This window comes from Pristiophorus japonicus, chromosome 11 (assembly GCF_044704955.1).
Source record: "Pristiophorus japonicus isolate sPriJap1 chromosome 11, sPriJap1.hap1, whole genome shotgun sequence".
Taxonomy (NCBI): domain Eukaryota; kingdom Metazoa; phylum Chordata; class Chondrichthyes; family Pristiophoridae; genus Pristiophorus; species Pristiophorus japonicus.
In genome coordinates, this window is record NC_091987.1 from 117,823,395 (window position 1) to 117,967,573 (window position 144,179).

A 144,179-nucleotide genomic window follows, 5' to 3' on the forward strand; every position below is an offset into this window, starting at 1 on the left:
GTAAAAGTTTGAAAAGTTAACATCAGGCGCAAACAATTGCTAACCTGCTAAATTGTCCTTTAATGCCCCAGGAAGGAAGGGGGCCGGTAAATGAGGCATTAATGACCTCAGTGGGGCACTGCAAGGGTGCTAATTGCAGAGCGCTACCCAATTTCAGGTGACTTGTATTCAGCAATCATCCTTCAATCCTTCACACTGGCTAATTCCAGCTCTTAAAGGGGAGGTTACATCAAGCTGCACCTGCTCATTTTCAACATTGCTGCACTGAAGGGAGACCTGTGAGCTGCCGAAAGAACTTTCTGGGATGGCTGCCAGAAATCCTGCTGCAAGGGAGAGGGCCAGGAGCTTCAATAATGTAGCATTGGAGGCATTGGTGGGGGCAGTTGAGAGAAGGAGTGATGCACTATTCTCCACATCTGGAAGGAGACCATAGCCACAGGTCTTCAGGGCCTTGTGGAGAGAAGGTGTGGGCTAGCACTATACTCGATTGAACCCTCACACGGTGCCAGACGAGGTTCAACGACCTCAGACTGATGGTCAAGGTGAGGACATGCTTTCACATCTCCTACATACCAGCCTCTGAACCTCTGTCTGTGCACACTGTGCAAACTACCACTCACCCACCACTCAACCAACAAACATGTGCAGCTACTCACACTCACATCCTCATCTCACACCTTGCTTACATTCACAGCTATTCAACTACAGCAGGCATATCTTCCACATACAAAGCTGGACTCTTACTCACACAGTTCCTTTCATTTGCAGGCCAAGATGCCCATAATAGGAGGGAGCAGCAGAGGACTGGCGGAGGTGAACCTCAACTGCAGGAGCTCTTGGACCTTGAGGAGTGAGTGCTGAGGCTCATTGGGCCACAGGTAGTGGGCGTCGGGCCGTCAGCAATGGCGACCCCGCTGGGGGCAACAAGGATATATTTTTCCACTCTCCTTTTCTCATCCCACTTCCCCGTCACACCAGAATACTTTATCGCTTTCCAGCTCCTGATAGTTTCTGCCTTCCTTGCTCCATTCCTGCCCCCTGCCCTCACCTTAATGTGAGTCTTATGCCATTCATGCTTTCAGATAATCAGCAAGCAGATATGCAGCCTGTATCTGAGCAGCGCCCCCCCCCCTCCTCCCCCCAACACACTGAGGAGGGGAAAGAGGAGGACCCAAGCACTGCATCATTGCATCTCTCCCCTGCAGGCACCAGCTCATAGACTGGCACTACGTGGTCCTTACAGGTTAGCTTAGCAGAAGTGTCTGCACTGGGTGTTACACTAAGGATGAGCAGTCTGCAGCAAGGTCAAGGAGAAAGGGAACCTCGGGAGCCAGCTTCCTGGAGGGAGAGTTTGCACACAGGTTCTGCTGCACATGAATCAGATGAGGACCTCGATGGGGAGGCTTTCACAAGACACTCCGACATGACAAGTGAAATGGCAAGGGTGCCCGAGAGCCTCTCAGCAATGGTAAGGAGCGTGGAGGAGTCCGCCTCCAGCATTGCACAGAGCTCTGCGTACACCATGGAGCCCATCATTTCCAGTCTGCAGACGATGGTGGACTCCCGGAGAGACCGTGCCGATCCAGACCTCATGACGCGTGTCATGGGTGATGTGGCAGCTTCCATTGCAGCACAGGCAGAAGCAACTCAACTTCTTGGTGCTGTAACACAATGTGCACTTCATCAGATGGCTGGGGATGCTGAGGCGCTGCCCCTGGGAAGTGGCAGTGGGTCAGTGGAGCAGGAACCTGCTGTCATCTCAGTGTGACAGCATTCTTGAGCCCACCACTGCCACTCTGCCACTGCACTTGTCGCTGCCTGTCACCCAGCCAGCCCAGACTGCTGCTGGCCAACCTGAGGTGGTGCGGTCTACAGCCGGGCCTTCCAGGCCCAGAGTTGGTCAAGGGCATCCTGCAAGGCCATCTGTAGTCTCTGGCCCTGACACACAGCAGCCTTCCACCAGCCATGCTGCAGCCATAGGGGACACACTGAAGAGAAGCTATAGAATAGTTAAACCGAGTGTTAAGAGGGGATATAAGGAAATGCACAAGGGTGATTGTTAAATATATTTGTTCGTTATGATACTCTTAAATGGTTTGACATAAATTTTAATTGAAATGTTTCATCTTTGCTGGTGTCTCTCATTTCAGTTTTGGGGCCGTGGTATAGAAGGGCAAATTAATGGACTTCCAGAGGAACCGGGAAGTGGGATGGAATTCAGTGGAATTGAAGTCGAATGAGATGGTCACGGATCGCCCTTGCAGAATCATGATTGAGTGGCTGCCTCCTCTCTCTCTAGTGTTGCTGTTCCTGCTCCTCCTCATCCTCCTCCTCATCTTCCTCTTGCTTGTCCTCCTCTGCCTGTTGAGGTGGTGGTGCTATGCCTGGTGGCAATGGCTGCGCCCTCAGGATGGCCACATTGTGCAATATGTAGCAGACGACGAATAGAGACACCCGCTCAGCAAAGTACTGGAGGACTCCTCCCGAGCAGTCAAGGCAGCGGAACCATTCCTTGAGCATTCCGATGGTCTGCTCAATGATGTTCCTGGTGGTAGCATGGCTCTCATTATATGAATGCTGGGCAAGAGTGTAGGGCTTGCAGAGGGTAATCATGAGCCAGGTGGAGAGCAGATAGCCCTTGTTTCCAAACATCCAGCTGCAAGCTTGATGTGGTGGCTGGAAGAGAGCTGGCACAAGATGAATGTATCATGGCTGCTGTCAGGATAGCAGGCATTGAGGGTGAAGATTTGGCGTGTGTGGTCGCACACCAACTGCACATTCAGTGAGTGGTAGCCTTTGCGGTTACGGAAGACCTCAGGATTGTGATGCGGTGCCTGCAAAGTGACGTGGGTGCAGTCAATGTTGTCCTGCACCATGGGGAAGCCTGCTATCCTGGCAAAGCCACATGCACCCTCATGCTGTTTCTCTCTGGTCCTGGGGAAGGAAATGTATTCCCTTCTCCTTCTGTACAGAGCATCTGTGACCTCGTGGATGGCAAACTGGGAGATATTGGAGATGTCTCCTGTTGCACACTGGAAGAATCCATTGGCATAGAAATTGAGTGCGATGGTCACCTTCACTGCCAGTGAGAGAACTGTCCTCACCCTGGTCTGAGGCTCAAGGTCTGGTTGCAGCAGATGACAGAGATCTGTGACCACATCCTTGTTGAAGTGTAGCCTTCGAACATACTGTTCCTCAGTGAAATTGATTTAGCAGAACTGCTGGGAATGTAAGATCGCCTGTTACCAGCCTCCTTCTGGCCACATTTTGCTGTTGTTCTCCTTGCCTTTCTCTCTGCCTTTCTCTCTGCCTAACTTGCCTTTAATGGTGATGTCGGAGCAGGAAGTTGAGTGCCAAATCAACCCCCATGAAATGATATAATTGTTGTCCTTTCAAATTTGCCCTCAATGAAAGACAGGAATGTTTAAGAGCCAGAATACTCCTTCAACTGAAAATTGCTCAAATCTGTCAAACAGCCTATCCGCCTATGTGTTAGTAAGCTGCAAACAGTAATAGCCGACATCATTTTTTTCTAAAGATGGCACCATTAAATAGCATTCCTGCAGCCTACTCCCAACTGAAACTCGACAACTGTTGATGTCAGCGGCCGGCGGTAAGACAGGGGACGCTACTGAATTTAGTTACCGGGGCGGTAATGGGGCGCTGCATACGGCGATTACATCATCATCATCCCTGGGCACAGCGGAGTAGGGCGCTACCTGTTAGCACCGCACAAACCCCTTGCCCAATTTAGTGGGAGGCGCTGTTTTGGACATGACCAGACAAAAACTAATTTGCGCCCCATTAGCACCCAACCCACGCGGAGTTGCAAAGGACCCAAATTTCGCCCCGATAGCATTCTGTAGAAAGAGAAAGAAATTGGAGATAGATTTTCAAAAGGTTGCTACCCAGAATACAAGTGTGATGTTAAGATGAACTTCAGTGGTGTCAGCTGTGACTCAGTGGGTAACACGCTTGCCATTGAGTTCAAATCCCAACCCAGGGACATCATCAAAAAATCTAGGCTGACACTTCAGTACAGTACTGAGGGATTGCTGCCCTGTCAGAGCTGCTGTCTTTCAGATGAGATATTAAACCGAGGCCCTGTCTCTTCTCTCAGGCCGAATTAAAATATTATATGACACTATTTCAAAGAAGAGCAGGGGAGTTCTCCCTGGTGTTCGGGCCTCAAACTAACACTTCAAATCAGATTATCTGGTCATTATCATGTTGCTGTTTGAAGGACCTTGCTGTGTACAAATTGGCTGCTGTGTGTCATGTATCTTATATTATTATATATAACTGTATCCTAACATGCCTGTAATAAGATATGACCTGTAACCACCAGCATACCTTACCACCAGGGGTGCACTTGCAAGAGACAGGTATATAAGGGCAGGTCTCAGGCAAGTGCAGCATTCCAGAGCTGTGAAATAAAGGTGCAGGTCCAGAGTGACCTTGACTTCACTACATGCCTCGTGTGAATCTGTACTGAGGGGACAGGACTTTACAGTGGTGACTGGTTACGGGATTACAGAATCCACAGAATGGCGAACAACGGATCAGATGAAAAGTACAATGTGGGAGAAAATTGGGAGGACTTTATAGAAAGGCTCCAGCAAAGCTTTGTAACCAAAGACTGGTTAGGCGACGATAAGGCAGACAAGAGAAGAGCCCATCTCTTGACCAGCTGCGGCTCGAAAACATATGCTTTAATGAAGGATCTGTTGGCACCCGAGAAACCAACAAGCAAGTCGTTTGAAGAATTGAGCACACTGGTAAGAGACCACCTGAAGCCAGCGAGCAGCCTACACATGGCCAGACACAGGTTCTACAACTACAGACACTGTGTGGGCCAGAGCATACCCGACTTCGTGGCGGAACTTCAGAAGTTGGCTAGTTTATGTGAGTTCTCCGATGAACTGAGGAGAGAGATGCTGAGAGACTTTTTCATTGAAGGAATAGGCCCTGCAGGCATATTCCAAAAGCTCATAGAGACCAAGAACCTGACCTGAGAGGCAGCAGCACTGGTTGCACAGACATTCTTGGTAGGGGAAGAAGAAACGAGGTTGATTTACAATGCAGGTACGACAACTGACGAAATATTGGAACAAGAAGTTCACAGCACTAAACAAGCTGCTACTCCCACACACAGACAAAATTGGGAGAACAGGTTCTCGACAGCAGGCAGAAGCCATCAAGGGCAACAGGAACGGCCGTTCACACCTCATCAACCCACAATGCGAGCAATCAACTACACACTGAGAGAAGCTCGAGGGATCAACCAGACGCAGATCATTCTTTGGAAACTCTTTAAACAATGGAACAGGTCTGTGCTGGAGGTGTGGGGGTGGGCACTCAGCAAGGGGATGTCGATTTCAGCAGGCTGTTTGCAGAAATTGTGAATATACAGGGCATTTGGCCCGCATGTGCAAAAAAATGGCAGCTCGGCTGGTATACGAATCGGATGGGTCGGAAAGCGGACCAGAAGATGGTGAGGACAGTATCCGGGACACCGATGTACAACGGGTCAACATGATCAATGGCTGCTGCTCCTACAACAGGACGCCTCCTATAATGATGAGGGCCCTACTCAACAGGATATCTGTCAACATGGAGCTGGATACGGGAGCGAGTCAATCTCTCAGGGGCGCTCAACAATTTGACAACTATGGCCGCATAAAAGAGACAGACCAAAACTCACAAGGGTCGACACCACACTAAGGACCTATACCAAAGAAATCGTACCAGTCCTCGGCAGCGCCATGCTCTCTGCCACACACAAAGGGACAGTGAACCGACTTCCCGTGTGGATTGTCCCCGGAGACCCCCCAGCACTGCTGGGGAGAAGCTGGCTGGCAAAACTAAACTGGAAATGGGATGATGTCCATGCCATGTCATTAGAGGAACGGACCTCCTGCTCAACAGTTATAAAGCGATTTGAACATCTCTTTCAGCCAGGTGTGGGCACTTTCAAAGGGACCAAAGTCAAAATCTACATCACACAGGATGCTAGACCGGTCCATCACAAGGCCAGAGCTGTAGCCTATGTGATGAGGGAAAAGATTGAACACGAACTAGACAGGCTTCTGCGGGAAGGCATTATATCACCTGTGGAATTTAGCGACTGGGCAAGTCCCATCGTCCCAGTCATGAAGCCTGATGGATCCGTACGAATCTGTGGGGACTACAAATCTACCATAAACCGAGTCTCCCTACAGAACCAGTACCCGCTGCCCAGAGCGGAGGACTTATTTGCCACATTGGCTGCAGGTAAACTTTTCTCAAAATTAGATCTCACATCTGCGTATATGACGCAAGAATTGACCAAGGAATCCAAGCTACTCACCACCATCAACACATATCGAGGCCTTTTCATGTACAATCGATGCCCATTCGGCATCAGGTCGGCAGCTGCCATATTCCAGCGCACCATGGAGAGTCTGCTCAAGTCCATCCCGGGGGCGGTTGTATTTCCAGACGACATACTTATCATGGGCAGGGACACTGACTCCCATCTCCGTAATTTGGAGGAAGTACTAAAATGGTTGGATCGGGTAGGCCTACGAGTCAAGAAATCCAAGTGCCTGTTTCTCGCACCTGAGGTTGAATTTTTGGGCAGAAGGATTGCCGCTGATGGAATCCGCCCAACAGAGTCCAAAACACAAGCAATTCGCCTGGCACCCAGGCCCCGGAATGTCTCAGAACTGCGCGTCTTTCTCGGGCTACTCAATTACTTTGGGAACTTTATGCAGAACTTAAGCACGCTGCTGGAGCCTCTCCACGTGCTACTCAGGAAGGGGTGCGATTGGTTTTGGGGGGACGCCCAGGAACGCGCCTTCAATAAGGCAAGCAATCTTCTGTGTTCCAACAGTGTTTTGATTTTCTTTGACCCAGGTAAAAAGCTAGTTCTCACATATGATGCGTCAGCGTATGGGGTCAGGTGGGTTTTGCAACATGTCAATAGTGCGGGCAAATTACAACCCATAGCTTATGCCTCCAGGTCACTTTCGCGGGTGGAGCGCGGGTACAGAATGGTAGAGAAGGAGACGCTCGCGTGCGTGTACGGTGTCAAAAAGATGCACCGATATCTTTTCGGGGCCAAGTTCACATTAGAAACCGACCACAAGCCCCTCACATCCCTCCTATCCGAGAGCAAGGCAATAAACGCCAACACCTTGGCGCGAATTCAACGGTGGGCACTCATGCTGGCGTCCTACGACTATACTATAAGGCACAGACCAGGCACAGACAACTGTGCTAACGCGCTCAGCAGGCTACCCCTGGCGACCACGGAAGAGTCTGATGAACAGGACTGTGAGATAGTCATGGCAATCAATGCCTTTGAGTCCACAGGTTCGCCCATGACGGCTCGCCAAATCAGAGCCTGGACAGCCAGCGACCCCACGTTATCCTTAGTAAAAAGATGTGTCCTAACCGGTGACTGGGCAGAGGCTCGCGATGCCTGCCCCGAGGAATTAAAACCCTTTCACAGGCGCATGCATGAGCTATCACTACAAGCAGACTGCCTGATGTGGGGCAGCAGAGTAGTCATGCCTCTGCAAGGCAGGGAGGCATTTGTCCGGGAGCTCCACCGCGAGCACCCGGGGATCATTCTCATGAAGGCCATTGCCAGATTCCACGTCTGGTGGCCTGGTATTGACGCGGACCTGGAGCTCTGCGTGCGAAGGGGCACCATTTGTGCCCAACTCAGCAATGCCCCCATGGAGGCTCCACTTAGCCCCTGGACCTGGCCTACCAAACCGTGGTCGCAGGTGCACGTAGACTATGCGGGCCCATTCATGGGCAAAATGTTCCTCGTATTTGTAGATGCATCTTCAAAGTGGATCGAATGCACCATTTTAAACTCGATCACAACCTCCACCACTGTGGAGAGCCTCGCAACCATGTTTGCAATGCACGGAATGCCTGATATATTGGCCAGTGACAATGATCCGTGCTTCACCAGCGCAGAATTCCAAGACTTTATAATTGACCACAGTATAAATCACGTCAAGACGGCACCGTTCAAGCCGGCCTCCAACGGCCAGGTGGAGAGAGCAGTACAAATCATTAAACAAGGCATGCTTAAAATCCAAGATCCCACGCTACAGGGTCGCCTGTTGTGACTGCTGCTGTCATACAGATCTCGTCCGCACTCATTGACTGGGATCCCTCCCCCCCCGCGCAACTGTTGATGAAAAGGACTTTAAAAACAAGGCTCTCATTAATCCTCCCAGACATGCATGAAATCGTTGAGGCAAAGCGCCGTAAGCTGACTGAGTACCATGATAGAAATTCGAGGGGGAGATGGAATGAGATAGGGGACAAAGTGTTTGTACTAAACTATGGCAGGGGTCCCAAATGGCTTGCAGAGACAGTAACAGGTAAGGAAGGAAACAGGCTACTGTTAGTACAAATGGACTATGGCAAAACCTGCCGGAGGCATGTATATGAAGTCAAAAGCAGATTTACCAACAACACTGCGGAACCAGAGGCAGACCACAATGTGGAACTCGCACCACACCTGGTGGACAGACAGAGGAAACAACCTGAGGAATGGGCAATCCCAACAGACAGCCCAGGCGAGTCAACAACAATCACACCAATCGAAACAGACAGCCCAGGCGAGATACCAGCAACCACACCCAAAGAAAAACAGACACCAAGGCAAACAACTGAACCACAACTCAGATGCTCCATGTGAGAGCGTAGACCACCTGAGAGACTGAACCTATAAAGACAATAAGACCTTGGGAGAGGGTGATGTCATGTATCTTACATTATTATAAAAAACTGTATCCTAACATGCTATACATGACTGTAATAAGATATGACCTGTAACCACCAGCATACCTTGCCGGCAGGGGTGCACTTGCAAGAGACAGGTATATAAGGGCAGGTCTCAGGCAAGTGCAGCATTCCAGAGCTGTGAAATAAAGGTGCAGGTCCAGAGTGACCTTGACTTCACTACATGCCTCATGTGAATCTGTACTGAGGGGACAGGACATTACACTTAAAAAAAAATTTAAGTATCTGTATTTCATTGGCTGCAAAGTACTTTGGCATGTTGTGAAAGACGCTATATAAATTGCAGGTCTTTCTTTTCTGTAGGAAGAATAACTTATATAAATGATTGGCTCACTACTTAAGAATCAATCAGAATGGGATATAGGGTGATGGAGGAAAAAGCCTTGGAATCATTTAAGAGAGTTGAATGCTGTAATCAGGAATTGTATGTTTCTTTAGATGGATGAGCTGATATCGGCAAAGTAGTCTTCCTCATATAGAAACATAGAAACATAGAAAATAGGTGCAGGAGTAGGCCATTCGGCCCTTCTAGCCTGCACCGCCATTCAATGAGTTCATGGCTGAACATTCAACTTCAGTACCCCATTCCTGCTTTCTCGCCATACCCCTTGATCCCCCTAGTAGTAAGGACCTCATCTAACTCCTTTTTGAATATATTTAGTGAATTGGCCTCAACAACTTTCTGTGGTAGAGAATTCCACAGGTTCACCACTCTCTGGGTGAAGAAGTTCCTCCGCATCTCGGTCCTAAATGGCTTACCCCTTATCCTTAGACTGTGACCTCTGGTTCTGGACTTCTCCAACATTGGGAACATTCTTCCTGCATCTAACCTGTCTAACCCCGTCAGAATTTTAAATGTTTCTATGAGGTCCCCTCTCATTCTTCTGAACTCCAGTGAATACAAGCCCAGTTGATCCAGTCTTTCTTGATAGGTCAGTCCCGCCATCCCAGGAATCAGTCTGGTGAACCTTCGCTGCACTCCCTCAATAGCAAGAATGTCCTTCCTCAGGTTAGGAGACCAAAACTGTACACAATACTCCAGGTGTGGCCTCACCAATGCCCTGTACAACTGTAGCAACACCTCCCTGCCCCTGTACTCAAATCCCCTTGCTATGAAGGCCAACATGCCATTTGCTTTCTTAACCGCCTGCTGCACCTGCATGCCAACCTTCAATGACTGATGTACCACGACACCCAGGTCTCTTTGCACCTCCCCTTTTTCTAATCTGTCACCATTCAGATAATAGTCTGTCTCTCTGTTTTTACCACCAAAGTGGATAACCTCACATTTATCCACATTATACTTCATCTGTCATGCATTTGCCCACTCACCTAACCTATCCAAGTCGCTCTGCAGCCTCACAGCATCCTCCTTGCAGCTCACACTGCCACCCAACTTAGTGTCATCCGCAAATTTGGAGATACTACATTGAATCCCCTCATCTAAATCATTAATGTACAGTGTAAACAGCTGGGGCCCCAGCACAGAACCTTGCGGTACCCCACTAGTCACTGCCTGCCATTCTGAAAAGTACCCATTTACTCCTACTCTTTGCTTCCTGTCTGACAACCAGTTCTCAATCCATGTCAGCACACTACCCCCAATCCCATGTGCTCTAACTTTGCACATCAATCTCTTGTGTGGGACCTTGTCGAACGCCTTCTGAAAGTCCAAATATACCACATCAACTGGTTCTCCCTTGTCCACTCTACTGGAAACATCCTCAAAAAATTCCAGAAGATTTGTCAAGCATGATTTCCCTTTCACAAATCCATGCTGACTTCCTCGTGCATATTTATCTAGTAATGTTGCGTTTGGTCTTTTCATTTTGTAACAGTTGAAGAAATCTAGAAAAATAATTACCTTTGATAGCTATGTATTTATATATATTTTTGATTGGTTCTGGTTTTTGTTACTCTAGTTGTTCCGCTTTTGCAAAGTTGCACCACTTTAAAAGGGTTTGTCTTCCTCTTAAGCATCAGGAAGGGAGAAGAAAGCATCTCTAATCAAAGAAAGAGATTGGGAGGGAGCATTAGATGCCTTGTGAGACAAGAGAAAATTGGAGGCAGGTTGAGATTCAAAGAAAGATTGTGAAAAATGGAAGCAAAAGATCCCTAGAGACCAGCGCTGGTTCCTGATTTTCTGACTAAAGTTCTGCCAAAAATATAATGACTGAAGCTGTGAAGAGAGTATTATTCATAAACCCATTATAAAATTAATTCATTTCGTAATGTAATAGAAAACAAAATATATAATTTAAACTAATAAAAGAGCAGATCCTCATCGTATCAGAGTAGAATAATTTCCTCATCATCCATTTATTCTTCACTTACTGCAGGCTCAAGGGTACTTAGGGTGGGATGAAGTGTATTATAAGGGAGTTTGGTGTGCAGTATAAAAATGGTACAGTAGCCTATATATAGTGTACCTATAAACCTATCTCAGCTATTGATCGAGAAAGCCATAAAATTAAGAAAAAAGGAGACCTGCATTTATACAGCACATTTCATGACCTCACGACATCCCAAACAGCTTACAGCCAATGAAGTCCTTTTGAAGTGTAGTTACTGTTGTAATGTAGACAATAGAAAAACGCTAAGGGCAAGGATTTCTTCCTCATAGTTTCTCAAATAATCAACACAGTCAAAAACTAGTCCACATCTAGAGCCCAAGTTACTGCCCCTGTAAAAACAGCGCACCTCCATGAGGTGTGCCGACTTTCTAGAATAAAAAGGCCGCTGGAAAGTTACCTTCTAATTCTCCCTGCTCCTCAGGATGTCTTCGGCCTTGGCGTAGCGCAGCACAAGAGGTGGGGGGGGTGGGTGGAGCAAGGTCCCGGCACTGAAAACAGTGCCAGGACCTCTGCACATGCGCGCTAGAGTGTGCTTAAATAGTTATCGGGACTTGGGCTTCTGAGAAACACCCACACCAATTAGCCTAGAAAGCAATGTCTGCCTGAGATGTCTGGGAGGGAAATCGCTGGTTTCATTGACAGACCGACAGATAAATCACCTGATGAGAAGTAAGTTGGAGGGAGAGCCTCACTTGCTGTGGTCGGGAGTTACATAAGCCCATGTTCGGAGTCAGTCTGTGCTCTGTTCAGAAGATGGGCGCTCCGGCCACGGATGCTTTAACAGTGACCAAAGATCAGTAACAGGGCAGAAAACTCGCACACAACTCCTGTTGACAGACGCAGCTTGCCCCATTATGTTCTGGCTGTGAGAAAACACTCCAGGTAAGTGGCTGATACGGACTCGTGACTGAAAAGCTCAGATGTGGGACCTGCCTGATATTGATGACTCTGAGCTGGACTCGAGATCCACGTCTTTGAACATTCTCTGACAACCACAGATTTCGGCAAAGTAAGGAGTTGACACTTCAAGACCGCATCCGCGGGGAGTGTGCCTAGACTGGGGGAGAAATGCCCTGCTTTTATTCCGGACTGGTTGGAATTCTAAAAGTGGAATCTTGCAATCTGGAAGCACCAAATTAATAATCACCTAAATTAATAAGCATCTAAGTACAAAATACGCCAATTCCGGTGCATGCTCCAGTCGGCAAGGTAGGATTTCTAATTTTTATTACTTGATTTAATGTTCATTTATTGTTATTTAAAAATTATGATGGTTTCTATGCATCTTTATGGTTAAAAGTGAAGTGTTTAATGCTTTGTAAAATCCCCTAACTTCCTTCTAACTTCCCATCTCTCGCTACCTGCGCCTAATTTATAAAGTGTAGGCAAGTTTTTTTCTGAGCGTACAAAAATCGACAATTACTCCGTTCTAAGTTAGTTTTGAGTAACTTTTCACTGCCTAAACTTGCAAAACAGGCGTAAGTGGCTGGTAACGACCCTTTTGAAAAAGGAAAACTGTACTGAAACGAAACTATTCTAACTAACTAGAACTCGAGCAAACTAAATGCCGAGAATTGCGATTTCTAAGATACTCCATACTAAACTAGTTGCTCCAAAAAAAATAGGAGCAACTCGAGCCAAAACTTGGGCCCATAATATCCAGCAAATACCTAGGTTTAGAATAAAAATAGCAAGCATCTGGGATCCAAATGATTACAATATAATTAGTACTGAAATGTTTCCATCAAATGCAAGAAGAATTTCACAGACATATTAGGCTTTAAAACAACAGACTTTCAGGGAATGTGAAGCCAGTTTTATAAAAGGTTAATTGGAGTAATTTAGGAGATATGCAACAGAAAACTGGGAGTTAGTTAGGAATTGTGGCTGAGACAACAATTAAAATTAATTAAAGGGAAAGAAAAGCTAATGTGGTTAAATAGGGATAAAGAGTGATGCTGGGTATAAGCAGAAGGCTTTCAAATAATACAAGGCAACTGAAAGCCAGGAGGACTGGGTAAATTATCAGGCCAAGGAGAGCCAAGCAAAGAGAATAAATGAAAGGAACCAGAGGAAGTGGTGAGCATAAGATTACTGAAAATATCTCACATGGCAATAAGGAGCTTTTCAAATACTGTGCAGTAAACAAAGGGTGAAATAATATATTGGTGTACTACAAAAGTGAGGCTGAAATCCAGAGACTGAAACAGCAGAATTGTTCAATAATTACCTCCCATTCATTTTTATTCAGATAGAGGAGGAAGTGCTGTGTAACTTGGGTGTCTGGGAAAGGCAGAGAAAGAGTTGGTTATAAGAGGTTAGATACTTTAAATATAGAAAAAGCACCTGATTCAGGCAACTTTCATTCTTGATTCGAAAAGAAGTAGGATCTGAAATTCGTGAAGCTTAGCTGATATTTTTGTATCTCCCCATTGGAGACTTTACTCACAAGGAGAAATACAGCTGATATTATATATTTGCATTTCAAAAATCTTTTGGCCAGGATCAGTGCTTAAAGGATAAGGTAAGTGTAACAAAAAATGAATCACTTTTGTCTGCTAGATTATCTATCAGATTATTTCTTGTGGGTCATTAGACGCGCAGGGTGAAGATAAATTATTGTCAGCTGTTTCTGAATGGACACCATTCAAAGTATTTGCCATAGAATCATTGAATCAAGCTACTTTATTCAATTTAAACACCAAATTCAATTTAAACTTGTATATCTAACGTAATTGGGAGAAGTACAGTTTTTAATGGACTTTGTTTCCATATATGTTTAAAATTTTGAATGATATATATGTGGCGGAGTTTCAGCAGTAAGTCCAATGCCACCAGAGGTACAGAGTTTCAAAAGCTCCATAGCAGCAATTCACTACATCATCATCATCATCATTATAGGTAGTCCCTCAAAGTCGAGGAAGACTTGCTTCCACTCCAAAAATGAGTTCTCAAGGTGACTGAACAGTCCAATACGGGAATTACAGTCTCTGTCACAGGTGGGACAGACAATCATTGAAGGAAAGGATGGGTGAGAAGTCTGGTTTGCCACACGCTCCTTCTGCTGCCTGCGCTTGTCTTCTGCATACTCTCAGTGACACGACTTGAGGTGCTCAGCGCCCTCCCGGATGCTCTTCCTCCACTTAGGGCAGTCTTTGGCCAGGGACTCCCAGGTGTCACTGGGGATGTTGCACTTTATCAAGGAGGCTTTGAGGGTGTCCTTGAAACGTTTCCTCTGTCCACCTGGGGCTCGTTTGCCGTGTAGGAGTTCCAAGTAGAGCACTTGCATTTGGAGTCTCTTGTCGGGCATGCAAACAATGTGGCCTGCCCAATGGAGCTGGTCGAGTGTGGTCAGTGCTTCGATGCTGGGGATGTTGGCCTGATCTAGAACACTGATGTTGGTGCATCACTACATAAGAAATGAATAACTGTACATCAAGGATCAACTGTAGGTTGGGGGTTAGTGCAAAATAAGTGGTGTTTTGAGGCCTTGAGAAGAATTATAAAGTTTGTAATTACTGTAAATATACTGTATATATTGAATCATATTTATTTACTTGTTCAATAAGTTTGTATGTTAATTTGATAGCCTGTGTCGCAATGAAACCCAATGTATATTCGGCCATTTTATGAAGTCGAGGAGATCACATTGCAGAACATGATATATTCCAGTAAGGCTACAGTGGAAGGGTTCTCTGTTTGACCCCTGGGTCTCATTGTCCCATCATTTAAGGTCAGCGGCGAAGTAAAGGCATTCGCTGCTGGCCTCGAAGTAAGCTTCCCACAAAGATTTTATGAGCTCTGTAGCGAGAAGTTTGGCTTTTCCGACATTCCATTGAGATCAGTGTAAATTAATGGGGATCCCCTAGTCCAAGCTGCTATGACATCATCAAGCTCTCTAAGCAACCAATCACGAAGTAAAATTCTCACAGACCGGGAACCAGGAAGTGAATAAACTCCTTTTATTCTAACATTTTAAAAATGCTATAGAGAGCAAAACAAAAATTGGGGCTTTCATATGGGGAAAAGGTAAACCTGAAATAAAGATGAACAAAAGCAAAATACTGCGGATGCTGGAACCTGAAATAAAAGCAGAAAATGCTGGAAATTTCAGTGGGTTAGGCAGCATCTGTGGAGAGAGACGAGTTAACGTTTCGGGTTGATGACCCTTCATTAGAACTGGCAAATGTTCGAAATGAATAGATTCTTAAGGATGAACAAACCTTTTTTAAAAATATGTATTTTTTAAGTTTCTTAAAAATTTTAATTTTTATCAAAATGGATACATTTTTCACTCCACAAAATTAAAATTAGTTTTTCAGGGTCATAACGTTTGTTTACCAGTCAATATGCTGTTAAATCTCCAGTTACACCTAATCCAAAAGAGTCTAACTTTAAATGGAGTATTTAATAGCAATATTACCATGGAAAAGCAGTTTCACTGATTTCCCTGATTTCACTGATTGCCGGCTAGTGTTGGAGCAGTGAATAACTGACCCCAGCCTCAGGATTTCTGCATTAGGATGCACATGTGCTAAATCCTGAAGTTGTGGTCAGATTCAAAGGGGTAATAACAGTAATAACAGCTGTTCATTTGCTGTTAATACCCACCATGTGTTCCGGGCCAATATGTTTATCTAGATATGGGGCAGATGAAGGTACATTTTATTGCTTTGAGAATGTGAGATTCACTTACAAGAGTGACCAGTGATGTTGGACCCAAGGAGAATATCTAGTGTAAAAATGTAACTGTAGGAGTTAGTAAATGGGATGCAAAGCATGGTACTGGATAGTAAATTGGCTTACAAGCAGCAAGTGTAGGGCAGCAATAAATTGGGACCTTGCAGCTCTTTAAAATAATTTACAAGTAGGGTATTTCAGGAGTCAGTCTTGGTACCCTTCATAGTTAATAAATATTAATGAGTTGGATGAGTTTATCATAGCAAAATTTCCAACTCCAGATTATTCAGCCAATGAAAACAATGAGGAACAATTTAGAATTATTTCAATCTTTTATGGCAATAAATGGCAAATACAATCCAATGAGTTTAAGTGTAATGTAATTAGTATGGAAGCAAGGAACTAAAGCAAGAAGCAGGTCTTAAATGGAGCAGTCCTTTATCATGGTTAGGAAAGATGTCAAGAATTGCTGTGGATAAATCTGTGAAAGCATCAGCAGAGTGTAAGAAGAAGGTAATTAATGAGTGATCTGCATTAGTAAAAGTATACAAATCAATAGGAGTTATATTGTAGCTGTATAAGGTGCTGGTCAGGCCTGATCCAGAGTCCTGCCTGCAGATCTGGGCTGCATGACAACAATGTTTCTTCGTGTCAGGAACTTATGTTACAAAGAAATCTGGAAGAAGTTAGGTTTGTTTTCTTTGGATAAGAGGAAATGTTGAAGTGGTCCAACTGAAGTTACTCTATTATAAATGGAACTGACAAAGTTAACCGTAATGAAGGGCTCAAATATCAGAAGCCACATGGTAAATATCAGAAAGATAAAGTCAAAAGTCAGGAAAGACCATTTTCATCAAAGGATATCGGAGTTACCCAATAAGTTACAAGGAACCCATTCTGGCAAACAATATAAATGTATTGAAGAGGGAATTAAATGAATTTCTAGAGTTAGAATGTGGGTGGGTGCAGTTGGATCTATCTATAGGCGATGGGCTTGCTGGGTCTAATAAGCTTTTTCTGCTGCTTACAAAAATGTAGTTCTTATAAAAGAGTATGGTACCTTGTATGCAATGCTACTTATGGTAAAAGTATAGTGTGATGTACTATTTAGCACACATTTGTTTGTGTCCAGGTTTGATTTTAATTAGCGACTTCAGCTTTAATATACAAAATTTGGCCACAATGAGAATCTACTGTGCTTTTGCAACATTTTTTTTTTACTTTCCCCAACATACTTATAGAAATAATAGCTAGGTGAAATGGAAAAGAGATGGACTAAGTTTATGTGAAATGTAATTATTAAATCTCAGATCATCGCTAACTTTTATCTAACATATATGTTGAAGAACACACTGTCCTGTCCACTCTGAAAGGTAGAAAATATCACACTGCTTTCACATAGATTTCAGGCTAAATTAGTAGTTACATTTATTTACAAGAATTACAATTTCAGAAGCAAAAGAATAATCACAAAACCATGCTTGACTTACACAATAGTTTCAGAGATGCTTAGAATATTAAGTGCAAAATGCTAGCGTCCTTTTTGTAATCTTACATTACAACATTCCTACATTAGACCAGTGACTTCACGTCAAAAGTACTTCATCGGTTGTAATGCGCGTCGGGACATCCTGAGATGGTGAATGGTACAATATAAATGCAAGTTCTTTCTTTGTGACATTTCCAATTATAGAGGATAAGATGCAGGTTAGCTGGGATTTGAAGGATTTGTAGAATACTGTGTTCTTCTGGAGCTTTGCTTGATTGCCTTTGGAAGTTGCAGAGGAACTTCCCAGAGTTTTTCCCAAATTAACTTTTATTTCTGCCTCTGCCAAAGGAATTCTGATTAGGAGGTGGGTAAATGGTATATATGGCTGAAGACTGTTTGGTTAAGATAGGCTTGGTGGATAAGATGGTCTTTTCCCATCTTTTTTAGATGTTCATAATTTTATAACTGATTCACTGATGAATATAATGTGGATGCTTTTAGTTCCATGCAAGGCTTCCCACCTCTGCAATGTGGAACTGTCAAGTGTAGAGGGAACTAAACGCACGGAGAGACATCAAGCTGATTATACTTTATTCTGGGTTTCCAAAACAGATTACAATAAACAGAACTTCTTTTCCTCTAGGTATGCAATTGTGACCTTAATCAAATTAAGCCTTCAGATAGGTAGAGTGTGAAAAGCACAGGTTTGGCCTTTTATTGACATGAAGGCAGACTTCTGTGAAGAATCACCAGAAACCGGAGAACCAGTTGAAGGATCCTTCAGCTATTGAGCCCAGGGATTGGGATCTCACAGGATCTGCCTACTAATCCACTTTGGTAGCTGAAAATCAACACTTTATGGAAACATTTAAGAGTGTGGCAAGCAGCCTAACTGATTTGGTGGGTATCTATAGAGGAGTCCATAATATGTGTCTGTGCAGTGCTAAATGACCATCATGGAGAATATGGTCCTCTGTGGCATTAGCCATGTTTTTAAGCTCATGCCTGGCTTCAATCATGAATTCCCTGACTTGGAATCTAGAGACCTTGGGCTCTAATCTACAGCAATGGGTTTGGAACCGTCTTTCGGATGAGATGTTAAACTGAGGCCCCGTCTGCTCTCTCAGGAGGATGTAAAAGATCCCACGACACTATTTTGAAGAAGAGCAGTGGAGTTATCCCCAGTGTCCAATATTTATATCTCAATTAACATAACAGATTATCTGGACATTATCACATTGCTGTTTGTGGGAGCTTGCTTGTGCACAAATTGGCTAACGCGTTTCCCACATTACAACAGTGACTATACTCCAAAAGTACTTCATTGGCTGTAAAGCACTTTTGAGACATCCGGTGATCGTGAAAGGCGCTATGTAAATCCAAGAGCTAGAATTTCAAAAAAATCTGCCAGTGCCGGATTGCTGCCCAAAATAGTGCTAAGATTTTAAAATGACTGTCGGTGAAAAATTCCACAAAAAAAGGAAAATATTCCGTCCAGCGGAAAAAAAAATGGACCTTACACCTCGATTCTCGGCGGAAAATGGAATCGTGGGCCGTTTGGGTGGTTCTTAAACAAAATGGGTGGTAATTACTAAAATTTACATCGAGGCTGCGGGTTGGGCCGAGGAGGAGGAAAACACAAAAAATATTTTTTCCAAAAAACATTGGCCTCCACCCGGCCTCAGCCATCAGCCCTGCCTGCCTCCAGCCGCCTTCTGGTTAATGAGTTATCCAGCCTGGCACTTCGGTTGCGCCAGCGAGACCAAGTCTCGGCTTTGGTTAATGATTTGAGCCGAACCGACCTGCCCCCCGCCCCCGCGGGCTGAACTCGGGCAGGTCTGCCGATTTCCCGACTCCTTTCGGGGCCTAATCGGGTCGCTATAAAATATAAAATCAGAAAACATTCTCAGGACTCTTTTCACCTTAATCACTGTAAAATAATTGTCAAAAATAAAAGCCCATTAACTTACCTATTTATGCAGGGCTACTTACTTAGTGCCCAGCTCCCGCTGCTTCTCATGGGCGTTTTTTTTCCACTTACCTACGGGTCACCGCGGAGTCAAAACCCGGGCGATAGCGGTCTATGGACAGTGCACGCTGGCGGTCCGCTCCCCAGCGCTATTTCAGAAACCACCGGCGGAACACTTTGTGGAAATTTTCGCCGACCCGATTCTCACCCACAGTGACCAATACTGCCAAGAAACCGGGCAGAGATGCCGTGCAAATTCTAGCCCCAAGTCTTTCTTTCCTTCTTTGTTGGGAAAGCAAATAACACAGGGTTTCAGTAAATATTGCCGCCCAGCAATCTATTCTCACACAGAAATCTGGCCCAGCAGAGGGAACGCCTAGTAGCAAGAGACTAGGTGAAGCTGGCACAAGTGAGAGAGATGTCTCTCAGGACGGCACTGCATCAGCTCCTCACACTTAAATGATTACAAATGTATCCCTGAGCATACAGACACAGACCCTGCGCAAGGAGATACTGGCTCGGTACCATCTCTGGAGGCATACACTGATACCGAGCCAACATCCATCTCACTTCCTCCAACCACTGGAGGATCACTTAGCACCCTGTTAGGAAGAAAAAGACACACACCACACTCTTTCACTAAGGGGAGGCACTAGGGGAGGAAACGCTGAACACATCTGCATGCACAACATAAGGATTAATGTGACGAGCTGGTGTCCGGCACACAGATGCTATGGGTTCTGAACCCACATAGGCACATAATTTTGTTCAACTTTATTTTTTATTCCTGCAACACACATATATATATATATATATATATCATCCCTCTCTCTCTCTCTCTCTCAGTCTGTAAGAGAAAGGAAAATAATGCATTAGTTCTATGTCCAAAAACACGGTGGGTGATGTGGTCTTTCCTGGCAGTGTAGAGATTATTATAAGGTCAGTTTTGTCGAACAACACGGTACCAGGATGTACCAATGCTCCCAAACAATCTCCTAAGTCATACATGTTGCATTAGAACTGGTTCTTCAGATTTGATTTATGAAAGACCCAAAAGTTGGAACTTGAATAGCAAATTCAAAGCCAAAACTCAAGAAAAATCAAATTATCATCACTGCAATTGATAACTACCCTCCTTTTTCGATGAACCTACAAATTTATTGAGTTTGATGAGAGATGTGGGATCCTCTAGGAGCTCTTCCAAAGGAATCATGAATGTATAAATCAAATATCGGCCTTATGAACATGTCCGTGCCCGTAGAGCACCCACCATGATGGTGAGGGAACAAAAATAGGCATCTAGGGCCCATGCCTAGGACAGATATTCACGCTTTGCATATGCAAATAAGGGGCCTAACACCCTTTTGAGGCCTGCATGACAAGATTGGTTTGCCCTGAAGCAGCTGGCAGTCAGTATAATCAGACCTTGGGATCAACTATTACCTACAAAGATATGTTTTTCAAATTTACTTATCTGAGTGTGGAACTGCCAGGAGCACGGGTGATCTTCTGGACCCCCCACTTAAAGAACGTGGGCCGCCTCTCCCCCTCCGATCTGGCCTCCGATATTCATCCCCAGCCTCCTGGCTCCTAAACCCCGACCTTCTAACCCCTGACCACGGGCCTCCTAGCTCCCAAAGCTGACCTCCGATCCGCCCCCGGGTCTCCTAACTCTCGATCCCTGGTTTCACTTACCCGAGGGCCGCTGTGACACTCGCAACACTAGCTGTTCGCTCCATTAAAATGAGGCCAAAGTCCCAATATCGGAGCACCTCAGGCCTTCCCATTCAGGCACAGGGAATTTTTACCCCTATATGCTAGTAGAAGCCACAGCTGTAATGGGAAGATCGAAGATTTTGGACCCTGGAAGGCTAAGCATTCTTCATCCAAACCCAGTCTGCCATCACCCAGGATGGGAAGAAAAGTCTGTCAGATAAAAGGGAGAACTGTTTTGACGATACCACCTTCCATACTAGTGCTTCCAATATGTTTACCTTTTTCCTCAACTGACGATTTTCCTCTACCGCGTTGAAGGATCCTCGACCATGTTTGTTCCATTTCCTACACTTCTGCTCTCACCCTTTCCCCGCCCTCCCAGAATTATGATAGGGTTTCCCTTGTCCTCACCTTTCACCCCACCAGCCTCCACATTCAATGGATCATCCTTCGCCATTTCCACCACCTCCAGTGTGATCCCAGCACCAACCACATCTTTCCCTCCCCTTTCAGCCTTCCGAAGGGACGGTTCCCTCTGTGACACCCTGGTCCCATCCTCAATCGCGCCCAATACCCCTCACCTTCCCGTGCAAGCATAGGAAATGCAACACCTGCCCTTTTACCTCCTCCTTTCCCACTGTCTAGGGCGCCAAAAACTCCTTCCAGGTGAAACAGCGATTGACTTGTACTTCTTGCAACTTAGTATATTGTAATCGCTGCTCACGATGCGGTCTCCTCTAGATTGGGGAGCCCAAACACCGATTAGGTGAACATTTTGCAGAACACCTCTGTTCAGTCTGTCAGAGACTCCAAAACCCAGAGGATGCCTGCCAAAAGCATCTAAGCAGTCGTAACAGGGACATGAGCAGGCTGGTCTTATTCCAGCAATGTGCAAATGTCTGCGGTGACCTGGCGTGAAAGCCTGAGCCTCCTTTGGCACTGCTGCTCAGTTATGTTGAGGAAGCTCATCCTTTGCCTGTATACCCTGTATTGGGGGTATTGCCTCCAGCACAGTGCAGCCCTGCACTGATGCCCTCTGTCCTGTGCAGCATCAGGTGGTTGAGAAGGTTTGTGGTGGTGTTATTGGTGCTGCTGGTGTTGGGGCTCATTGTGGTCCGATTCTGAGGACCGAGGTGAGACAGTATAAACAGCACGCATTCTGATAGACTAGATGGCAGGTTAAGTAGAGATGACAGAGGCACTTTGTCAATGATGTGATAGGTTCTAACAACAAGGTGACACTGGATGGAGACTTTGCTGGAAACACTTGCAGTCTGTAGAAAGCTAAATCTGTGCTGGCAAAGCTGTCAGCAACAGCTTCTGCCTGAGGAAAGTGATCAGCTGTAATGGGGGGGGGGGGGGGCGGGGGTTTATTGTACTTTCCATCCTGTGGAGTAATGAGCTGGATCAATGGCCACTCAACTTCCGCCTCAGGTTCACAGATGTGGTTCCCGAGCTGCATGATACCTGTGCTCATCCAGTGAAATTTGAAGGTAGGGTTAAAAAGCCTGTTAAGGGTCTGACAAGTAGCTAATAGTGATTTAAATTAGCTCGCCCGACTCTGCCATGCCAGCAAACATGCTCGAGGGAAAGGTGTGTGGGGGTGGGATGACAGCGGGTTCCCGTTTTTCTGCAAGATTTTTCAAAATTTCCCACCCGGCCCGCCTCCGATCATGCCCGCACAGGACCCCAGAAACTTCTGCCCATTACCGATGTTTCTCTCTCCACATATGTTGCTTGACATGCTGAGAATTTCCAGCATTTTCTGCTTTTATTATAAAAGAACTTGCTATCTTAGAAATTCAGGCCTCTCTCTGGGACACACGCTCCTCCTATATGTCAACAACAACATCAATGTGGTTTTATAGCATCTCTGATACCATAAAACATCCCAAAGGGTTTCATAGAACATTTATCAAATAACATTTATCATCCCGCAGCATAAAGAATTATTCGGACAGGTGGCCAAAAGCTTGGTCAAAGATGTAGGTTTTAAGGAGTGTCTTAAAAAGAGGTAGAGAGGTTTCGGGAGGGAATTACAGAGCGTAGAACCCAGGCAGCTGAAGGCATGACTGGCAATGATGGAGCAAAGGAAATTGTGGATGCGCAAGTGGTCAGAATTAGAGGATCGAAGAGTTCTCAGAGTGTTGTAGGGCTGGAGGCGGTTATAGAAATGGGGGGGGGGGGGGAAGGCCATGGAGGGATTTGAACTGTCACATGCATGTGGTGCATCTCGACCAGACATATTCTTCCTCCCCCGCCCCCCACCCCCATCCAAATATAATAAATTACTCCGGCACATCAATAATTTAATTATCAGACGGTTTCCAGTGCCAAAACAGCCTTCCATCACTATGAACCTTCCATAAACCAGTGGCTCAGTGGGTAGCATTCTTGCCTCTGAATCAGAAGGTTGTGGATTCAAGTCCCACTCCAGAGACCTGAGCACAAAGTTCTAGGCTAACACTCCAGTGCAGTACTGAGGGAGAGCTACACTGTCGAAAGTGCCGTCTTTCAGATGTGATGTTAAACCAAAGCTCCTGTCTGCTTTCTCAGCTGGACAGGAAAGATCTCATGGCACTATTTCAAAGAGCAGGGGTGTTATCCCAGGTGTCCTGACCAACATTTATCCCTCAAGCAACATCACTAAAACAGTTTATCTGGTCATTGTCACATTGACATTGTCACATTGCTGTTGTGGGAGCTTGCTGTGCGCAAATTGACTGCCGTATTTCCTACATTACTACAGTGACTACACTTCAAAAAGTACCCCATTGGCTATAAAGCGCTTTGGGACATCTGGCGGTCGTGAAAGGCGCTATATAAATGTAAGTCTTTCTTTCTAACACCTTGGGATAAAACTGGAGTTTGAAAAAGAAAGACTTGGCTCGAAGGGGTGGGTGGCGCAAATCTGCAATGAAGGAAGAGCGACTCCAAAAATTGTCATCGAGTATATCGTTTCTGTGAAAAACTTACTAGACACTGGCTACACCATAACAGCTTGCTGTGTGCGTGAGAGAGAGGGTGGTGGTGGAGAAGCGGAGTGCTGGCTCCTTCTCAAGCCGATGATTTATTTCTCCAGCAGGTGGCTGGTCGGTCCGTGTACCAGGATAGGCTGCTTCAGGGGGAGAGGAGGAGAGCAGCTTCTACAATACTGCTGCCAGAGAGTTGGAGAGAGGGCAAAAGGGGAAAAAAAACAGATCCAGGATAGGCTGTGGGGCTCTTCAGTGACAAGTCGGTGTGTGCACCGATTGAACGGCGAGAAGTGACGCCAGTGCGGGAAAGCTGCGCACACGTCTGCTCGCCCAGAGCTGGCACTTTAAATATTGCCGCGACCAGCTCCAGTCACACAGGCAGAGAGGGAGTAGGCAATGGGCGGAGCTGCTCTTAGCCGCAACAAAAGTCCTCACCCAGCGGCCTGACACCGGGAAGCTCGTGTTCACACACACACACACACCCCCCGATGGACTTGTGGGGAAAAGCGCTGCCCATCCTCCGGCTGATGACCACAATGGCACAATGACTGCAGACAACTTCTCGCACTTGGACTGGGGGCTGCTGGAGTTGAACCAGTCCCTCAATGCCAGCGGCCAGGCTCCCGAGCCCGGTGCCGAGGACTTCCCTTTCCTCTACGCCATCCCCGCCGTGTACGGGCTCATCATTCTGGCCGGGCTGGTCGGCAACGTGACCCTCATCAAGATCTTCTGCACCGTGAAGTCCATGAGGAACGTGCCCAACATTTTCATCACCAGCCTGGCCTTGGGGGACCTGCTGCTGCTGCTCACCTGCGCCCCGGTGGATGCCAGCAAGTACATCGCCACCGAGTGGCTCTTCGGCCGGGTGGGCTGCAAGCTGATCCCCTTCATCCAGCTCACCTCGGTGGGGGTGTCGGTGTTCACCCTGACAGCACTCAGTGCAGACAGGTAGGTCAGCGGCCAGCTATCCTCCCCTTCGGCTGTGTGTTGTGCATTCCTCTAACTTTCATATTCCTCAAGTTTGGAACACTGAGTGCCGTATTCAAACCCAGAGTCTAAATTAATGGGCCGATTCATTCAGAAATTGTGCAAATCCAGAGGAGTTTGATCTGCAGGTGCACGCTCTGTGCTTGTCAAGTATAAATCGGCCAAAGTAGCGGGGCTCGGTGTCCGGCTCAGTAAATATTTTAACTTTTCCAGTTTTTCTGTTTCATTCGTTCCAACTGCTGCAGTATTTGATTTTAAAATATATATAGTTTGCTAAGCTATTCTACAATTGAACTAAGAGGGAGTGTAAGGATGCGCTGGGAAACTTGCCGGGGGAGGCTACAGAAGAAGTTGATTCCGAGGTACCTTGTGTTTGGGGATTGAGTTCTGCTCTGCAGTGTGGCCGCCTGACAGGGCTCAGTGACAGGGGGAGACAGGCTGGGCACCCGCGGAATGGGGACAAACACTCAAATCATAGATTCATCTCCCATTTATTACTCCCAACTCTTTCAAACAGGGCCAGTCTCACAGTCCATTGTGTTGAGATTTCAAAACGGATCAAGTTGGCCGCTGAGAATTTAACTAAAATTCCACAATTTGACATAAGCGATTTCCCACCGTGCTGGTACAGTCAGTCGGTAGTGCCCGGGGTTTACTTTAAACTGCTTCAATCCAGAATCTGCGTTCAACAATCTTTTTTTTGTCCACTTCCATTATAAATGTCTTATTAACGACCCATTGACTCCCGTTGCAGCCCATAATAGGCAGCGTGTGAAGTGCGACAGATGAAGCACACGTGTTGTATTGTGCAGATGTTGGATTGATGTGGATATACCATCAGTTCCGGCTCCCTTCTCTTTATTTAACACTTACTTGTTCTCACAACCCGCTGTGATTGCCGCTTTCCCCCAGAATCCAAACCCATGTGGGAACATCGGCTAACAAACAGAAACAATTGTCACTGATGGTCTGCGCCAACACCGGCTCAGTCCACACCGCACCAGTCCATGGGACAAATTGTCTCAATCTGGATTTAACCATTTAAAATGCTATACATTAAGTAAATCTGGAATATGGATTTGGGGAGTAAGATTGATGAAAATGCCTGTCTAATTGCCCGGTGACCACACCAAACAGGCACCTGCAGCTCAAACTTGTGATTTCATTTTATTTCATTTTGTTTTGATTCTTTCACTGAGCCCATGCAGTGGATGAATTACCAGGGAGTTCCATCTGTAAATGGTAGTGGGGAAAGTGGAGTTAGTCAGTATGGCAAGGTGAGGTCGGTGGTATGTTCTGCTGTTATTTACGATTTATATATGTACACAATCTGCACTGAAGAATCAAGACACTAAAGTCAGAATTTGCTGATTATGAAATATTTCAGTTGTAACCTAACTCAGATCTTGTACGAGTTCAATGTTACCTCTACAGTTAGAGTGTTGTGCACAATTTGAGCATATACGAATATAAAATTAATAGAAATGGTGCAGTGTAGATTCATTAGGATCGTGCCAGGTTACAGATATGAAGAGAGACTTAAGAAGTTAAGACTCTTTTTCCCACTGAAACTGATGAGGGGGAACCTGATAAAGGTGGTCAAGATTATGATGGTTATGATAAGATAGATAATGGCACATTGGCCAGTGAGATAGTAAAAGAGGACACAAATTTAGAACACCACAAGAATAATTTTAAAAGCAGGCTAGGTAAAGAGAATCTTTACAGAGAGGGTATTTTCATAAAGAATTCTCTGTCACAAAATATACAGTCGATGAGTACTTTTAAAAAAGGGAATTAAATAGTTGCTTGTAAAAAGGAAATAATGAAGAGTATGAGAAGTGAGCATGGAACATGGAATTAGTCTTCAAAATCCTGGCATTCCCAAGCTAACGTGATCAGGGGAGTTCCATCAGCACAAGTTTGTACCGGTTCAAGGGAAAGAACCATCAGTACCTTAATGAGGTAGCTGGGGATGGGCAGTAAACACAGCCTTGCCAGCATCGCCCATATCCTGAGAACAAATTAAAAAAATAAAGGCTAGCGGGTAAATCTTGACTTTGGGCACTAGTGTAAAACAGGTGATAGCGAATCGGCAGCCTGTTTTACGTCTCTCCCCACTGACTTCAATAGATACAAGAATCAGGAGAGGTGTAAAACGGGCTCCGACTCACTGTCATCCGTTTTACACTCTCGCACAAAGTCAGGATCTACCCCTAGGTGTCTCATGTGGAAAAAATAAGTACAAACTGAAGGTCCTGTTTCTGTGCTATAACACTATTTAATTCTCTGCTTGCTCATTTTATCTGCATTCACTGATATTTTCATGCCATCCACGTTTGGTTGCAATAACTTGTAAAGGACAAGCAAGGTATCTAACAAAACATTCCGTGCTTTACCCAGGCACTTGCAATTTAGCAACATGGGCAGATTTTAACAGATTAGTTTATGTTTCTCTTATACTGCCTCCTAAATCGATAGTTGCTAAATTTGCAATTTGAAATTAAATTGTGCAACAATATAGCCTTTGCTTAATTCAAACTACTTGAGAATTCATCTTTTTTCAAGAAAAAACGTAGACTGTAATATCAAAACATCACCTCAGCTGATTCTCTGTAATGATTGTAAAACATGCATTTATAATGGTGTTACACATAACAAGTATCGTTACATAAAGAAATTCTTCCTCCATGGTATAGATACATGCTCCTGGTTTAAGCAGAGAATGGCTACAGTTATACACCAGTGTGAAACGGTTTCAGGTGTATCTGTATATCTATGTGAAAGTGATAGTGTAACTCAGGTTGGTAATCTGACGTTCCAGCACATTAAATATAAGAGCCATTGCATCATCTCCAGCAGGTGGTCCCAACTCAATTTAGGTTCATACTGTGCACAGTTTAACTAACATGAATATTATAAATTTACTTTTCAAAGCTTTTAAGTGTTAGAAGAGGATCATTGCCATCTTCTAATATTCATAGTGACAGGAGCTCTGCATATGTTTCTAAGCTTGCATTCAACAAGCTCCTTATCACCAAGTTCAGCCTGAGACACAGTGAGCTGCACAATTTGAGTCTGGTACCTGAATATGGTACTCAGAGACCACACCTGCAGTGTCAGTTTCTGAGATAAAAACAGAAAATGCTGGAATCATTCAGCGGGTCAGGCAGCATCTGTGGAGGCAGATAGCCCGAGCAGCTTAGTGTTTCCAGCATTTTCTGTTTATATTTCAGATTTCCAGCATTCGCAATATTTTGCTTTTGTTTTAGTCTGACTTTGTGATTTCACTTCCCTGATGGTAACATGTAAATTTCATTGAAAGACACGATCGTGCAGCAATAGGATGATTACTTTGAACATGTTTATTGACCAGGGATGCAGGATAAAAAAAGCACGCACACATCAGCATTACGCACAAGACAGTATGATTTTGGAGTTAGGAAGGTAGCCCTACTGCTGAGCATATGTAAGTAACAGATGTGAAACTACCTGTAGTAGGTAGTCTCTCACTGCCTGGGGTATGCACTGACTGCAATATAGCTCCAGTCCAGTGGACACTTTGCAAGCTAATTTTTCAATATTTTTACCCAATCTTTACTAAAGTTAAGTTGATGTCCTATCTGCTCTCTTAGGTGGATGTAAAATATCCCATGGCACTATTTCGAAGAAGAGCAGGATTATTTTCACCCCATGTCCTGGCTAATATTTATTCCTCAACCAACATCTAAAACAGATAATATGATCATTTATTATATCACTGTTTGTAGGACCTTGCTGTGGCAAATTAGCTGCTGAATTTCCTACATTACAACTGTGACTACACTTCATAAGTATTTCATTATCCGTAAAGCACTTTGAGATGTCCTGAGGTTGTGAAAGGCGCTAGATAAATGCATTGTGGCTAGTGGCCTTTGCTGAAGAACTACCTTGTGTGCAGGAAGTGTCGTCAGCTGGAGGAGCTCCGGCTCCAGGTATTGGAGCTTGAGCAGCAGCTAGTGCCGCTGCGGTGCATCCGTGAGTCTGAGAGCTACATGGATAGCACGTTTCAGGAGGTGGTCACCCTGGAGTGTAAGGGTGTGCAGGCAGAGAGGAAATGGGTGACCACCAGACAGGCAAGGAGGACCAGGCAGGTAGTGCAGCACTGAATACTGGTGAGGGCGTTGTTTCCTCTAGGGAGTACAGCCAGAGCCAAGATTATGCCGCCACGGGTGGCTCAGCTGTATGGGGGCTGGGGGGAGGAGGATGATCGGGAAAGCAATAGTGGTAGGGGATTCACTAGTTAGGGGAACAGATAGGCATTTCTGCGGCCACAAACGTGATTCCAGGATGATATTATGTCTCCTTGGTGCCAGGGTCAAGTGATTCACTGAGCAGCTGAAAAACATTCTGAGAGAGGAGGGTGTGGACCCTATCAGTATCAACGACATAGGTAGAAAGAGGGATGAGGTCCTGCAGGCAGATTTTAAAGAGCTTGGAAAAAGATTAAAAAGCAGGACCTGAAAGGTAGTAATTTCTCGATTACCCCTGGTGCCTGGACTATATACAGCAGACATCTCAAATTGCTGGAGAAGTACCACCAGCACTGTCTCCGCAAGATCTTGCAAATCTACTGGGAGGATAGACGCACCAACATTGGTGTTCTTGCTCAGGCCAACATCCCCAGCATCGAAGCACTGACCACACTCGACCAGCTCTGTTGGGTGGGCCACATTGTTCGCATGCCCGACACGAGACTCCCTAAGCAAATGCTCTACTCGGAACTCCTACATGGCAAGCGAGCCCCAGGTGGGTAGAGGAAATGTTTCAAGGACACCCTCAAAGCCTCCTTGATAAAGTACAACATCCCCACCGGCACCTGGGAATCCCTGGCCCAAGACCACACAAAGTAGAGGAAGAGCATCCGGGAGGGCGTTGAGCACCTCGAGTTGTCAAGAACATGCAGAAATCAAGTGCAGACAGCAGAAGGAGCGTGCAGCAAACCAGGTACTCCACCGCCCCCCACCCCCACCCGCCCCTTTCCTTCAACCACTGTCTGTCCCACCTGTGACAGAGACTGTAATTCCCGCATTGCACTACACAGCCACCTGAGAACTCATATTTTTAGAGTGGAAGCAAGTCTTCCTCAATTTTGAAGGACTGCCTATGATGATGATGATGATGATGATAGAAATAGGAGGATAGAGTAGATGAATGTGTGACTGGAGAGATGGTGCAGGAGGGAGGGCTTCAGATTCCTGGGACATTGGGGCCAGTTCTGGGAGAGGTGGGATCTGTATAGGCCAGACGGGTTGTACCTTAATAGGGCATGAACCAATATGGTCGCGGTGGATCGTTTGCTAGTGCTTTGGGAGGGAGATGTGCACCAGGATGTAGCATTAGAAAAGAGAAACCAAGTGTACGAAGGATTGGGAGAGACAGGTAGCACTAGAGTAAGAAATAGTAAGGTATTAGATGGGGTCAGACTAAGAGAGAATACAAGAAGGTCTAAGATAGGTTTACAGAGCATATGTGTAAATGCACAAAGTGTGGTAAATATGGTTGTTGAGCTGCAAATAGTCACATAGGAATATGATGTCATGGCAATAATGGAGATCTGGCTCAAAAAAGGGCAGGATTGGGTTTTAAACATTCCTGGATATAAGGTGTTCAGGAAAGATAAACAATCGAAGAAAGTGGGGTGGCAGTATTGGTTAAGGAGAATGTTACAGTGCTGGAGAGAGAGGATTTCCTGGAGGGGTCAAGGAGAGAATCTATTTGGTTAGAGTTAAGAAATAATAGAGGTGCCATTATACTACTAGGTGTATTCTATAGGCCACAACTAATGGGAAGGATACAGAGTAGCAAATTTGCAGGGAAATTATGGAGAGGTGCAAGAACTATAGAGTAATGATAATGGGGGACTTCAGTTATCCTAATATAGACTGGGATAGTAATTGTATGAAGTGCAGAGAGGGGGAAGAACTTCTGAAGTGTGTTCAGGAGAACTTTCTTGGTCAGTATTTTTCTGGTCCAATGAGGAAGGAGGCATTGCTGGATCAGGTACTGGGGAATTAAGTGGGTCAAGTGGAGCAAGTGTCAGTAAGGGAACATTTAGGGAACAGTGATCATAGTATCATAAGGTTTAGTTTAGCTATGGAAAACGATAGATAGCAATCTAGAATAAAAGTACTTAATTGGAGGAAGTAAATTTCAGTGGATTGAGACCAGATCTGGCCCGAGTAAATTGGAATCAAATATTGGCAGACAAAACTAATCGAACAATAGGCTGCCTTTAAAGAGGAGATGGTTCGGTAGAATCGAGGTGCACTCCCATGAGGGGGAAAGGTAGGGCAACTAAAGCCAGAGCTCCCTGGATGATGAAAGAGATAGAGAGTAAGATGAAACAGAAAAAGAGCACGTATGACAAATGTCAGGTTGAGAATACAAATGAAAATCAGGATGAATATAGAAAGTTCAGAGGGGAAGTGAAAAAGAAAATAAGAAGCGCAAAGAGAGACTATGAGAATAGATTGACAGCTAACATAAAAGGGGATTCAAAAGTCTTCTATAGGCATATAAATAATAAACGGGTAGTAAGAGGAGGGGTGGGGATGATTAGGGAGCAAAACAGAGACCTACGCACAGAGGCAGAGGTCATGGCTGAGGTACTAAATGAATACTTTGCTTCTGTCTTCAACAAGGAAAAAGATGCTGCCAAAGAAATAATGAAAGAGGAGGCAGCAGAGATACTGGATGAGATAAAAAATTGATAGAGGAGGTACTAGAATGGCTGTCTGTACTTAAAGTTGATCAGTCACCAGGACCGAATGGGATGCATCCTAGGATGCTGAGGGAAGTTAAGGAGGAAATTGCAGAAGGACTGGCCATGATCTTCCAATCCTCCTTGGGTACGGGATGGGGCCAAAAGACTGGAGAATTAAAAATGTTGCACCCTTGTTCAAAAATTGTCAGGATAAACCCAGCAACTACAGGCCAGTCGGTTTCACCTCTGGGGAATCAGGAACAAAATTAACAGTTACTTGGACAAGTGTGGATTCATTAAGGAAAGCAAGCACAAATTTGTTAAAGGCAAAACATGTTTAACTAACTTTATTGAGTTTTTTGATGAGGTAACAGAGAGGGTTGATGAAGGCACTGAGGTTGATGTGGTGTAAATGGATTTCCAAAAGGCCTTTGGTAAAGTGCAACATCAATGGCTTGTCAGCAAAGTTGAAGCCCATGGAATAAAAGGGACAGTGGCAGCATGGATACTGAATTGGCTAAGTGACAGGATACAGAGAGTTGTGGTGAATGGTTGTTTTTCTGACTGGAGGAAGGTATATAGTGGTGTTCCCCAGAGGTCAGTTCTAGGACCATTGCTTCTCTTAATATATATTTTAATGACTTGGAATTGGGTGTACAGGGTGCAATTTCAAAATTTGCAGATGACAAAAAACTTCAAAGTATAGTGAACAGTGAGGAGGATAGCGATAGACTTCAAGAAGACACAGACTGGCTGGTGAAATGGGCAGACATGTGGCAGATGAAATTTAATGCCGAAAAGTGCAAAATGATACATTTTGGGTAGGAAGAATGAGGAGAGGCAATATAAACTAAAGAGTACAATCCTAAAGGGGTGCATGAACATAAAGATCTAGGGGTATAGATGCACAAATCGTTGAAGGTGGCAGGGCAGGTTGAGAAAGCGGTTGAAAAAGCTTACGGGATCCTGGGCTTCATAAGTCGAGGCATAGAGTACAAAAGCAAGGAAGTTATGATAAACCTTTATAAAACACTGTTTTGGCTTCAACTGGAATATTGTGTCCAATTCAGGGTGCCACACTTTAGGAAGGATGTGACGGTCTTAGAGAGGGTGCAGAAAAGATTTACGAGAATGATTCTTGGGATGAGGGACTTCAGTTACGTGGAGAGACTGGAGAAGCTGGAGTTGTTCTCCTTAGAGCAGAGAAGGTTGAGAAGAGATTTGATAAAGGTGTTCAAAATCATGAGGGGTCTAGACAGAGTAGATAGAGAGAAACTGTTCCCATTGGAGGAAGGATCGAAAACCAGAGGACACAGATTTAAGGTGATTGGCAAAAGAACCAAAAGCGACACGAGGGAAAGTTTTTTCACACAAGTGTTTAGGATCTGGAATGCGCTACCTAAAAGGGTGGTGGCGACAGATTCAATTGTGGCTTTCAAAAGGGAATTGGGTAAGTACCTGAAGGGAAAAAAAATTGCAGGGCTACGGAGAAAGGGCGGGAGTGAGACTAGCTGAAGTGCTCTTGCGGAGTGCCGGCACGGGCTCGACAGTTCAAGTGGCCTCCTTCTGTGCTGCAGCTATCCAATATTGCATCGTACTATGTTAAATACACTTCCCATCCCATGAGCTTTTATCTTGACTAATCCTTGATCAAAGAGCAATGGTGACTATAAATCAGATAAATTGTCTCTTTCAAGTTCTTTGTCAATACCAGCTGCACATACTTCAGAGTCAGATCTCACTACCTTAATGTTATAATCCTGGCACAGTTTGCCTCTGGCATAATTGCAGGAAAACTGTGTATATTACCTGACGAAGGGAGTGAGTTGAAAGTAGTAATTTATCCATTTGTTTCAGATAACATTAGTAAATTGTTTGAATTTTTCTTTTATGCCTTATGATGTAATGTGAGCTCCTTGACTGAAATATCGTGCTGTAACTCCCTCCCAGCTGTTGAAGTCCATGCACAGATTTTTTGCCTTGCTACTGTTAATATATAAAATTACCAAGAGATAATTTAAAGCACAACGTTACACTCACTTTGAAGTTTGCACAATGGTGATTGTAGCCATCAGCTGACTGAATTTCCTCGGTGCTATGTAAAACATCCATTTGTTTTCATTACCGAATGTGTTTCTAATACAATTATATCACTGTACATCATACCGTGGTAGGAAAATCCAAATATTAGATCAATTATATTAAAACAACCATGGCCTGTGAGAAATATCATCAGAACGATTAATGCACTTCGTGTTGTCTGCGTTGGTAGTGGAAGTGTTTAAATTGTCCATTATAAGTTAATGGATGAAGCAATTTCACACAGATAAAGAAAGAAAGACTTGCATTTATATAGAGCCTATCACAACCACCAGATGTCTCAAAGCACTTTCTAGCCAATTAAGTACTTTTGGGATGTAGTTATTGGTATATGTGCTAATATTGCACAATATGATCCCAAGACCCCAATGTTTTCTGATGAATATAATCACAAAGAAACACCCATCACCAGGAGAAAAAGTAGGCAATCTCAAACAGTTACCTTGCTTAGATCTTCAGGAGAATGGATGGTAATTTTATATTCTTCTCATGAATCAAACTACGCAAATTGTTCTTGCTGTGCACAAATTGGCTGCTGCGCTTCCTACATTTCAACGGTGACTACACATCAAAAGTACTTAATCGGCTGTAAAGTGCTTTGGGATGTTCTAAAGTTGTGACATGCGCAAATTAAATACAAGTACTTTCTTTTACTCTCAAAGCTAATTGATGTTCCAAGGTGAATACAGCTAGGAAGATTATGCTTGACAAACCTGATAAAGTTGATTGAGGAGATGATTGATATGGGGGACATTCAGTAGTATATATGGACTTTCAGAAAGCCTTTGACAAGGTACCACACAAGACACTACTGGAGAAGATGAAGTGGTATGTGTAATATAGTTCCACCTAGTGGACTACTCCACCTAGTGGACTACTGTGGTAATACATCCATTGCTGTTTACAAGAATAAAGCATCAGGTGACGGGTCACCTGACAAGTTCCTGTGTTGAAGCCATCTTGTGATGTCTGAGTGTGTTGTGATGTCGTAAAGAATATATCACAGTATAGAACTAGGGAAGGGTAGCACATTAGATTAAAAACTCTCTGGAAGGGAGGAAATGGAGAGTGGAAGTTGGGAGGTTTCTCCGAATAGTTAGAAGTGAGTAGTAGTGTCCTACAGAGTTCTGTTCTGGGACATCCTCGGTTCACCGTAAACCAATTATTTTGATATAAAATAGTACGTGCAGTAAATAATTCTAAAGACCAAAGAGAGTTGCAAGGGGGTGTTGATAAGATGGTAGAATGGACAAAAAGGTAGCAGAATGAATTTATCGTCCGTAAATGTGAGGTAGTACATTTTGGTAAGAAAAATAATTAAATGAGGGAAAGCTGGATGATGTGGAAGAGCAGAGGGATTTCAGGTTTCATGTTCACAAGACATCAAAAGCAGCATCGTAAGTGGATATGGTTTTAAAAAATTAATAGAAATCACAGTTTTAAGGCAAGATGTTTAGAATATTAAAGTCGAGATGTACTGCTGGATCTATATAAAACTATAATGCCATCATAGTTGGAGTGTTGTGCATTTTTCAGCAAGTACCGGTTCACTAGGATACTGCCCGATATGAGGAAATACAAATTGAAAAACTCGGGCTATTTTCATTAGAACAGAGCAGATTAAGTGGTGTTTTGATAAAGGGATGGGACAAAGTAGATGGTAACAAAGAGTTTCTGGTGGTTGAGAGGTATAGAATAAGGGGACATAGATATAATATTAAATGTAAGAGATTTAGGACAGAGAGCAGGAGATTTTTCTTTTTACACAGGGGTTTGTGAGGCTGTGGCATACACTACAGGTGCAGCGTCGAGAATCCGGAAGGTTCCAGAATCCGGACTCCGGACCGATCGGCGGCAGGGTTGTCCAGAATCCGTAAAATGTTCTGGAATCCGAACCCAATGACCTCGGGGGCCCTGCCGCTGCCCGACCTCGGGCCTCACCTCGCTGCTGCTCTCCTCGCCCCACCGCCGCTGCCCTTACCTTGAGGCCTCCTCGCCGGCCCGCCCGAATACCTCCTTGGCGGGGCTGGACGGCCCGAACAGCTCTTCGGCGGGAATCCCCATTCTCCCCGGTACCCCCCCACCGTCCCCTCCTTTCTGACGTTCTGAAATCCGGAAATACCCGAAGCTGGGCTCGGGTGTTTCCGGATTCGTGACCTCAGAAAACAAATTGAAAGTCCAGAATTGCCCGGAATCCAGAATGGCCTCGGTCCAGAGGGTTCCAGATTTTAGGTGCTGCACCTGTACCACAATTAGCGATTGAAGTAGAGAGTCTGTCAACATTTAAGAATAAGTTAGTTAGGTGGTGATACGAAAGGGGCATAAAGGGATATGGGAACATGGTGGGCACATGTGAAGGATAAGCACCAACACAAACTAGTTGAGCCCAATGGCCTGTTTTGGTGTTGTAATTTTCATGTAATCTACCTCAAGTCACTGTACATCAAGCTTACCATTGTAACTCCATAAAATCCCCAACACTTCAATGGAATGCAATTAATGTATAGTGTATCAACATAAAGGCAATTTTTGATGAGCTGTGTAATTTTGTTGCTTATCGTCTTCAGTCTCACTCCTTCAAATAAATGAAAGTCATTAAAAAGGATAAATTGATAATACATTTAATGGATTGTGCCATATCATAACACAATGAGAAGCTAATCGTCGCAGGATAAAATTTTATGTGAATGAAATTTCAATGCTCTATTGCCACAATATATTTCCTATAGTGTGGAGTCAAAAAATGCACAGTACTCCAACTATGGTCCCATTATAGTTTTATATAGATCCACCATTACATCACAACAATTTTTAACATTTGCTTTAAAATATCAGTATATTAGAGAAATGGCCAATTTTGTTGCATAATGGATGCTAAAAGTTTCTGCATCATTCAGTTAATCATTTTAAGGTGTCAGATGTAAGCGATTTTCCATTTCGATTTCCTGTCATTTTGCGCTGCTGACTGATCTGGTACAGAAGGCAGCTAACTAAGTACAATGCCCACACTAATCTTTAGATGCAATCATTCGTCATCAGCAACACCAGTTCTAACAGATTAGGTGCATCAGCCGAATTAATCTTTATTGTACCTTTCCATTTTAAGACAAAACAATGAGTATTTTTCCATGCAAAGAGTTGATTAGTTGCAGCTTTGTTGCCAATGTAACAAAGACTATCACCACTGATTGTTTTTCAGTCGTTCCATTTATCCCATGTACAAATTGAGTGTAAATATGGAAGAATTTGTGAAGTTTGCAATAACCAAGCATTTGTTCCACTGTTTCTCCTAGAATTCCTCCCTTGCATAAGCTCGTGCAGTTGCAGGTCTCAGGGTAGGTAATAAAATATCTCAGACTTAGAATCATATAGCACAGAAGGAAACTATTTGGCCAATCGTGCCTGTACCAGCTCCTTAAAGTTCCACTCCCTTGTTCTTTCCCCATAGCCCTGCAATGTTTCCCCTTCCCCTTTGACAGTTACGATTGAATCTACTTCCACCATCCTATCAATAAGTGCATTCCTGATCACAACAACTCACTGCGTTTAAAAAAAAAAGCCTAATCTCCCCTCTGTTTTTTTTGCCAATGTCTTTAAATCTGTGTCCCTGGTTACCGACCCTCATGCCAGTGGAAACAATTTCTCCTTATTTACTCTATCAAAATCCCCATTTAATTTTGAAGACCTCTAATTCTCCCTGTAATCTTCTCTGCTCCAAGGAGAACGATTGCAGCTTCTCTAGTCTCTCTATATGTGGCTTTCCATGTCCGTGCATGTACAGTGCACAATAAAAGCTGGTGCTGGGGCATTGGAGGGTTGCACCAGGGAACAGAGTAGCCACACAGCTATTGACAATGCATCATTTCTGTGCGTGCGACGGCATGAGTGCAGCATCCAGAGCCAAACTGACATGTCTTGGAGGAGGAGGAGGGTAAGGAACAGGGGCATGTGGCCTCAGAGGTCAGAGTGCACAGAGGGCAGGACTTAGTAGTACCACAACCTTGTTGAGCTGAGTATCACATAGGATCAGTGCGTAGGGAGGCAGTGGCTCAGTAAAGAGGCTGCTACTTATAAGATTATGTCCACTACCTGTTTGGGTGGCGCAAATCGTCACGGCTTAGAACCTATATAGCAGCAGGTCATTCTTATAGTCACCAACAAGAGACATGGCTGAGGTCAGCTCTTTACCAACAACAACTTACACTTGGACCTTTTACATAGGAAACGTCCCAAGTCCCTTCAGAGGCATAATCCGACAGATGTATGCCGAAGCAAAGGTGATATTAAAGGGGTGATCAAAAACTTTTTAAGGATGAGAGGGAGGCAGAGGGGCAGAGAGGTTTACGGAGGGAGTGCCAGAGTATAGGACCTAGGCGGCTGAAGGCATGTCCGCCAATGGTGGGGTGTGGGGGTATACCAATGAATTAAAATAATGACAGGTGTCCTCCTGTCACTACACAAAGACCTATACTATTCCAATACACACCTGGCTGACCTCCCAAATTCTACCCTATGTAAACTTGAGGTGATCCAACACTCAGCTGCCCGTGTCCTAACTCGCACAACATTCTGCTCACCCATCACCCATGTGCTCGCTGGCCTACATTGGCTTCTGGTTAAGCAATGCGTCGATTTCAAAATTCTCATCCTTATTTTCAAATCCCTCCATAGCCTCGCCCCACCCTATCTCTGTAATCTCCTCCAGTCTCACAACCCCCTGAGATATCTGCACTCCTCTAATTCTGCCCTCTTGAACATCGCTGATTATAATTGCTCAACCATTGGTGGCCGTGCCTTCTGTTGCCTGGGCCCCAAGCTCTGGAATTCCCTCTTTAAACCTCTCCGCTTTACTATCTCTCTTTCCTCCTTTTAAGATGCTTTTTTGACCAAGCTACTCTAATTTCTCCTTATGTGGCTTGGTGTCAAATTTTTTTGTCTCGTAATACTCCTGTGAAGCGCCTTTAACATAGTACAATGTTAAAGGCGCTATATAAATACAAGTTGTTGTTGTTATATATGTTTTAGCATTGCACTACTACAGCAGCACATGTAATGACATTTTTTCCACAATTCTGGCACCTGCATTATACAGATCACCAGAGCCTGTATAACTATTTGTTCCCCCGTACACAATACCATTACCTACCTACAGTGGAAGCTACTTGATGATTATTCCAAAATACATAAAACTACCATCATGCACGTGAATGATGGTTTTAGGGTTGTGCTCATGACACGTTTGTTCTTGTGTATTTATGCAGGACTCCATTTTTCTAAGATGAAAGAATGACGTCTCCTTCGACAATCCTTTTACCTTTTTTAACTGTGGCTGATGATACTTCAGACTGGATTCTGGTCTTCATGGCAGAGTTTCTGTAGGGCAAAATTTCCCTTTGCCCCAACCAACCCCTTCCCCATCACCTTGACCCACTTTTATGGGACTCATCTGGCATGTAGGGTGGACTCTCAGCGGAAGAGGGAAATACTTCTGCTGATGGAGCAGGATAGCTGCTGCATCAGCAGTGGAGGCTGCCAGACATTTAAAGGGTGCAGGTAAGGCCTCAGCGATTCATCACTTGGGGCCTTTTATCATGTTAAAAGAAGGAAAATAAATAACTTGCATTTATATAGCGTCTTTCATAGTTCAGGACGTCAGAAAAGAATTTACAGCCAATGAAGTACTTTTTAAACAGTAATCATTGTTGTAATGTAGGAAATGCAGCAGCCAACTTGTACACAGCAAGATCCCACAAACAGCAATGACCAGATAACCTGTTTTGGGTATTGGTTGAGTGATAAATGTTGGCCAGGACAATGTTGACTGGGGAGAACTCCACTGTTGCCATGGGATCTTTTACATCCACCTGAGAGGGCAGATAGGGCCTCAGTTTAACGTCTCATCTGAAAGGTGGTGCCTCCATTAATGCAGCACTCCCTCCGTGCTGCACTGAAGTGCCAACCTCGATTATGTGTTCTAGTCTCTGAGTGGGACGTGAACCCATGACCGGCTGACTCATAAGCTATAATATTCCCACTGAGCCAAGGCTATCACCTTGTCCATATATGATCTGCTCTGATCCTTCACAGTGCCATTTAGTGCTTAGCATGATGCTTCATTTGAAACACGTGGCTTGATAAATTCTAATTGACCGTTTTCTTTATAAAGCTCTTTAGCCCTATATATTTGTCAACTGAAGCTAAGCTTCCTAATGGACCCATACATATCCTATTCACATTAACTTTCATTGCTTACTTACTATTATGTTCATATATATGGCCTGCCTGATAAAGCTGATCAGTGCTCTATAAACGTCTTCCTCTATGTGAGGAGTCCTATATAAATGTAAGTTGCTGTTGCTGTTCTGATACTTCACACTCCATTGTGAACTCGAGAACCAGAGGACACAGATTTAAGGTGACTGGCAAATGAACCCCAAAGGCAATGTAAGAAAAAACTTTTTCAAACAGGGAGTGGTTGGGTTCTGGAATGCATTGCCTGAAAGAGTGGTGGAGGCAGACTCAGTCCTATCTTTGAAAAGGGATAAGTATCTGAAGGAAAAAAATTGCAGGGCTACGGGGAAAGGGCAGGGGAGTGGGACTAGCTGAGAGTTAGCACGGGCTCGACAGGCCAAATAGCCGCCTTCCGTGCTGTAACCTTTATATGATTGTTTACTTATGCCCTTTTCTGGAGATCAGACAGCTTTTGTGCCCATTCAATGAGTGTGCAGCACTATTTTGAGCCCCTGTATTTCCTTCCATGCCTGCCCTGCCTGTCATCATCATCATAGGTGGTCCCTCGAACGAGGATGACTTGCTTCCACAAGTTCACAGGTGTTTCGATGAAGGACCCAATGTTCCAGTCCTGAACTCTAATTGAAGGGTGGAAGATGCCTGTGCATGAATTTTTTTAATGTGTGGTGACCATTGCGCACCAGCCACTACACGGGCTCGACAGTGCTAGGTCTTGGTCCACTGGCAAGGATTAACCAAGACGACTGGAGACCTGCTTTGCTGCACGGACCTAGCGCGCACACATATTGCAGTGTGGGCTGGCCTGTGCTGCCTCTGGGCCCTTGGCTCTTCTGGGCTCTGTAGACCGCCGGTGTCAGCCTGAAGAAGCTGTTAAACTATCCGCAAGAATTTTCAGTCTCTTCAGTAAAACAGGCTTTCCTTTGCACATAATTGCACCCTCCACCCCATCTAGATTTATCCACTGCACATGTTAATTCCAGTTAAGTGACCTGATCAGTGCGATGAGTGGATCAATGCGTTTATTGCTAAAGTGTTTTAATAGCTCAATCAGTGTTTCGGCAACATCAATCTTGCAGGGATGAAAAGATTACATTCTTGCGAATGTGTGATGAAAGCATACTGCTTTAACATAAATTCTACATGCAAATGTCACCCCCTCTGATGATGCTATTTAACTGATCCAATAGTAACATCAATGCGTCACTAACTCTGTAAAGCTCTTATCACAATAGTATCAGCAATGCATCGATGTCAAAGTATGGCAGACCCCCTTTATAAGCGCTCTCTGCGGGAGTTATAGAAAATGTGCTGCAGCAGATGCTTGATTTGCCCTCCCCGTGTGTCCGTGAGCCATGGGAGTGTACAAGTCTTTTAAATTATGCAATTAAGACAAGTGCCCCCTTGTTAAAGGGGCGCAACAAGTAGAACCTGCAAACTAACCAAAAATGTTTAAGAAAACCTAATAAATGAAATCAAAATTTGGTTGCCGAGTGTGATGATGCACTCCAGCATAGAGGTATACATCAGAGATGGCAGGCTTACCACTCCCCTTGCTACGCGTTAAAAGGGTGGAATTCGGGTTCGTGCTTCGGGTGGGAGTGCAGTTTTTTGCAGAGCAGATAAATCTGCTTGTATTGTTGGCTTCACACTATCACACCTGCTGCTCACTTTCTCAGCAGCACTTTCTCGTATTAGGATATCCAGAATTTAAAGGGGGAAATTGAAGCGATCATGACAGAATATCGGAAAAGCACAAAAATAGTTTGGAATAATTAGATTGCCGATAAGCAAAAGTGATCACCTCCACTTATCTCCACTGAACTACCCTGAATGACATGTATATTGCAATCTATTTCTGTGTAATTATTATGATCTAAATAGTACCATCGTGAGTATTACTACACACTGTTCATTTCTTCATTTTGCAGGTATAAAGCTATAGTCAGACCGATGGACATCCAGACCACCAATGCCCTGATGAAAATTTGCGTGAAAGCAGCCCTCATCTGGGTGTTTTCAATGCTGTTGGCTGTTCCTGATGCTGTCTATTCCGATCTGCACTCCTTCTATGACCCCCATATCAATAAAACATTCAAGGCATGTGCCCCGTACCCGCATGGTGATGAGCTGCACCCTAAAATCCACTCCACAGCGTCCTTCTTGATTTTCTACGTCATCCCACTCTTCATCATATCCGTGTACTATTTCAACATTGCCAAGAACCTGATCAGGAGTGCTTACAACATTCCAGCAGAGGGCAATCAGCACATTTTGAGACAGGTAAGCCAACAGATTTCAGGCTGATGAGCTTCAGAGGTGGTGGCACTGTATTATAATGTAATGAAGGGCATTTTGAATCAACACCAAGAGCATGAAACCCCATTTGAAATCAATCATTTCATCCGGACAAATCAATTTCCATTCACTGCACTATAAAATGTAATGATCACAGCAAGTACAAATCCTGCTTACAATTTACATTTTCAGACTGTACTTATGGGCCAGGATTCTTCATGTGGCCTTTGAGAGCTCTCATTCTCCTAGTAATGGTTCCAATGTTCTCAAATATTCAGTCAGTTCAGTACAGCTGAATATTGCGGTCAACATCAAGTTATTAAAGGGGAAGAAGTCTGATAGAGAGGATCCACTGCCAGCAACTGGTGGAGTGTGTTGTGTCCAAGAAGTATGGGCTGTGTCTATACTGTGGTCAGAAGGATGGCGGCAATGCCCCCTCACATTATATAGTGCTCAGCAAGTCACTCGTGAGGAGCTCCTGGCACCCGCTGTCCACCTGGTGAGGGCTCCACCTCACTTGTTTAATATCTTACCTGTGACTATCCTCCTGGGGGTGGTACGCAGGGACTTTTTGGGCTTGAAGTGGCTCTGTGCTGGCAATGGACTTGCTCATCAGATACCTAACCAGGCAGGTCCGCAGTACTGGTAATAATTGCTTCGCTGGTCTAGCTTAATAATGGAGCCTGGAAGTATAGATCTATCAGTGGGGGCTGGGATTATTTCCAATTGGCTCCCATTAACCCTCTACTGCTTCCTACTGCTTGGCCAACTATGACCACCCTACCAGTGCTCTAATTGGTAGGTTGGTCATAGTTAGCCAAGCAGTAGGAAGCTTTTCAGTGCTTTGTACTGATAAACAATTTGGCTTTAGTGGGTTAAATTCAAGTGGTATCGCTGTGCACATTTGGGGATCTCTGAGCTCACGATCTGCCAACCTGTGCTAAAGCTCTCTGGATTTGGATATGTGGGCTCTGCACTCTATTTCAGGCAAACAGAAACTCGACAGACATAGATTTCTCAGGAGCCTGGTTTGGAAACTCGAAATATGATGACAGGATTCCATGTGTGTTAAATGCACAACTGACCTAAATAAAATGGAAGCATGCTTGGCATGTTTTGGGTGGTGGGGGGGGGAGGGGTGGAGAAAAGAGTCAAACATTACTTTGTTACTGATAAATTGACTAGAAACATAACTGGATCAGCCACATAAATACTGTGGCAACAAGAGCAGGTTAGAGGCTGAGTATTCTGCAGCGAGTGTCTCCTCTCCTGACTCCCCAAAGCCTTTCCACCATCTACAAGGCACAAGTCAGGAGTGTGATGGAATACTCTCCATTTGCCTGGATGAGTACAGCTCCAACAACACTCCAGGAGCTCGACACCATCCAGGACAAAGCTATCCGCTTGATTGGCATCTCATCCACCACCTTAAACATTCACTTCCTCCATCACCGGTGCACCATGGCTGCAGTGTGTACCATCTACAAGATGCACTGCAGTAACTCGCCAAGGCTTCTTTGGCAGCACCTCGCAAACCTCCGACCTCTACCACCTAGAAGGTCAAGGGCAGCAAGCACATGGGATCACGATCACCTGCAAGTTCCCCTCCAAGTCACACACAATCCTGACTTGGTAGTATATCACCATTCTTCATAGTCGCTGGGTCAAAATCCTGGCACTCCCTCCCTAACAGCACTGTGGGAGTACATTCATCACACGGACGGCAGCGGTTCAAGAAGGCGGCCCACCACCACCTTCTCAAGGGCAATTAGGGATGGGCAATAAATGCTGGCCTTGCCAGCAATGCCCATGTCCCATGAACGAATTTAAAAAAAATGATGTCACGATGCAATTCACATCATGAAGACAGTAGGGGGTAATTTTGACTTTGTGCGATAGTGTAAAACGCGTGATATCGGATCAGCCTCCCGTTAGACATTTCTCCCCATTTTACTTTCCGTTGAAGTCACTGCAAAATGAAAATTGGAAGAGATGTACAATGGGTAGCTGATCCAATATCGCCCATTTTACACTATCGCCCAGAATCAAAATGACCCCCTGTGTCCTTTTCAAAAATTGGAAACTACGCTGTTTATTACAAAGGTGTAAAAATTAAAAACACAATCAAATTAATAATACAACAATAAGAAATTGCCAAAAAGAAAACCGGGAAATGGGAGAATTGTTTATTTTAAGTCATGCATAGTGAAGGAAGATGCATTAATAATGACTTCATTTCCTGTAACATTCAAAATACTTTCAGATCTTTATTTTTAAATGTGCTTCAGAGTGGTGCTTCAGAGTGGTGCTATCAGGAAAGCCATGAGTTAGAAGAGACCAAAGAAATAATGGGCTATGGAGAGAAAGGAGGGAGTGTGGACTGGAACATATGGATTCTAAGCTTGTTGGTAAACTCTCAACTGTAGGTTAAATACTCATCTTTCACTTTTTGAGTCTGAGTTCAAATCCAACCAGTCTATTTTGGTAAAAATATTCTCTGCTGGCCGAGAGTTTGGATAGTTTCAATCTATATCCTGGTGGGTGTGAACCCACAGTTATAAATCAACCCTTAATTTGGCACTGTAATAAAAAATTGGCAATGTTACTTACAGAATGAGAAGTGTCACATTTGTGAAGCAGTGAGGTTGGGTCCGTGATAAACTCTTTGCACAGGTTAGAAGGAATTTTGCTTTGTATTTTACTCTGTTTTACTTGGCCCAGAAGTGCTTGATTATACACTGGGTATCCAAAATATTGACTGTTCCATCTTGAGCACAAAATTCACCAACAGTTTAAAAAAATAGATTAGTTTGTTGCCATAACTAAAGGTAAATAGTGAAGTTAAAACCAAGATCCCACTGATAATTGAGGTTGAAATCATGCTGTGAAATGTGGACACATGTTTATATGAAAGTGTTCTGCTTGTTATTCCAGGTAAAGCTTTCACCCGTTTGAGTGGGCTAATGCGCTTGTTAAAATAGCCAACAAAGAAACTTCACACGACTTATTCTGTGTTCACAATATCACCTAGTGCACTGTCAACCCCTACATTTCTTCCAAAAATCCCATTTGAGATATGACATGCGATAACTTGGCCAAATTACAATTGGACATTTCATATGTATAAATCACGTGAGAAAAAAAAACAGAAAGCAATCTGAGCTTTCCCAGTACTGAGTGCTGTTCTAGCACTGAGACGTATGGCTGAAAGTGGGAATCTTCAAGAGTGTTTGACATTAAACTGTAAATGACTTCTCCTTGTGACGATGCAGCCTTTCGGGCCCAGCTAACCAGAATTGTCAACAGTTTATATAGGAATGGATGGTATAAGTTGGAGGAATAAGGCTGTAGTTGAAACAACTGGTGCTGACACATAGACATAAAAGTGAAATTTGTTTATGGAGTGCAATAAAACAGGAACCAAACATTCTTACGCCTCTCTGCCAAGCATACAATACTTGAGACGTGTATCTCTAAAACATCACAATGCAGCAATTGACCTCATTCCTGACATGCCAGAACCATGGAAAATTCTAAAGGCTATTACAAATGTCCAAGATTACCATGTCACAGGAGCAGTGCATTACTTCAGCAATACACTGCACGCTGTCTCGTAAAATACCTTCAATGAGCTTATATGTATACAAAAGCAGTGCTGTGTGAGACATCATGTGGTCCACTGAGACGCCTTGCAGCAATGTCCAGTACTGAGTTCAGCCAGCGGGATGCCAGTGAGTTTAGCAATTCGGCATTTTCTACTCCACAAGCTCCGTTTGCAGAAGCATTTTCAGCAGCAGACATTTTAAGATTACAGTGAGGAATAATTGCTACCTTAAAATTGCATTGGAGAATGCTGTCAAATCTTGGACCTGCAGTTAACAAATCTTTTTGCTTGTGGGCTGATGGCAGAAGGTGAGCGTCTTCTTGAATGACACTAATCTTTCCAAGGTGGGCGAGTACTACTTCAAGCACACGATTGAACTCAATGTCTACATGACAACTGTTTGGGGTGAAGCTCATGACGGTGCCTCCTCAGAAGTATTATCCATCTCCGAGGTGTCTATGACTGTGGACTGTGGCTGTTGAGAGGGAATTAGAGGAAAGAGAGAAGGGACAAGAGTTAGCCTGGCACTGAGAGGCTGGAGGGTAGCAGATGACCGGCATCGCAATGCAGCTTGATGTAGTCAGGCTGCGTGAATGTGCATTTGTCAGAGATTCATGAGAGGGTGCAAGTACTAGAGACTCTTTACTCCTATTCTGACAGCTTTGGAGGGCCCCTCGTTTTCTGTGCTTGCTGCTCGTGCTCAGACAGGTTCATTATGTTGGACAGTGCTACCCGGTCTCACTCCTCTCCCTCGTGTGCTGTGTAGTCCTGCAGAGAGGGGGAGAATCACTGAGTGTCTCCTACAAAGGAGGTTGCAGAAGTGTGGGGCTTCTGCTTGTTCAGCTGCTGAGAGGGAGAAGAAGCAAATGGAATCAGGATGTGAAGGTTTTGAATGGAATACACTGGTGTGGAGTGTGACATGAGGGAGCCATGCACACTGGTGATTGTGCAGAGGCTAACCAGCGAGGAGAGAATGGTGCTAGTGGCTGCTGTGAAGGGAGCAAAAAAAGATGCGAGTATATATTTGTAACGAGAATGAGAGATGTTACAGTGTGTCCTTGCGCTGGGTGATGAAAGAAAGGGAATTGTTGAGAGTGAGGGGGAAAAGGACTGTTGCCTCTTGTTGTTGTGAGCGATGGAGAAATAAAGAGCTATATTTACACTTGTTACTCTTCCAAGGTGATTGAAGTACTTCCTGCACTGCATCCATGTCCTGTGGGTAATTACCCCTGGAATTGACAATCTGTGCAATCTCTCTCCATGCCTGGTGGACTTAGGGGGAGAAATTGCGTATTGCCCCGTTTCTATTGCGATAGTGCAAAGGTATGATCGGACGCTACATGAGGGACTCCAATGAGAACTTCTGGTTTAGTATTCTAGGAGGGAAGTGGAGCACTAAATCAAGAGCTACCACTTCCCTTGGAGTGCTAAAGCTGACAGGAGGGGTGGTACTGATGCGGCGTTGCCCAATGTGGAGGGCAGCACTGCCAGGAACAGAGGCTCCTTCCCTCCCTTAAAGGGAAAGGGCCATCGTGGCAGGCTCTGCAATGAAAAGAGTTATATCGTCACCAATGGCAGCTGCAAACCACCACAATCCGCCCCATAACACACTCTAGCAGAGTGCAGGGCCAAGAAAATCTGTAAAATTGATGGTTAGGCATGACAATAAATGTTTGCCACCGCACCATCATCCCCTTTAAACAGTGCTCCCCAACACCATCATTCCCTTTAAACAGTGCTCCCAAAACACCCGGCCTCCCGAACAGCGCCCCCTGCAGGTGTCGGTGTTGTCGCCCGACGATGCTGCAGGGGGCAGAACCGAGGTTCAGGTCCAGGGCGCTACTGATGTCATGACGTCATGATCTCTGGCGCAGGAGGTCGTGGCGCTAGGGGTTACCACTGTCTCAAACCTCGATGGGAAGTTTGTGGGCATCGGTACACTCGCCGCGCCCGGTCACAAAGCAGGTAGCGTCCCGTTATCACCTCCCCCCCCCCCCCCCCGCCCCCGCCCCCATCTCCCCGCGAGGCACTAATGGGAGGTGCTAAGGAGGCAAAATCTTAGGCCATATAATGTTTAGAGATCCTCCTCCAGTGGTTGGAAAGAAAACTTCCTTGGCCTCTGCCAGCAGGATTTTCAGGGAAGCTTCAGAGAGCCTGGCGGAGAGCCATGGTGATGCTGTTTCTCCTCCCGCAGTCTAAAGTGATATCTTGCAGAAGGAAATGCTGCCTCATTGAACTTCAACTTCAACCAGGCCACTGGATGACACGTCAGAAATTGCACAGCAGTAGTGGGTGAGTTTCACAGTGGGCCAGCGAAACCTGCCTGGAAAATTCTAATCAGGACCTGGAGTTAAAATTCTCCAGGCCTGTTTTCTGAGGTAGCAGGTGGGTTTTGAAGTCACCCCACTACCCACCTTCCCACAACCTACCCGGAGTTAAAATCAGGATCGCTGGGTCTTTAAGGGAGCCATGTGACATATTTGTTTAATATAAGTGAGCTCAACTCAACAGAAACATTTTTGGCAGGGTGAGTGAAAGCTCGTGCAGTGGGCTTATGATCTGACGCAGCGGACTATGATCTTGTATTAGTGCCCTGACTCGTATTTAAGTTCATGCCTGCTTTCTGCATGAGTTTGAACAGTTGCTGACAGGGCCATTGAATGGATCATTGCACAGCAGCAGAGTACTTTGATTCAATCTGCAAGGAACCTGCCAGCATCAGTCTGGGTCGGCCCAAAGGAGCACACTTCCTGTCCGCGAATCATAGGGCAGCATTGGCAGCAGCTGTTGGACATCGAGACACCGACTCTTCCATCCGTTTGGCTTGAAGGAGGAAATGGATAACTGGAGTCAGCAGCGGGGAAGCTGACGGTGGAGAAAAATGTACACAGAAAGTATTAGGTGATTTGCACTAACATGCAGTTGAAAGAACAAATAGATCAGGTGTTGATGGGGCACAAATGCCAACTAGTTTGATGTAATATTTACGTAAAAAAGTCATAACCTGAACTTTAGAGCTTATTTATCATTGTCTAAACATGGCAAGACTTTAATTGTCGAAATAGGATTGGTGATTACAGGGATAAATATTGACTGATTTCATCGCATACTTTTATGATGTGCAATACTGCTGTGGAAAACAATTGGGAGAATGTGCAGCTGGAAGGGTAAATTCAGCATGTCAACACACGTAGGGCTAGAATTTCCAGTACTTCACTGCTTGGTTTCTCTGCAGCATTGGCCATTTTGGGCGAGAACCGGGTCGGCAAAAAATTCCTTGGCTGAGTTCCACCGGCGGTTTCGAGGTACAGCTGGGGAGCGGACCGCCAGCGTGCACCATCCTCCGATCGCCCTGGCGCGATTTTTGGCTCAGTGGTGACCCGTAGGTAGGTATTTTTTTTAAAAAAAGCCTACGAGAATCAGCGGAGCTGAGCGATTAGGTGAGTAGCCCTGCAAGAAAAAGGTAAGTAATTGTTTCTTTACGAATTATTTTAAAATTCTCTTGTAGTGATTTAAGTGAAAAGGGTCCCGAGAATGTTGTTCTGATTTTATTTTATGTTTTTTGAAAAAATAATTTTTGTGATTTTCTCCTCCTAGGCCCAACCAGCACCCTTGCTGTAAATTTTTTTGTAATTTAAGCAATTATCACCCATTTTTTTTTTTAAGAACCCCCCCAATCGGCCCAAGATTCCATTTTATTGCCGAGAATCAGGTACAGTGGCCATTTTATTCATTGGGCGGATTTTTTTGTTTTTGGGGGGAATTTTTCATTGCCGATAATTTTGGGCGGCAATCAGGTGCTGGCGAATTGCTTTGAAATTCTAGCCCTCAATGTTCAGCTGCACTTAAAGGGCTACAACACAATTTTATCACCCGATTCTCAGACCTGCGTTCCAGTTCAATGCTGGGAGCATGGGACCACTGAATTTACCCTCGATATTGCAATACACTGTGGATCAAGGAGAAACTTTGCAGAACTCATCCTGAAGTTATTAAATAAAAGGGTTAGAGCCTTGATGAGGTAACTTGTACATGAACTTTGGAAAGAGTGGGCTCATTGGGCCAAAAGGCTTTTTCTTGATCCTCTTTTTTTTTTATCTTCTTCTTTTGTGTGCATTATTTTTTGCACTGTAAGTGCTGATCAACAACAACATTTTCATAGAACCAGCAGTAGCCCTTCCCTCAATTTTCTCAGCTTCTACAGGTATATAAAAAGGAAGAGAGTAGCTAATGTAAATGGTAGTCCCTTAGAGGATGAGACTGGGGAATTAATAATGGGAAACAGGGAATGGTGGAGACTTAACAAATATTTTGTGTCAGTCTTCACGGTAGAAGACATTAAAAACATCCCAATAATAGATAATCAAGGGGCTATAGGGAGGGAGGAACTTAAAACAATCACTATCACTAAAGAAAAAGTACTCAGTAAAATAATGGGACTAAAGGTGGACAAGTCCCCGGGACCTGATGGCCTACATTCTAGGTTCTTAAAAGGAGTGGCTACAGAGATAGTGGATGCATTGATTGTAATCTACCAAAATTCCCTGGAGTCTGGAGAGGTCCCAGCAGATTGGAAAACCGCAAATGTAACGCTCATATTTAAAAAAGGAGTAAGACAGAAAGCAGGAAACTATAGACCAGTTAGCCTAACATCTATCATGGTAAAATGCTGGAATCCATTATTAAGGAAGCAGTAGCAGGACATTTGGAAAAGCATAATACTGTCAAGCAGAGTCAGCATGGTTTTATGAAAGGAAATCATGTTTGACAAATTTGCTGCCGTTCTTTGAGGATGTGACGAGCAGGGTGGAAAATGGGGAACCAGTGGATGTGGTGTATTTGGATTTCCAAAAGGCCTTCGATAACATGCCACATAAAAGGTTACTGCACAAGGTAAGAGCTCACGGGGTTGGGGGTAATATATTGTTAGCATGGATAGAGAATCGGCTAACTAACAGAAAACAGAGAGTCGGGATAAATGGGTCATTTTTCGGTTGGCAAACAGTAACTAGTGTGGTGCCAGAGGGATCGGTGCTGGGGCCTCAACTAGTTACAATCTATATTAATGACTTAGATGAAGGGACCAAGTGTAATGTAGCCAGGTTTGCTGATGATACAAAGATGGATGGGAAAACAAGTTGTGAGGAGGACACAAAGAAATCTGCAAAGGGATATAGACAGGTTATGTGAGTGGGCAAACATTTGGCAGATGTAGTATAATGTGGGAAAGTGTGAGGTTATCCATTTTGGCAGGAAAAGTAAAAAAGCAAGTTATTATTTAAATGGAGAGAAACTACAAAATGCTGCAGTTCAGAGGGACCCGTGGGTCCTTGTGCATGAAACACAAAAAGTTAGTATGTAGGTACAGCAGGTAATCAAGAAGGCAAATGGAATGTTGGCCTTTATTGCAAGGGGGATGGAATATAAAAGCAGGGAAGTCCTGCTACAGCTGTGCAGGGTAATGGTGAGGCCACACCTAGAGTACTGTGCACAGTTTTGGTCTCCCTTATTTAAGGAAGGATATACTTGCATTGGAGGCAGTTCAGAGAAGGTTCACTAGGTTTATTCCGGAGATGAGGGTGTTAAATTATGAAGAACGGATGAGTAGGTTGGGCCTATACTCATTGGCGTTTAGAAGAATAAACGGTGATCTTATTGAAACATATAAGATACTGAGGGGGCCCGAGATGCAGAGAATGTTTCCACTCGTGGGGGAATCCAGCACTAGGGGGCATAGTTTAAGAATAAAGGCTTGCCCATTTAGAACTGAGATGAGGAATTTCTTCTCTTAAAGAGTCAGAAATTTGTGGAATTCTCTGCTACAGAGAGCTATTCACATTGGAGTTCAGAAGAATGAGAGGTGATCTTATTGAAACTTATAAGATAATGAGGGGACTTGACAAAGTGGATGCAGAGAGGATATTTCCACTCATAGGGGAAACTAAAACTAGGGGACTTTAGGGCTCAGGTTTCGACTCGAGTTGCTCCTATTTTTTTGGAGCAATTAGTTTAGTATGGAGTATCTTAGAAATCGCAATTCTCGGCATTTAGTTTGCTCGCGTTCTAGTGAGTTGGAATAGTTTCGTTTTAGTACAGTTTTTTTTCAAAAGGGGGCATTACCAGCCATTTACGCCTGTTTTGCAAGTTTAGGCAGCACAAAGTTACTCCAAACTAACTTAGAACGGAGTAAGTGTCGATTTTTGTGCGCTCAGAAAAACCTTGCGTACACTTTATAAATTAGGCGCAGGTAGCAAGAGATGGGGTGGGGGGGGGGTTAAAGGAAGTTAGAGGGAAGCTAGGGGATTTTACAAAGCATTAAACACTGCACTTTTACCAATAAAGAGCCATGATCTATAAATCAACCAATCAATAAATAAAAAATTAAAAGTTTCTACTCGCCGACTGCAGCACCGGGGGGCCCTCCAACAGCCTGCTGCAAAGCTGATCGGGCGGGCCCCGCCACCAAAGAAGTAAGGGCAGGCAAGCCACTCGGCCCAGGATAAGGTTGTCACCCGGAGACAGGACGCGCTGGGAGGGCCAGGAGCTACTGCGCACGCGTGCAGCCTCCACTGCGCACGTGCACAGCTGCTGGCACTCTTTCTGGCGCAGGGCTGTAGCTCCGCCCCAGCAGCTCCTGCTGCGCCGCGCTGTGCTGCAAACAGGCCTACAGATATCGGAGAATCACGAGGTAAGTATTTGGCGCTTTTCAGTTCAGAAATTAAGCGGGCCTCTCCGAAGTGCGCCGTTCTTCCGGGGATCCGAAACTTGGGCCCAGAGTCTTAGAATAAGGAGCCACCCATTTAAAACTGAGATGAGGAGAAACTTCATCTCTCAGATGGTTGTAAGTCTATGGAATTCTCTCCCTCAAAGAGCTGTGAAGGCTGGGTCATTGAATATATGCGGAGAGGGACAGATTTTTGAGCAATAAGGGAGTAAAGAGTTATGGGGAGCAGGCAGGGAAGTGGAGCTGAGCCCAAGATTGGGTCAGCCATGATCTTATTAAATTGGCAGAGCAGGCTCGAGGGGCTTAGTGGCCTACTCCTGCTCCAAATTCTTATGTTCTTATGTTGTTGTAGTGACGCACGCTGGGGCACAGTCCATGGGTGCCATATTCTCGCAGCTAAGTGGCTTCATTTGTGAGCCTAGACATCGAAACATAGAAACATAGAAATTAGGTGCAGGAGAAGGCCATTCAGCCCTTCGCACCTGCACCACCATTCAATAAGATCATGGATGATCATTCAACCTTTCCTGCTTTCTCTCCTTACCCCTTGATCCCTTTGGCCGTAAGGGCCATATTTAACTCCCTTTTGAATGTATCTAACGAACTGGCCTCAACAACTCTCTGCGGTAAGGAATTCCACAGGTTAACCACTCTGAGTGAAGAAGTTTCTCCTCATCTCGGTCCTAAATGGCTTACCCCTTATTCTTAGACTATGACCCCTGGTTCTAGAACTCCCCAGCAACGGGAACATTCTTTCTGCCTCTAACCTGTCCAATCCCGTCAGAATTTTATATGTCTCTATGAGATCCCCTCTCATTCTTCTAAACTCCAATGGATACAAGCCCAGTTAATCCAGTCTCTCCTCATATGTTAGTCCTGCCATCCCGGGAATCGGTCTGGTGAACCTTCGCTCAATAACAAGAACGTCCTTCCTCAGATTAGGAAACCAAAACTGAACACAATATTCCAGGTGAGGCCTCACCAAGGCCCTGTACAACTGCAGTAAGATGCCCCCTGCTCCTATACTCAAATCCCCTAGCTATGAAGGCCAACATGCCATTTGCCTTCTTCACCGCCTGCTGTACCTGCATGCCAACCTTCAATGACTGATGTACCATGACACCCAGGTCTCATTGCACCTCCCCTTTTCCTAATCTGTCACCATTCAGATAATATTCTGTCTTCCTGTTTTTGCCACCAAAGTGGACAACCTCACATTTATCCACATTATACTGCATCTGCCATGCATTTGCCCACTCACCTAACCTATCTAAGTCACCCTGCAACCTCTTAGCATACTTCTCACAGCTCACACCGCCACCCAGCTTAGTGTCATCTGAAAACTTGGAGATATTACATTCAATTCCTTCATCTAAATCATTGATGTATATTGTAAATAGCTGGGGTCCCAGCACTGAACCCTGTGGCACCCCTCTAGTCACTGCCTGCCATTCTGAAAAGGACCCATTTATCCCTACTCTCTGCTTCTTGTCTGCCAACCAGTTCTCTATTCACGTCAATACTTTACCCACCATTCTAAGTGCTTTAATTTTGCACACTAATCTCTTGTGTGGACCATGTCAAAAGCCTTTTGAAAGTCCAGATACACTGTTTCTCCCTTGTCCATTCTACTAGTTACATCCTCAAAAAATTCTAGAAGATTTGTCAAGCATGATTTCCCTTTCATAAATCCATGCTGACTTGGACCGATCCTGTCACTGCTTTCCAAATGCGCTGCTATTTCATCTTTAATAATTGATTCCAACATTTACCCCACCATCAATGTCAGGCTAACTGGTCTATAATCCCTGTTTTCCTCTCCCTCCCTTTTTAAAAAGTGGTGTTACATTAGCTACCCTCCAATCCATAGGAATTGATCCAGAGTCAATAGAATGTTAGTAAATGATCACCAATGCATCCACTATTTCTAGGGCCACTTCCTTAAGTACTCTGGGATGCAGCCTATCAGGCCCTGGGGATTTATCATCCCTCAATCCCATCAATTTCCCTAACACAATTTCCTGACTAATAAGGATTTCCTTCAGTTCCTCCTTTTCGCTAGACCCTCGAACCCCTAGTATTTCCGGAAGGTTATTTGTTCCTTTCTTAGTGAAGACAGATCCAAAGTATTTGTTCAATTGGTCTGCCATTTCTTTGTTCCCCATTATAAATTCACCTGATTCTGACTGCAAGGGACCTACATTAGTCTTCACTAATCTTTTTCTCTTCACATATCTATAGAACCTTTTGCAGTCAGTTTTTATGTTCCCTGCAAGCTTACTCACATACTCTATTTTCCCCGTCCTAATTAGACCCTTTGTCCTCCTCTGCTGAATTCTAAATTTCTCGCAGTCCTCAGGTTTGCTGCTTTTTCTGGCCAATTTATATGCCTCTTCCTTGGATTTAACACTATCCCTAATTTCCCTTGTTAGACCGTGAACGTTGGCAGAACATTTGATAATAGAGAGGTGCACAGCTCCAACTGCTCCTGTCCTCCCATGACATCAGGGGTGGGGATGGCGGGGATGATCGTCAACTGATTGTTAGAGGGCTGATTGCCATTTCAATTGTCTGTTAGCGCTTATTAAGGAGGCTGCACAGCATTTTGGTGACTAGTGCTTGACCGAGTGCCCTCTCCCAACAACGACCAGCTGATTGGGAGTAAACTAGTCGTTGCTGAGGATTTGAGCGCTACTTAAATGTATATCACCTTTTATTGTTCACTTGCTGGTGGAGGTTTAAAAAGGAATTTTGAAACACATCGGAAGACTTTCTATTTCACTTTGTCAAGACTTTACCAACACTCTATCAACATTTATTTTGGAAATTTTCTGAGGACTTCAACTAAAAAGAGTAAGTGCTGTGCTCCTGCACCTTATAGGAGTTATGAGGAGAAAGGGAGTGCTTGGTCACGGGCATCTTGCTAGGGGTCCCCTTGGTCTGCAGGAGGAATGGAAGGAGGACATGAGGCCAGGCAGAGCAGCACCAGCTGCTGCAAGAGAGAGGGCCACGATGGGGATGTGGTCTCCTTCCACCCATGCAAGAACAGGACATCCCACCTCCTCTGCCACTCCTCCACCAGGACCTCCAGTGCCGCATCCGAGGATCTGTGTGCACACTCACTCGGAACCTGCCGTTGTGTGTCAGCCAGCCAGTGGACGTCAGTGAGTGGAGCCCACGTATACTACTCCACGGAAATTGCGTCTAATCAGCGCTTGAGTGCTAAACTGGCAGGAGTCTGTTTTAGCATCGGCAGGCAAGTTCAAATTATGGTAATCGGCAATTAGAATCAAAATTACGTGCTAAAAGCAGACTTTCAGACAGGTGCAGCACCCCTTACACCCAATCAAAATAATCCCTAACACTCCCTTGACATCGTCTGATTTCTAGAACAGGCATCCGATCTGCAACGCAAGTTCTACGCCTGAACGACATTTGAAAACATATCCCAATGTATCTATAGAGCTGGGTAACATTAAAACAGAACCCCCTTCCCACCCTTTGCCCCGAGATTCTGAGGCCATTTGCAAGACCCCACGTTGACACTCTGGCTGAAATCAACTGGCAAGGGCTATCTTGCTTTGTATAGCTTATATCACAGTGAATGCTGATTTATCCACTGTAAAATTAGAGTTTCAATAGTGTTCATTTCCCTTCCCTGAATACCTTTCTTTAGTTATTTTAGAAATAAAGAACTTGCATTTATATTGCCTCTCATGATCTCAGGACATTCCAAAACACTTAACAGCCAATTAAAATTTTTTGGGGAATGGTAGTCACTGTTGTAATGTAGGAAATGCAGCTGCCAATTTGTAGACAGGGAGCTTCCACAAACAGCAATGTGATAAATGATCAGATAATCTGTTTTTTTAGCAATGTTGATCGAGGGATAGATACTGGCCAGGACACCGGGGAGAATTCCCCTGCACTTCTTTGAAAAATGCCATGGGATTCTTTACGTCCACCCGAGAGTGTAGCGGGGCCTCGATTTAACGTTTCATCCAAAAGACAGATTGACCTGCCTTGTATTTATATAATGGAATACTACAGTTGCTCCCTATTATGCATAGGTCCTGATGTTGTGTGCACAGTTGCAGTGGCATAACTATCCTTTTTCAGTTCTGTTTGGCACACTATCAATGTTTATTATTTTGCGTTATAATGTGCCCACATTTATGATCAACTGTGGAGTGTGGATTAATCACATCAGATATGCAAATTTTATTGAATTACAGGTTAACAAAATTGCAAATTATGATTCTATAATGTGATTTGGAAATGTGATAACAGCAAGGGAAGAAAGACTTGGGCAGAAAATTATACGTAAAATCCTTTAAAAAACTATGTGTGCACAACCACCTCCTGTGCAAGGTAGTTGTGCCTTTCAGAAATAGGCAGGAACAGCTTTTGAGGGTGTATTCACTCTTCAGGTGTAGCACCGCATGAAGCAGTTTTGCTTTGCGTTGATACATTACTCATAGTGTATATGCTGCCCGAACCTGGGGTCAGGGCCTGGCCTGATACTGGGGTGAAGAGGAGTGACATCCCTTGTTGGTGACAGTCTCACTCGGTTTCTCTTTGGTGTCAGTTCGAGTCTAGATGCCCATTTTACACTCCACACATTTAGCATTGGAGCAAAGCCAAAACTGCTTTGCATTGGTGTTATACTTCAAGTCACACACAAATCCTGACTTGAACATATCAAAGTGTTCCTTTACCGTGGCTGGGTCAAAATCCTGGAGCTCCCGACCTAACAGCACTTTGGGAGTATGTTCACCACATGGACTGCAGCGGTTCAAGAAGAAGAACCACTACCACCTTCTCAAAGGCAACCAGGGACGGGCAATATTGACAGCCTTGCCAGCTACTCCATACATGCCAAAATATTATTTAAAAAATAATGTGAATGCAGATTAAAATAATGCCCATCTCCCACATCAAAGGGGCTTGTTCTAACTGGAAGAAGCCAAATGATCAATTAGCCGTACTTGAAGATAAATAGGAGTCAGCTGAGGGAGGAGAGCTGATTCAGCAAAACCTACCATTTAGTTCAAGAAGCTATTGTGTAAATTACCAATTCAGGAGTAAATCAATTTATTTGGAAATGGTTCACAACATGATGGAAGGGAACAGCGGGAAATCACTACCTCCACTCAGGGTGCAAAGAGAGATCCAAAATTATGGGGTAGATTTTCAACTTGATTCCCAGTCATAAAACAATGTAATCAATGGAATTGAACATTGGCCGATTTTTGGAATGGGCATCTGATTCGCAATGCATGTTTTACACCAAGCGACATGTTCAAAAACGATCCCAATGTATCTATGGATTCTAACTGTGGCCCAGCCCGCCAATTGATATATTGGAGCTGATACACACTGCTTGGGAAATTGTGGGCCCACAGCGACTGTCCATTGAAATTAGTGGATGGAAAGCAGGGGCTGCCAGTGTACAATTCCCAACATGTGTGCCCTGCAACTCTGCTCCTCAGTGGGAGCATCTAATTGGGGAACGAGCCCCATTGTGACATCATAAATGCTTTGACAATATTCATTACATATGATGACCACTGACAGTCTGACAGTTCTCCTTTGCAAAAGCCACATGGAGTGACAGTAAGGGGTGCTAACAATTGGCCGCAGAGCCCCTGTGATCGGGAAGGGACACATCAGCCGGACTCCCCAATTCTGATTGTTGTCTAACGGCTCTTTGCTATAAAGTGCACATGTGAGTGGGCGTTGGTTGAGCACAGCCTGGCAGCAAAGATCCCCTTGATAGAATAGCCCGTGGGCACTCCCTGTCTAAGCTCACGCATCAAGAATTGCCCCATGGGGGAGGAATCCCAGAGGATGGGCACCACCTGCGGGACTGTAGCCTTGATAGGAGTCGGTGCCTGAGGGAAACCAGTGGTTAAAACTGGAAAGGGAAAGATAAAAATAGGAGAAAGGATAGGTGGTCACTTTCCAGTTCTCTGCCAGTTCTGATTTTAATGTGGCCACTCAGAGGTGCATGAATACCTGTGGCTTCCTCTTTGACTTATCCCTCTAATCTCCATTCGTCTTTTGAACTACATGGCTCATTTGAGTTCAGGACTCACTGTTTGGAGCCAATTTTCTCCTTCTACTGCACGTCGATGTGATGCATATCTGTACATTGAAAATAAATCTTTGACAAGCCAAAAAATTGCACTTTCTTTCCTTGAACACGAGGATTTGATACAGTAAGCCGGGCTCGGGGCTTCAGCCCAGATTCTTTGCCACCTGAGAAAAAAAAAGGCATTGGCCCAGATTCTGTGGTGGTAATAATGTGAAGCTGTCAGCATTCGTCGTCATTACTCCTCTGAAAGTGACAGCAACTTCTGGAGTCATCGCAGGCGCAGATAAATACGGCAATCCTGAACTTGCTGTCAGTCATTCCCTGCTCCACCACAGGGTGTGCTGTGGAACACCCCAGAGCTGGCAATCAGGTCAAATCACAGGTCCCGACAAAAACTTCCACTGTTGACCTGGAATATCGCTGTTAACCCCTCCCTCCCGCCTGAAAACATTAAGCCTTGTTGAAAGAGGTGTACTGAGTTTTTAACAGCGTATTGACTGCTAAACAACTGTTCTGGCCCTGAAAAACTAATTTTATATTTGTGGAATGTAATTTTTCTATTAATATAAGAATTACTTGGCTTTTAATATTTTTTTAAAATTATGTTCATATTTCAGCTTCTACCTTAATCCTAAGTTTACAATCTTTGTAAATTTTGGTCCATGTAAAATTTATAAAAATTAAAGTATAATTGGTGCATTTTACTTCATGGTTTTCTGTCTGTCAGAACCTTTCAATCTGATTGGCTGCTTGATGACATCACTGTTGCTGGATGCTGGAGATTCGTTTGATTTGGTGCCAGATTCAAACTAAGGTTAGGAGAGCTAAAATTCACGGCAACTTTCTTCGAGGTCAGCAATGAGTGCTTTTGCTTTGCCGCTGACCACAAATTCCAGGCCATTATAACTAAGCACAAGGAAAAAACAAGGAAGCAGGACAGCATATTATTAACTAAAGTGCCAGCCAAAAGCCAAAGCTCCACTATCCAATAATCTGCGCAAGCATGACTGAAACAATAGAAATAAGTTGTGTCAAGAGCCGGAGAGACTGGCAAACACTCTTCCCTTTTTTGGTTTTTTTTTTGTGTTTTTCTTTTTTTTTTGTTTTTTTTTGGGCACTAAAATCACAATTTTTCCGGTGCCCCCTATAAAAGGGAAGGGGACACTAAAAACACCGGCAATTAAAACAAATTAAACTTTAAAACGTAAAATCAAATTAAAATTTGGTTGCCGGGCGTGATTGGCAAACACTCTTTGATGATATTGCAGATATCACCTGGACATTTAATTGAATGGCACCATCTCTTAAGGAAGTAATTGATCGATTGAAAGGGACATATGGATTCAGTCAGAACTTCCCAGAAGGTAAAGGGAGATTTCAGTGCCATTGTTTGCAGGTTGAAAGTAATGAAATTAAAGCTGAAAAATATACTGTGACATTTCTGACTGCTAAAGTAGGTGGTGTCACCTACAGGCAAAGAACAAAATTCAACTATGTTCAAATGAGCAAACAATTATAGCTGTAAAATGTTTAAAAAGTTTTGTTTTTGTTGGTATATATCTCAACTGTGTTTGGCTGCATGTTCTAGGAGGGAATTATTTTTCATAGAATGGGCAGACACATGGCAGATGCAATTTAATGCGGATAAATGTGAAGTGATGCACTTTTGGCGGAACAGCACTATTATCTAAATAGTACTGTTTTGAGGGGGGGTGCAAGAGCTGAGGGACCTGGGGGTGTCAATTCAAAAATATTTGAAGGTGACCGGGCAAGTAGGGAAGGTGCTTAAGAAAACTTTTGGGATACTTGGCTTTGTAAATAGGGGCATTAAATACAAAAACAAGGAAGCCACACAAAACCTTTACAAATCACTGGTTAGGTGACAGCTGGAGTACTGTGTGGCATTGAAATATGGCAGCGGGACACTGTTGGCGCGAATACATGACCTCATCTCTTTCATCTGGCAGAAAGAGAGCATGCCGGGAGAGCTCAGAGATGCAGTGATCGTGACTATCTTTTAAAAAAGGGACATGTCCGACTGCGGCAACTACAGAGGAATCTCCCTGCTATCAGTCACTGGGAAAGTCATCACTAGAGTCCTCCTCAACCGTCTTCTCCCTGTGTCCGAGGAGCTCCTCCCGGAGTCACAGTGCAGATTTCATCTCCTACGGGGCACAACGGACATGATTTTTTCAGCGCGACAGCTTCAGGAAAAATGTAGGGAACAGCGCCAGCCCTTATACATGGCCTTCTTCGACCTTACAAAGGCCTTTGACACTGTCGACCGCGAGGGTCTATGGAGCGTCCTCCTCCATTTTGGATGCCCTCAAAAGTTCGTCACCATCCTCCGCCTGCTCCACGACGACATGCAGGCCATGTTCCTTACTAACGGATCCATCACTGACACAATCCACGTTTGGACCGGGGTCAAGCAGGGCTGCGTCATTGCCCCAACCTCCTCCTTAATCTTCCTCGCTGCCATGCTTCACCTCACAATCGACAAGCTCCCCGCTGGAGTGGAAGTAAACTACAGAACCAGTGGGAACCTGTTCAACCTGCGCCGTCTCCAGGCCAGGTCCAAGACCACCCAACCTCTGTCGTCGAGCTACAGTACACGGAAGACACCTGCTTCTGCGCACATACTGAGGCTGAACTCCAGGACATAGTTGACGTACTTACTGAGGTGTACGAAAGCATGGGCCTTACGCTGAACATTAGTAAGACAAAGGTCCTCCACCAGCCTTTCCTCACCGCACAGCACTGCCCCCCAGTCATCAAGATCCACGGTGCGGCCCTGGACAACGTGGACCACTTCCCTTATCTCGGGAGCCTTCTATCAACAAGAGCAGGCATCGACTACGAGATCCAACACCGCCTCCAGTGTGCCAGTGCAGCCTTCGGCTGCCTGAGCAAAAGAGTGTTTGAAGACCAGACCCTCAAAACTGTCACCAAACTCATGGTCTACAGGGCTGTAGTAATACCCGACCTCCTGCATGGCTCAGAAACATGGACCATGTACAGTAGACACCTCAAGTTGCTGGAGAAATACCACCAACGATGTCTCCGCAAAATCCTACAAATCCCCTGGGAGGAGAGACGCACCAATGTTAGCTTCCTCATCCAGGCCAACATCCCCAGCGTTGAAGCACTGACCACACTTTATCAGCTCCATTGGGCAGGCCACATAGTTCGCATGCCAGACACGAGTCTCTACTCGGAACTCCTTCACGACAAACGAGCCAAAGGAGGGCAGCAGAAACGTTACAAGGACACCCTCAAAGCCTCCCTGATAAAGTGCAACATCCCCACTGACACCTGGGAGTCGCTGGCCAAAGACCGCCCTAAGTGGAGGAAGTGCATCCGGGAGGGCGCTGAGCATCTCAAGTCTCATCGTCGAGAGCGTGTAGAAATCAAGTGCAGGCAGTGAAAAGAGTGTACAGCAAACCAGTCCCACCCACCCCTTCCCTCAACGACTGTTTGTCCCACCTGTGACAGAGACTGTGGTTCTTGTATTGGACTGTACAGCCACCTAAAAACTCGTGCTAAGAGTGGAAGCAAGTCTTCCTCGATTCCGAGGGACTGCCTATGATGATTGTGTACAATTCTGAGCACAATACTTTAGGAAGGATGTCACGGCCTTGGAGAGGGTACAGAGGAGGTTTACCAAGATAATACCAGAGTTGAGGGAGTTCAATTATGTGGAGAGATTGGAGAAGCGGGATCATTATCAAGCCACTCCTGCACAACCCTGAGTGGCTATTTTCAAAAGTGAAAATAGCTGAGGCCTCAGAGCAGGCACCCAGGGATGCCTGAAAAGGATTGAGAGAGGAATGAAACTAGAAACTAGAAGCAGCATCATTTAAAAAAAAAGATTATCTGATCATTGTTGTTTGTGGGATGTTGCTGTGTGCAAATTGGCTGCTGCATTTCCTACATTACACCATGCCTACACTGCAAAAAGTATTTCATTGAATGTAAAGTGCCTAGGGTCGCCTTGAGGTCATGAATGGTGCTATAAAAATGCAAGTTTTTTCCTTTTCTTTATATAATAAAAAGATACAGTTGCATATAATGGACTAGTTTGTGCATGAGTATCTTATCTGTTGGTGTCATTGCCTGTTATGTACAGCTTTCTTATTTAGCCCTTACAGTGACATACTGATGTAAATTTTCTGATTCACTATTTCTGGCACAGAGCTGTGAATTCAGAGAACTTGTCCTACTGTGAATATTTAAGCTTGGCCAGCAGTGCCAGATGGGCCATCAGCCGTAGCTGTAGGGTGCTCCACAACCAGACTGTGTGGTACGTTGCATCTCATCCCAGCGCTTACATTCACTTTGTTATCCCTGTGCCGACAAGTTTCAATTTAAGCCAGCACATTATTACAGCTGACCCTGCCCATCAAGATCAAGTCTCTGCCAAGACAATCAATACAGCTCTCTTATAACTGGAACTCCCAGTGTGCTAAAGCTGATTTAATCTTCTGAGTAGAAGGATCTTGATGAAATCTCGAATCCCAGTCCAAATCAAGCAGCAACAAGGGACACAGGTTGTCTAATTAAAGCAACAGTGCTGTCCTTTCTAAACTGTACTATTGCGATTCGTTGTTTTATCCTTTTGTAAATTAATTAGCAATCTGACGGTAAAGGACTATCTTCCAAATAATAACCATAATCTGATTCAGAGAGAGAAGGGAGAGCCACAAGCCAAAGTTTTAAATTTAATTGAGCCAAACTTCAAAGGGATGAGAAATGATTTGCCTGCAGTAAACTGGGCTGAACTGTTAACGGGTAATCCTGCAGACAAACAGCAGGAAGTATTCAAAGAATTATTTGGTCTGATACAAAACCAGTAAGACACCTTAAAGACTCAGGGGGAGATATTCTCCTGTTTAGCGGCAGAAGTTAAGGCTGGTTTCGGCAAATAAAATGGCGGCGGCCTCGCTTCCGCCCACTTCCGGCGCAGAGTATGGCGGATGCCATTTTGGTAAGGACCAAACAATTGGTATCATTTACCCCTCCCTGAAGCAGGCATTAAGCCATTAACATTTTCAAATAAGAGTCCAAATGCCTGCTTCTGCTCCCTCTTGCAAATTTGGTTTGTGTCTGAGGCAGCCAGCGTAAACCGATGTTTACCCCTGGGAAAGCCAATGCCAAACATCACTGAATTAAAAGTTAACTACTTACCATTATCACCTACCTGTCTGGAGATCTCTGACCTCGCTCCTGACTCCAACCTCCAGGCCACCTCCCCCACCATCAGTCTCCGATTCTGGCCCCGACCACTTAGTCCCCCCTCCCCCCTCACCCTTGACAGCAATGCCAACCCCCCTAATAATACTGCAGGCCCCCGATCTTCTTACCCAACCCATGACAGCCCTCCAATCCCCCACTACAGCAATGTTGAGCCCACTCAGCATCAATGTTGACCCCCAATGATATTGCAGGCCACCCCCGAACCTCCTCCGACCCCCAACAGCCCTCCGATCATGGACTCCAAGGCTCACCCGTTCCTCCTCTAGACCCACATTATGCAACCCGATCACTTACCTGGAAATTGGAGCTTCAGCCTGTGCAGGATCCTATTGCAGCGCTATCTACATGATGATAAAGGCCAGCGGGAGTCGGGCAGTTCGAGCAGTCAGTCGAGGAGGCGGGAGCTCGGAGCAGCGCAAGTCCGGGGTCGGTGAGAGGCCTATAAAGGCCAGCGGGAGTCAAGCAGTACAAGCAGTCAGTCGAGGAGGCGGGAGCTCGGAGCAGCGCGAGTCCGGGGTTGGCGAGAGGCTTGTGCAGCTACAGGGAGAAGGCAAAAAAGAAGTAGAAAGAAACAGAAAGGTGACGTCACAGCCAAGGGGGTAAGTGATTGGCTGGTGATTGGTGAGTAGTTTTCTTTTTTCTCTTCTATAACAGTCAGTGACTTTCAACATTGTTTTTGCCAATTTAAGTGTATCTAAGGGTTAAGGCATGGCAGGGGAGCTCGGTCATGTGATATGCTCCTCCTGTACCATGTGGGAATTTAGGGACGCTTCCGGTGTCCCTGACGACTACATCTGCGGGAAGTGTATCCGCCTCCAGCTCCTGACGGACCGCGTTGCGGAATTGGAGCTGAAGGTGGATTCACTCTGGAGCATCCACGATGCTGAGAATGACGTGAGTAGCACGTGTAGCAAGTTGGTCTTACCGCAGGAGAAGGGTCCACAGCCAGCTAAGGAATGGAAGACCAGCAGGAAGAGTAGTGCAAGGAAGGTAGTGCAGGAGTCCCCTGTGGTCATCCCCCTGCAAAACAGATACACTGCTTTGAGTGCTGTTGAGGGGGATGACTCATCAGGGGAGGGCAGCAGCAGCCAAGTTCATGGCACTATGGCTGGCTCTGTTGCACAGGAGGGCAGGAAAAAGAGTGGGAGAGCGATAGTGATAGGGGATTCAATTGTGAGGGGAATAGATAGGCGTTTCTGCGGCCGCAACCGAGATTCCAGGATGGTATGTTGCCTCCCTGGTGCAAGGGTCAAGGATGTCTTGGAGCAGGTGCAGGACATTCTAAAAAGGGAGGGAGAACAACCAGTTGTCGTGGTGCACATTGGTACCAACGACATAGGTAAAAAAGGGATGAGGTCCTACGAAACGAATGTAAGGAGCTAGGAGCTAAATTAAAAAGTAGGACCTCAAAAGTAGTAATCTTGGGATTGCTACCAGTGCCACGTGCTAGTCAGAGTAGGAATCGCAGGATAGCGCAGATGAATATGTGGCTTGAGCAGTGGTGTAGCAGGGAGGGATTCAAATTCCTGGGGCATTGGAACCAGTTCTGGGGGAGGTGGGACCAGTACAAACTGGACGGTCTGCACCTGGGAAGGACTGGAACCAATGTCCCAGGGGGAGTGTTTTCTAGTGCTGTTGGGGAGGAGTTAAACTAATATGGCAGGGGGATGGGAACCAATGCAGGGAGACGGAGGGAAACAAAAAGGAGACAAAAGCAAAAGACAGAAAGGAGATGAGGAAAAGTGGAGGGCAGAGAAACCCAAGAAAAAGAAGAAAAAGGGCCACTGTACAGCAAAATTCTAAAAGGACAAAGGGTGTTAAAAAAAACAAGCCTGAAGGCTTTGTGTCTTAATGCAAGGAGTATCCATAATAAGGTGGATGAATTAACTGTGCAAATAGATGTTAACAAATATGATGTGATTGGGATTACGGACACGTGGCTCCAGGATGATCAGGGCTGGGAATGCAACATCCAGGGGTATTCAACATTCAGGAAGGATAGAATAAAAGGAAAAGGAGATGGGGTAGCATTGCTCGTTAAAGAGGAAATTAATGTAATAGTTAGGAAGGACATTAGCTTGGATGATGTGGAATCTATATGGGTAGAGCTGCAGAACACCAAAGGGCAAAAAATGTTAGTGGGAGTTGTGTACAGACCTCCAAACAGTAGTAGTGATGTTGGAGAGGGCATCAAACAGGAAATTAGGAGTGCATGCAATAAAGGTGCAGCAGTTATAATGGGTGACTTTAATATGCACATAGATTGGTCTAGCCAAACTGGAATCAATACGGTGGAGGAGGATTTCCTAGAGTGCATAAGGGATGGTTTTCTAGACCAATATGTCGAGGAACCAACTAAGGGGGAGGCCATCTTAGACTGGGTGTTGTGTAATGAGAGAATATTAATTAGCAATCTCGTTGTGCGAGGCCCGTTGGGGAAGAGTGACCATAATATGGTGGAATTCTGCATTAGGATGGAGAATGAAACAGTTAATTCAGAGACCATGGTCCAGAACTTAAAGAAGGGTAACTTTGAAGGCATGAGGCATGAATTGGCTAGGATAGATTGGCGAATGATACTTAAGGGGTTGACTGTGGATGGGCAATGGCAAACATTTAGAGACCGCATGGATGAACTACAACAATTATACATTCCTGTCTGGCGTAAAAATAAAAAAGGGAAGGTGGCTCAACCGTGGCTATCAAGGGAAATCAGGGATAGTATTAAAGCCAAGGAAGTGGCATACAAATTGGCCAGAAATAGCAGCGAACCTGGGGACTGGGAGAAATTTAGAACTCAGCAGAGGAGGACAAAGGGTTTGATTAGGGCAGGGAAAATGGAGTACGAGAAGAAGCTTGCAGGGAACATTAAGACGGATTGCAAAAGTTTCTATAGATATGTAAAGAGAAAAAGGTTAGTAAAGACAAACGTAGGTCCCCTGCAGTCAGAATCAGGGGAAGTCATAATGGGGGACAAAGAAATGGCAGACCAATTGAACAAGTAATTTAGTTCGGTATTCACTAAGGAGGACACAAACAACCTTCCGGATATAAAAGGGGTCAGAGGGTCTTGTAAGGAGGAGGAACTGAGGGAAATCCTCATTAGTCGGGAAATTGAGTTGGGGAAATTGATGGGATTGAAGGCCGATAAATCCCCAGGGCCTGATGGACTGCATCCCAGAGTACTTAAGGAGGTGGCCTTGGAAATAGCGGATGCATTGACAGTCATTTTCCAACATTCCATTGACTCTGGATCAGTTCCTATCGAGTGGAGGGTAGCCAATGTAACCCCACTTTTTAAAAAAGGAGGGAGAGAGAAAGCAGAGAATTATAGACCGGTCAGCCTGACCTCAGTAGTGGGTAAAATGATGGAATCAATTATTAAGGATGTCATAGCAGCGCATTTGGAAAGAGGTGACATGATAGGTCGAAGTCAGCATGGATTTGTGAAAGGGAAATCATGCTTGACAAATCTTCTGGAATTTTTTGAGGATGTTTCCAGTAGAGTGGACAAGGGAGAACCAGTTGATGTGATATATTTGGACTTTCAGAAGGCTTTCGACAAGGTCCCACACAAGAGATTAATGTGCAAAGTTAAAGCACATGGGATTGGAGGTAGTGTGCTGACGTGGATTGAGAACTGGTTGTCAGACAGGAAGCAAAGAGTAGGAGTAAATGGGTACTTTTCAAAATGGCAGGCAGTGACTAGTGGGGTACCGCAAGGTTCTGTGCTGGGGCTCCAGCTGTTTACACTGTACATTAATGATTTAGACGAGAGGATTAAATGTAGTATCTCCAAATTTGCGGATGATACTAAGTTGGGTGGCATTGTGAGCTGCGAGGAGATGCTATGAGGCTGCAGAGTGACTTGGATAGGTTAGGTAAGTGGGCAAATGCATGGCAGATGAAGTATAATGTGGATAAATGTGAGGTTATCCACGTTGGTGGTAAAAACAGAGAGACAGACTATTATCTGAATGGTGACAGATTAGGAAAAGGGGAGGTGCAACGAGACCTGGGTGTCATGGTACATCAGTCATTGAAGGTTGGCATGCAGGTATAGCAGGCGGTTAAGAAAGCAAATGGCATGTTGGCCTTCAAAGCGAGGGGATTTGAGTACAGGGGCAGGGAGGTGTTGCTACAGTTGTACAGGGCCTTGGTGAGGCCACACCTGGAGTACAGTTTTTGTCTCCTAACTTGAGGAAGGACATTCTTGCTATTGAGGGAGTGCAGCGAAGGTTCACCAGACTGATTCCCAGGATGATGGGACTGACCTATCAAGAAAGACTGGATCAACTGGGCTTGTATTCACTGGACTTCAGAAGAATGAGAGGGGACCTCGTAGAAACGTTTAAAATTCTGACAGGTTTAGACAGGTTAGATGCAGGAAGAATGTTCCCAATGTTGGGGAAGTCCAGAACCAGGGGTCACAGTCTAAGGATAAGAGGTAAACCATTTAGGACTGAGATGAGGAGAAACTTCTTCACCCAGAGTGGTGAACCTGTGGAATTCTCTACCACAGAAAGTTGTTGAGGCCAATTCACTAAATATATTCAAAAGGGAGTTAGATGAGGTCCTTACTACTAGGGGGATCAAGGGGTATGGTGAGAAAGCAGGAAGGGGGTACTGAAGTTGCATGTTCAGCCATGAACTCATTGAATGGCGGTGCAGGCTAGAAGGGCCAAATGGCCTACTCCTGCACCTATTTTCTATAATGAGCTCCAAGGGCAAAAATCCCGGGCTCCTCGACCTTCCCATTTGAGCGTGGGCTATTAGGACTCGAGGTAAGGTGCCCAAAAATGGTTGCTACTGAATTTCTAGACCAAAGTCTCCACTTGTGTAGTTAAGCAACAAATGAGGTAGGTGACAGTATCAAGCTGGAAGGAAAAATAGCTTAACACAACTGCAAGGAAAAATGGCAATCCAGTGGACTGGCAGAACAATATAGAGCAACAGAGGGATACAAAGAAAATAAGAAGTGAAAAAAGGAATATTAAAAAAATGCAAGATATATATAATCTGACAGCAAAAGTTTTTATAAATATATTAAGAGAAAAAGAGTGGTAAAGGAGACTGTGTGTCCATTAGTTACTGATGCAGGTGAGACTATATTGGATAATAAGAAAAGACAGCAAATTAGTTAAAGGAGTACTTTACATCCATTTTCACAGTCGAAGTAGAGGAGTGAAGTCAATGGAAATAAAAATCAGGAGAGATGTAAAACGGGCTGTCAATTTTCTATCACCTATTTTACAATTTTGCACAAAGTTAAGATCTACCCCAGCAATACAAAGTAAGTCAAGGGGAGGAACTTAGTGGCTTTAATATAAGCAAAATTATGGCAATAGAAAAAGTACTGAGTCTTAAGAAAGACAAATCTCCAGGAGCTGATGGTTTCTACCCCAGGGTATTTAAAGAAATAGATGAGGAAATTGCAGATGCCTTAGTGATAAGCTCTCTTGATTTTGGAATTGTCTTTTTGGATTGGAAAATTGCAAATATTACTCCATAATTTTAGAAGGGAGGGAGGAAGAAACCAGATAATCATAGCCCTGTCAGTTCAACATCAATTGTGGGGATGTTACTGGAATCTATCATTAGAGACAGATTGACTGAGCAACTGGTCAAAAAGAGTCAGCATGGGTTTGTGAAGGTCAGGTCATGTCTGACTAATCTAGTTGATTTTTTAAGGGAGGTCACTAACATGGTGGAAGTTGCCTTTATCGACTTCCTGAAGTCATTTGGTAAGGTTAGGCACAAAGAAAAATGAAAGCCCACAGAATTGGAAGTAACCTTGTGACATGGCTAGAAATTGCTTGGGAGAGAGGAGACTGAGAAGGAATAAAGGGAACATTCTTTGATTGGCAGAATGTGACAAGTGGCATTCCTCAGGCATCTGTACTGGAGCCTCAGTTTTTCACCATATATATTAATGAGTTGTATATCCAAATTTGCAAATGAAAATAAGTTAGATGGCACAGTAAGTTGTGTAGCTGGGAGGAGGAAGTTACAAGGAGACATAGACAGACTAATGGAGTGGGCAGATGGAGTTCAATGTAGGAAAGTGTGAGGTCATCCACTTTGGATCCGAGAAAGACAAATCAGAATATTTACTTAATGGTGACAGACTAGGAGCTGTGGAGGAACATAGGGATTTGGGTGTCCATGTGCACAAATCACTAAAAGCTCGTGCACAGGTATAAAAAGTAATCAAAAAGACTAATGGAATATTGGCCTTTATCTCAAAGTGGTTGGAATTCAATGTTGTACAGAGCCTTAGTCAGACCCCATCTGCACTACTGTGCTCGTTTACAGGCACAGAACCTCAGGAAAGATTGATTGGCCATGGAGGTGATACAGTGCAGATTCACTAGAATAATAACAGAGCTAAAAGGTTAAATAATGAGGACCGGTTGTTTAAACTTGGCTTTAAAGGATGAGGGGTGATGTAATCAAGATGTTTAAAATGATAAAGGGCTTTAATAGAGTAGAAGCAGATAAACTATTTCCTCTGGTGGGAAATGCAGAACAAGGAGGGCAGGAGGCGTGGGGGTGTGGGGGGTCGGGGGGGAATGGGTGCATAATAAAATTAAATCTAGGCCATTTAGGCATGAAATGAGGAAGCATTTTTTCACACAAATGGTAGTGGAAATCTGGAACTCTCTCCCCTAAAAGGCTGTGGATGCTGGTGATCAATTGTCACTTCAAGATTAAGATTGATAAATTTTTGTTAGATAGGGGTAGCAAGGGATTTGGATCATAGCTGGGCAAATGGAGTTGAGGCACAGATCATCCATGATCTAATGGAATGGCAGAACATGCTCGGAGTAGAATGGTCTACTTCTTTTCCTATGCTCCTTCCCTTAGCTTGCAGACAAGATTGCAGCCCTTTAAATTCCTGCAGCTGACCACTAAGGCAGCCAAGTGAGAGCTTGCACAAAATAAGTAATTGACACTAATATGGATGTTGGATCAATTGAAATTTTCACGGTTGAGATCGGCAGACTTTTGTTAGACAAGGGTATCAAGGGCTATGGAGCAAAGGCAGGTAAATGGAGTTTCCTGACTTGTATTCACTGGAAGTTAAACTTTTTGTAGGTGTTATGTATAGAAGAACTCCACGAGGCTGAGTACTGTGAGCTAAACTTAGTGTGACCTTAGTCTTCTTTATTACAACTCCAGAGTGCCTAAACAACATGGCAACCAACCTTTTTATACTGGCCCTGCACGTGTGTGCAGGTGACCATTAGGACTCCAACAGTCGCACCCTCTGGTGGCAAGTAGTTACATACATAACATCACCGCCCGCTCCCGCTGCCCCCCCCCCCCCCCCCCCACCCTCCACACACACCCCCGGCAAGTCTTTGGTACAAGTATTTACAAGTTGAGGCAATCCGGAGCCCTTCGCTCCCTGGTTGATCATCTAAGTTCAAACCCTGGCATCTGTGAGTTGGTCAGACCGTTGTTGCACTGCACTGCGGCTGGTCTGACCGGACTGTCAGGAACGGTGGGTTTATCCTCTTCATTGACAGCGAGGTCGATTGCTGGTTGGGTGTGTGTTGATGGATTGTCGATGGTGATGTCCTCTTCAAGTTGTTCCTGGTTGTCAGTAAATCGCAATTTGGTCTGGTCTAAATGCTTTCTGCATATTTGGCCATTTAACAGTTTGATTATAAACACTCTATTCCCTTCCTTGGCCAAGACCATGACCGTAATTCAGCACAAACACAGGGTTGTTAACATCAATGTCACGTCAAACAGCTGCACGATCGTGGTACATGTTTTGCCGCTGTCGGCAGGTTTCCACATGATCATTGAGATCCGGGTGGACTCGGGACAGCCTAGTTTTGAGGGCTCTCTTCATTAACAATTCTGCCGGGGGAACCCTGGTGAGCGAGTGGGGTCGCATCCAGTAACTGAGCAGAATGTGAGACAAGCGGATCTTCAGGGAGCCGTCCGTCACCCGTTTCATGCTCTGCTTGATTGTTTGGACTGCCCGCTCCGCTTGACCGTTAGACGCGGGCTTAAACGGAGCATGCCTGACATGCTTGATGTCATTGCGGGTCATAAACTCATTGAATTCCGAGCTGGTGAAACACAGTCCATTGTCGCTGACCAGGACATCGGGTAAGCCATGGGTAGCGATCATGGCCTGGAGGCTTTCAGTGGTGGCTGTGGACGTGCTGGATGACATGATTATGCACTCAATCCATTTGGAGTAAGCGTCCACTACTACTAAAAACATCTTTCCTAGAAAGGGGCTGGCAAAATCTACGTGGATCCTGGACCATGATTTGGAGGGCCATGACCAGACTCAGTGGAGCCTCCCTTGGTGCATTGCTCAGTTGCGAGCACGTGTTGCACTGATGCACGCATGACTCCAAGTCCGAGTCAATGCCGGGCCACCAAACATGCGACCTGGCAATTGCCTTCATCATGACAATGCCTGGGTGGGTACTGTGTAAGTCGCGTATAAATGTTTCCCTGCCTTTTTTTGGCAAAACCACGCGATTGCCCCATAAGAGACAATCTGACTGGATGGACATTTCATCTTTGCGTCAGTGAAACGGCTTGATTTCATCTTGCATTTCCCTGGGAATGGCCGACCAGTTCCCATTTAGGACGCACCTCTTTATTAATGATAGCACAGGATCCTAACTGGTCCATGTCCTGATCTGGCGAGCTATGACGGGTGACCCCTTGCTCTTAAAAGCATCCAAGATCAGTAGCAAGTCTGTGGGCTGCGCCATTTCAACCCAGTGGTGGGTAATGGTAGCCGGCTGAGAGCATCAGTACAGTTTTCAGTGCCTGGTCTGTGGCAGATTACATAGTCATAAGTGGATAATGTTAGTGCCCATCTTTGGGTGCGGGACGAAGCATTGGTGTTTATACCTTTGCTTTCTGAAAACAGCGAAATGAGCGGCTTGTGGTTAGTTTCAAGCTCAAACCGAAGTCCAAATAGGTATTGGTGCATTTTCTTAACCCCATATAAACATGTTACGCCTCTTTCTCGACCATACTATAGGCTCTCTCAGCCTTAGACAGACTTCTAGATGCGTATGCAACCGGTTGGAGGTTGCCAGATACATTGGTTTGCTGTAACACACAGCCGACCCCGTACGATGAGGCATCACAAGCTAGCACTAAACGTTTACTAGGTTCATAGTGTACAAGTATCTTATTTGAATATAGCAGGTTCCTGGCCTTCTCAAAGGCTGTACCTTGAGATTTGCCCAGTCGTCACCCTTGTGTAGCAACATGTGCAAAGGCTCTAACAGCGTGCTCAACCCGGGTAGAAAGTTATCGAAATAGTTGAGGAATCCCAGGAACGAACGCAGCTCCGTCACATTCTGTGGTCTGGGTGCATTGTTGATGGCCTCTGTCTTTGAGTCTATGGGCCTGATGCCATCTGCTGCAATCTTTCTCCCCAAAATTTCAACTTTTGGCACCAGGAAAACACATTTGGAGTATTTCAGCCTGAGTCCCACTCTGTCTAGGCAAATTATAACCTCTTCCAGGTTGTGTAGGTGTTCGATGGTGTCACGACCAGTGATCAGGATGTCGGCTTGAATCACACTGGTGCGTGGAACAGATTTCAGCAAACTCTCCATGTTTTTCTGGAAAATGGCTGCAGCTGAGCGAATCCCGAAAGGGCACTGTGGTATATAAACAGTCCTTTGTGTGTGCTGATGCATGTCAGTCTTTTTGAAGATTCAGCCAGCTCCTGTGTCATATAGGCGGGGGTTAGTTCCAACGTGGTGAACGACTTCCGCCCCGCTAACGCTGCGAACAGGTCATCTGCCTTGAACAACAGGTCCTGTAGTGAGACTTGGTTAATCGTTACCTTGTAGTCTCCGCAGATTCTGACCATGCCATCGCTTTTCAACACCAGAACAATTGGACTGGCCCACTCGTTGAACTCGACTGGCGTTATGATTACTTCGCGTTGAAGTCTGTCCTGTTCGATCTCGACTTTCTCCCTCATCATGTACGGAACCGCCCGAGCCTTGTGATGGATAGGCCATGCATCGGGGCCTAGATGGATCTGTACTTTGGCGCCTGTGAAGTTGCCAAAGCCTGGTTCGAATAGCGAGGGAAACTTGCCCAGCACTTGAGCACACGAGGCGTTATCCATTGAAGATAGTGCTTTGATGTCATTCCAATTCCACCTAATCTTTTCTAGCCAGCTTCTGCCAAGCAGCATTGGGCCATTGCCTGGAACAATCCACAATGATAGGTCATGCACAGCTCCATCATACAATACCTTCACTGCTGCACTTCCAATGACTGGTATGAGCTCTTTGGTGTCGGTACGCAGCTTTGCATTAATTGGGCTCAGTTCGGGTCTTTGTGCCTTATTGCCCCACAGTTTCTCGAAAGCTTTCTGGCTCATGACTGACTGACTCGCACCCGTGTCCAACTCCATGGATACTGGAACTCCATTTAATTTGACTTTCAGCATTATAGAAGGGCTCTTGGTGGTGAAGGTATGTACCCCATACACTTCTTTCTCGGGTTGAGTTGCCTGTGCTGCGTGATCCGCACTGGATCGATCATCCTCTGCCACATGGTGTGTCGCAGCACATTTGCACATTTGCTGGAGGTGCCCCTTTGCACACGTAGCGCTTGAATCGACATTGATGGACCCGATGATTACCCCCGCAGCACCAACACGGTGCTAATGGATTTACATTCACCCCCAATGGCGGACTCTGAGTCATCACAGGTCTTGCAGCCACAGAGATATAGGCCCTGCCATATGCAGTTTGGCCTGCTAGCGACGTCATTTTATGCACAGTACTTGCCGGTGAGCTTCGATGTTGAGAAGATATCTGTTTGGTGTTATCGTCCGTGGCTATGCATGCCTGGGCGATCGCGATGGCCCTGCTCAGGTCTAGGGTTTCGGCAGTCAGCAGCTTTCAAAGAATGAACTCGTGGCTGATGCCAAGCATGAAAAAGTCCCGCAGCATTTCCCCCAACGCAGCTCCAAAATCGCAAGATCCCGTGAGACGTCTCAGGTCGGTGACATCATCCGCCACGTCCTGGCCCCCAGAGCGATGGTGCGTGTAAAAACGATAGCTGACAATGAGGATACTCTCCTTCGGCTTGAGGTGGTCCCGAACCAGTGTGCACAACTCCGTGTATTCCTTCTCCGTTGGATTCTTGATGAGGCCATATATTTTAGGTCCACAGATGGTGAGGAGAACTGCCCGGCGCTTGATCGTGTTAGTGTCTCTCCCAGCTCATTGACCATGAAGTACTAGTCGAGACGCTTGACAAAAGCTTCCGAATCATCACCCCCTACGAATCTCTCTAATATTCCAATGGTAGCCATGGTTGCGTGAAGGTTTGTATTCTGTTACTCGTCGTTAAATGTTATGTATAGAAGAACTCCACTAGGCTGAGTACTGTGAGCTAAACTTAGTGTGACCTTAGTCTTCTTTATTACAACTCCAGAGTGCCTAAACAACATGGCAGCCAACCTTTTATATTGGCCCTGCACATGTGTGCATGTGATCATTAGGATTCCAACAGTCGCGCCCTGTGGTGGCAAGTATCACATAGTTACATACATAACAGTAGGAGCACCCGATTGGGGGATCAGTCCTTAAGTGTTCGTACGAAAGCATCACCAACAGTAATCTCCAGGCTTTATACCCATCAGATTGTGTTAAATAATTCTGCTGTGTCTCTTGGCCGTGCCGTTTACAGCTCATCTGCTTACTGCTCTGTTACTCAAGCCTTCTGTTACTGCAACCTTCAGTGATACCATCGCATAAACTGTTGCATAATAACCTGCAGAGGCAAATTGCGTATTGAAGATTTGTTGAGTGCTCGGAATTAACAATTCAGGTTTCCATATGCAGATTTAAAGTTAATCACTACAGAGATTCAACAGCGAATTAATGCTCACCAGAATTCTCGATTTTTGTGTCTTGCTGTTAATCTTTTGGGGAATTTTTTTGTCAAATCTTTAAATATAAATGCAAGTTATTATTGTTGTTGAAAGGGTGATTTTCATGTGCTCATCTGAAATTGTCCTAGAATTAGAACGTTTTCCATTGGCAATGGCATCAAGCAGTCCCAGGTCAGTCATCACATGGTCTAAGTTCAGAATAAAGCTCCTTCTGCTCTGTTCTAGTAATTCACCTTGATCCTGATTTCAGAACATCCCCTAGTACCATACAATGACATTTTCATTTCCCATAACAGTTCTTGAATGAATTAGCCAAATTGGAGCATTTAGTGTGAAACTGTAAGCAGCTTATATTGTGGAGTCCTGCCTAATCCTAATTCTGCTCTGATTGCATAAATATGCTTCATGCAGAGCCCTGACAGCTAGCAGAGAGAGAAGGGGGTAAAATTGCCCTGCACCCCGATTGGAGGCAGTAATCTTCTGGGGCCAGGACGTTCTGCGCCCAGCACAGATGTCCCGCCCCCGCCGCAGAATTGCTCTTACCGCCATTCAAAGGAACTGAAGCGCAATCTCCTGCACTCCACTTCCTTTGGGGGCGGTAACTGGGGCGCTACCATGGCCCTGAAGGAAGCGCTATGCGGATGCTCCCTGTAGCACTGATGCGCTTCAATGCCCCTCCCCTTCGTTTAAAGGGGAGGGCCTCTGTGCACTCTGCAAGGCCTCTGATAGCCTCCATGAGGCCACTAGGGTAGCGTGCGACCAGGCTGCAGCCTGGCACCCAAGACGGATGGCAGCCTGGACCATGCTAGGGCCGCCATCGTTGAGCCAACCCGAGAGTTGGCAGTCAAAAAAAGATGGTTGCCTGAGCGCTGATGCCCTCCCCTTTAAGGAGCGCCCTGAGAACGGATGTTCGCTAGCTTTGCGACCCGCGAAGCTGGCATTGACATTTGCTCATGGCCTGCGGGGCAATTTCCGACACGGGGCGTGATAGTCGGTCACTTGTAAATCTTATATTCTTACCTGTTCTGGGGCATATGCTCACTGCTAACTGGAAAACAAATTGATTTAACATAGCTGCCTGGAGTTCATTATTTTATAGCACAATTGTAATTTTAGGTCAGGTTTATATAAAATGATTCATACAAGAGAAAAGTACACAGCAGCACTAATAAGAGTTATCAGTAAACATTGGCTCAGTTGATTTGGCACACTGGGATACATTTTAAGATTTAGCATTCCTGGCACAGAGCTTTGTATGACAGCAATATATATTGGGAATTTGGATGCAGAGATCAGAGCCTACCTTATTTTTTATCCATTCATTTTAATGAGAAGAAGAGTGTATGGACTATGATCGAATTTGATAAGCATGGAACGTAGGAATAAGAGTATGCTATTCAACCCCTCGAGCCTGTTGCACCATTCAATTAGATCAGAGTGATCTGCACCTCAACTCTATTCACCTTTGTTCTATATCCCTTGATACCCTTACCCAGCAAAAATCTATCTCCGTCTTGGAAGATCCAAATTGTCACAACACCCATAGCCTTTTGGGCGAGTGAGTTACAAATTTCTATACTTTATGGAGACAGTAGACGTGATAGTCGGTCACTTGTAAATCTTATATTCTTACCTGTTCTGGGGCATATGCTCACTGCTAACTGGAAAACAAATTGATTTAACCCTCTGAGAGAAGAAATTCCTCCTCATCTTAGTTCTAAATGGGTGGCCCCTTATTCTAAGATTATGCCCTCGAGTTCTAGTCTCCCCTCCCCTATCAGTGGAAACATCCTCTCTGCATCCACCTTGTCAAGCCCCCTCATAATCTATACGTTTCTATAAGATCACCTCTCATTCTTCTGAATTCCAATGAGTAGAGGCCCAACCTACTCAACCTTTCCTCATAAGTCAAACCCTCATCCCCGGGATCAACCTAGTGAACCTTCTCTGAATTGCCTCCACAACACTAATATCCTTTCATAAATATGGAAACCAAAACTGCACACAGTATTCCAGGTGTGGCCTCACCAATACCCTGTACAGCTGTAACAAGATTTGCCTGTTTTTATACTCCACTCCCTTTGCAATAAAAGCCAAGATTCCATTGACCTTCCTGATCACTTGCTGTATCTGCATACCATCCCCCTGTGTTTCATGCACAAGTACCCCCAGGTCCCGCTGTACTGCAGCACTTTGCAATCTTTCTCCATTTAAAAAATAACTTGCTCTTTGATTTTTTTCTGCCAAAGTGCATGACCTCACGCTTTCTTACATCTGCCAAATTCTTGCCCACTCACTTAGTCTGTCCTCCTGCAGCCTCTTTATGTTCTCCTCACATGTTGCTCTTCCTCCCATCTTTGTATTGTCAGCAAACTTGGCTACATTACACTCAGTCCCCTCTTCTAAGTCGTTAATATAGATTGTAAATAATTGGGGTCCCAGCACTGATCCCTGCAGCACCCCACTCGTTACTGATTGCCAACCAGAGAATGAATCAATTATCCTGACTCTCTGTTTTCTATTTGTCAGCCAATCTTCTATCTATGCTAATATATTACCCCCAACCCTGTGAACTTTTATCTTGAGCAGTATCCTTTTGTGTGGCACCTTGTCAAATGCCTTCTGGAAGTCCAAATACACCACATCCACTGTTTCTCCTTTAGCTACCCTATTTGTTACATCTTCAAAGAATTCCAGCAGATTTGTCAAACATGATTTCTCTACATAAATCCATGCTGACTTTGCCTGGCCAAATTTTGCTTTTCCAAATGTCCTGTTACTGCTTCTTTAATAATGGACTCCACCATTTTCTCAACCACAGATGTTAGGCTAACGGGTCTACAGGTTATCTTTGATGCACAACTTGATTGCTTCAACATGATGCCTGAAGATGCAAATTGTCCATATCCTCAACTTTCTGAGGGTTTCGTCCCAATTATGAATTTGTATGTTTGCATGCATTGTTTGATACTGCATGTTGAACAGGTTCCCACTGGTTCTGTAGTTTTGTCTGCTTCCTTTTTTTGAATAAGGGCGTTACATTTGCAGTTTTCCAATCTGCTGGGACCTCCCCAGAATCCTGGGAATTTTGGTAAATTACAACCAATGCATCCACAATCCCTGCCGCTACTTCTCTTAAGGCCCTAGGATGCCAGGGGATTGATCTGTCTTTAGTCCCAGTATCTTACTGAGCACCACCTCCTTAGTGATTGTGATTGTGTTAAGTTCCTCCCTCCCTATAGCCCCTTGACTATCCACTGTTGGAATATTGTTAGTGTCCTCTACCGTAAAGACTGATACAAAATATTTGTTTAGAGTTTCTGCTATCGCCTTGTTCCCCATTACTAATTCCATGGTCTCGTTCTCTAAGGGACCAACATTTACTTAACCACTCAATTTCTTTTTATATACCAATAGAAACTCTTACTATCTTACTATCTGCTTCTATATTTTGTGCTAGTCTATCTACCCTTTCTTAATCAATTTTTTAGTCATTCTTTGCTGACTTTTAAAAGTTTCCCAATCTTCTGTCCTCCCACTAGTTTTGGCCACTTTGTATATCCTTGTCTTTAATTGGATACCATTCTTTATTTCTTTAGTTAATCACGGATGGCTTTCTTTTCTCCTACAACCTTTCCTCCTCACTGGAATATCTTTTTCTTGAGGGTTGAGAAATATCTCTTTAAATGTACACCAATGTTCATCAACCGTCCCACACTTCAATCTGTTTTACCAGTCCACTTTAGCCATCTCTGCCCTCATGCCTTCATAGTCTCCTTTATTTAAGCTTCATCGTCATCATCATCATCATCATCATCATAGGCAGTCCCTCGGAATCGAGGAAGATTTGCTTTCACTCCTGAAGTGAGTTCTTTGATGGCTGAACAGTGCAATACGAGAGCCACAGACTCTGTCACAGGTGGGACAGATAGTCGGTGAGGGAAAGGGTGGGTGGGATTGGTTTGCCGCATGCTCTCTCTGCTGCCTGCACTTGATTTCTGCATGCTCTCGGCTTTGAGATTTGAGGTGCTCAGCGCCCTCTCGGATGCACTTCCTCCACCTAGGGTGGTCTTGGACCAGGAACTCCGAGGTGTCAGTGGGGATGTCGCACTTTATCAGAGAGGCTTTGAGGATGTCCTTGCAGCGTTTCCGCTGCCCACCTTTCGCTTGTTTGCCGTGAAGGAGCTCCGAGTAGAGCACTTGTTTTGGGAGTCTCGTGTCTAACATGCGGACTATGTGGCCTGCCCAGCGGAGCTGATCGAGTGTGGTCAGTGCTTCAATGCTGGGGATGTTAAGCTGGATGAGGATGCTGATGTTGGTGCGCCTGTCCTCCCAGGGGATTTATAGAATCTTGCGGAGACATCGTTGGTGATATTTCTCCAGCAACTTGAGGTGTCTACTGTACATGGTCCATGTCTCTGAGCCATACAGGAGAGCACGTTTTACTACAGCCCTGTAGACCATTGATGGCAGTTTTGAGGACCTGGTCTTCAAAAACTCTTTACCTCAGGCAGCCGAAGACTGCACTGGTGCACTGGAGGCAGTGTTGGATCTCGTCGCCGTTGCCTGCTCTTGTTGATAGGAGGCTCCCGAGATATGGGAAGTGGTCCACAGTGTCCAGGGCCGCGCCGTGCATCTTGATGACTGGGGGGCAGTGCTGTGCATTGAGGACAGGCTGGTGGAGGACCTTTGTCTTACGGATATTTAGCGAAGGCCCATGCTTTCGTATGCCTCAGTAAATATGTCGACTATGTCCTGGAGTGCAACCTCTATGTGCATAGACGCAAGCGTTGTCCACATACTGTAGCTCGACAACAGAGATTGGGGTGGTCTTGGAACTGGCCTGGAGACAGAGCAGATTGAACAGGTTCCCACTGGTTCGGTAGTTTAGTTCCACTCCAAGGGGGAGCTTGTTGACAGTGAGGTGGAGCATTGCGGTGAGAAAGATTGAGAAGAGAGTTGGGGAGACGACGCAACCCTGTTTGACCTTGGTCCAGATGTGGATTGGGTCTGTGATGGATCTGTTGGTAAGGATCACGGCCTGCATGTCATCGTGGAGCAGGTGGAGGATGGTGAGGAACTTTTGGGGGCATCCGAAACGGAAGAGGACGCTCCATAGACCCTCGCGGTTGACAGTGTCAAATGTATAAGGACTGGCGCTGTTCCCTGAATTTACGCTGGTTAGATATCCAATATTCTCACCCTCCATCTGAATTTGAAACTCAATAATGCCATAATCACTCATTCCAAGGGGATCCTTTACTAGGAGATTGTTTATTAATCCTGTATCCGGAATCAACCTAGTAAACCTTTTCTGAACAGCCTCCAATGCAAGTATATCCTTCCTTAAATACGGAGACCAAAACTGTACACAGTACTCCAGATGTAGCCTCATCAATACCCTGTACAGTTGTAGCAGGACTTCTCTGCTTTTATACTCTATCCACCTTATAATAAAAGCCTTTCTGATTACTTGCTGCACCTGCATTCTAATTTTTTGTGTTTCATGCACAAGAACACCCAGGACTGTCTGTACTGCAGCACTTTGCAATTTTTCTCCATTTAAATTATAATTTGCTTTTCTATTATTTCTGCCAAAGTGGATAAACTCACATTTTCCCACATTATCCCCTAAATCCATCTGTGAAATTTTTGCCCACTCACTTAACCTGTCTATATCCCTTTGCAGATTTGTTGTGACCTCCTCACAATTTGCTTTCCCACCCATCTTTGTATCATCAGCAAACTTGGCTACATTACACTCTGTCCCTTCATCCAAGTCATTAATATAGATTGTAAATAGTTGAGGACCTAGCACCGATCCCTGCGGCACCTCACTAGTCACTGTTTGCCAACCGGAAAATGACCCATTTTTCCCGACTTTCTGTTTTCTGTTCGTTAGCCAATCCTCTATCCATGCTAATATATTACACCCAATCCCGTGAGCTTTTATCTTGTGCAGTAACCTCTTATGTGGCACCTTATTGAATGCCTTCTGGAAATCCAAATACACCACATCCACTGGTTCCCCCTTATCCACCCTGCTCATTACATCCTCAAAGAATTCCATCAAATTTGTCAAACATGATTTCCCTTTCATAAAACCATGCTAACTCTGCTTGATTGAATTATGCTTTTCCGAATGTCCCGCTGCTGCTTCCTTAATAATGGACTCCTCCATTTTCCCAGCACAGATGTTAGGCTAACTGGTCGATAGTGTCCTGCTTTTTGTCTACCTCCTTTTATTAAATAGGGGCATTATATTTGCAGTTTTCCAATCTGCTGGGACCGCCCCAGAATCCAGGGAATTTTGGTAGATTACAATCAAAGCATCTGCTATCTCTGCAGCCACTTTGCTTAAGACCCTAGGATGTAAGGCATCAGGTCCAGGGGACTTGGCCGCCTTTAGTCCCATTATTTTACTTAGTACTACTTCATTAGTGATTGTGATTGTATTAAGTTCCTCCCTATCTATAGCCCCTTGCTTATCCACTATTGGAAGTTTTTAGTGTCTTCGAACAAAATGTTTGTTCAACGTCTCTGCCATTTCCCTGTTCTCCATTATTAATTCCCCAGTCTCATCCTCCAGGGGACCAACATTTATTTTAGCCACTCTTTTCTTTTTTATGTATCTGTAGAAACTCTTAGGGCTAGATTTTCCATTATTTTTGCATGCATACCGCCCATTTAACATCCATTTTAACACTAAAATGGGGTATAACGCCCATATATCGCCCATTTAGCCACAAAATGGAAAGTAATGCCCATTTCTCAGTTACTTATCGCCGAGCGTTACTTTCAGCATGTACGTAACGCCAATAAAAAATAATACCACTCGCCCACTTTTTTGGGACAGAAAGATCAGAATGGGCAAAACCATCACCCATAATATCGCCCAGCGTTACTTTCGGCACATAATTAACGCTGAGATTGAATAATATCGCCCGGCCACTTTTTTGTCGTAAAGATCACATTTGCCGAAACTAACGCCCGGAAAATCACCCAGCCTTACTTTCGGCACCTCGCACACATCTCGCCGACAATATCGCTCGCCGAAAAAACTGCTGTGAAAAAATTGAACTGACCTGAACTAATCACAGCGATATGGATGCCATTTTCTAAATCGCAGGTCGCATCATTTAAAAGGTTGCTCTGCTTCAACCTCGGAGGAGTTTGGATGTACTCTGGAGGTCTTTTAAGGTGATGTGAACATCTGAACAAACATCTTTTCATACTGTGGACGATTGGAATTTTCTTTAGGGCTCTTAGTGGGGACATTTATTGTTTGTGAACAATCGGTGTAATACTGATAGCGATTGGAATGGGGCCTGTCATTTCTCAGCCTCTCTTGATGACCACGCATACGCTGCAGACTCGAGATGGCAGAAGGTACATTCAACAGTGACATGTGCCCAATGTAAGACGTGCCAGACTGATGAGGAGGACCAGACGTTACACCCCCTGCACTTACAGGGAGAAGCGGGCTTACCTCAACTTGTCTGACACCACCTGCCTTAGGAGACTGCATTTCCACAAAGAGGTTATCAGTGAGATATGCCAGCTCATCAGGGGAGATCTGCAACCTGCCAGCACGATCAGGACCGCACTGTCTGTCGAGGTCAAGGTCACTGTGGCACTTTCGTTCTATGCGTCGGGACCCTTTCAGGCCATAGCTGGTGACATTTGCACTATATCTCAGCATGCCACACATTGCTGCATTGGACAGGTCACTGTAGCCCTGCACTTACGCAGGATGGACTTTATCAGCTTTCCTATGACCAGGGAGACTCAGACTGAGAGGGCTTTAGGATTCTACCGAATTGCTAACTTCCCCAAGGTGCAGGGAGCAATAGACTGTACGCACATTGCGATGCGGGCACCTTTTCAGGATGCAGAGGCTTTTAGGAACCGCAAGGGATTCCACTCCCTGAATGTGCAACTTGTTGTCGACCACCAGCAAATTATTATGGCAGTGAATGCTAAATTTCCGGGCAGCATCCATGATGCTCACATCCTGCGTGAGAGCACTGTAGCTGACATGTTTATCAGTCAGCCACAAGATCAATACTGGATGCTTGGTGACAAAGGATAGGGCCTTGCCACCTGGCTGATCACCCCCCTGCGTGACACCCACACTGAAGCTGAGAAACGATACAATGAGAGGCACAGATCCACTCGCAATATCGTTGAATACCATTGGAGTGCTTAAGCAGTGCTTTAGATGCCTGGACCACTCAGGAGGTGAGCTCCAATACCACCCTGAGCAGATAGCTCAATTCGTGGTGGTGTGCTCCATGCTGTACAACTTGCCGATCAGGAGGGGATAAGAATTGCCAGAAGGGTCGAAGGGTCTGACGGTCCACCTCGGGAGAGAGAGGAAGAGGAGGATGAGGAGGTGGACGCTGACCTCGGGCCAGACTATCAGGCTGGCGCTGAAACCATGCCTCCGCCTCCTTCTAGATCGCAGGAAAGGGCCCGTGGTGGCTATTATAGCTGCAAGACTCTTACGTCAGCAGCTCATAAATGAGCGCTTTGCTTGAAAGAACATTGGTGGTATTTACAAAGCTGCAACACTGCTGGGTGTGCAGGTCATACATCAATGGTGTGCATCACCTTGGTGACAGTTAAAGTTTAAGTTGATTCAAGTTAAGTGTAATTATACCCTTTCATGTTAAGGAATCACCAATATGTAATGGTGCAGCTATTGGAGACAATGCACAACAAGGTTATGTTAAATAAAAAACATTTAACCTGACTATTTGTCTGAAATCGTAAATATAATGTAAAAAACACCCCACCCCACCCCACAACAAATTTATCACATTTACATCATTACAATGGTCCCTATTCCCAGCAAAACAGAACACAAATGCAAACCAACAAGGTAGCCCCCTCACCCCTTGCCCCGACCCCCCCCATCTCCTCCCCACATCTACCCCTTCCCCTTCCCCTCCTGACTCCAAGCCGCCTGGCCAAGGAGCCCCTCAGGCGCTGCTTCATTGGGGGGATGACGGCAGAACCGCTCCTTGGATGGATACGGGAAAGGACGGTCCCGATGTGGAACATGTCCGAGCCAGAAGCAAGATCTTCCTCCTGGTTCTCGTGTCATTGGCAATTGAGGTGCGGCACCTTGGGGAGCAGTGCGGCAGTCCGGGACCACTGGGAGCCCTCTGCCACCAGTGTTCTTGGCTACCAGCTTCAGGGCCTCCTCCATCCCTTCCATGTTATATATTATTTATTGGACCAAACTTTGGTGCCAACTACCTTCTTCGTGCTTAGCAGGCTTTTTGCTGCTAGTGAATCTCCCTTCTGCCTCCCACAACATCACACCCACACACGCTTTCAGTCCCTCTCTGCTTCCTCACTCTTTCTGTCTTCTCTTCTGCGCATATAATGATGACCCCTGACCCCCTGAAACGTGAGAAACGAGCGTTGCCATGCCGTTGCTATGGTAGGTGACACTTTACGGCAGAAAGTCAAAAATGTTTTTAACACTAACACCCATTTCAAATCGCTCGTAGTAATGCCCATTTAAAAAAATGGAAAGTTAGGATTTTGGAAATGGACGATAATCCGGCGATCTCAAAACCCATATTTACCGTCCACATTGGAAATAACGCCCATTTTTGGCCGATTTGCACAAAAGTGGAAAGTCTAGCCCTTGGTATCTGTTTGTATAGTTCATGTTAGTTTACTTTCATAATCTATCTTATCTCTCTTAATCATTTTTTTAGTCGTTCTCTGCTGGCTTTTAAAAATTTCCCAATCCTCTGGCCTCTCACTAGTTGTGGCCACATTGTATGCCTTTGTTTTCAATTTGATACCCTCCCTTATTTCCTTAGTTAGCCACGGATGGTTATCCTTTCTCTCACAGTCTTTCCTTCTCATTGCGACATATTTTTATTGTGAGTTATGAAATATCTCCTTAAATGTCTGTCACTGTTCATCAACCGTCCCATTCTTTAGTCTATTTTCCCAGTCCACTTTAGCCAACTCTTCCCTCATACCTTTGTAGTCTCCTTTATTAAAGCTTAAGACCCTGATTTGAGAACCAACTTTCTCACCCTCCAATTGAATTTGAAATTCAATCATATTATATGGTCACTCATTCCTAGAGGATCCTTTATTATGAGATCATTTATTAATCCTGCCTCATTACACAGTACTAGATCTAAGATAGCCTAAGGTTGGTTCCGCAACTATCCCGGATACACTCTATGAACTCCTCCTCAAGACTACCCTGGCTAATTTGTTTTGTCCAATCAATATGAAGGTTAAAATCACCCATGATTATTGCCGTTCCTTTATTACAAGCCTCCATTATTTCTTGACTTATACTCTGTCCAACAATGTAGCTACTGTTAGGGGCCCTTTAGACTACACCCACCAATGACTTTTTCCCTTTATTATTCCTTATCTCCACCCAAACTGATTCAACACCTTGATCCTCTGAGCCAATATTGTTTCTCACTAACACACTGATCCCATCCTTTATTAACAGTTCTACCCCACCCCCTTCTCCTTTCTGTCTGTCCTTCCGAATTGTCAAATACCCCTGAATATTTAGTTCCAAGTCCTGGTTACCTTGCAACCACGTCTCTGTAACGGCTATCAGATCATCTGATGACTTCTATCGTGCCTCACTCATCTATATAATTAAATATCTGATGCCCTAGTGTGCATCAGTCGCGTGACACATTTCAAAGGGGTCACACCTGAAAATGTAGGGGTAAATTTTAACTCTCCCCAATCGACGGGAAAGGAGCAGGGGGAGATGTTAAAATGGAGCGGCTCCATTTCTGGCTCCGTTCCCACCGATACCCCATTTAAATGCCGTTGGTTTTGGCGCTGGCTGAGGTTCCTGCTAGAGTTCGGCAGGAGCCTCATTACTCAATGGAAAGCGGGGTCCCATGACGTACATGGGACTTCAATGGCATTTTATTCCGCTCCTGAGCAGGGGTGCCCGCCTCGGCCACCCAACCTGTTAGAGCAGTCAAGAAGCTGGCATGACTCTCTAAGATAAGCCGAAAAACGTTCCTTGGCGATGCCAGGAGGATTCCGTGTCTGTGCTGCCTCGGGGCCCCTGGCACCCATAGCTCCAAGATCCTCTCAACGCCCCCCTCTCTCGCAGACTTACCATGCTGCCAACAGCCTTCACTCGTTGCCAACAGCCAGCCTCTGGGTCACCCAATCTGCACCACCTCCACCCCTGCCAGCCTGCTACCGCTTTCTGCCCAAAATGGGCAGGCAACTGACCAGTAGCATCCAGAGGAGGCTCGGCAATTAAAATCTGCCAGGCATTCAAGAAAAGACTCCCGTGCATTACTGTGGTCCACTCCCCCCACCTCAAGAGTTAAAATCGTCCCTTGTGGCCTGAGGCGTCGCATTTCCGGGTGTCACGTTTGCAACTCATCAAACATCCACAGGACAAGAATTGGTGGTTATCTCAAATATCTACATATCTATTAAGTAATATTCAATCGACTAAAAAGGATCGACTCAAAAAGTAGCAAAAAGTACTAATGAGGAAATGAGCAACCAGCAAAAATCTGAAATTCAGATACTACGTAAACTTTCTAGTAAAGCAAGTTTCCATTCACAGCAGGTTGCCTGTGGCAACTGACACCCACCGAGCAGATACTTTAAAGTACCACAGCAGCTTGTTAAGGCGTGATTGGCAGAGAGGGGGTAGGGAAAGCCAACTCCAGCGATATCCTGACAAAATGTCAAGAACACGAACTCCTCATCACCAACACCTTGTTCTGCCAGAGGGGCAAATACAAGGCATCGTGGCAACACCCTCACTCCAAACACTGGCACCTGCTCGACTATGTCATCGTCTGAGCCAGGGATCACAAGGATGTGCGCATCACCCACGCCATGACAGGAGCTGACGACTGCTGGAAGGACCATCGCCTTATCTCATCCATCATCGATATAAACATAGCCCTAAAGCAGAGGGGACAGCAGAAGCAGTGCTGCAAAAAAGTTAATGCCAGGGCACTTAAAGACCCAGCTAAGAGAGCCCTATACAGCCAGCACCTCACAGCTAACCTGGCGTGCCTTGATGACCCTGAGATTCTGAATGCCCACAGCGCTTGGTCTGCCCTCCAGGTCTCCATAACCAGTGCCTGTGAAGAGACACTTAGTTACTCAACCAGAAAATACAAAGACTGGTTTGATGTAAATGATCAGGAGATCCAGGAACTAATAGATCATAAGCGCAGAGCATTTCTGAGCCTCAAGCAACAACCCAACTCGGGAGCTGCAAAGCAACATTACAGGCGGCTCAAGGCTGAGGTCCAACAAAAAACCTGGGACCTAATGAACAGGTGGTGGATGGAGAAAGCACAGGAGATACAATAACTGGCCGACAGCCACAATATGCTAGGATTCTTCATTGCAGTCAAGGCCATCTACCAAACTATCAAGGCCCCACCCCACTGCTGGCCAAGAACGGGGAAACACTCATCAAGGACACCGAGACTGTCGGGGCCGACTGGAAGGAGCACTTTGAAGATCTCCTCGATTGAGACTCTACCTTTGACTCGAGTGTTCTCAACTCAATCCTGCAGCATGCGACCCACCATCACCTCAGTGAAACTCCAACGCTACACGAGGTAGGCAAAGCCATAAAACAGCTCAAGAATAACAAGGCTACGGGTGCGGATGGAATTCCTGCTGAGGAGCTAAAGTATGGCGGAGAGGCGCTGTTGGCGCGGATACATGACCTCATCTCTCTCATTTGGAGGGAGGAGAGCATGCCGGGAGATCTCAGAGATGCAGTGATCGTGACCATCTTTAAAAAGGGGGACAAGTCCGACTGCGGCAACTACAGGGGAACCTCCCTGCTATCAACCACTGGGAAGGTTGTCGTTAGAGTTCTCCTCAACTGTCTTCTCTCTGTGGCCGAGGAGCTCCTCCCGGAATCACAATGCGGATTTTGTTCCCTACGGGGTACAATGGACATGACCTTTGCAGCGTGACAGCTGCAGGAAAAATGCAGGGAGCAGCGCCAGTCCTTATACATGGCCTTTTTCGATCTTGCAAAGGCCTTTGACACTGTCAACTGTGAGGGCTTATGGAGCGTCCTCCTCCATTTTGGATGCAACCAAAAGTTTGGCAACATCCATCGCCTGCTCCACGATGACGTGCAGGCCTTGATCCTTACCAGTGGTTCCATTACAGACCCAATCCACATCCGGCCCAGGGTCATCACTCCAACTCTCTTCTCAATCTTCCTCGCTGCCATGCTACACCTCACAGTCAACAAGCTCCCGCTGGAGCGGAACTAAACTACAGAACCAGTGGGAAGCTGTTTAACCTATGCCACCTCCAGGCCAGGTCCAAGATCACCCCAACCTCTGTCGTTGAGCTGCAGTATGCAGACCACGCCTGCGTCTCCGCACATTCTGAGGCTGAACTCCAGGATATAGTCGATATATTCACCGAGGCATATGAAAGCATGGGCCTTACGCTTAACATCGTAAGATAAAGGTCCTCCATCAGCCTGTCCTCGCCGCACAGCACTGCCCCCCAGTCATCAAGATTCACGTGTGGCCCTCGACAACGTGGACTACTTCCCATACCTCGGGAGCCTCTTATCAACAAAGGCACACATTGATGCGGAGATTTAACATCGCCTCCAGTACGCTAGTGCAGCCTTTGGCCACCTGAGGAAAAGAGTATTTGAAGACCAGGCCCTCAAATCTACCACCAAGCTCATGGTCTACAAGGCTATAGTAATACCCGCCCTCCTGTATGGATTAGAGGCATGGACGATGATGTACAGAAGACACCTCAAGTCGCTGGAGATATATCACCAACAATGTCACCGCAAGATCCTGCAAATCCCCTGGGAGAACAGGCGCACCAACATCAGTGTCCTTGCCCAGGCTAACATCCCCAGCATTGAAGAATTGACCACACTCGATCAACTTCGCTGGGCAGGCCACATAGTTCGCATGCCAGACACGAAACTCGCTAAGTAATTGCTCTATGCGGAGCTCCTTCACGGCAAACGAGCCAAAGGTGGGCAGCGGAAACATTACAAGGACACCCTCAAAGCCTCCCTGGTAAAGTGCGACATCACCTTGACCCCTGGGAGTCCCTGGCCGGAGACGGCCCTAGGTGGAGAAAGTGCATCTGGGAGGGCGTTGAGCTCTTCGAATCTCAACGCCACGAGCATGAAGAGATCAGGCGCAGACAGCGGGAGGAACGTGCAAAAAATCAGTCCCATTCCCCCCCTTCCCCTGACGAATGTCTGTCCCACCTGTGACAGGGTCTGTGGCTCTCGTATTGGACTGTTCAGCCACCAAAGAACTCACTTTTTAGGAGTGGAAGCAAGTCTTCCTCAATTCCGAGGGACTGCCTATGATTATGATGAAAGGGTTACTGTAGCCATGTATAGGCCTTCCTTTTCAAACAGTCTTAGTATGTCTGGTGAGTAACTGGCGAGTTCTGCTCTATAATGACTGAATGCAATTACTTTTCACAGCATTTTGTTATTTTTTTTAAAAGCACTCAATTAAATTTGTAGCTTTGGCCTCAGGTATTCCCTTGTTTTCATGCATGGCCACTCTGTAGTGTGTGCATGTATCTTTTATCAATATTGCTTACAGCTCAGAAATTGGATATTATTTAAAATTCATAACATGTTCTTATCTGGCACTGTTTTTCATTCACAAATGGGAACATTATGAGCTGCGCTCAGGATTATCTATAAGTACTAGTCATCTCAACTATGGTTTAAAATACTGTAAAGTTGTGTTGAAACATCTTTTCAGGCACAATTCGGGACTGTTTTTAATTTTGGTATCTGACATCTTCTATGTGCAAAGAAAGAATTAAAGGCCTCACAAGCTAGGCATGTTACAACTTACCCTATGAGGTATTGTAGTAGGAAAAACAACACAATCCTAGACTTTTAAAATCAGCTTTCAAACATAGTATCATAGAATATTACAACACAGAAGGGGGCCATTTGGCCCATCGTGTTTGTGCCGGTTGAAAAAGTTATCCAGCCTAATTCCACCTTCCAGCGAGAAGGAGGAACTGAAGGAAATCCTTATTAGTCAGGAAATTGTGCTGGCAAATTGATGGGATTGAAGGCTGATAATTTCCAGGGCCTGATAGTCTGCATTCCAGAGTACTTAAGGAAGTGGCCCTAGAAATAGTGGATGCATTAGTAATCATTTTCCAACAGTCTATCAACTCTGGATCAGTTCCTATGGACTGGAGGGTTGCTAATGTAACACCACTTTTTAAAAAAGGAGGCAGAGAGAAAATGGGGAATTCTAGACCGGTTAGCCCGACATCAGTAGTGGGGAAAATGTTGGAATCAATTATTAAAGATGAAATAGCAGTGCATTTGGAAAGCAATGACAGGATCGGTCCAAGTCAGCATGGATTTATGAAAAAGAAATCTTGCTTGACAAATCTTCTAGAATATTTTGAGGATGTAGAGTGGACAAGGGAGAACCAGTGGATGTGGTGAATTTGGACTTTCAAAAGGCTTTTGACAAGGTCCCACACAAGAGATTAGTGTGCAAAATTAAAGCACATGGTATTGGGGGTAATGTATTGACGTGGATAGAGAACTGGTTGGCAGACAGGAAGCAGAAAGTACGGATAAATGGGTTCTTCTCAGAATGGCAGGCAGTGACTAGTGGGGTGCCGGAGGACTCAGTGCTGGGATCCCAGCTATTTACAATATACATCAATGATTTAGATGAAGGAATTGAGTGTAATATCTCCAAGTTTGCAGACGACACTAAGCTGGGTGGCGGTGTGAGCTGTGAGGAGGATGCTAAGAGGCTGCAGGGTGACTTGGACAGGTTAGGTGAGTGGACAAACGCATGGCAGATGCAGTATAATGTGGATAAATGTGAGGTTGTCCACTTTGGTGGCAAAAACATGAAGGCAAAATATTAGAAAAAGGGGAGGTGCAACGAGACCTGGGTATCATGGTACATCAGTCATTGAAAGTTGGCATGCAGGTACAGCAGGTGGTGAAGAAGGCAAATGGCATGTTGGCCTTCATAGCTAGGGATTTGAGTATAGGAGTAGGGAGGTCTTAATGCCTTAGGGCCTTGGTGAGGCCTCACCTGGAAAATTGTGTTCAATTTTGGTCTCCTAATCTGAGGAAGGACGTTCTTGCTATTGAGGGAGTGCAGCAAAGGGTCACCGGACTGATTCCCGGGATGGCGGGACTGACGTATGAGGAGAGACTGGATCGACTGGGCCTGTATTCACTGGAGTTCAGAAGAATGAGAGGGGATCTCATAGAAACATATAAAATTCTGACGGGACTGGACAGGTTAGATGCAGGAAGAATTTTCCCAATGTTGGGGAAGTCCAGAACCAGGGGTCACAGTCTAAGGATAAGGGGTAAGCCATTTAGGACTGAGATGAGGAGAAACTTCTTCACTCAGAGAGTTGTTAACCTCTGAAATTCTCTACCGCAGAGAGTTGTTGATGCCAGTTCGTTAGATATATTCAAGAGGGAGTTAGGTATGGCCCTTATGGCTAAAGGGATCAAGGGGTATGGAGAGAAACCAGGAAAGGGGTTCTGAGGTGAATGATCAGCCATGATCTTATTCAATGGTGATGCAGACTCGAAGGGCCGAATAGCCTATTCCTGCACCTATTTTCTCTGTTTCTATGTTTCTACCACCATTTCAGGCAGTGAGTTCCAGACTCCCATCACTCTCTGGATGAAGAAATGTTTCTTCCTCTCCCCTCTACTGCTTCTACCAACTACTTGAAATCTATGCCCACTGGTTATTGACCCCTCTTCTAAGGAAAATAGGTCCTTCCTATCCACTCTATCTAGGCCCCTCAATATTCTCATGTCTTGTGAGAATTGAGCTAAAATAAAAGACCAGTCAAAAAGCATAACAAATTAATCAATATTTTTCAATTGATTGATAAATGAATTAATTCATAGATTCAAAATTTAAACTTATTTTACAATGTGTCTTATTATGTGCCAGCTATGGCTCAGTGGGTAGCATTCTTGCCTCTGAGTCAAAAAGTTGTGGATTCAAGTCCCACTCCAGAGATGTGAGCACAAAAATCTAGACTGACACTCTCAGACCAGTCCTGAGGGAGTGCTGCACTTTCGGAAGTGCTGGGGCCAAAATTCAGGGTCTGCAAAAGGCCCATTACTGCCGTTTTGTGATGGCCATGCGGTCATTATCACATTGCTGTTTGTTGGACCTTGCTGTGCACAAATTGGCTTATGCATTTCCTACATTACAACAGTGACTGCACTTCAAAAGTTCTTCACTTGCTGTAAAACGCTTTGGAACTTCCTGAGGTCGTGAAAGGCGCTATATAATTGCAAGTCTTTCTATTTTATTATTGAATCACAGCCGCTTACTGCTCATAGAAATAAATCCTATAGTACATTATCTTCTACTATGGGATCGGGGAACAGGAACTGTGACACCCGGGCAGGATCTGGGAACAGGAACTGTGACACCTGGGCGGGATCTGGGAACAGGAACTGTGACACCTGGGCGGGATCTGGGAACAGGAACTGTGACACCCGGGCGGGATCTGGGAACAGGAATTGTGACATCCCGGGCAGGATATAGGGACAGAAATTCAGAAATTGTGTGGCTTAATCGGGACTGGACTTATGAGCTTTGAGGCCTGGGCTCGGTGGAACTGAGCAAAAACCGTGAAGCCAGGCCTCAGCCGAGGAACACGAGCTGTGAGTGCAGCCTGTGGATTCATGTACAAAGAGGCTGATATCATGGCACTGTCAACCGCTAAGCTTTGCTTTCCATGTTGAAGTCATTATTATCGACAAAAATCTGTCTGTGTCATTACACACAGGAATGTTACCAGGTGACAGTTCCTCTCTCTCAAAAATGACACATGTATCAGAACCAACAGGCAAGCTGCTGACCACCAGCGATCTGCTGAAACATCACTCACTGTGCTGACTGGTAAACTTAATCACTCTTAGAGCTAGGTAAACTGGAGTGGAACTTAATTAAGTTATTAATCAACAAATTACAAGCAATAGGATTCAACATTTGATAACTTGGATATTAAGGGAATCACGGAATATGGTCTAGTGCAGGCAAGTGGGGTGGTAAAAGATCAGCCATGATCTCATTGAATGGCGGAGCAGGCTCGAGAGACCAAATGCTCCTATTTCCTATGTTCTTATGTTCCTGGTTTACTGTCATTTGCCTAGCATTCTCATGAACCCTCAGTAGAGATTGATGGTGCAAGCCAATTCTCATTTTATGAAGCAGTAATTCATTGCTCATTTTGAGATTTTGCCCTCCGAGTTGAAAATCATCCTAGTCAGGTGCTGTTACTGAGACAGATCCCTGTATGGCATTCGTGCCGTTTAACAAACACACAAGAGGAATAATGTCTGGCATTTGAGTTACTTTAAACACTGGTGCTGGTTGTGCACTTTTAGCTTGTTAAAACATTGGAGCCAGATGATGATGTTGATGGACCAGCCATGGAATGGTAGGATATAAGTCCACACCTATGATACCACATCTTCATCATCATAGGCGGTCCCTCAAACGAGGATGACTTGCTTCCACGAGTTCACAGGCGTTTCGATGAAGGACCCGATGTTCCAGTCCTGAACTCCAATTGAGGGGGTAGAAGATGCCTGTGCGTGAATTTTTTTAACATATGGTGACCATTACACACCAGCCACTACACGGGCTTGACAGAGCTAGGTCTTGGTCCAGTGGCAAGGATTAACCAAGACGACTGGGGACCTGCTCTGCTGCAAGGACCTAGCGCGCACACGTATCGCAGTGTGGGCTGGCCCGTGCTGCCCCTGGGCCCTCGGCTCTTCTGGGCCCCGAAGTATATGCCATTTAGCACAGGAAGACCTCCATGATTATGACTTTCTAACCCTTGTTTCCTCTGTCTTACAGATTTGCTTTCTAAATTCTTGCTATCCAATTTCTGCTTTGCATCCTTTCTTATTGAATTTATTTTCAGGTTCCCATTCCCCTGCCAAGCTAGTTTAAACACTCCCAACAGCACTAGCAAAACTCCCCGTGAGGATATTGGTCCCGGCGTTGTTGACGTGCAACCCGTCCGGTTTCTGCAGTCGGTGGGGGTGTTTTCTGTCATGAACGGTCTGTGGACAGCAGAGACATCCAGATACAAGGTTGAAACAGTGAAAGTCATTCATACTGTCAAAACATATCTTAACAAGCTGTCAGCAGTAGGTACTTCGCAGAAGGAGACATTTTACCCCGGTCCCTCAACTCCAATGAGAAAAATAAAGCTGTTAGAAATGCAACTGAAGTTTCCATTTCATTAAAGAAGAAGATAATTACTGAGAAATGGAGCACTTTCCCAATTTGAGACATATTGGGTGGGGGGGGCGTGGGGGGAGGCGTGGATTTTAATCCCCAAAAATGGGTCGGTTGGGTTCGGGATGGAGGTTCCAGAGTTATAAAACTGAATCCCGACCCCAATCCGCCCACTTCTGTTTTAACAGAGGTGAGACAGGGGTCGGGTAGCCAATCCACTGGCAGAGGCAGGTGACCCATTTAAATATTATAATGAGCCTGGCATGCCTCATGGTGATCCACCATTATAAATGTAACTTTTGCTGGTCGGGTTTTCCAGGTCGAAGCGAACCTGCCAGTAAATTGAAGAATCCTGGATCCAGGAGGTAGGTGCTTTACATTGAAACATAGAGCCATAGAAAATAAGTGCAGGAGTAGGCCATTTGGCCCTTCGAGCCTGCACCACCATTCAATAAGATCATAGCTGATCATTCACCTCAGTACCCCTTTCCTGCTTTCTTTCCATACCCCTTGATCCCTTTAGCCATAAGGGCCATATCTAACTCCCTCTTGAATATATCTAATGAACTGACATCAACAACTCTCTGAGGTCGAGAATTCCAGAGGTTAACAACTCTGAGTGAAGACGTTTCTCCTCATCTCGGTCCTAAATGGCTTACCCCTTATCCTTAGACTGTGATTTCTGGTTCTGGACTTCCCCAACATCGGGAACATTCCTCTTGCATCTAATCTGTCCAGTCCCATCATAATTTTATATGTTTCTATGAGATCCCCTCTCATTCTTCTAAACTACAGTGAATACAGGCCCAATCGATCCAGTCTCTCCTCATATGTCAGTCCTTCCATTCCGGGAATCAGTCTAGTGAACCTTCGCTGCACTCCCTCAACAGCAAGAACATCCTTCTGCAGATTAGGAGACCAAAACTGAACACAATATTCCAGGTGAGGCCTCACCAAGGCCCTGTATAATTGCAGTAAGACTTCCCTGCTCATGTACTCAAATCCCCTAGCTATAAAGGCCAACATGCCATTTGCCGCCTTCACCACCTGCTGTACCTGCATGCCAACTTTCAATGACTGATGTACCATGACACCCAGGTCTCGTTGCACCTCCCCTTTTCCTAATCTGCCGCCATTCAGATAATATTCTGCCTTCACGTTTGAAAAGTCCTTACTCTACAGCATGAAACCACACGAGGCACATTCTGGGGACAAGGTCACTCTGGGACCTTAACTCTTCATTCAGGACTCCAGAAGTGATGACCCTGCATGGGACCTCCCTTTATATACCTGAGTGATCAGGTAAGGAGTGTCTGCCACAAACTCACCCCTTGTGGTCAAAGTGTGCATCTAGATTGAGTGTATACAGTAATACAGTGGTGTTACATTGTGGTTACAAATATGACATCACCTTCCCCCCCCCCCCCCCCCCCCCCCCAAAGTCTTATTAGGATCATAGGTTTAGTCTTTCAGGTGGTCTGCGCTCCCTTGTGGAGCGCCGCAGTTGGGGCTCTGGTTGTTGGACACTAACGTGAGTGTCTGTCACCTGTGGTGATTCCGGCCTGTCCGGGCTGACCACAGGGACTGTGTATTCTTTGATTGTTCTTGTTGCTCGTTCACTGGCGGTAGTGTGAGCTCCATCTCATGGTCTTCTTCAGGTTCCTCCTTGTCGATGCTAAACCTTTTTTTCACTTGGTCCAGATGCTTGCGGTATATCTGGCCATTGTTGAGTTTTACTATGATGACCCTATTCCCCTCTTTGTCAGTAACAGTACCCTCAAGCCATTTGGGCCATGGCATGATTGAGGATGAATACAGGATCATTTATTGCTATACATCTCCCCCTCGAATTATGGTCATGGTACTCGTTTTGTGACTTGCACTTGCCCTCAACTATGTCGGTCAGGACTGGGTGGATGAGGGACAACCGAGTTTTGAGTGTCCGTTTCATTAGTAGTTCTGTGGGCGGGACCCCCGTGAGCGAGTGAGGCCGGGATCTATAGACCAGCAGGAGGCGTAATAGGCGGCCTTGAAGGAAGGCCCCTGAATCCTGAGCATACCTTGCTTAATGATTTGGACTGCACGTTCCGCCTGGCCATTGGAGGCCGGCTTGAACGGCGCAGTCCTGACGTGATGGATGCCATTACCCAACATGAACTTCCAGAATTCATACCTTGTGAAACATGGGCCATTATCACTAACCAGGATGTCCAGCAAGCCATGGGTTGCGAAGATCGCACGTAGGCTTTCCACGGTGGTGGATGTCATGCATGAATTCAGAATGATGCACTTGATCCACTTCGAGTACGTATCTACTACAATAAGGAACATCTTTCCCATGAACGGGCCCATGTAGTCAACATGAATGCGTGACCTCGGCTTGGTGGGCCAGGGCCACGGGCTGAGCGGGGCCTCCCTGGGGGCATTACCCAGCTGGGCACACGTCGTGCATCTGCGAACACAGTGTTCCAGGTCTGAATCGATACCAGGCCACCAAACGTGTGACCGGGCAATGGCCTTCATCAGCACAATGCCTGGGTGCTCGATGTGGAGTTCCCTGATGAATGCCTCCCTGCCCTTCTGGGGCATAACGACCTGGCTGCCCCATAGTAGGCAGTCGGCTTGGATGGAGAGCTCATTCATCCGACTGTGGAACGGTCTGACCTCCTCAGGGCAGGCTCCGTGTGCGGGCGCCCAATCCCCAGTCAGGACACATTTCTTAATCAGGGATAGGAGGGGATCTCTGTTTGTCCAGATTTTGATCTGGCGGGCTGTGATGGGGGTGCCTGCTGTGTCAAAGGCATCGACAGCCATGACCATCTCGGCGCTTTGCTCAGCTGCCCCCTCGGCGGTGGCCAGTGGGAGCCTGCTGAGCGCATCAGCGCAGTTTTCAGTGCCGGGCCGGTGCCGGATGGAGTAGTCATAAGCAGCCAGCGTGAGAGCCCATCGCTGTATGCGAGCTGATGCGTTGGCATTGACAGCTTTGCTGTCTGACAACAGGGATGTTAATGGCTTGTGGTCCATCTCTAATTCAAACTTCCGACCAAAGAGGTACTGATGCATTTTTTTTACACCATAGACACATACAAGTGCTTCCTTCTCGACCATCCCACATCCCCGTTCTGCTTGAGAAAGCGACCTGGAGGCATAAGCCACAGGTTGTAGTTGACCCTCAGCATTGCCCTGCTGCAACACGCACCCAACCCCATAGGACGATGCATCACATGTCAGAACCAATTTTTTTTTACAGAGGTCGTACAGGGTCAAATACTAGTTTGAACAGAGTAGGTTTCGCGCCCGATCAAAAGCCCGTTCCTGACAGTCCCCCCAAAACCAATAGCAACCCTTACGCAGGAGCACGTGTAGCGGCTCCAACAATGTGCTCAAGTTTGGCAGAAAGTTCCCGAAATAGTTCAACAGTCCCAGGAATGAACGCAACTCCGATGTGTTGCAGGGCCTGGGTGCTCGTCGAATCGCCTCTGTTTTGGATTCGGTGGGCCGAATCGCATCTGCAGCAACCCTCCTGCCCAGAAACTCAACCTCGGAAGCTAAAAACACACATTTAGATTTCTTGAGTCGCAGGCCTACCAGGTCCAGTCGGCGTAGCACCTCCTCCAGGTTGTGGAGGTGTTCCTCCGTGTCTTGACCCATAATGAGGATGTCATCCTGGAATACGATTGTTCCAGGAATGGATTTAAGCAGGCTTTCCATGTTACGTTGAAAAATTGCGGCCGCTGATCAAATGCCAAACGGGCACCTGTTATAAGCGAACAATCCCTTGTGCGTGGTGATGGTGGTCAGTAGTTTGGATTCGTCTGCCAGTTCCTGGGCCATGTAGGCTGGAGTGAGGTCCAACTTGGTGAACAGCTTGCCGTCTGCCAGCGTGGCGAAGAGGTCCTCCGCTCTTGGGAACGGGTATTGTAGGGACACCTGATTGATGGTGGCCTTGTAGTTGCCACAGATCCTGACAGAGCCATCCGCGTTTAGAACGGGAATGATGAGGCTCGCCTAGTCGCTGAATTCAACAGGCGAGATGATGCCCTCGCTCAACAGCCGGTCCAATTCGCTCTCGATTTTTTTCCCGCATCACATACAGCACCACTCTGGCTTTGTGGTGCACTGGCCTGGCGTCCGGGGTGATGTGTATCACTGCTTTAGTGCCTTTGAAAGTCCCGACACCCGGTTGGAATAGTGAGTCGAATTGTTGTAGAACTTGTGAGCATGAACTTCGCTCCACCGATGACATTGCCTGAACATCCCCCCATTTCCAGTTCATCTCGGCTAACCAGCTCCTCCCCAACAGCGCGGGACCATTGCCCGGGACAATCAGAGCGGCAGCCCGTTGTGTGACAGCCAACATTGCACTGCCTAGTACCGGAATGATTTTTTTGGTGTAAGTCCATAATTGAGTCTCAATACGTGCTATTTTGGGTCTACTGGCTTTAAGTGGCCATAGCTTCTCAAATTGGTGAACGCCCATGAGTGACTGGCTGGCCCCAGTGTCCAGCTCCATGCGTACTGGGATACGCATCATTGGTGGCGTTTTGGTGTCTGAGCTGTGAATATTCGCCGTGTGGACCCGCTGAACCTCAGCGTCCATCGGTTTGCCCCAAAAGTCATCCTGCCTCACAGAACCCTCTTCTGGTCCATCTGCCTCATATATTAGTCTGGTTGCAGGCTTTCTGCACATTCAAGCTAAATGGCCACTGAGATTGCAGTTTCTGCAGACAAACTGTTGGAATCTGAAAGATCTAGCTGAGTGTTTTCCCCCACACCTCCAGCATGAGTTAATTGTTTGGGACAAAGGGACTATGGCCAGGAATTCCGCGCTGACTGTCCCTTTGACTGCTCTTAAGTACCCTATTAGTGGGTGTCAATGGCCCCATCCCGGGCCGCATTTTCCACTGTGATGGCGTGAATGTCCGTTCAGCCTGCCATTGTCTCTGTTGAGCCCCTGCTCTGGGGTCTATTGCTGCCTGGGGAGTGTAGGACTGCCCCTGCCTGCCTGTGGGGCTCTGAGTTGCATTGATGATGTTGACTCCTGATACGTCCTTACTACACAGTATAAATGCACAAGAAGCCCATGCTTGAGAGAAGGTCAGTCTGTGACCTGTCCTTTATTCCTTAGCACTCAAGTGATCAAGGTGGCTGGAGCTTCCCCTTTTATACCTGAAGGTCCAGGTTAGGAGTGTCTCCCACCTAGTGGTCAGTGTTCTCATGGTGTACAACTTAGGTCAGTTTATACATGGGTTACAATGCTGGTTGAATACATGACATCACCTTCCCCCCCCTCTTATTGGGATCACAGGTTGAGTCTCTCTGGTGGTTTATGCTCCCTTGTAGAGCGCCTGAGTTGGGGCTCCGGTTGTTGGGCACTGGCCTGAGTGTCTGCTGTTTGCAGTGCCTCAAGCCTGTCCGGGCTGCCCACAATGACTGGGCTCTCCTCCCTTTGGTTCCAGTGTTCGGTCACCTGTGGTGGAGTGAACTCTATATCGTGTTCTTCCTCTGCTTCTTCTATGGGGTTGCTGAACCTCCTTTTTGTTTGATCCACATGTTTGCGGCAGATTTGTCCATTTGTAAGTTTAACCACCAGAATCCTATTTCCCTCTTTGGCAACCACAGTGCCTGCGAGCCATTTGGGCCCTGCAGCGTAGTTGAGGACAAAAACAGGATCATTTACATCAATACATCGCGCCCTTGCATTCCTGTCATGGTAGTGATATTGTGACTGGCGCCTGCTCTCGACAATTTCTTTCATGGTGGGGTGTATAAGCGATAATCAGGTTTTGAGCGTCCTTTTCATTAGTAGCTCTGCGGGTGGAACCCCTGTGAGCGAGTGTGATCGGGATCTATAGGCCAACAGGAGGCGTGATAAGCGGGTTTGTAGGGAACCCCCTTGTAATCTGAGCATCCCCTGTTTGATTATCTGCACTGCTCGTTCTGCCTGGCCGTTTGAGGCCGGCTTGAACGGTGCCATTCTAACATGGTTAATTCCATTGCCTGCCATGAAGTCCTGGAATTCAGTGCTTGTGAAGCATGGGCCATTGTCGCTGACCAAGATGTCCGGTAGACCGTGGGCGGTGAACATTGCCCGTAGACTTTCTACCGTGGCAGAGGATGTGCTTGAATTTAAAATGTCACACTCGATCCATTTGGAGTAGGCGTCTACTACAACCAAAAACATTTTCCCCATGAAAGGACCTGCGTAGTCCACATGGATGCGTGACCAAGGCTTGGCGGGCCATGGCCAGGGGCTAAGTGGGGCTTCCCTGGGCGCATGGCCTAGCTGGGCACACGTGTTGCACCTGCGAACACAAAGTTCCAGATCTGCATCTATCCCTGGCCACCAAACGTGTGACCTGGCAATTGCCTTCATCGTGACAATGCCTGGGTGCCCATTGTGGAGCTCTCTGATGAACACCTCTCTGCCCATCTGGGGCATGACTATGCGGTTTCCCCACAGTAGGCAATTGGCCTGAATCGAGAGTTCATCCTTGCGCCTGTGAAATGGTTTAAATTTCTCAGGGCATGCCCTGTACGTGGCTGCCCAGTCCCCATTCAGGACACATTTCTTGACTAGAGACAATAGCGGGTCTCTATTTGTCCAGACTTTAATCTGACGGGCTGTTATGGGTGAGCCTTCGCTTCCGAAAGCTTCAACAGCCATGACCATCTCAGCACCATGCTCGGTAGCCCCCTCAGTGGTGGCTAGTGGGAGCCTGTTGAGTGCATCGGCGCAGTTTTCGGTGCCCGGTCTGTGCCGAATTGTGTAGTCATAGGCAGCTAACATGAGTGCCCACCTCTGTATGCGGGTCGATGCGTTTGCATTTATGGCCTTGTTGTCGGCCAAAAGGGACGTTAGGGGTTTGTGATCTGTCTCCAGCTCAAATTTCCTGCCAAACAGGTACTGGTGCATTTTCTTTACCGCATACACATATGCGAACGCCTCCTTTTCTACCATCCCGTAGCCCCTTTCTGCCTGGGACAGACTCCTGGAGGCATAAGCTACCGGCAGTAACTGACCTTTGGCATTGACATGCTGCAGTACACACCCGACACCATAGGACGACGCATTGCACGTTAACACAAGTTTCTTACATGGGTCATATAGCGTTAACAGATTGTTGGAACATAACAAATTGCGTGCTCTATTAAAAGCCCTTTCCTGGCTGTCCCCCCAGACCCATTCGCGAACTTTGCGTAGGAGCATGTGTAGTGGCTCTAGCAGCGTGCTCAATTTGAAAAGGAAGTTACCAAAATAGTTCAGGAGCCCCAGGAACGAACGCAGCTCCGTCGTGTTACGGGGTCTGGGTGCTCTCTGGATCGCTTCCGTCTTGGATGGCAGTAGGGCTGATCCTGTCTGCTGCTACCCTCATCCCCAGGAATTCTACCTCTGGAGCTAGGAAGACGCACTTTGCCTTTTTCAGTCGCAGACCTACCCGGTCCAGTCTGTGTAGCACCTCCTCCAGGTTGTGGAGGTGTTCTTCAGTATCGTAACCCGTAATGAGGATGTCGTCCTGAAAAAGCACCGTCCCTGGAATCGACTTGAGGAGGCTTTCCATATTTCGTTGAAAGATCACGGCGGCCGAGCGAATCCCGAACGGACATCTGTTGTACTCAAACAACCCCTTGTGTGTCATGATGGTGGTCAGCTTCTTCGACTCACTCGCCAGCTCCTGGGTCATGTAAGCTGAGGTCAGGTCCAATTTTGAAAAAAGTTTGCCACCGGATAGCGTCGCAAAGAGGTCCTCCGCTCTCGGTAGCGGGTACTGGTCTTGGAGTGACACCCGATTGATGGTGGCCTTGTAATCGCCACATATCCTGAGCGACCCATCCGCCTTGAGCACTGGCAAAATCGGTCTCGCCCAGTCACTGAATTCGACTGGCGAGATGATGCCTTCCCTCAACAGGTGGTCCAATTCGCCTTCTATCTTTTCCCGCATCACGTACGGCACCGCTCTGGCCTTGTGGTGTACTGGTCTGGCGTCCGGGTTTATGTGACTCACTACCTTGGCCCCCATGAAAGTGCCAATGCCGGGTTGAAATAATGAGTCAAATTTGTCCAGGACCTGTGAGCATGATACTCGCTCCACAGAGGAAATTGCATTGACATCGCCCCATTTCCAGTTCATGACAGCAAGCCAACTCCTCCCCAGTAGTGCGGGACCGTCCCCTGGGACAATCCAGAGTGGCAACCTGTTCTCCGAATCTTTGTGGGTCACGACTACCGTGGCGCTGCCTAGCACCGGAATAATCTGCTTTGTGTAAGTCTGTAGCTGTGCGTCAATTGATAATTTTGGCCTCCTGGCCTTGGATGCCCACAACTTTTCAAACTGTTTGATACCCATCAGGGAATGGCTGGCACCCGTGTCTAACTCCATTGATACTGGGATGCCATTGAGGAGCACTTTCATCATTATCGGTGGCGTCCTGGTGTATGAACTGTATACGTGCTCCACATGAACTCGCTGAACTTTAGCTTCCAGCGATTTCCCCCAGTGTCCATTTCTGCAGGTATTTTGCTCATCTCTGCAAACTCCGGTTGAATGTATGCCTCCACGCCTCCAGCATGAGTTGCAGTTTGAAACAAAAGGTCCCTTGCCAGTCGATCGTCCCTGACTGCCCCTGTTATTGTCCTTCAGTGCACCATTAACAGATGTTGATGGCCCCATTACTGGCCGCATTGTCCCTTGCAATGGCGTGAATCGCTGTTCAGCTTGCCATTGTCTCTGTCGAACTCCCCCTCTGGGTTCAACTACATGTTGGGGCATGCCCGACTGCCCTTGTCTGCCTGGAGAACTGTGTGCTGCTTTAACAATGTTCAATCTCTGTCCCAACCATTCCTTAACACAGTACCTCTCGTCTGTTCTGCTAGTGGCCATGCTCGTGGGGTTTAAATTCCAGTTTCTTGTCGCCATTAATACGTCCTTACTACACAGTATAAATGCACACGAGGCCCATGCTTGAGAGAAGGTCAGTCTGTGACCTGTCCTTTATTCCTCAGCATTCAAGTGATCAAGGTGGGTGGAGTTTCCCCTTTTATACCTGAAGGTCCAGGTTAGGAGTGTCTCCCACCTAGTGGTCAGTGTTCTCACGGTGTACAACTTAGGTCAGTTTATACATGGGTTACAATGCTGGTTGAATACATGACAACTCGCTGATCCATCGCCGTGTTGGAGGTAGAATTGCGCGCGTATATTATTTTCGTCTCTTCCTCCCCCGCCATGAAAGTTTGAGCTAACAACGCCGCCGCTTCTAAGGTCAAATCCTTGGTCTCAATTAATTTGCGGGAGATTCCCGCATGACCGATGGTCTCGATAAAGAAGTCCCTTAGCATCTCCCCCCTGCAGGCGTCTGTGGACTCACAGAGGCTGGCCAAACGCCGAAGGTCCGCTACGAAGTCCGGTATGCTCTGTCCTTCACGGCGTTGGTGGGTGTAGAATCTGTGTCGGGCCATATGTATGCTGCTCACTGGTTTGAGGTGCTCCCCGATCAATTTGATAAGTTCTTCAAAGGTTTTGTCCGACAGCTTTTTGGGTGCGAGTAAGTCCTTCATGAGCGCGTAAGTCTTTGGCCGCAGCTGGTGAAAAGATGAGCCCTTCGCTTGTCGGCCGCTGCATCACCCAGCCGTTCTTTGGTAGCGAAGCTTTGCTGAAGCCTCTCGAAAAAATCGTCCCAGTCCTCCCCAACACAGTACCGTTCCTGTGTGCTACCGGTGGCCATTCTCGTGGGTCGTGAATTCCCGTTTCTCGTCACCAATGTAAAGTCCTTACTCGACAGCATGAAACCACACGAGACACATTCTGGGGACAGGGTCACTCCGGGACCTTAACTCTTTATTTCAGGACTCCAGAAGTGATGACCTTGCTTGCGACCTCCCTTTATATACCTGAGTGATCAGGTAAGGAGTGTCTCCCACAAGTTCACCCCTTGTGGTCAAGGTGTGCATCTAGATTGAGTATATACAGTAATACAGTGGTGTTACATTGTGGTTACAAACATGACAATGTTTTTGCCACCAAAGTGGATAACCTCACATTTATCCATATTATACTGCATCTGCCATGCATTTGCGCACTCAGCTAACCTGTCCAAGTCACCCTGCAGCCTCTTAGCATCCTCCTCACAGCTCACACCGCCACCCAGCTTAGTGTCATCTGCAAACTTGGAGATATTACACTCAATTCCTTCATCTAAATCATTGATGTATATTGTAAATAGCTGGGGTCCCAGCACTGAGCCCTGCGGCACCCCACTAGTCACTGCCTGCCATTCTGAAAAGGGCCCATTTATCCCGACACTGGGTCCAGCGTCCCTGCCTCACCTACCCTCCGTAATCGGACATAACACCCCCTCCGGTCTCCGGCCCCGATGCTCCTCTGGCCCCTGGTCACCTTCCCCCCCCAAGCCCGATGCTCCTCCGGCCCCTGGCCAGCTCTCCCCCCCCCCCCCCCCCCAGCCCAATCCTCCTCTGGCCCCCGGCCACCTCCTCCCCCAGCCCGATGCTCCTCCGGCCCCTTGCCACCTCTCTTCCCCCAGCCTGATCCTCCTCCGGCCCCGATCCTCCTCCGGCCCCTGGCTACCTCTGTCCCCCAGCCCGATCATCCTCCGGCCCCTGGCCACCTCTCCCACCCCCCCCCCAGCCCGATCTTCCTCCGGCCCCGATCCTCCCCCGGCCCCTGGCTATCTCTCTCCCCCAGCCTGATCCTACTCCGTCCCGATTTACATCCCCCGATGCTCCTCCGGCCCCGACCACACCACTCTCTGTTTCCCAGCCACTTCCCCACCCCGAAACTCCAAAGCCCTGATTCAAAACCCCTGATCGTCCCCTGGCACCCGACCACATTCCCAACCCTCCCCCCTCTTTGCGGCCTAATACCGCAGGCCTACCTGCCCGCAGCCAGCCAGCCCCACCATCTGGCTGGCTGAGGGTGGGAAACAGAGCTTTGAAATATTAATCAGGCCCAGCCATTACATGCGGCAGGGCCTGCGGGGAACCCGTTCTCCTGGTTTTTTGATCGCTTTCTAGCACCCCTGCTCCCAACTCGCCCCCAGACTAAAATTCCGGCCAGAGTCTCAACACCAAGTACTCACAGGCAACCGCTCAGAGTAAAGCTCTCAGTCCTACACACTATTCCACCCGCGCCTCAGACAAGTACTCCTCCTGCATCGGATTAACATGGTCACATTTCGCCCACCAGTTATCCCTGCTCTTCCCAGTTAGTGCTGATTAGGAACACTTTTATTGTCCAGATGCTATAATAATATATCAGCCTGCATGTGAGAGTTTGTAGATTTTCCCTTACTATTAGTAAGTGTTAATGTTTCAACCAGAGTATTCAAATCTTACTCTGCATTGAGTGGCTCACTTCCTGACCCATCCAAACCTCTCCACTATCGAAAGGGCACCATCGCCACAAGGATCCCAGGGGTTCAAAGAGAATGGCCAGAATTTTCTGGAGTCTGTGCGCATGCAGTTGGAGGCGGGTCAGTTGGTAAATTAGAAAAATCTTGCAGCGGGTCAGGAACCTACGGTCATCCCGCCCCCTTGGGCGTGTTTGCTGGCGGGCAAAGGTGGGCGAACTAATTTAAATCATTTATTAGGTACTTGTCAGACCCTTGGGAATCTTTTTATCCCTACCTTTCAAATTTCACTGGATGAGCATGGGAATCATGCAGCTCGGGAACCACATCTGTGAACCTGAGGCGGAAGTTGAGTGGCCATTGATCCAGCTGGCTGGAGCACTGCATGGAAAGTACAATAAAACTCCCACCTCCGAGCTGATCACTTTCCTCAGGCAGAAGCTGTTGCTGACAGTATTGCCAGCATAGATTTAGCTTTCTACAGGCTGTGTGTCTCCAGCAAAGTCTGCATCCAGTGTCACCTTGTTGTTAGAACCTATCACCTCATTGACAGATTGCCTCTGTCATCTCTACTTAACCTGCCATTTATTCCATCAGTATGCGTGCCTTTTATACTGTCTCACCTTGGGCCTCAGAATCGGACCACGTGAGCCCCAACACCAGCAGCACCAACAACAACACCACCGACCTTCTCCTCAACCACCTGGTGTTGCACAAGACAGAGGGCATCGCCGCAGAGCTGCACCGCGTCGGAGGTGATGCTCCCAACACAGGGTTTACAGGCAGAGGATGAGCTTCCTCAACATGATTGAGCAACAGTGCTAAAGGAGGCTCAGGCTTTCACACCAGGTCTTCGCACATTGCTGAAGCAAGACCTGCAGCCATGAGGAGCGGGTGGACACGCCTTACCAGTGGCTGTCAAAGTCACCAGCGCCCACGACATCTTCACCTCAAGCTGCTTCCAGAGATCTGCAGCAGCCATTTGCGGCATCTCGCAGTCGGCCACCCACAGGTGCATCACACAGGTCACTGATGCCCTGTTTGACAAGTTAGACAATTGTATTTGCCACTGTTGAAGCCAGTGTTACTAAATGGCTGCTCAGCTTTGCCACTCTGGCTGGCTTCCCATGGGTGCAGGGCATCATCGGCTGTACACATGTGGCCATCAGGGCACCCCATCAAAATGCAAGAGCTTCCACCCCCTCAATGTGCAGCTCATCTGCAACCATAGGAAGATCATCATGCATTTGTGTGCCAAATTCCCTGGCAGCTATCATGACTCATCCTGCACCAGTCCATCCTCCCTCAGCTCTTCGCTCTTCCAACTAGTCTTTCTAGCTGGCTGCTTGGAAACAAGGGCTATCCACTGAAGATGTGACTCATGACACCCTTGAGGAGGCCAAGCACTGAGGCTCTGGAGAGATATAATGAAAGCCACATCTCCACCAGTTGTGTCATAGAGCAGACAATAGGCATGATCAAAATGCACTTCACTTGCCTTGACAGATCTGGAGGATCCCTTCAGTACGTCCCAGCCAGGGTCTCCAGAATCGTCGTGGTCTGTTGCGCCCTGCACAACATAGCACAACAGCGAGGATTAGCGCTGCATGAGCAGCAAGGCACTGAGCACACAGCCTCTTCAGAGGAGGAGGAGGAGGAGGAGGAGCAGGGTGAAGCTGCAGCCCAGATCTCAGCAGCATCTGAGCACGTTACTGCCCGGGAGGCCAGGGATGGGCTCATCATGGCAAGATTTACTTAACTTTACACATTGCACCCACAGCAACAATCATAAAGCATCCTTGCAATGACCAAGCCATTCCTTTCACACTGACCACCATTGCTGAAGGTAACATTATGTCTTACCATTCCCTCCAACTCACTAAGCCACTTCCAAAGGTGCACACAAATTTGTCTTAGACAGGAAAGTGGTGAAAATAAAGGTTTTTATGTGTGACATTACAGTAACAGAAATGTTACCAAATTTATTTAACAAACCACCCAAGTGGATAGCCTTGTGAAGGTGCAGGTTCAAATCTCTGTCATAAACTTGAGCACAAAACCTAGGCTGGGAATTCAGTAAAGTGCTGAGGGAGTGCTGCACTGTGCGAGATGCTGTCTTTCAGATGAGATGTTAAACCAAGGCCCTCTTTGCCCTCTCAGGTGAACATAAAAGATCCCATGGTAATATTCACAGAAGAGCAAGAGTGTTCTCCCTTGTGCCCTGGTCAATATTTATCCCGAAAAATTGATGTTCTGGTCATTTGTTTCATTGCTGTTTGTAGGAGTTTGCAGTGGGCAAATTGACTGCTGTGTTTCCTACATTACAGCACTTTATTGGTTGTTTCGTGCTTTGGGCTGTCCTGAGGTTGTGAAAGGTGCTATATAAATGCAAGTCTTAATGTAAAAAAAAAAAATTAATGCAGCATTTAAGCTCTTCCTCTAGATGCCATTAACATATTTAGTATGAATTAAAGCTGTGTACATTGATCATTTCCATTGTGTATAATTGGATTGTCAAGTATCAGTTGGACCCTTCAGTATATTACTGTGGTTTTAAATGTTAGCCCTGATTCTATAGGAGGACCTGAAGTAATTAAAATGTCTTGATCAAGAAACAGGACAGTGTTTTGTTTTGCATTTCATAGAATTATAGAATAGTACAGCACAAAAGGAGGCCATTCGGCCCATCGAGTCTGCGGCAGCTCTTTCGAAGAACGATCCAGTTAGTCCGATTCCCCGGCTCTTTCCCCATATCGCTGCAATTATTTCTCCTTCAAGTATTTATCCAATTCCAGTTTGAAAACTACTACTGAGGGTAGTGGAAACAGACTATCAGGCAGTGCATTCCAAAGTTAACCATTCATTGCTTAAAAAGGTTTTTCCTCATGTCGCCTCTGGTTCTTTTGCCAATCACCTTAAATCTGTGCTATCCCATTATTGACCCTTCAGCTATGAGAAACTGTTTCTCTTTATTTACTCTATCTAAACCCTTCATGATTTTGAACATCTCTAGCAAATCTCTTAGCCTTCTCTGCTCCAAGGAGAACAACCCCAGCTCTATCCATGTAACTGTAACCCCTCATCCCTGGAACCATTCTAGTAATTTAACTTCCAATTGTTTTTCTAGAAATTTTTTGAACAGTTTATTCTCACTCTTATTTTATTATTGCTCTGTATTTAAATTTGAGAAGAATATTGGAATTGGGTCCTCAGGATTATCATATGGCTCCAGCTATACCATTGACGTATGCCTCTCTGTAACAGCAGTAAAAGAAGGTTAACTCATAACCTATTGCCACTGGAATCTGCCACTTATCTATCTGATTTATTTATTTCCTCTATGCTGAAACTGTTGAATCATTTCTTCCAGGGCTGTGTTAAAGAAAAAGAGATTGACCAAAGGGGCTTTTAAAATGAAAAAGTAGGAACTTGGATTGGTAGACATGAAGGAACAATTAAGGATATAAAAATTCAGGCCAAGCCTTGGCAATCAACTGTAGACATAAATGGGGACCATTTTCAACTTTAATGGGGGTCCGAAAGCTGACCGTTGAGCTCACCTAAAGAAATAAGCTATATATCAGGTGGCCAATCTGCTGCTACCAGTCCCCTGCCACTGTCAACGGAGCTTTCAGTACCTTTCCCTGGGAGAGTCAGTCTCAATGATAGAGTCGTTTGCACATGGCATGCTGAAGCAATGAGCTTGATGAACTGAATATCATTATTTTCTTCCATGCATTGTTGTGCTTTATTCAATTTTCTTATATCGATTGAATCAATATTAATGGGGACGTATTAAGTACTCACTATAGTCCTTAAGTTTTACATAAACTAGTTCCAGTGTTGCTATTGCTTTAGAAAGTTTCAATCTTTCTATTTCACTTTATTCACAGATGGAATCCAGGAAAAGACTTGCAAAAACAGTGCTGGTGTTTGTCGGTTTCTTTGCTGTAAGCTGGCTCCCCAGTCACATCATCTACCTATATCGCTCCTACCATTACAGACAGGTGGACACATCCTTAGCACACTTGGTTGCCAGCATCTGTGCCAGAATTCTCGCTTTCAGCAACTCCTGCATTAACCCCTTTGCCCTCTACCTGCTGAGCAAGACCTTCAGAAAGCAATTCAACAACAACCTGTTTTGCTGCAGGAGCCATCACCTCATACGCTCGACCAGCATGGGCAGGAGCACCACAGCTTCACGGATGACATCCCTCAAAAGCACAAACCACTCAGTGGCAAGCTTTAGTCTGATCAACGGGAACTTTGTTCATCAAGAAGGTTATGTATAGGGGTGCTGAGCAGCGCCGTTAAATAATGTACATTCTGCACTTTTTTCAGCAATCACAATCATGCCCAGGGGTCTCAATCTCAGAGAAGAGAATGTAAAAGAGAATGATGCATCCATGGATCAGTGGGAGAAGGTGTGAGTTCGGTTAGAAAGGGTGTAAACTGTGTTCTTGCCAAAAAAAAGATGAAGCTCAGATTTAAACAGTTTCTTTTAAGATGTTGGGAACTGTCTTAACATACAGTATGCCCTCCCTATTAGCAGGGCAGCAGTCAGGGATGCTAATGGTGTACCAAAGATATGCCACAAAGGTTGTGGTTTGCCAGACTCTCTCTCAGGGCAACTTGCGGGAGTCAATAATAAAATTGTTAGAGTTAAGTATCTTACAGAAGGAGAATTTTGGTTATTCTATTAGAGAGTGGGCTACAGATAATGTGGTCACATCAGAAATGTGTTAGCATATTAGAGAGACACATTATATCTAAAGCTGTGGTAAATTAGACATTGAATTGAATTAAAGGTTATGGGAGCACAGTGCCATCATGAGTTAGAGCACCAACCAATAATATCACTGAGTGATGGGATGGGGATTGACACCAGGAGTCTCACACCGTGTTTTAATTTGAGCTGAGTAGAGGTCAAATGTTGCCCCAAACGAGAAGGAGAAAGGAGGGACAACTATGACCATACTGAGCTATGGTTGATGTTTTCCTGAGACAACTTGAAAGAAAAATAAAGGGAAGAACTTAAACAAGAGAGGATTTGTGCTCTCAGCAAAAAAGGAACCAATTTTATTATATAGGTGACTGTAATATATCCAGCTCCTGATCACCATCCAGCTGCTCCTGTTGGAAATTGATCTTGTGTGGACCCTGAGTAAGGAAAGGCTTGGAGTCAACTATCATGGCCCCACAGTACAGTTAGTATTCAGGCTCATGTATGAAGAATGGCCAGTTGTTGAAGTATCAGCTGGCTAGTGTTCAAATAATGGTAGCCCAGCAAGACTTTCCACCTTCAAGAGAGAAGCAGTAAGAAAACTGGAAGGAAAGTTGAAAGGAAATAGAAAGAAATGTTGTCTTTCAGAAACCATTTTTTTATTTGAAGATCGTGGTATACCAGAGAGATGTGTTATAACAGAGGTTGGGAAGTATCAGGCAGTATTCTATTGAGGAGCTCCTGTATCATGTCTCCAAAAGGTACCACCTTGGCAACGAAGGCCATCTTTATGTCAGTTGGGGTTTAGTTGTACTTCTGCATCCAGTAATGGCCAGACAAAGTATGCTTCCTAGTACTGGAATAGGATTTACTGGATCTGCCTTTCAGAGTAGGGAGGTACATTGAGTTGTTAAGAATCATGAATGGTTAAGTAAAAACGACTCTTAAATGAAGCAGGTGGATTTTCCAGTTGGTGGCCAGTGGAGAATGTAAATAATTATTGCCACAGGTATTGTTCACTTCCATCATAAAACCACACTTTAGAACATTGAAATATTCTGCCAATGGTCATGTGCTATTTTCGAATGGCAGATATAAGGATTCTGCTAAAACAAGGATAGGAAACCTGGTCTGGTGACTAAACCATAAGTAACTTTTTAATACCATGGGGATAGAACGCCAGAAATACCTGTTTGGAGCTGAGACTTTAAATGAAGTATCTTTGTCAGTTCAGCATAAGAACACTGCTCTATCTGGCTTATCACCCAGTGGCTAATAATTCCAGCACCAGACCCAGCACTAGCCTATTGTGTCCATCTGGGCACCAGTGGAACAATGTTTGTTGTGGTGGATACCATCAGTACCAACTGAAACTAATGGAAGTGAAATCAAGAATCCACTGGTTTCCACACTGCCCGATGGAAAATCCAACAGCAGACCTTTATCAGATTTCGGGACACCCTGTTGTGACCAAACATGGATTTCAGCCTAATCTACGCAATGTTCAAAACACAATAACCCTCAAGTTATACTGCGGGTGGATGAACTCTCTTTGTTTGAACCTGGAGATTACACTCGTTTACTTTAAACAGGTTAATGTCTCCACATAAATACCACAAAGAAGAATGAGCATTCATCCGCTACTTTCCCACAGCAGACTTTCAGGGACTATGGCCCCTATTTTCGACTTGCTGGATTTTTGGCACCCGTGCAGTTAACATCCAATTTTTTTTTAATGTACGTTTGCGGCAGAAAAAAAAATCGGAACCTTCGCCAAAGAAATATTTGAATTTGGCGCAGCGCTCTCCAAAGTTAATCTGGGGGGGCGGAGCTTCAAGTCTGCGCTAAAAACACTCTGGGCATGCGCGAAAAGCTGAAGTTGCCAGGGCAAGCAGAGATGCTGAAGCCCGCTCCCCCGAAAGCTTGGTACCCCACTACTACCGAAAGGGCCACAAAGGACCTCTCTCCCCAGCTGGACCCGCGGCCAACGTTCCCCCGCCCCCCCACCCCTAGCTGCTGGACCCGCTGCAATCCCAGGCCGAAAGGACTGCTCACCATCGGCTGGACCCACTACAATCCCTGGCTGAATGGCCCTCTCGCTCCCAAACTTCAACTTGCAAGGAGAGTGGGACTGAGCGCGATGGGGGGGGGGGCATTCGGCCAGGGATTGCAGTGGGTCCAGCCGGTGGGGAGCAGTTCTTTTCAGCCCGGGAATGCAACAGGGGTAGCAGTCCTTTCGGCCCGGAAATTTTCTTCCCTTGCTCCAAAAAGAGTTCCCTGTGGGAAAAAAAAAGGTATTTTATTGTGTATTATTGCCTCGCTCCTGTTCTCTTGTGCCCTGCGCTAATTTCTTAAGTTAACGTATGTTTTTTTTTTGCAGGGCTTTTGGGCAGTGTGCGCCGCGCAGCAAAAAACCATGGACGGCCAAAATCGATTAAGTTCACAAAAACGGCGCCTGATCCCGTTTTGACTCGTGTCTGCGCCAAAAACTTTTAAACTGTCGCACATGGTCGGAACCGGCGTCCAAACGTTGGCGAAAGTTGGAAAGTGAGTATTTCACGCCAAAAAACGTTTGGACACCAAAAAACAGCGCACAATCGTGGCGAAAATAGGGGCCTATAACCTGTCCCAGCAAACTTATGTGGTATCTGATATACAGTCTGCTCCTGTTAATTTAAAATCTGTTTTGCTTAAAAACAAATTGAATTATCCCTCCGTTCCAATTAAGTCATTTTAATTTGAATTCGATTTAACTAATAATTCAAATGAAGTAACTTTGAATTAAAAGAAATAGACTGTAATATTACCAGAACAGGCTAATGTAGCCCACTTAAATCTTAAGTTTGTATTTCATTAAGCAATTTATTCATTGATTGGGCGGAATATCAAATTGTACAGAAAAACATTTGTAAAAAAACAGTAGATTCATGCTGGGAGAGATGTTTGGTCATTCCATTTCCTGCTATTCAATGCACTTTCATCAATGCTGAGCTTTGCTGTATTTAAAAAAAAAAAGTCAATACAAAGTTATCTGTGCAAAGCACACCAGAGCCTATTAACCAACTAGCAGCCACCTATCTTAAATACTGGTAGATCTGGATTTCAAAAGAACATGTTTGATTTGTCCTGCTCATTAAGTTATGTGAGTAACTTTGACATATATCAGACATATAACCTGAAATAAGTTCAACATTGGAGAAGGCAGTTACGGGAATCACTAAATAGCATTCGGAAATGGTTAAAGGCGATCAATGCTAATCATTTTCCCCGAGGTTTTATAGGTGGAAAATCAGGAAGATATATAAATCTAGGGATTATGTAACTCCTTGGAAACTTTACATCAGCATGTAATTTACAGATGTAGAAAACAAGCCTACTAAACACAATAGCCCTTTCCCAGTGCTACACACTATGTGTTTGGATATTTTGGATGTTCTAAACTCATGACACGAACATGCCATGTTTGAATAATAGTTTCACAACCAAACCTATAGTCCCCGTTCCATTGCTATGAATCTAGAATTTTTGGGTGTTTTCAGGCATGTCAGGACGCTAGTGTTGCATTACACTTAAAGGCCTAACAACAGCTTATGATCCTATAAAGTGCGAGAAAGCTAATTTAGAGATTTTTAATATTTCGGTGTTTGCTTATATTCAAGTCATAGGGCTAAATAGTCATATTGAAACCCTGATCCAGTGATGTAGTAGCATTGCAGCGGCTGAGATACACCCAGGAATTAGTTCACGGTTGGGGATTCTCAAAATGGCTGCCAGTCATACACATGAACATAAGAACATAAGAATTAGGAACAGGAGTAGGCCATCTAGCCCCTCGAGCCTGCTCCGCCATTCAATAAGATCATGGCTGATCTGGTCGTGGACTCAGCTCCACTTACCCGCCCTCTCCCCGTAACCCTTAATTACCTTATTGGTTAAAAATCTATCTATCTTTGACTTGAAAACGTTCAATGAGCTAGCCTCAACTGTTTCCTTGGGCAGAGAATTCCACAGATTCACAACCCTCTGGGAGAAGAAATTCTTTCTCAACTCGGTTTTAAATTGGCTTCTCCGTATTTTGAGGCTGTGCCCCCTAGTTCTAGTCTCCCCCACCAATGGAAACAACCTCTCTGCCTCTATCTTGTCTATCCCTTTCATGATTTTAAATGTTTCTATAAGATCACCCCTCATCCTTCTGAACTCTAAGGAGTAAAGACCCAGTCTACTCAATCTATCATCATAAGGTAACCCCCTCATTTCTGGAATCAGCCTAGTGAATCGTCTCTGTACCCCTTCCAAAGCTAGTATATCCTTAAGTAAGGTGACCAAAACTGCACGCAGTACTCCAGGTGTGGCCTTACCAATACCTTATACAGTTGCAGCAAGACCTCCCTGCTTTTGTACTCCATCCCTTTCGCAATGAAGACCAACATTCCATTTGCCTTCCTGATTATCTGCTGCACCTGCAAACTAACCTTTTGGGATTCATGCACAAGGACCCCCAGGTCCCTCTGCACCACAGCATGTTGTAATTTCTCCCCATTCAAATAATATTCCCTTTTACTGTTTTTTTTTCCCAAGGTGGATGACCTCACACTTTCCGACATTGTATTCCATCCGCCAAACCTTAGCCCATTCGCTTAACCTATCCAAATCTCCTTGCAGCCTCTCTGAGTCCTCTCCACAACCCGCTTTCCCACTAATCTTAGTGTCATCTGCAAATTTTGTTGCACTACACTCTGTCCCCTCTTCTAGGTCATCTATGTATATTGTAAACAGTTGTGGTCCCAGCACTGATCCCTGTGGCACACCACTAACCACTGATTTCCAACCGGAAAAGGACCCATTTATCCCGACTCTCTGCTTTCTGTTTGCCAGCCAATTCTCGATCCATGCTAATACATTTCCTCTGACTCCGCGTACCTTTATCTTCTGCAGTAACCTTTTGTGTGGCACCTTATCGAATGCCTTTTGGAAATCTAAATACACCACATCCATCGGTACACCTCTATCCACCATGCTCGTTATATCCTCAAAGAATTCCAGTAAGTTAGTTAAACATGATTTCCCTTTCATGAATCCATGCTGCGTCTGCTTGATTGCACTATTCCTATCCAGATGTCCCGCTATTTCTTCCTTAATGATAGTTTCAAGCATTTTCCCCACTACAGATGTTAAACTAACCGGCCTATAGTTACCTGCCTTTTGCCTGCCCTCTTTTTTAAACAGAGGCGTTACATTAGCTGCTCTACCAATGAGAGGTAGCTCACATGACATAATAATGAGCGTCAAAGCACCCTCTACAATGCTCATTAAAGATTAAAAAAATCAAAACAGGTTTTCTATATAACAATTCCCACACGTTGCATAAGGAGATTTAAAATAGAAAGAATTATAGTGCCTTGTTTAGTCCCTTTGTGAGGAAGGCCTTCATAACTCTCATGCCTTTGTGCCTTGTGAGTTCTGAAGCTTCTCCGTCACTTCTAGAATAAATTGCATATCCCTCCATGGCACCTTGTGCACCTCCTATTTATTACATTTGTAAAATTTCACATCTGAAAAGAAAAATTGTCTTTCCATCATTTTTCGTTACAAAGAAGCAATTTATTCTAGATTTTGCACAATTAACTGATTTTTCTTTAAACAAAATTGATATTTTGTGCTATCAATGGAATACTATGAGCTCTCGACGGAGTACTATGTGCTATCATTTGTATTTCAGTTTTCAAATCTGATCCTAGTCATAGTTCACTCTTCCTTGAATGATAGTTTGTCTCACTTGTGTAAACAAAAGCATTAGCATGCTCGGTTCTCAACAATACGCTTTCTTTAACATTAGTTTACAAGCCAGTAAATAATGACAATCTATATGTCTGCTGCATATGACTATGTGATAATTTGTAAATAAACTGTATATATTTGACTGAAATAAGTTCAGGTGAAGCTGTGTTCATGCAATTGGTGATATCAGAGTTTGCATAGTTTTGCTGGACTGCACAACCACTAACAACCAAAAGTATAATTCTGTCAATTTCTATTTGAATTTCCAAATATTACAGATAGATGACATTATAAAGGTGATAGTGAATCCCATAGTTCTTTGTAAGTGTGGAGGATCCATGTCTTGCCAGTGCTGTGAAATAGAAAATACAAACCTTGCTTGTAAAAGACTTTTCTTTCAAAGGTAATGTAGGACGTTCTGGATGGCACAACAGATTGCACAGTCCTCCCCCCAGACTGATAAAATGACATTTTCCTGTCAACTGCATGGGTCCTTAGTGAAATGGTTTTGGGTCAGTCTTCGTCACTAATGGACCCAAGTCTGGAGTACACGGATACTCTGTGCTTCAAACAGCTGCTGGACTCATTTGCCTTCCACACATGTCTCTGAATCTGGGCTCTAGTTTGTGGGTGCTTCAAGCTGACTCCAACCTATCTACAAGTCAACTTCATCCTACCATGGGATCACTGATTTTAACTTTGGACTTCCTCTTATTGACTCCTTCCTATCCTCTGTTTACAACCAGGACATATCTATCCTAATCTTTGACATGCCCATATAACCTGAATATCCTCTGCGTCCATTCGCACATTTTGACTGCCGCTCCAGACCCAAGCTCATCACTTCTACTTCCTTTTTGTTTCCCTCTTCCCTTTACCCATCTTTGCCTCTTCTCTCTTGCCTCCTCCCCTTTTTGTTACCCAGTCATGCCTCATTTCATTCTCCCCTCTTGGGTACATTGCCCCCTAAATCCCTACCCCAACTCTTCACTATTCCTCGACCTTCCTACTCTTCTGCTGCCATCCCAGGCTTGCCTCCCTCTTGAATAAGGTCACAGCTTCCTCCTGTTCCTCTCTTGATATTTCCCAAAGTGGTCCATCGACCTACTCATCACTGCCTACTTACGAGACACTAACCCTCCTCATGGGGCACTAACCCTCATCATCCATTTCAACCTCTCTGCAGCTATTGACACAGTTGACCATGCCATCCTCCTCCAATGCCTCTCCTGCATTGTCCAGCTGAGTGGGATTGCCTTGCCTGGTTCCACTCTTAACTATCCAGTCGTAGGCAGGCATATTCTTGCACTGGCTTCTCTTCCCATCCCTGCACTGTTACCTCTGGACAGCCCAAGGATTTATCCTTGACCCCTGTCATATTTCTCATCTACATCGTATCCCTCGGTGATGTCATCCAAAGACATGATGGCAGGTTCTACATGTACACTGATGACACCCAGCTCTACCCTATTACCACCTCTTTCGATCCTTCCATTGCCTCTGTGTTGTCAGCTTGCCTGATCGCAAGTCATGGATGAGCCACAACTTCCTCACATTGCGAAGACCAAAGCTATTATTTTCAGCCCCCGTTCCCTAGCTACCGATTACATCCCCCTCCCCAGCCACTGTCTCAGACTGAACCAGACCGTTCGCAACCTCACCGTCTTGTATGATCCTGAACTGAGTTTTTGACCCCATATCCTCTCCATCATAAAGACTGCCTACTTCCACCTCCATAACATCACCCATTTCTGAACCTGCATCTGACATACTGCTGCTGAAACCCTCATTTATACATTTGTTGCCTTCAGACTCGACTATTCCAATACTCTCCTGGCCTGCCTTCCATCTTCCAACCTCCATAAACTTCAGCTCATCCAAAACTTTGGTTGTCCAGATCCTAGCCCACACCAAGTTCCATCATGTCTGTGCTTGCTGACCTATATTGGCCCCTCATATTTTTAAAATGATCACCGTGGTGTTCAAATTCCTTTATTACTTTGCCACTTTTTAACTCTGTAACTTCCTCCAGCCCTACAACTCTCAAAGAACTGAGTTCCTCAATTCTTCCGCATCCCTTCATCCATCATTGACAGTCATGCCTATAGCTGTCTAAACCGTAAGCTCTGAAATTCTCTCTCTAAACCTCTCCATTTCTCCCTTCCTTTAAAATCCTCCTTAAAATGCATTTCTTAGCCAAACGATTAGTCATTCTTCCTAATATCTCTTTCTTAGGCTTGGTGTTAATTTTCATTTGATTATGCTCTTGTGAAATGCCTTGGGATGTTTTCCTTCTTAAAAGGCATTATATACATGCAAGTTGAGGTTGTTGTTGTTACAAGACTGTCTACCATTTAACACTAATTGGTGCTGAAATTGGCATCTTCACTAAAAAAGGTCATTAGGTTGTCTGATGCAGGAAGTGAAAATGTCCAACTGGTGCCATAGGGAGTGCCCTTCCATAGTTATGACTAAGCTACACCATTGCAACAGAGTAAAGAAAGCTTTGCAAGGCCTATATCTGAACTGGGAGTGTATCAGTGCTAACACAGGGTGCCCAAAGTTAAAATTTGTTCCATTCTCCAGAACTGACCTTTCATTTTCACCGTAAGTATGTCCATTTACAGACAGTGCTCTTCCAAATCTGCTTGAGCTAGTTTACAATACAGTTCACCAAGTTACGCTGTAACTACACAAGTATTTCATCAGATGAGGGACACTGCACAGCCAACCATGCCTATGCACAGTCTTGATGGTGATGCCATCTGCGGGTGAAATTCCTCTTTTAATGAAACACGGGAGATTGGCTATTTTTCTTCGTAGTTAAATAAAACATTGCTAGCTGCTTATTGGAATGTGTAGCTTTGGAACATGTAATTTCCAAGAAAGGAAGTCACCAATTGCAGAGATGAAAAGAATCATTTTTCAGTGGAAGAGAAATGTCATCCTCTCCCATTTTTATCTATACAAGTTAGGAAGCTTTATAAAGTGAAGCACTGGTTTATATCCTCATTTTGTATTTTGTACAAAGTAGGCTCCAGGATGAAAAGGGTCCAAAAAAATGTCACCCATTACTCTTGGTTACAGCAAGGCAAAATCCTCATTCATAATACCTCCAGCTATTTCTTCTCATCATTTGCTTCCCTGGTCTTTCATCAGAGGGCACTGAATGCGGCACATGCAACTGGATCGTATTGTGCCTAAAGAGAGAGTTTTATTCTGCAACAAGATTCCAATGAGCAGACAGAAGATGAATGTTATTTTAAGTGCAGTAATATATTGTTGGTTTGAAATTCAAGGAAACTTACAGCTGGGTTTAAATTTCCTACGTCACACGGGCAGGGTTTATAACAGTAGCTAACACTCACAGGGTTGTGGGCCACAGCTGATTTATTTCACCACACCTGTCCTGGTGGCTAATGGTTTGACAGATGCTAATTTTCTTCCTAGTTCCAGGAATTCTTACTCATTCTCATCATTCCATTAATCTTCCTGTACTGTACGTACACTGCACTGTCCTCCATTGATTCCAGCTTCATTTTACAGAGCTCCCCAGGGTGAACAGATGAGATTGTGGTCATAGTTTGAGCTCTGAGCAACACTGACCAGCAATTGACTGATACCAATGCTGAATATAGAACAATGCAAAAAGATTTAAAATGATGGCCGAGAACTGTGTTGTAATTTATAATAAGGGCAGCAGGACGTATGGGTTCAAAACAGTATATGACAGGATAGTCGTAGAATATGGAAAACAAACCAATTGTGATGCGTTGTTCATGAGTTATGTGGACACATGCCTCTCAAATGATTCATGACTTCCTGCTGTGTCTGCTTTACCTCTTGTTCTTTGTGGTTTAACACAGAGATCAATGCTTAAGACTGCTGTGGTTGTCCAGTTGTGAAGATGGCATGAATCAGATGGCATCCTTGACGGCCGTGTATAGAATGGGAAAAGCTAATAAAATAAGTTCCTCCCCTTTGTTTTTTGCTTTCCAAAGGTTACTGGCTGCTAAAGACATTTATTTTTTCACTGCAATCAAAACTGCAAATATAATATATGTGTGTATATATATATATATATTTGGAGAAATATTACCACCAAACATCTTTATTGTTTAAAAAAACTACGACAAAAAATATTTATTGTCATGAACAATCGTGTACATGTCGTAGGTGAGGTGGTTATTGTCATACAATAGTGAATCAGTGACATTGCATCTGATGTGTGCTTATTATTTTAGAACTGTTTGCACTGAAGTGATGCAGAATGCTTTGTATGCTTTCTTGTCTACATTGTGCCTGCCGCTTTGTTTATTTTAACAATAAACGAGATAACGTTACGTGAAGTGCCATTCAAGCGTCATTTTGTTCTTTCCTACCACTTTACAGTTGAAATGTTGTTCCCCTACCCTGATACAGAAGATGCCAGTATTCCCATCGGTCCAGCAGCCTTTTCTTATTGTTACATAATTGCCCGACACATACTCCATAATGTGTCTGTTACAGAATGTTGCTGAGGTGGTGCATTTGTCATTCACTGTTAATGGAACTCTGATGCAGTTTTAACCTGTCAAACCTTAGATCACCAACAAGTCCTTAAAAGTAACTTCTCCACTTAAACCATTCAGCTTTGTGAGTTTTCAGTTTACACACTGAAATAAACACTTGATATTGCACTAGCAGCATCACTCAAATGTCAGAAGTAGTGTCATGACTGTATTAGTTGATAAAATTATGTTTTATATGAAACTAATAAAAGGAAAACACCTGGAATTTCCTTGGGGCTTCTCACATTGGGGAACCGTCACTTCAGCAGAAACCTTGTTTGTATGTTTAAACGGGGCTGTTACCAAACGTCCATCTGAATTTTGGCAGCGGAGTGGGAATAGTCCTGAGAAAATTAGTGCCACTGATTTCGGCATTGCCCTGTCATCGTTACCTTCCTCAGTTCTCTCTTTTCCTCCCATCAATGCTGGCCTTTTTGCAAACACTTTAATTTTATTCTTATTATTCATAGAATCAGCCAGCACAGCCCTTCAACCTACCGTGCCTATTGTATGAGCTATCCATCGAGTGCGACTCCCCTGCTCTTTCCCCATAGGCCACCCAATCTTTCCTTTCAAGTATTTATGCAATTCCTTTTTGAAAGTTACTATCGAATCTGCTTCCATCACTCTTTCATGGAGTGCACCCCAGATCATAACAACTCGCTACATAAAAAATAAATTCTCTCCATCTCTCCTCTGGTTCTTTTGCCAATTATCTTAAATCTGAACCTTTGATTATCAACCCTCCTACCAGTGGAAAGAGTTTCTCTCTATCTACTCTATCGAAACGACTCAAAATTTTAAACATCATTATAAAACATAAGAAATAGGAGCAGGAGTAAGCCTGCTCCGCCATTTAATAAGATTATGGCTGATCAGATCTTGGGCTCAGCTCCACTTCCCTGCCCACTCCCCATAACCCTTCACTCCCTTATCGTTCAAAAATATGTCTATCGCCACCTTAAATATATTCAATGACCCAGCCTCCACCGCTCTCTGGGGCGAGAATTCCACAGATTTACGACCCTCAGAGAAGAAATTCCTCATTTCAGTTCCCTTATTCTTAAACTATACCCCTCGTTCTAGATTCCCCCACGAGTGGAAACATCCTCTCTGCATCTACCCTGTCAAACCCCCTCAGTAAATTATATATGTTTCAATAAGATCACCTCTCATTCTTCTAAACTCCAATGAGTATAGGCCCAACCTGCTCAATCTTTCTTCATAAGTCAACCCCTTCATAAGAACATAAGAAATAGGAACAGGCGTAGGCCATCCAGCCCCTCGAGCCTGCTCCGCCATTCAATAAGATCATGGCTGATCTGATCATGGACTCAGCTCCACTTCCCCGCCCGCTCCCCATAACTTCTTATCCCCTTATCATTTAAGAAACTGCCTATTTCTGTCTTAAATTTATTCAATATCCCAGCTTCCACAGCTCTCTGAGGCAGCGAATTCCACAGATTTACAACCCTCAGAGAAGAAATTTCTCCTCATCTCTGTTTTAAATGGGCAGCCCCTTAATCTAAGATCATGCCCTCTGGTTCTAGTCTCCTCCATCAGTGGAAACATCCTCTCTGCATGCACCTCGTCAAGCCCCCTCATAATCTTTTACGTTTCGATAAGATCACCTCTCATTCTTCTGAATTCCAATGAGTAGAGGCCCAACCTACTCAACCTTTCCTCATAAGTCAACCCCCTCATCTCCAGAATCAACCGAGTGAACCTTCTCTGAACTGCCTCCAATGCAAGTATATCGCTCCTTAAATAAGGAGACTAAACCTTTACGCAGTATTCCAGGTGTAGCCTCACCAATACCCTGTACAGTTGTAGCAGGACTTCTCTGCTGTTATACTCTATCCCCCTTTGCAATAAAGGCCAACATTCCATTTGCCTTCCTGATTACTTGCTGTTCCTGCATGCAAACTTTTTGTGTTTCATGCACAAGGACCCCCAGGTCCCTCTGTACTGCAGCATTTTGTAATCTCCATTTAAATAATAACTTGCTTTTTTTTCCCTGCCAAAATGGATAACCTCACACTTGCCTACATTATACTCCATCTGCCAAATTTTTGCCCACTCACTTACCCTGTCTAAATCCCTTTGCAGATTCTTTGTGTCCTCCTCACAACTTGCTTTCCCACCCATCATTGTATCAGTAGCAAACTTGGCTACATTACACTCGGTCCCTTCATCTAAGTCATTAATATAGATTGTAATCTCTCCACAGATTGTAATCACCTATTAAATCTTTCCATAATCTTCTCTGCTCTAAGGAGAACAATCCCAGCTTCCCCACGTAACTGAAATATTCTTATTTCACCTATTGTAATTCACTTAGAGTTGAAATTCTGTGAGGACTATTATTAGCGCACTCGTTAAAATATTTTTATAAAATTCTTAAATGCGCCATCTTCATGCTTAGTGTTAATCCACAATTTAGCATATGTATAAATTTTACATTAATGCATTAATGAGCAATAACCACAATTGAAAATCGCAAGAGCATTTGACCATTTAATCTTCTTTAATTGTGTTGGAAAGGCTATTATTTTCAGGTGGTCAAAGGCGCAGGTTTGGAAGCTGGACAAGTTTTACATGTCCAAATGGGAGGAAGATCCAGCAACAAGTTAACTGATCATCCAAAGTGGTTGTTTGAATCAAGCTGCCTGCAGAACTTGAAGGGTTAATGCTGCCAATGCCACAGAGTAGATATCTTGTTCCACTGACCACAAATATAGACCAACCTGCCAATTCCATCAAGCCTCTAAAAGGAGGAAAAAGACACTTAATTAAAAGATACTACAAATTCAGAATGATGAATGAAACCATCTTAAAACCTCCTTTGAGGATAACTTCTTTTAATCAATATAGAGTTGATAACTCTTAATTGTAGAATTTCACGGATTCAAATGAAGCTAGTGTGCTCACATTTTGCTTCAGTACTTGCTGTTCAATCTGAATCCCAACATCATCGGAATCGAGGAAGACTTGCTTTCACTCCTGAAGTGAGTTATTTGGTGGCTGAACAGTCCATAGACCCTGTCACAGGAAGGACAGATAGTCTTTGAGGGAAGGGGTGGGTGGGACTGGTTTACCGCACGCTCTTTCGCTGCCTGCACTTGATTTCTGCACACTCTCGGCGTTGAGACTCGAGGTGCTCAGCGCCCTCTCGGATGCACTTCCTCCACTTAGGGCGGTCTTGGACCAGGGATTCCCAGGTGTCCATGGGGATGCCGCACTTTATCAAGGAGGCTTTGAGGGTGTCCTTATAGCAATTCCGCTGCCCACCTTTGGCTTGTTTGCCGTGAAGGAGCTCCGAGTAGAGCACTTGCTTTGGGAGCCTCGTGTCTGGCATGCGAACTATGTGGCCTGCCCAGCGGAGCTGATCGAGTGTGGTCAGTGCTTCAATGCTGGGGATGTTAAGCTCGACGAGGATGCTGATGTTGGTGCGCCTGTCCTCCCAGGGGATTTGTAGGATTTTGCGGAGACATCGTTGGTGATATTTCCCCAGCAACTTGAGGTGTCTGCTGTACATGGTCCATGTCTCTGAGCCATACAGGAGAGCAGGTATCACTACAGCCCTGTAGACCATGAGCTTGGTGACAGTTTTGAGGGCCTGGTCTTCAAACACTCTTTTTCTCAAACGGCCGAATGCTGCACTGGCGCACTGCAGGCGGTGTTGGATATCGTCCTCGATGCCTGCTCTTGTTGATATGGGAAGTGGTCCACGGTGTCCAGGGCCACGCCGTGGATCTTGATGACTGGGGTGAACTCAGGCTGGTGGAGGACCTTTGTCTTAAGAATGTCTAGTGTAAGGCCCATGCTTTCGTATGCTTCAGTAAATACGTCGACTGTGTCCTGGAGTTCAGCCTCTGTATGTGCGGAGACTCAGGCGTCGTCCGCATACTGTAGCTCGACGACAGAGGTTAGGGTGGTCTTGGACCTGTCCTGGAGATGGCGCAGGTTGAACAGGTTCCCACTGGTTCTGCAGTTTAGTTCCACTCCAGCGGGGAGCTTGTTGACTGTGAGGTGGAGCATGGCGGCGAGAAAGATTGAGAAGAGGGTTGGGGCGATGACACAGCCCTGTTTGATCCTGGTCCAGACGTGGATTGGGTCTGTGATGGATCCATTGGTAAGGATCACGGTCTGCATGTTGTCATGAAGGAGGCGGAGGATGGTGCCGAAATTTTGGGGGCATCCGAAATGGAGGAGGATGCTCCATCGACCCTCACGGTTGACAGTGTCAAGGGCCTTTTTAAGGTCGAAGAAGGCCATGTATAAGGGATGGCGCTGTTCCCTGCATTTTTCCTGTAGCTGTCGCGCTGCAAAAATCATGCCCATTTGCCCCATAGGGGACGAAATCCGCACTGTGACTCCGGGAAGAAGTCCTCACCCACAGGAAGAAGATGGTTGAGGAGGACTCTGGTGTCAACTTTCGCAGTGGCTAATAACAGGGAGATTCCTCTGTAGTTGCTGCAGTCGGACTTGTCCCCTTTTTTAAAGATGGTCATGATCACTGCATCTCTGATCTCCCGGCATGCTCTCCTCGCTCCAGATCAGAGAGATGAGGTTGTGTATTCGAGCCAGCAGTGCCTCTCCACCATACTTCAGTGTCTCAGCACGGATTCCATCCGCACCCGTAGCCTTGTTGTTTTTAAGCTGTCTTATGGCCTTTTCTACCTCGTGAATTGTTGAGGTCTCACTGAGGTGGTGGCAGGTAGCATGCTGCGGGATGGAGTCGAGAACACTCGAGTCAAAGACAGAGTCTCAATTGAGGATGTTATGCTCATAATAAAGTATTGTAACTGAGTACTGTAGACATGAGTAAGTGTGACCTTAGCTCCTTTATTCAAACTCCAGAGTGCTGGTACAGCATGGGAGGCCTGCTTATATACAGTGCTCTCAAGGGATGCTGGGATACCTTGGGACTCCAACAGGTATGCCCTCTGGTGGCGGTATGATACAGGTTACCTAGGGTTGCATACCTAACATCACTCCATCCCAAAGTCAATAGTACACTTATTTACAGGGTGAGACGATCTGGGGCTTTTCGCTCCCTTGTCGATTGTCTTGGTACAAATGCAGGTGTGGGTGAGTTGGTTGGTTCTTCGCTGGGCTAATGGCCTTGCCGGGTTGCTGGGGATGGTAAGTTCAGCTTCGTGGTCGACTGTGATGTCGGTTGCCACTTGTGTGTGTGTTGGAGGGTTAGAGGGTGAATCGCAGTTTGGTTTGGTCCAAATGCTTTCTGCAAGTTAGTCCATTAGCAAGTTTGACCTGAAACACCCTACTTCCTTCTTTGGCTACGACAGTGCCAGCAAGCCATTTGGGACCATGTCCATAGTTGAGTACAAATACAGGGTCATTGACTTCAATATCGCGTGACAAGTTTGCGCAATCATGGTACATGTTTTGTTGATGCCGCCTGCCCTCGACGTGATCATGGAGATTAAGGTGGACAGGAGAGAGCCTTGTTTTGAGCATCCTTTTCATGAGCAGCTCAGCTGGGGGAACCCCGGTGAGTGAGTGGGGTCTGATGCGGTAGCTGAGCAAGAGTTGGGACAGGCGGATCTGCAGGGAGCCTTCCGACACATGTTTCAAGCTTTGTTTGATGGTTTGGACTGTCCGTTCTGCCTGGCTGCTGGATGCGGGCTTGGACTGGGTAGATGTGACGTGCATGATCCCATTGCGGGTCATGAATTCCTTGAATTCAGCACTGGTGAAGCACGGCCCATTGTCGCTGACAAGGACATCAGGCAGGCCGTGCGTGGTGAACATGGCAGTGATGGTGGCAGTGGATGTGCTTACAGACATTATTACACACTCATCCATTTCGAGTAAGCATCCACGACAACTAAAAACATTTTGCCTAGAAACGGGTCCGCAAAGTCAACGTGGATCCTAGACCACGGTTTGGAGGGCCATGACCACAAACTTAGCGGTGCCTCCCTGGATGCATTGCGTAGTTGAGAGCAAGTGTTGCATTGGTGCACACATGATTCCAAATCTGAGTCGATGCCGAGCCACCACACATGGGATCTGGCTATAGCTTTCATCATTACTATGCCTGGGTGAGTACTGTGTAGGTCGCGTATGAATGTTTCCCTGACTTCCTTCGGCAAAACCACGCGATTGCCCCACAAAAGACAGTCCGCCTGTATGGACATTTTGTCTTTGCGCCGCTGGAACGGCTTGATCTCTTCATGCATCTCCGCTGGGACACTGGACCAGCTCCCATGGAGGACACAGTTTTTTTTACAAGTGACAGTAAAGGATCCTGGCTGGTCTAGGTCCTGATCTGGCGGGCCGTAATGGGTGACTTTTCGTTTTCAAATGCATCCATCACCAAGAGCAAGTCTGCAGGCTGTGCCATTTCCACCCCGGTTTTTGGCAATGGTAGCCGACTGAGAGCATCAGCGCAGTGCTCTGTGCCTGGTCTATGGCGGATTACATAGTTATATGCAGACAGCGTAAACACTCATCTTAGGATGCGGGCAGAGGCATTGGTATTAATCTCTTTGCTCTCTGAGTATAGCGATATGAGTGGCTTATGGTCAGTTTCTAACTCAAACTTGAGGTCAAACAGATACTGGTACATTTTTTTCACCCCGTAAACACATGCCAGAGCTTCTTTTTCAATCATGCTGTAGGCCCTTTCGGCCTTGGACAAACTCCTGGACACATAGGCGACCGGTTGCAATGTTCCCGATTCGTTTGCTTGTTGTAACACACACCCGACCCCGTACGAAGACACATCGCAAGCTAGCACTAAACATTTACATGGGTTATACAGAACAAGCAGTTTGTTGGAACATAACAGATTTCTGGCTTTCTCAAAAGCAGCCTCTTGTGATTTCCCCCATACCCAGTCATCTCCCTTACGTAGCAGCACAAGTAGGGATTCTAGCAAAGTGCTTAACCCAGGTAGGAAATTACCAAAATAGTTGAGGAGTCCCAGGAACGACCGCAGCTCCGTCACATTCTGTGGTCTCGGAGAATTCTTGATGGCCTCCGTCTTGGCGTCAGTGGGTCTGATGCCATCTGCCGCGATTCTTCTCCCTAAGAACTCGACCTCTGACGCCAGGAAAACACCCTTCGAGCATTTCAACCTGAGCCCCACGCGATCTAGCCGACTTAGAACCTCTTCCAGGTTCTGCAAGTGTTCGATGGTGTCCCGACCTTTGACTAGTATGTCGTCCTGGAAAACCACGGTGCATGGAACCAACTTTAGCAGACTCTCCATGTTCCTTTGAAAGATTGCCGCGGCCGATCGAATCCCAAATAGGCATCTATTGTAGATGAGCAGACCCTTGTGCTTGTTGATGCAGGTGAGGCCTTTCGAAGATTCCAGCAGTTCCTGCATCATGTAGGCCCAGGTCAGGTCTAGCTTGGTGAACGTCTTTCCTCCAGCAAGAGTCGCAAATAGGTCGTCTGCCTCGGGTAGCGGGTACTGGTCCTGTAGCGAAAAATGGTTAATCGTTACATTATAATCCCCACAAATTCTGACCGTGCCATCGCCTTTGAGGACTGGAACAATAGGACTGGCCCACTCTTTGAACTCCACCGGCACGATAATGCCTTCCAGCCTGTCCAGCTCAATTTCCACTTTCTCTCGCATCATATATGGCATCGCACGTGCCTTGTGATAGATGGGTCGTGTACCGGGAATCAAGTGGATCTGCACCTTCGCACCCGAGAAACTTCTGATGCCTGGCTCAAACAACGACGGGTACTTGCTCAGAACCTGGGCACATGAGGCATTGTCGATGGACGAAAGCGCTCGGATGCCGTCCTAGTTCCAGTGGATTATTCCCAGCCAGCTTCTGATGAACAGTGTGGAACCATCTCCTGGTACAATCCATAGTGGGAGTTCGTGCACTGCTTCATCATAGCAGCACAGCAGTAAAAGTCTCCTAATAACAGGGATCAGCTCTTTAGTGTAAGTTCTTAGCTTGGTATGAATGGGGCTAAGCTTGGGCCTGTGTGCTTTGTTGTACCACAGCCTGTCGAAGGCCTTTTTGCTCATGATAGACTGACTCGCACCCGTGTCCAGTTCCATGGATACTGAAATTCCATCCAGTTTGACTTTTAGCATGAGCGGTGGACATTGTGGTGAAGATGTGCACCTTGTACACTTCTGCCTCCTCGGTTCGAGTCTCTGGTTCAGCCTGATCTGCCATGGATCGATCCTCCTCTGCAACGTTGTGGTTTGCAGGGTTTGCAGCTCGTCTGCACATTCGCTGGAGGTGTCCCATTGTTCCACAGCCTTTATATTCATAGTGTTTGAAGTGAACAAGGTGTTAACTGCCTCGCATTAACGTTTGATGGCGGACACTGGGTCATCTGAGGTTGTGCAGCTGCAGGCATGTACATTCTACTTTATGCATTCTTGCCTGAAAACGATGTTACTTTGTGTACAGTACTTGCCGAAACCTCTTTATGCTGTGAGATTTGTTTGGTGTTGTCCCTGGTGAACATAAATGCCTGGGCTATATTATGGCTTTGCTCCTGTTTGGTGTTTCAACAGTCAATAGTTTGTGGAGGATAACTTCATGGCCAATGCCAAGCACAAAAGTCTCTCAGCATTTGCTCAAGGAATCCATCGAATTCGTAATGTCCTGCAAGGCGCCTGAGTTCGGCATGGATTTTACCGTTGACACGTGTAAAATCGATACCTTGCCATCAGAACACTTTCCTTCAGACCAGCATACCAGTTCCTCATACGATTTGGTTGTTGGTTTCACCGGAGCTAGAAGATTCTTCATGAGGCCATAGGTTGTTGCCCCACAGATGTGAGGAGGATCGCCCTTCATTTGGCAGCGTTTTCGTCCCCTTACAGATCGTTGGCCACGAAGTATTGGTCGAGTTGCTCCACGTAGGCCTCCCAATCGTCCCCTTCTGAGAATTTCTCCAGGATATCAACAGTTCTCTGCATTTTCGCATGATGGTTCGTTATCTCATCGCCAGCTGTTGTGCTCATAATAAAGTAATGTAACTGAGTACTGTAGACATGAGAAAGTGTGACCTTAGCTCCTTTATTCAAACTCCAGAATGCTGGTACAGCATGGGAGGCCTGCTTATATACAGTGCTCCCAAGGGATGCTGGGATACCTTGGGACTCTAACAGTTATGCCCTCTGGTGGCAGTATGATACAGGTTACCTAGGGTTGCATACATAACGGAGGAGATCTTCGAAGTGCTCCTTCCAGTGGGCCCTGACTGCCTCGGTGTCCTTGATGAGTGTTTCCCTGTTCTTGGCCAGCAGTGGGGTGGGGCCTTAGGTGTTTGGCCCGTAGGTGGCCTTGACGGTGATGAAGAATCCTCGCACATCATGGTTGTCGGCCAGCTGCTGTATCTCCTGTGCTTTCTCCATCCACCGGAACTCCCGGATTTTTTGTTGGACCTCAGCCTTGAGGCATCTGTAATGCTGCTTTGCTGCTCCGGAGTTGGGTTGTTGCTTAAGGCTCAGAAATGCCCTGTGGTTGCGATCTATTAGCTCTTGGATCTTCTGATCAATCTCATCAAACCAATCCTGGTGTTTCCTGGTCGAGTGACCGGGCGTCTCTTTGCAAGCACTGGTTATGGAGGCCTGGAGGGCAGACCAAGCGCTGTGGACATTCTGCGTCTTGGGGCCGTCAAGGCACACCAAGTTAGCTGTGAGGCGATGGCTGTATAGGGCTCTCTTAGCTGGGTCCTTAAGTGCTCCGACATTTGACTTTTTTGCAGCACTGCTTCTGCTGCCCCCTCCGCTTTGGGGCTATGTTGATGTCGATGATGGATTGGATTAGGCAGTGGTCCGTCCAGCAGTCATCGGCTCCTGTCATGGCGCGAGTGATGTGCACATCCTTGCGATCCCTGGCTCGGACGATGACATAGTCGAGCAGATGCCAGTGCTTGGTGCGAGGGTGTTGCCACAATGCCTTGTATTTGTCCCTCTGGCAGAACAGGGTGGTTGGTGATGACAAGTTTGTGCTCTAGACATTTTGTCAGGAGTAGGGTACCACTGGAGTTGGCTTTCCCTACACTCTCTCTGCCAATCACGCCCCCCACTCCATAGGTCTGTGTCCTTGCCAACCCTGGCATTGAAGTCACCGAGTAGGATCAGTTTGTCGCCTGCGGGAACGCAGGACAGGAATTTTTTCCATCACTGTGGTAACACCACTTTCACACTTCTCAAGCAGCACAATTAGCACCTAACCAGCTAGAATAGTGAATATTTTATTTGCCCAGCTGTGGATTGAACAAAAGCTTAGTTGGAATTGCCCAGTGAAGTATTACAATGCCCCTTTTAGGGAATGTAAGGTCTATTCTATAGAGTGATGCATGGTGAGTGTTTTGGGCTGGCCTGGCGCACTGCAAAATATGACAGAGCACAAAAATGGCCGTAAAGCGCTGCAAGTTCAAACCGGGGATCTACAACTACGAAAAGCTGGGTATGAGGACTGCAAAAAGTTCTTACTCAAATTTAAATATTTCAGTTTCAATTCCCTCCCATCCTCAGTAATGCAACAGATTTTTTTTTTCATAATTTGTCTTGAACCAGGCCATAATAGGTTAAAAAAATTCTTTTCATCAAAGCCAGATTAAGAATTCTCGAGTCTCTGGGCACCAAGAATTTTTGGGGCCCTTTTAACCGTACTAACAACACCCCTAATTCATTCAAACACAACTGCATTAGGATAAGCGTACAAGGGAGAAGGAAATCGAGGGTTATGCTGATGGAGTTAGATGAGGAAAGACGGGAGAAGACTCAAGCGGAGCATAAATGCCAGCATGGACTGGTTGGGCCGAATGGCTGGTTTCTGCGCTGTATATTCTATATAATGTTAAATAGAGTAAGAAATAGGCATGTAGAGAAAGAGAGAAAGAAAGAAAAAAACTTGCATTTAAATAGCGCCTTTCACAACCTCAGGATGTCCCAAAGTTCTTTATAGCCAATTAAGTACTTTTGAAGTGTAGTCACTGCGGTAATGTAGGAAACGTATCACAGTATGCTACGCTTCAGTGAACCATATATCACTGGAACCCCTGGGCATGGGCCCCTTAGGCCTGAGCGTTAATCCACCCCCATTTTCCATTTGTTTGGATGAAATCATTTTTGGGTAGGAACAAACTTCATAGCAGTGACAAACAGCCTCTACCGGTGTGCACTCAGCTTTCAGGAGCATCCAATCTTCACTTTCTATGCATTTATCCACCCACCGTTACCACTCACCCCAACCCTTATGCAATGTGATGTATCTGTCTGATAATCACACTGAATGCACTGCATCCATCGGCGTATACCTCACCTTCACTCACAGGGTTTGTTTTCTCACCCCTTGTAGGAGAAGGGAGCGCAAAATGCAAGGGAGACGGACAGGCTGGAGAGATAAGTGGCACATCTGCGTCCCTCTCAGTCAGAGATGGAGAGACAGAGAGCTCGCAGATATCTGGTGACAGAATTACTAATATCTCGGACACACAGGAGCTCATTTTAAGCACGAAAAACAGGTGGGTTTGTTTCTGGTGGGAGGTTAAAAGGTTAAAAATCTGAAACAGAAACCCAACCCACCCACTTCTAGTTATAACGGAGGCGGGACGAGGGACAGGCAACCAATCTGCTTGCAGGAGGAGGGACGGGGGTTGCCTTCATTTTAATAGTGTTTCTATTTTTAACCACAGTCAGCCGAGTTTCCCAGGCCTCGGGAAACCCGGCAAGTTAAAAAGAGGCAAGACGGGCTGGATCCACAAGCTAAGTGCCTTTACGGCACTGATTGTAGGCCAGAGGTAGCAGGAGCCTTCCCCCCCGGCCCAACAAGATAACCTGTAAACCCAGCCCCCCGCGATCTGTCTGCTCAATCCAGCAATCTCTCCCCCCGACCACAATTTCCACTTCCCCGTGATCTCTCCCCCGACCATGATCTCTCTCCCCGCCCCCCCGACCACCATCTCCACCCCACTGTGATCTCTCCCCTGACCACCATCTCACTCCACTCAGCCGCCATCTCTTCCCAACTCTGGTGATTGGACCCCCACACCACCATTTACTCCCACCCACCATCTCCTCCACACCCCGGTGACTGGACAACCCCTCCCCCACCCCCACCATTTACTTCCCCTGGCACCATCTCCTCCTCCCCCCTCCCCCCCCCAAACTACGTTCTTCCCCACCCTGACCAGCATCTGCCGCCCCGCCCCCACCACCACCCCCCTCACCCCATGATCTGTCCCACCCCTGACTAGAACCACGACAGCGATCCCTCCCTGCCTACTGCTGCACTGCTGCCTTGAGGGGCAGGCTTTCCTACCCGACAGGCCGCTATCCTGTCAGGCGGGAAACCTGGCGAAAAAGCTTAAAAGACATTAAAAACTGCAGGACATTCGGGAAACCCTTCCTTTGGTGTTTTCCATCCATAAATCCTTCCCCTACGCTGAACGCTCCTCCGAGATAACATAGTGGCAGGGACAGCTGTGGAGCGTCCGCATCAGGGGATGCAATCCCCTCCAAGCTCTGCTCAGCTGGGCATTGATGCTGAACCTGGGGGCTATCATTGAGAAGGAGAATGCTACACAACCAGAAACCCATGCTGGACAAGTTACATTTGGAGTGAAATGAAAAGCTATTTGCAAAGAACTCATTAAGGTCTCCTAAGGACGTATTTTGTGCCAATCAGTACTTGCCTGCCTGCAATAATTGAATCACCAACTTTAGTGTGTAGGTTTCTCGCCGGCTTCCATGAACAAAAAATCTAAAATTTTATCCCCTCACCCACTCCCAACATGCTTTCCATTTTTAGTGCAATAATATTTAGTGCAGTATCTGTCATTAATATTGAGTTGTTAGCAACTTTCACAAATGAATATCCAGTCTTAACAAACTAAACAAAAATGGATATGTGAAATAGAATGATTTAATGCTCCACTGCGGGTGAAATTGGTTTTGTGGGTAGGAAGCACAAAATGGATGATAGCGAATCAGAAGCTGTTTTTTCACTCCATCCAGTGACTTCAATGGAAAAGGAAATTGGCAGCGTGTTAAATGGGCTGCTACTTCACCATCACCCATTTTCCGCTACAGCCCCAAACCAATTTCACCCCCATTGTTTATTGTATACAAAACAAATGCCTGGGGTGACTTGTTGTAAGAGTGGTTCAAAACTGACACCATGAAGATGACTGCCCAGCCCTGTCATCTGAAAGAAGTTATCCGCTGACAAATGCCACAAGTTGCAGCGAGATAAAGCTAGAGAGACAATCTGGGATAAAATAAAGGCATGAAATGTTAGCATTGTCCTCAGATAGTTATTTGCTGCATAGGAGGAGCATTGATTTCACAGCTCCGGTCTAGATGTACGTTTGGGCTTTCAGATGAGAAAGGGCAAATCTACGCTAAATTAGAAGAATTTCTCCATGTTCTTCTATCAGGTAGCTTAATGTCTGTGTCCATTTTCAGAATCTGATACACGAGAATGTCAATATACCAACACAATGTGTGACATAAGTTTGACATTAAAAACTTCCAGCAGGTAGAAGCCCCAAGTTAGACAATACCTCGGTTTTCAAATATGTTTTCTGATGATAAGAAAACAGTTCACTGGATGCGCCTGTGATGTAAAGATATTGCTTGCTGTATTTTGGTTAATTTCTGCCTATTATTTTTCTGTCTCAGATGAAAAAATTCTATCCATTATCTGTTATCTCAATCAGTCTGAAGCTGTCGGAATTAACTTCTCTGCTCATTACCTTTGTCGAGCTTTGAATGTAACTTTATTTGAAGAAGTGGATGATTCCAGTCTACAGTGATTACTCTGCATTTGCCAACTTCCTTCAGACTGCATGCCCTCGTTGCACTCGGACTTCATTCTTCCCGCAGTGCAACGATTCAGTTATTAAATCTTAATTTTCTACATAATCCTCAATGGGGCAATGAAAATCTAATTTCTTCATGTCTCTGGGAAATCCAGCCATGTCATGTTTGTAACCTTCACATAACTGTAACCAATATGTAACAACACTGTACACTGTATACAACTGTGAAATACACACCTTGACCACAGGGGGTGAACTTGTGGGAGACACTCCTCACCTGGTCAGCCAGGTACTTAAAGGGAGGTTCCACGCAGGCTCAGCACTCCTTGGTCCTGGGAGTAAAGGTGCAGGTCATGTAGTGATCTTGTCTGCAGTATATGCCTCGTTTAGACTTTATAGTACAATGCAGAGACACCACATTTGGCGACGGGAATCAGTGACTCACGAGAATGGCCACCGGTAGCACAGATGAAAGGTACTGTGTTGGTGAGGACTGGAATGATTTCATTGAAAGGCCCCAGCAGAGCTTTGTCACAAAGGACTGGCTGGGAGAGGCAACAGCCGACAAGCGAAGGGCGCATCTACTGACCAGCTGTGGGCCTAAGACGTACGCGCTGATGAAAGACCTGCTTGCACCTGAGAAGCCGGCGGACAAAACCTTTGAGGAGCTCAGTAAACTGATCGGTGAACATCTCAAACCGGCGAGCAGTGTACACATGGCCCGACACCGATTCTATTCACACAGACGTCGGGAGGGACAAAACATACCAGACTTCGTTGCGGACCTTCAGCATTTGGCCAGCCTCTGTAAGTTCACAGATGCCTGCGGGGGGAGATGTTAAGGGATTTCTTCATTGAGGGCATTAGTCATGCCAGGATTTTCAGGAAGCTTATTGAGACCAAGGACTTGACTTTGGAGAGCGCAGCTTTGATAGCTCAGACCTTCATGGCAGGGGAAGAGGAGACCAAGATAATTTACGCGAGCAGCCCTGGTTTCAACGTGGCGATGAACCAGGGAGTTAATGTTCTAAAAGCAATACAGAACCCCGCAGGCAGGCAAGGGCAATTCGACACTGCCCAAGCAGGCAGGCAAGGACAATTCGACACCACCCAGGCAACAACAGATTCCAGGGTGGGACAACAACAGAGACAATGGCAGTAGGATCGGCAATTCACACCATCACAAGGGACAATGCGTTCTGGGATGGGACCATTGACACACAGCAACAGAGTGATCAGGAATAACCAAAGAGACAATCAGAGAGGAATGCCTGGTAACAGTCCCTTTGTCCACAACAATCTCAGCTCATGCTGGAGGTGCGGGGGCAGACACAATGCGAAAACCTGCAGGGTTCAACATTTTATCTGCAGAAGCTGCAATTTCAAGGGACATTTGGCCAGAATGTGCAGAAAACCCATAGTGAGGTTAGTTTACGAGGCAGAGGAACCAGACGAAGAGTTTGCAAGGCAGTTGGATGCTTGGGGCACGCTGAAGTCCAGCGAGTTCACGTGGCAGACATCCACAGCTCATACACTAAAATGCCACCTATGATGATGAAAGTTTTATTAAATGGCATCCCAGTACGCATGGAGCTGGACACAGGAGCTAGCCAGTCACTTATGAGTGTCCAACAATTCAAAAGACTAGGGCCACTCAAAGCTAGCAGACCCAAACTAGAATGCATTGAGACGCAATTATGAACGTATACCAAAGAGATCATCCCAGTGCTCGGCAGTGCAAATTTGGTGATCACACATAATGGATCAGAGAACCAGCTGCCACTCTGGATTGTCCTGGGGAATGGTCCCGTGCTTTTGGGGAGGAGCTGGCTAGCCGAGATGAACTGGAAATGGGGGGGATGTGCACGGCATTTCATCTGTCGAGCGAAGCTCATGCTCACAGGTCCTACAGAAATTCGAATCACTATTTCAACCTGGCGTCGGGACCTTCAAGGGCACCAAAGTAGTGATACGCATCACCCCGGACACCAGACCAGTGCACCACAAAGCCAGAGCCGTGCCGTATGTGATGCGTAAGAAAATTGAGAGTGAGTTGGACAGCCTGCTAAGGGAGGGCATAATTTCGCCTGTTGAATTCAGTGATTGGGCAAGCCCCATCGTTCCTGTCCTTAAAGCGGATGGCTCGGTCAGGATTTGTGGCGACGACAAGGCCACCATCAACCGAGTGTCACTACTGGACCAATACCTGCTTCCGAGAGCGGAGGACCTTTTTGTCATGCTGGCAAGTGGCAAGCTGTTCACCAAGTTGGACCTCACTTCAGCCTACATGATGCAGGAACTGGCCGAAGAATACAAGCTACTAACCACCATCACTACGCACAAGGGGCTATTCCATTTGGCACTCGTTCAGCGGCCGCTATCTTCCAGAGGAACATGGAAAGCTTACTCAAATCCATTTCCGGCACAATCGTATTCCAAGATGACATCCTACTCACGGGTCGAGAAACCGAGGAACATCTCCACAACCTGGAGGAGGTGCTACGCCGACTGGACTGAGTAGGCTTGCGACTAAAGAAGCCCAAGTGTATGTTTTTGGCCCCAGAGGTCGAGTTTTTGGGCAGGAGGGTTGCCGCAGACGGGATCCGGCCTACCGAATCCAAAACGGAGGCGATCCGTCGTGCACCCTGGCCCAGCAACACATCGGAGTTGCGGTCATTCCTGGGACTCTTAAACTACTTCGGGAACTTTCTGCCGAATTTAAGTACATTGTTGGAGCCACTACATGTGCTTTCGTGTAAGGGTTACGAATGGTTTTGGGGGGACTGTCAAGAACGGGCTTTCAATCGGGCACGGAAGCTGCTTTGTTCTAATAAGCTGTTGACCTTGTACGACCCCTGTAAGAAACTGGTTTTAACGTGTGATGCATCATCCTATAGGGTTGGGTGTGTGTTGCAGCAGAGTAATGATGAGGGCCAACTTCAGCCTGTGGCTTATGCCTCCAGGTCTCTCTCCCAGGCAGAACGGAGATATGGGATGGTTGAAAAGGAAGCACTCACATGTGTCTATGGCAGAAGGTTCGAGTTAGAAACGGACCACAAGCCGTTAACATCCCTGTTGTCCGATAGCAAGGCTCTCAATGCCAATGCGTCAGCTCGCATACAGCGATGGGCTCTCATGCTGGCTGCGTATGATTACACCATACAGCACTGGCCAGGCACCGGAAATTGTGCTGGTGCGCTCAGCAGGCTCCCACTGACGACCACCAAGGGGGTTTCGGAGCAAAGCGTGGAGATGGTCATGGCCGTTGAGGCTTTCGACACTGCAGGCTCCCCCATCACAATCCTCCAGATTAAAATTTGGGCCAACAGAGATCCCCTCCTATCATTGATAAAGAAATGTGTCCTAACTGGGGATTGGGTGCCCACACACGGAGCATGCCCCAAGGAGGTCAGATCGTTTCACAGACGGATGGATGAGCTCTCCATCCTAGCCGACTGCCTACTATGGGGTAGTCATGCCCCAGAAAGGAAGGGAAGCTTTCATCAGGGAACTCCACAGCGAGCACCCAGGCATCGTGCTAATGAAGGCCATAGCCCAGTCACATGTATGGTGGCCGGGAATTGACTCAGACCTGGAACACTGTGTTCGTAGGTGCACGACGTGTGCTCAGCTAGGAAATGCTCCTAGGGTGGCCTCCCTCAGCCCGTGGCCCTGGCCCACCAAGCCATGGTCACGCATTCACGTAGACTACACGGGCCCGTTTATGGAAAAATGTTCCTGATTGTTGTCGATGCATACTCGACATGATCGAGTGCATCATATTGAGTTTGTGCACGACATCCACCTCTGTGGAGAGTCTGTGCACGGTATTTGCGACCCATGGCTTGCCAGACATCCTAGTTAGCGATAATGGCCCATGCTTTACTAGCTATGAATTCCAGGAGTTTATGTCGGGTAATGGTATCAAATACGTCAGGACAGCGCCGTTCAAGCCGGCTTCCAATAGCCAGGTGGAACGTGCGGTTCAAATCATAAAACAGGGCATGCTCCGGATTCAAGGACCCTCTCTTCAGTACCACCTATCACGCCTCCTGCTGGCCTATAGGTCCCGCCCGCATTCGCTCACAGGAGTCCACCCGCGGAACTACTCATGAAACGCACGCTTAAAATGCGGCTGTCCCTCATTCATCCTGCTCTGTCGGACATTGTTGAGGGCAAGCGCCAGTCCCAAATCGAGTGCCATGATCGCAACTCAGTGGGGCGATGCATAGAAATCAATGACCCTGTATTCGTTATCAATCAGGCATTGGGACCCAAGTGGCTTGAGGGCACTGTAGTAGGCAAAGAGGGGAATAGGGTCATAGTGGTCAGATGAAACAATGGGCAGATATACCGCAAACATCTGGACCAGGTAAAGAAAAGGTTCAACATGGACACTGAGGAACCTGAAGAAGACCATGGGATGTCAACCATACCACTGCCAGTGAACGAGCAACAAGGACATTCAACAGCATGCACAGTCCCTACGGCCAGCCCGGACAGGCCGGAACCAACTCAGGCGACAGAGACGCATGCCACGGCTGAACCACCAGAGCCACAACTGCGGCGCTCCATGAGAGCGCGTCGACTGCCTTAAAGACTCAATCTTTGACCCAAAGACATTAGGGGAGAGGTGATGTCATGTTTGTAACCTTCACATAACTGTAACCAATATGTAACAACACTGTACACTGTATACAACTGTGAAATACACACCTTGACCACAGGGGGTGAACTTGTGGGAGACACTCCTCACCTGGTCAGCCAGGTACTTAAAGGGAGGTTCCACGCAGGCTCAGCACTCCTTGGTCCTGGGAATAAAGGTGCAGGTCATGTAGTGACCTTGTCTGCAGTATATGCCTCGTTTAGACTTTATAGTACAGTGCAGAGACACCATAAGCTCCAAGTTTTTTTAATCTTTAAAGGTGCCAGCCTTAGAACTTCATCGACTGTTATTTTCGACCTCATTGTGTCATTTTGTCACTTTCTCAAATGGAACTCTCATATCTCATCCATTGCCAAAGTTGCCCTCAGAAAACATCCCCTATGGTGCCTAATACCTTTCCCTCTATAACTCTTAAGTCTCTATAGAACCTAAAGACTTGTGTACTGCTCCCATATCTGGGGGAGCTTCTTTTAACACATTGTTTGCTTTCTTAGACAGACAATCATTAATTCACTTCCAGGATCTGTCTCTTCTCCCAATCTAACCATTCTTGCCCATTGTTTTTTGATATTTCTACAGTCAGTGAGTCAATATGCTGTCCTTACTTATTCCTCCTAAAATCCAAATATTCCCTCTCTATTTTCTTTCTGCTTCCTCTATACTCAGAGTTCTGAGGTCAACACTCATCAAACCATCAGATACTCTCACTCTTTTTCAGTACCTCAGACTGATGGACATCCTTCCCTCTATAATCTACACACTTTTAAAACCATTTCTCACTGTAAAGTTGTAAAGTCCTGTCCCTGTAGTACAGATTCACACGAGGCACATACTGAAGTCAAGGTCACTCAGGACCTGCACCTTTATTACACAGCTCTCGAATGCCACACTTGCCTGAGACCTGTCCTTATATACCTGTCTGGGACAGGTATCCAGTGTCTCCTGCAAGTGCACCCCTGGTGATAAGGTAAGCTAGTGGTTACAGGCCATCTCTAGTTACAGTCATGTATAGCATGGTAAGATACAGTTATGTACAGTAGTGTGAGATACATGATATCACCTTCCCCAAGGCCTTATTGTCTTTATAGGTTCAGTCTCTCAGGTGGTCTACGCTCTCACGTGGAGTGTCTTAGTTGTGGTTCAGTTGTTTGCCTTGGTGCCTGTTTTTCTTTCGGTGTGATTGTTGGTGTCTCGCCTGGGCTGTCTATTGGGATTGCCCTTTCCTCAGGTTGTTCCCTCTGTCTGTCCATCAGGTGTGGTATGAGTTCCACATTGTAGTCTGCTTCTGGTTCAGCAGTGTTGTTGGTAAATCTACTTTTGACTTGGTCTACATTGTCCATTTGTACCACCAGTGGCCTGTTTCCTTCCTTGCCTGTTACTGTCCCTGCAAGCCATTTGGGACCCCTGCCATAGTTTCGCACAAACACTTTGTCCCCTATCTCATTCCACCTCCCCCTCGAATTTCGGTCATGGTACTCGGTTAGCTTACGGCGCTTTGCCTCAACGATTTCATGCATGTCTGGGAGGATTAATGAGAGCCTTGTCTTTAAGGACCATTTCATCAATAGTTGCGTGGGGCGAACTCCAATCAATGAATGTGGTCGAGATCTGTATGCCAGCAGCAGTCGCGACAGGCGGCCCTGCAGCATAGGACCTTGGATTTTGAGCATGCCTTGTTTAATGATTTGCAATGCTCGCTCCGCCTGGCCGTTGGAGGCCGGCTTGAATGGTGCCGTCCTAACGTGATTTATGCCGTGGTCATTCATAAAATCTTGGAATTCTGCGATGGTGAAGCACGGACCATTATCACTGACCAATATGTCAGGAATGCCGTGCGTTGCGAACATGGTTCCAAGGCTTTCCACAGTGGTGGAGGTGGTGCTCGAGTTTAAAATGGTGCATTCGATCCACTTTGAAAATGCATCGACAACTACGAGGAACATTTTGCCCATCAATGGGCCCGCATAGTCTAAGTGCATCCGCGACCACGATTTGGTGGGCCAGGGCCAGGGGCTCAGGGGGCCCTCCCTGGGGGCATTACTGAGTTGGGCACCAAGTCCGCGTCAATGCCAGGCCACCAGACGTGGGATCTGGCTATGGCCTTCATGAGAACGATCCCCGAGTGCTCGTGGTGGAGCTCCCGGACAAATGCCTCTCTGCCTCGCAGAGGCATAACTACTCGGCTGCCCCACATCAGGCAGTCTGCTTGTAGTGACAGCTCATGCATGCGCCTATGGAAAGGTTTGATCTCCTCGGGGCAGGCATCGCGAGCCTCTGCCCAGTCACCAGTTAAGACCAGCCATAATCTTTTTGAATGGCGGAGCAGGCTCGAGGGGCTCGATGGCCTGCTCCTGTTCCTAATTCTTATGTTCTTATGTAAGACACATCTTTTTACTCGGGATAACGTGGGGTCGCTGGTCGTCCAGGCTCTGATTTGGCGAGCTATCATGGGCGAACCTGTGGACTCAAAGGCATTGATTGCCATGACTATCTCACAGTCCTGTTCGTCAGACCCTTCCGTGGTCACCAGGGGTAGCCTGCTAAGCACGTCGGCACAGTTGTCTGTGCCTGGTCTGTGCCTTATGGTGTAATCGTAAGAGGCCAGCATGAGTGCCCACCGTTGAATGCGCGCCAAGGCGTTGGCGTTTATTGCCTTGCTCTCGGATAGTAGGGACGTGAGGGGCTTGTGGTCGGTTTCTAACACGAACTTGGCCCCGAAAAGGTATTGGTGCATCTTTTTGACACCGTACACGCACGCGAGCGCCTCCTTCTCCACCATTCCGTACCCGCGTTCCGCCGGCGAAAGTGACCTGGAGGCATAGGCTATGGGTTGCAATTTACCTGCACCATTGACATGTTGTAAAACGCACCCGACCCCGTACGCTGACGCATCACATGTAAGAACTAGCTTTTTACCTGGATCAAAGAAAGCCAAAACACAGAAGGTTGCGTGCCTTATTGAAGGCGCGTTCCTGGGCGTCCCCCCAAAACCAGTCGCACCCCTTTCTGAGTAGCACATTGAGAGGCTCCAGCAGCGTGCTTAAGTTCTGCATAAAGTTCCCAAAGTAATTGAGTCGCCCGAAAAAGGCGCGCAGTTCTGAGACATTCCGGGGCCTGGGTGCCAGGCGAATTGCTTCGGTTTGGACTCTGTTGGGCGGATTCCAGCAGCGGCAATTCTTCTGCCCAAAAATTCAACCTCGGGCACGAAAAACGGGCACTTGGATTTCTTAACTTTTAGGCCTACCTGATCCAACCTCTTTCGTACTTCCTCCAAATTGCGGAGATGGGAATCGGTGTCCCTGCCCGTGATAAGTATGTAGTCTTGTAATACAACCGTCCCCGGGATGGACTTGAGCAGGCTCTCCATGTTGCGCTGGAATATAGCAGCTGCCAACCTGATGTCAAATGGGCATCGATTGTATATGAAAAGGCCTTGATGTGTGTTGATGGTGGTAAGTAGTTTGGACTCGTCAGTCAATTCTTGCGTCATATACACAGATGTGAGATCTAGTTTTGAGAAAAGTTTTCCTCCAGCCAATGTGGCAAATAAGTCCTCCGCTCTGGGCAGCGGGTATTGGTCCTGTAGAGAGACTCTGTTTATAGTAGATTTGTAGTCTCCACAGATTCGTACGGATCCATCAGGCTTCATAACTGGGACGATGGGACTTGCCCAGTCGCTAAATTCCACGGGTGATATAATGCCTTCCCGCAGAAGCCTGTCCAGTTCATGTTCAATCTTTTCCCTCATCACATAGGGCACACTCTTGCCTTGGGATGGACCGGCCTAGCATCCTGTGTGATGTAGATTTTGACTTTAGCCCCTCTGAAGGTGCCCACACTTGGCTGAAAGAGATGTTCAAATCGACTTCGAACTGTTGAGCAGGAGGTCCATTCCTCTGACGACATGGTGTGAACATCATCCCATTTCCAGTCTAGTTTTGCCAGCCAGCTTCTCCCCAGCAGTGCTGGGAGATCTCCGGGGACAATCCACAGGGGAAGTCGGTTCACTGTCCCTTTGTGTGTGAC

At 45.9% G+C, this 144,179-nt stretch overlaps 1 protein-coding gene across 1 annotated transcript; it reads left to right on the plus strand.

Annotated features, from left to right (window-relative positions):
- Positions 1–24,538: 24,538 nt before the first annotated feature.
- Positions 24,539–110,942, plus strand: grpr (gastrin-releasing peptide receptor). Its single transcript, XM_070893048.1, has 3 exons — positions 24,539–24,942; positions 42,007–42,358; positions 110,539–110,942. Exons 1-3 carry the CDS (start codon positions 24,539–24,541, stop codon positions 110,935–110,937), a joined length of 1,155 nt encoding a protein of 384 aa, XP_070749149.1. The 3' UTR covers positions 110,938–110,942.
- Positions 110,943–144,179: the final 33,237 nt, after the last annotated feature.

Excerpts from the sequence above, each read along its gene's own strand:
- grpr (XM_070893048.1), top strand. The coding sequence starts at position 24,539 with ATGACTGCAGACAACTTCTCGCACTTGGACTGGGGGCTGCTGGAGTTG. Across the intron at positions 24,943-42,006 it reads ACAGCACTCAGTGCAGACAG|GTATAAAGCTATAGTCAGAC; the intron begins GTAGGTCAGCGG and ends TTCATTTTGCAG. Across the intron at positions 42,359-110,538 it reads ATCAGCACATTTTGAGACAG|ATGGAATCCAGGAAAAGACT; the intron begins GTAAGCCAACAG and ends CTTTATTCACAG.